Below are 111,657 nucleotides of genomic sequence, written 5' to 3'. Positions count from 1 at the left end.
AAAAACTTCAATCTTTCAATTGTTTTTTAATGATTATATTGTATACATTCTTCTAAATGTTTTATCAACATTTTGAACACATTAGCATGTATTGTCTTAAATATATGGACTATGAAGCAAAAAAATATATATCTTAATTCTTGGGATCTGTAAAAAAATGTAAATTAACCCGTCACGATAAAACTAACATGATGATGTTTCATCACAGAATCCTCCACTGAATGACCCAAGCAGCTTTAATGCCATATCTCGGAGCTCAACTAGTGCTGTCTGCTTAGTGGATTTGACCGCGATTCTGCTCTGTCTGGTCTCTATTCTTCAGCTCATCCAGCTAGCAGCCCCACAGACATTATAGCTGATCATTGATCACCGATCAGACCCGCCAGACTGCTGCCGCTGCTCTGTACAATACAAAAATGTTGTTTTTGAGTTTTTCCGCAAGTGGTGCCGTGTGCAGTTTGGTGTTTCAGTGTGATAAGACATTTTCAGTCCACCTTGTTTTTTCTTTCTCACTGATCGAAGATAATGGACATAATGGACAATCATGGACGTATTAGGACGTCAGTGGAAGGATTATACGGTTTGCAATAAAAGTGCAACACAGACTCATATACTGTATATGGAGCACTTCATTGCCAACATTAGGAAATACATGCAAGTGTTTGGACCCTGAAGGATTCTCCTGCGTATTACGGGGCTGTTGGTTCTGATTTATTTACATCATGGAGATGCGGCAAGAAAACCTGCAGACCAACTTCTGTTTAACTGTGTCAAGTAACACACAACGGTTTTGAAGGCTTATCAGCAGAACCTGCTGCACCTGTCACTTATTAGGACCTACAAACCCTTTAAAGTGGCAGTGACAACCTGCTGTGGCTCATCTTAGTCGATATGGCCTGGAAAACCAACATCTGGATAGGCAGGACCCTTTATCACTTCAAAACATGACAGGGTTTTTTAACTTCCTGTCCAGTAAAGCACGCTTTGAAGGTGAGAGACGAGCACCATTTTTTGAGAACGTTTGCAACACGCCACTCATGCGGGATATTTAGTTGTGAATACCACCTTTGTTTACGACGATCATGTTGTGCTTTATTTGGCCTAGCAATGCTTTTCATCTGTTGTATTCAGCTCTGTTGTATAAAATATGATTTATGTTTTAACATTAGTGATGAAACTCAGAGTACGAGGGTCAATATCACAGTCCAGTATAATGTATGTAAAATGTGCTGTACATTTAGTAAGACTGTTTTTTTCTTATTTAAAAGACATTTTGGATTGTTGTTGTACTGGTTAGCTGTAAAATGAAAAAGGTATATATATGAAACAATACACATATAAAACAGGGATGTAAGACCAACAGGAGCAAAAACAAACTTATTAAACAAAATAAAGTTGTTTGTCTCAGTTTGACTTTTTTGAAGAAAATATATCTATTCTAGGACCTGATATTTAAAAAAAGAAGTATGTATCAGGCAGGCTAATCGAGACTAGAATTACCATCATTAAAACGCTCTGGATTCTTGTTACCAAAATAAGCCACACAATAGATGTCTAGCGCACCTATAGATTAGCCTCATGTCATTCAATGTGCCAGTGAGGTTTCTCAGGGTCATACGCTTAACATCAAACCTGACACATCAACAGAGAGGTATAAACAGCTTTCTTGATATAGTGAGGAGCTGTCGTTTTGATGGATGAGTAAGTCACTCACTAGCTTAGCGGCCCTAAAAAACCTGAAATTCATATTTGAGTAGATGTTGTTTAGTTAACCCAAAAATAGATAAAAATGTTTTTTTTTTAACATGGATTTAGTGGATTTCAGTCTCTTTTATCTATAGACCATTTTGCAAGATATAAACCACGCTGGTCCAGAAGCACTTCCTGTTTGAGTTTTATAGTTTTGAATTTCACATATGTTATTAACTCTTCAGGCAATTTGAAAACACTGATCCGACAAACTTCAACTCCAACACCAACAAGCGACAACAAAGTGTGTGTGGATTGAAACTGAAACAGGAAGTGCTTCTGGACTAGTGATGTTTACGACTTGCAAAATAAGATATTGAAAGGGGTTTAGGTGTGTGCTTTTTTTATGAAACATAAGTGTCTTCTTAAGTATTATCATTTAAAAGATGTAAAAAAAGAAAATGAGTAGAGCGAAAATACATTCGATCGCAATATAAATACTACATATTCAAAATGTTTTAAAAATACTACATTTGAATTTTATGAATGTGTAGTAGAACGAACACATACAGTTCTGTGAATTTCGGTTCCTCTCTATTGTCAAAACCATTGTTTTATTCGTATCTTTAGCTTATTTGAAGGCTTGATTTGTCATTTTAATATTTTTAAGTCATCTTGAGGTCCTTTTGGAAGTTTAGGACATGATCCTTTCATTGAGAAATACCGATATAGATGGTTTCAAAAGCAGCACACAAGGCCTTAAAGCAAAAATGTATCATTTTGATCACTTCATGTGATCTTTAACTGTAATACAATGTTCAAATATTCATTTAGATAAGCAAACAACCACATCAAAATGGTCATTTAAGTTCAAATGAGCTGTCACCCTTTCGGTCACATACATCAGTGTTTCTCTGCCTTTTCAACGCAATCTCACAGAAACTTGTTGCTATTTTACAAGGTGGCTATAATTCAGATGAATTATAGAATGATTCGTGAGTATGATTCACATCGTACCAATTCATACAAATTAGCCACCTCGTGTATAATAGTTATCAATTCCCATGAGATCACTTTTCGTCTACAGAAATGTGCTCCTATTGACTCATATATTATAGCACTGTAACAAATGTAAGTTTGTGCACTATTGCTTTAAAAAGAAGCAATTATGAAATCTTATCCATGTACTGTAATCTGTTACAAGGTTAAACAAACTCTAGCCATATGCGTTTCCCTGTATAAGAATCACTGACATACTGCATAGACTCAGTTATGAGGACGGCAGTGTCGTGATTGGTTCACCCTGTGCCGAAGGGCTCACGGTTACCTTTGCTGGATTAACTTTTGCTGCAAGCAGGCAGGATGGATTAAGCGATAATGGGGACATGACATGATTTTCAGTCCGATCACATCGGTCCACCTAGGTACAATAACACACAAGGACACAACCCGGGTTCACCTGGCACTCACTCTTTGTGCCGAATCGGGACGTGATGTTCCATAACACCTGGTGTTGGTTCTGACACGGTGGTTGAACGCATGCGTCCAAAAGCCTGGTCAAGGATTTATTAGCGTTGTCACATTTGGGAAAAAAAGTTAATTTATGAAAAACTATGCTGGAGGGGAAAGAAACGACAGTGTTGAGATTTAATAACCGCTCGGTGACAGTGGAGGCCGTTGGAGAGAAAGGGATGCATTGTAATTGCGGGCCGTCATAGATTTGCATCAAACACATTATGAGCTGTGAAGCTGAAATGAAAAGCAAATGACACGGTGTTGAATGAATGAATGATTTTATGAGCTGGGGGTCTAGTCTGTTTCAGATAAATTTTGAATAAGAAAGCCCCGCTGATTAAAAAATACCTTGGAACCATCCTTTGTACACAACAAGCATAGCCACACTCTAACCTCAATGAAAGAGAGAGAAATAATTGTGTCCTTCAAATGAAAAAGAGACGGAGGATTCAGAACAATGTAATCCGTGTTGCTTCTGAGAGAGGAACTCATGTCTAATAAGTTCACCCTTGACCCCACTGTCTGACAACACTGCTCACATTCTCTCAACAACATTTCCACAACGATTCCGTGCCGTCACCTTTACCGTTCTGCAAAAGTGACACTTTTAGATTTAAGAGTTTTTTATCTTATTTGTGGTAAATGTCAAGATTTCAGGGGCTGTTTGGTATTGCTGTTTGGAATTGATTTCCTTCAGAGCTACTGAAGGGCACTGGTAATAAAGTGGGATAGTGATTTGACTTATTGATAACACTAAGATGATGTAAGACCTCATGGCCTTCACATTGGAACTTACATGAAAAAGTTTGAGTCTTGCTAGAGAGCTGCGAAACAGAAAAGACACTTTCCACAAACAAGGTCTTTAAAAAAAAAACGAATCTTTTAAGAAATGCTGTCAAAATTAGAAGGTCAAACCAATATTATATCTAATGAGTATTACAGTTTACACATTTGTGTGGTTTCTTAGCAATAAAGAAAATGTATGAAATAAACATAATGGTAACATTATGAAATCTGTAAAATAAACATAACAGTTTAAAATAACAGTTTATTCACGTAAATAAATCTTGTAAATGTGCTACCTTTTGATGTAACTTGACGTTCGTTACCGTATTTCAAAAATACGTGAAAAATCTGTAAAATGAACAGTAAAATTTCTGTATCTTTCTAAATAAGCATTTGAACATGTTTACAGTATTTATTCATCTCATGTCATGTCATTTTAACATTTACTTATATTTTTTAAAAATCAAAGTTATATGTTTGAACATTAGTTAATGTACCATGAACCATGAAAAATGTATAGCAATAAATGTTTTAAAACTATATTGCTCATTGAGTATGTTTACATTCCCACTCATAATGTGATTATAATAGGATTTTGAGCATATGCCCAACTTTAATTAGGCATTTGTTTTAGGCGCTTTTATCCAAAGCGACTTAGATTGCGTTATCCTATACATTCACACATAAGTATTTGCAATCCCCTGGGATCAAACCTACAACCTTGCGTTGTTATTGTTACGCAATGCTCTTACCACTGAGCTACAGGAAAGCACCTTTAACCATGTAAACGCAAACATTAAAAAACCTCTCCCTATTCAGCCCCTTTCAAAGCATGATGGGCAGTGGAAATCCTGTTCCTAGTTTCTATAACGCTACTTTAATACAACTAAGTTCAGTATCTCAACTCAAATCGATTAAGTAAACCGGTTCAAAATAATTGTGTTATGTTAACTTGATTAATTTATGTAAATTGAACAAGCAACTTGATTGAAACTTGTTAATTCAAAATGTTTAGTTAAGCCAAAGCATTACTGTTTTACTCCATTTAACACAATGCATTTGACCTTGAACATAGAAGCTACAATGGTGTTAAAACTAAATGTACTTTTTAAGTAAAGTGAACAGTATGGTAAAATCCTTTTAGGAGAATTTGTTACAGTGTACAAATAGAAGCTAGAGGCCACTAGTAGTAATTCATCTTAGTGATGTATACAGTATAATATATAATGTTATTGCTGTTGAAAAATGTTGTTGCACTTTTTAGAGAACAGCAAATTTGTGACTGTACTGCTTTAAAACACTAATGAAAGAACAAACTGTTCCTTAGCTGTGAATCAACTGAACCTTTTACATTCTTGACAAGAGTCACTGTACCATGGCTATAATAGGTTGGGTGAAAATTACAATCCATCTAAACATCAGACAGAAAAGAACAGTGGAGAAAAGAACAGAGTGCAATACTAAAAAAAGGTGAAAGTACAACACGTCAGCACTCACTGTGATCTGAAGAAAGACGACTAAAGAACTGATGATTGCTAGCAGTTTTTAAGAAGTAGTGCTTGTCTCTAAACTTTGACCTGTAAAATCAGGAATTGTGGCCCATTTTTCAAGGACTTCATATGTGAGGATGGAAATGGTAGACCTATGCCCTGCATCTCCTCAACTTGCTGTACATTCACGGCTCATTTCATAGCATGAGAGCAACAACGGAAGTGGGTAGAGGGACAGGATAGCTGAGGGGAAGCTGAAGATAGGGGGCTCTTTGTTATTTCCAAAGGCAATTAGGAATAATGTCTGGTTTCTGAGTCCTCAGTGCACTTCTTAAGAGGTCTCGAACCCAAAAAGACAAGCATCGGCTTTGTGACCAGATGAGATCCGTCCGTGTCATTTGCAATCAGACTGTAAAAATGACCCGACATCAGAAGAGAAATAATGCCATGAGGGTGACAAATTAGAGAGAGCATTCATGTGTTCTGCAGGGTCAGCAACACAGTTTCATTTTGTCAATTCGCTGATTGTTTCTGAAGTTCAAATGAAGAGGCCTTGAAACTAGCTGAAGGAAAACAAGACGAACAAAGGAACGTGGAGTCACGCACATTGTTTCATCGTTCTGTCCTTTCCCTCAGAAGTGATCACGTGGATTTAAAATTTCTACTTGTTGCTTCAGTTTTGTATTAATCAAATGACTGAATTTCAGAGTCTTGAAAATGTTCACATTAAAGGGATAGTCCATCCAAAAATAATAATTCAAAACATGTATATGACTCTTTCGCTGTGGAACAAAAATGAGATATATTGAGAAATGTCTCGTTGTTTTGTGTCCATAAAATTACTGTCAATGAGGCTCAGTGCTGTTCGGTCACCCTACATTCTTCAAAATATCTTCTTTTGTTTTCTGCTGAAGAAAGAAAGTCTGATATACAGTAAGTATGAGTAAATGATGAAAGAATTATATTTTTTGGGTTAACTATCCCTTTAATATCCACGGAACATTTCTGATGCACAAATGGCTCTTCGTAGTAGAAACAGGTTCTACAAACTATGAAAAGTCAAAGAAGTGAAAAGGTTTTTTGGGAAACCAAACATTGTTTTCTATGGCATGGTTGCCAAGAAGCTTTTCAGCATCTTAATATTTATTAATATTTGGAAGACAAGCAAACCAGGCGGTTAAAAAGCAGAGATGCAAAGCTCAAGCACGTCTTTTAATTCTTCCATGTTATTTGGATTGTAAAGTTGTCCAAATCATCCTTTTAGCAATGAGACCGCTCTAGATAAATCTGGCTGTGGTCATGCGTTACTGGCATAATTCCTGCGCATGGATATTTGTTTGGTTGTTTATTCAGTGCCATAAAATAAAAAAGTACAGAAGAAAAAACGGTAACACTTTATAATAACTGCACGCTATGAATCATTAGTTAAGCATCAGTACATAGTTAATTAATCATTTATGAAGCATTGGCCCCACATTAATAGACATTAGTAAGCAGTTTATAAATACAGCTATAAATGCTTTGTTCTTGATTTATAAGCATGTATATAATATGCTTAATAATCAAATTTTCATACTTTATTAAGGATGAATTCATCATTTCTAAATTAAGGATTACATTACTTACAAACCAGTTAGTTAGGAGTTGTCAATGGTTCATGAGATCATTTAGAAAGTGTAAGTAAATGATTAATAAACTCTTTGAATGCACATTTATACATCTTATTATTCTGACATATAGTAACAGTTACTTCATTTGTTAATAAATGCTTTTTTAACACACATTCCTGCTGTAATTCATGATTAATTAAGGTAGTTATAAAACATTTACTAGTTGTCAGATAACTATTTTTTGTGAGCTCATCTAAAGTGAGGACTATGTGTCTTGTAAAGCATTTACAATAGTCATTTACAAAGGATTTACCTTTATAATAGAAAAAAATCGTATAATGTAAAAACCTAATTTTACAGAATTATTCAATTTTTACAGATTTTTCATGCATTTATTCGTGGAGACCCAGCTGCTGAAAAATGTATAGAATTTTTAACAGTTTATAGTTAAAAGAACTGTCAAAAACTGTAAATCACAGAAAAGACAGCAAATGGACAAGGAAAAACATAGTAAACATGTCATTTTACAGGATTTTATTTTATTTTACAGTTCACCTCTGGTGCCCCAGCAGCCAGAAAATTCAGTTTATTTTTTCCATTTACGTATTTGGCAGGCTCTTTTATTCAAAACCACTTACATTGCATTGTATTTACATTGCATTACTAATTACATACTCGATAATGTAATTAAATTACTGTACAAATTACTCTGTCCAAAAAGTATTTAATTATTAAACGAATTAATTTCTATATCCTACATCAACCTTGATTATTTAAGTTATTCAAGGATAGACATGAAACGGCTAATACATATTAATAATATTAACTAACCAAGTATTACAAATGTATGAATTATACATTAAACCAACTATTTTAAAGTTGGACTTTGAATTTTGATGTCAATTCACAAACATACAGTATATTACACAAAGTATTGAGTTGAATTACGTAAGAAGTAACTGTAATTAAATTACACAAAATACAATTGACCTTGGTGTTGCTAGTGCCATGCTCTAACTACTGAGCCACAAAAAAGTACATGCACAGATACAGAGGTAAAGGAAGCATTTCCTCTATAATAAAGTGTCCCATAGACGCACACACCGAGTAAAACTCCTCGCTTCTCCCCATCAGGCTTCGGTATTACAGGCTCCATAAGAATGAATGATTTATCCAACCCCATCGCTCACTATCTCTCTCACCTCCAGCATTACCAACAGTCTGCACTCTCATTAATATCTCCTAATGTTAACGTCAGACACCTTGATTTACACTGGGCTTTTCCTGCCAACTAAAAGCAATGAAGAGCCACTCATCCTTTGATGCACCCGGTCGAGATATACAGCCACACCGGATACACCCTACGTTACTACCCCACTCGTTGACTTATACGACCCATAGTGACAGATTCCGAACCGTCTGTACGGAAACAGCACGTCTAGAGTCGATGGAACGGGGTGAATAATAGCCAAAGGTAGGAGTCGTCCAGGATGAAGGGAGGAGGGATATGGATTGATGGGTGATTTAATATATCTTTAACTGTCTCCACACTGACGTTGATGGTAGCACATAACCGATCACAGATTGAAATTTTTCATTTAAACAGCGTTGAACAGAGTAATGGGGAGGTATTGAAGGGATGTCCAGAAGAAACCAGCTCCTAATGCAAAAAAGGGAAAAACCAGCAAGGCTTATTCATCACTGTCTCTGATACGTGACACGACGTTAAGGATGTCTCCCATCAACAGGCTGGAAAAACACACATACACACACAGATCTGAGGAGAGTTGTCCATACATCTCCTCGGAGTGTCTTTATTGGCATTAGTCAGCCGTGACAGCTCATTTTGTCTGTGTCAGCCCGTGTCGTGCGTCTACCTGAGCAGACTGAGTGAACAGTCTGGTGTGGTGACTGTCACAGTCAGGTGGATTGACAAGAGGAATGTGTGAAATGTAGTACAACCTTCAGCAAAATAGAAAGTACATCCTACAGTATATACAAGTTTTAAAGCACAACAAATAAGTGGATAAAACATTGTTTTTACTGTAGGACTGTAAAAAATACGAATGCACGACCTTGAGTGACCTACAGCTTTATAAAATGGTGGCACAAACAGGATGATAGAAGACATCAATGTGGAATAAATAGCTACATAGACTTCCTGTTTCATTTTTCTTAACTGCACTAATGTTTGAACAGAATCCAAGAGAACAATTATAAGTGAATCAAAATGTTAAAAGAATATCTTTACGATTTAATAATATAGGAAGAATGAAAATAAGAAAAAGTTCTTCTTGACCAGTGTTTATGTCTTGCAGAGTGGTGTAAACCCTCTGACTGTGGTAAAATGCCTCTTGCGGCTTTAACTCTATTTTAGAGTCGCCCACTAAAAGAGACTTTTTTCTTCATCCCGGTTAACTGGCTAAGGTCAGCGTCTCTTAAAAAGTTGGCTATGTTTCATCGTGATGTTTGAGGACACTTGCTTGGATCAGCAGTTCTGAGGGTGCTCAATGTTCTCCAAATTGATCACATTATTTTGTCTTGTCGATCTCCAAAACACTTAAATCTGGAAGTGCTTTGGGTGACCCAGAAGATAATATTTGAAGAGTCTATTAGCAAAAACGGATAACTTTTGTAAAGATAACCTTTAACTGTTCGTTAGATGCATTTTTTACGTTATTATTACTTAATGAAAACAACTCAACTGCAGTTTGATTGATATTACTTGGAATGCACAATAAAAAACTACTTTCCCTTCATTTATGAACTATATCTTGTACAATAAAACCTATATTACTAATTTACCCAATCTTTGAGTGTGACAGATAAAGGGACAGCTCACCCTCGTGTTGTATACATCTGTATGTATCTGTTCTGATAAACAGAGAAAGACATTTGTAAGAATGCTTGCAACCAAACAGTTCTTGGCCACCATTGACATAGAAAATTACATTTTTTTGCTATGTTGAACACAAAAGAAGATATATTGAAGAATGTAAAGCAAATAGTTCTAGGGCACTTTTGACTACCATTGTCATTGTTCATACTCAATAGTGGCAAAAACTGGTTACAAGCATTCTTACAAATATCTCTCTCTGTGATCGAATACATTTATGCAGGTGACTAAATGATGACAGATTCTTTCATTTTTGGGTGAACTGTCCCTTTAAGCATTGAGACTAACGGATAGCATCAAGACCATTAAAAGAGCATTTAATAAAAGCCTCCAGCTGCCTCATATTTGTAATCATAAGGATCGAAGGATCTTTTGAATATTCAAGTGTTTTATTATTCCATTCATCTTTAAAATACAATGAGAAAAGCACCCATTCATCCCTCGGTTCATATCATTAATATTCAGTGATTCCTGTGAAAGCCGTCTGTAGAATACCTGTGTGAGAATCTCAAAAATAAACAACATTTTTAACACATCATGACCTCAAATTAAAGTTCAAATGCCCAGAAAAGTTCAGTTGAGCAGCTTCTTTTGACTGAAAAACAAGACTTACATGACCCACATAAATTAGTTAAATGTGTGAACTAAGAATCAATCCAAGAGGAATTACACAGGAATCAATTAGTTACAAAAACAATTAACATTTTCTTCCACAAACGAATGCAAAAGACATGATTATTTCTCATCACGTACAGAGGATGGCCCTAACTGACCTATTTACCATTTTAATGTCCTTTATTAAAACCAGCAAAAAATACAAACGAAACATTGAAGTAGCTACATGAAGAGAAACATTAGATTCACGTGTTCAAGTCCATCTAAAGCAAACGAATGAAGATTAAAATGCTGTACATTTTCTTGCTGTTGTCATACAGATCATATACTGTAGGCAGGAAGACAGTCTACATTTCCTGTTTAATCCACAGAGGGTGGGCCGCCAGTACTGCGCTATTCAGACAGAGCGGGGTCTTTTCTGTGAAGGGTTGAGTTCCTGGAAAACCTGAGCGGCCTAAGCCCACCATCTGAGTGTTTGACCGGTTTATAATTGCACACTCTCTTCTTCTTTTTCCTCTTCTGATGTTCACAATATGTGAAACTTCAAAGTGTACAAAAGTCCATTATAAAGAGATGAAGCGTTACTGCAAACGTATGAGGCGTTGCTCATTCAAACCTGTACCACTGCGAAATGAAAACGGAAATAAGAACATCAACAGCTTTTCTAGAATTTACTAGCATTCTGTAAAAAACGACTATACAGGTTGTGATACTGCCTTCTGGTACGTAACAAGCTTAAAATCTCCAGGTTTGTCATGATCAGGGAGGCACGCATCAGTTCCCTTCACCTTCAAGTCCAAGCTTTCTTAAAGATGTACACTTGTACTTGGTTCTAGTCCAATTGGCCCCTTCAGATGGTGCGATATACTGCAGCTATTAAAGTGAACTTTGCTCGTACACACCAAACCTAATACTTCACAACATGAAGACACTCTTTGTGTGACACGTAACCCACAAACTAGGTTGTCAAGCATAGCGTGTATATGTGTGTGTGTGTGTGTGTGGTCCATGCAAAGTCTTCACAAGAAGAATTTTAAGGATGAAATGTGTAAAACGTCTTTAGCTAAACAGCAGCAGAACTTCATCAGCTTACGCGCCAGATAGCTTTCACGCTATCAACCGTAAACTCTTCTATATTCCGTCTCTTAAATAAAATTGTTGAATAGTTAAAAATAGTGATTATGAGCCGCCTCATGAGCAAAAACATTATCTAGTTGGTGAGCATTCAACCCATACACACAACCCACGACCGACCAAACATCCCAGAACCATGATGCTGGTTCTGAATCTCAAAATGCATATTTTCAGTTTCTTCATAGAGGCACGTCTGTGTAAAGCTGACATTACACAAGGGAGAGACCCTCTTGACACAATGAAAAAAGCAAACATCCTAAAGGCAAGGTTTGACTTAAAAGAAGGAAACCCGAGAAATGGTTTTTAAATGCGGTATGAAGAAAAAAGATGTGAAAAAGTGTTGCAGTCGATTGATTCTTTATAAACCAGAGACACTAGAAAAATAAAGCTGAAAGTGTTGGTGGAGGCGACGGGGGTCATTCAAGACGGGCGGCACCGGTGACGTCTATTTACGAGGGATATGGAGTGGAAATAGAGGGCACACTGTCACCTAAATAATACCCTCACATGGGTTCTCTCTCTGATACACGGTCCTCCGTTTCCCCGCAGCAGCACAAGAGAGTTGACGCTGGTAAAGGACAGCCCACAAAAGGCCCGGATGGTTCACACGCAGGTGCCCTGGTGAGCAGGAGGAAGAGCTTTGCGGTTCTTCAGGCCGTGAAGAACCTCTTTGAAGTCCATGGGCTTTTGCTGGGACGTGTCGATAAGAGCGCTGGCGATGGCTATACCTGCAGATGACACACAACAAAGCAAACTCGGGGTCAGAGAGCACTGAATTTCAACCTGACGCCGTTGAAAACGGCGCTTCATTTCCATGTCAAAGCATAATTCTTTAAATAGGGGATTTGGGTAACTTATAGAAAGCTTTAAAAGAACAGCCGTGGGCTCATTCAACTCAATTTTAATACCTCTGTGCCTCGAAGAGTTTTAAAAGCTTTGCACTCAACACACTATTAAGAAATTAGCTTGTTTATATACCGGTCTACCTACCTTTGCATTGACTTCTCTGTGTACATATCTGTCAACCTACGTCATTTCCTAACTTTGTCTGTATATGCTCAAAATGAAGGACGTATTAGAACTCTTTTGTTTGTTTCTTAATATAGAGTATTAAAGTGAACGGGTCTCCAAACATGACCTTCTCTCCCGACCAAGATTCACGCCAGGATTCAGTCACGGACCACTGTGGCCGAAATCCCGGCCAGAACCCCGGAGCCATTTTTCAAAGCGGAAACTCACAAATCATCCTAAAAACACAACAGTGCTTCTGCGCTTTCCTGGCATGGCTCCCTCCCGCTATTGAACCAATACAATTATCAGAGGGGAACAATTCATTACTTCGGGCAGGCCGGCCAAAAGGAATTGAATTCAGCACATCGGTGTGAAGCCAGAGCTATAAGCGTTCAGGCGATGAGGATTTACATCCAGGAAAACCTGAGGTTGACACAGTTACACTCGGCCCGCATCAATTTATTACCCATCACACCTGGGCTACAGAAAGGGATGGAACACTACACATCTGTAAGCAGAGTGGTCTGTCGCGATGAAGCGTGTGGGACACGCCCACAATCATTGGTCTCTTATAGTCCGGTTTACATGAAGTGGAAATACACACCTTTTAGAGCAAAGAGTTTTGGATGTGAGCTAATAACACCATTATGGACTATCTCTACGTTATTAAGTCTATGAGAATGAATCAGAATTTTCTATTCAGAACAAAGTTGATTTCATTGTATGAGATTGTTAATATTACGACTGTGAAAAATGTATATTATAAAAGTGCATTTAAAATAACATTTAAAAGTGTTTTGTTGTATGCAAATCATTTTTAAAATATTACAAATTATTAGATTTACTGTAGAATAAGACATTTTATGGGCTTTCTTCTGTCACCAAAAAACTTCCATAGAAGACATGGTGAAATAAAAAAATAATAAAAAAACTATTTATTCACCCTCATGTCATTTTAAATCTGTTTATGACTCTTTCTTCTGTGGAACACAAAAGAAGATATTTAAAAAAAAATGAGTCCATACAATGGAAGTCAATGGGACCAATGATCTCTGGTTGCTAACATTCTTCAAAATATCTTCTTATGTGTTCCGCAGAAAAAAAGAAAGTCGTAGAGGTTTGAGTTTATAATGAAAATAAATATTTTGGCTGAACCATCCCTTTAAAGGCAAATACCATCATTTTACTATTAAACCCGCTTGGACAGAATGATTCGGTTACACAAGGTCAGTGCATTTCTTCCCAACTGATATCCTAACAAGGGGGAACGAAGCACACTTATTTGATCACGCATGCATTTAATGAACAAACGTTCCGTTGATTGCGTTAGCCAAGCGCAAAACGGGAAACACCTCCGGCGGCGTGGAGATCTCTGAGGATCTGTGAATATAATCAATACGGTTAGAAGCGATTCACGGCTGTCTGCTTGCTCATGACTTCATTATCACAGTTCAGGTTGAGTGGGAGGTTGTTTCCTTTCCAAAAAAACGAAAACATTGTTTTCAGGATCATACACATCACACCAGGAAGAGACGCAGCTTGGCAAGGTGACGGCTGACAAAAGCGGTCTGCTCTGCTCCCAGCCGCATCAGTCAGCTCTGATTGGTCCGCTCTGTGAAGGTGATGTACTGTTTTATCCTATAAGAAAAACACCTTGACATCCATCCTGCTGTGGAACTTCCAAAAAGGTTTTTCAAAGAGTGATGACAAAGAACAACTGAAAATGTCTATTACTAAAAATACTGTTTTGTGCATCTCATGCTTTGTTGTTGTTATGTACTGTTATTTTGTCTGTGTCAAACAGAAAGAGCTTTTAGAAAAGCTTTAGCTAACAAAAGTTCTTCCAGATCAGTCGAGCTCCCAGAAGTGAAGTCGAGCTTAAAGTGAGGAGGTCCGTGTAAAGCAGCGTGCTGACTGACAGGCCTGCTGCGAGAGGGTGGGGCTAAAACGTTTTTTCTTAGCCCAATATTATCACTCAGTAGGTCTACAAGAACAGACCTCAGACTGATATGGCTTTTAAAGTGCTTGCGTCTCACTATATTTATGCCAGATGCGTCTGCTGCTTCTGTTACAATCCACCGCTCGGGGAAAAGATGCTGTCGGTGGAATGTAAATGACAAAAAAAAGATTTCCCGGACAGAAACTGGACACTGTTCTTTATTGATTACCTTTTGTTTGTACATTTGTAGGGACGTTGTATCGTACAGTTGGGAACAAGATAATCCTTCATTTGAAAGTCAAGTACACTAAGAGCTACAGGTCCTAAATCAACTCAAGTGTCTCTAGATTTTGTTTTATTTCAGGAAGCTTTAACAGACTGACAGAGGGGTTATCCCTAGTGATGTAAGAAGATATGACCTGTAGTTAAAGGGCATTTTCCAAACGGAGGCGAGTATCCTTCCTACTCCCTTAGAAGGGAAGAGCCCTTAAAGTGAGCTCTTTGAACAAACACAGCTATTTTATTACAGCTTATTAAACATTCAACATACATTTTTACAAACATTCTATCTTTAAATCCTCCTGAACCGTATTTTTATCCAATGTGTCATAGTACAATAGTCCATTTTGAGTTTTTACGGAAAGAAAATTACTTCACTACATTCTAAAGCCTTTGTCATACTTTTCACTCCACTACAATTCATAAACATATGTTGTTGTTTTTTACCTTTTAATACTCACACATATTCAAATCTAGTACTTTCTTTTACAGAGTATTTTTACTTTTAAAAATGGTTAAAGTACTACATTTTAAAAATGTACTTGTAGTGGAGTAAAAATACGATTTATGCTTTATGATGTAGTGAGATTTTTTTCAAACTAAAATCTCTCTCATAAAGTACAGATATAAACGGAATTATTCGACTTTCATTAGTATGTAAAGTTGAAACACCGCACCATATTTGCTTCAAAATACGTAGTGAGAACTCATAATCCAAGATCACGTGATCAAAAGAAACTCACTTCCTTGAAGTGACCATGGCATGTGCCCTTCACTAACATACTTAAAAAAAGGGAAGGGCCCTTTATAAAGAGATCCAGATGTTTCGTTCAGAATGCCTACAACGGCATCCCTTCGAGGGGACAAAGTCTGACATCATCATCTTTTACTTCCTGTCTGAAAATTATTTACCATTGCAAGATAATGTATAATCATATTTTTATAATCATATGGCAGAAATTTCGGCTTGTTCTGTGACAAGTTTCATTCAAGCTTGATGCCCACAAAGTGGACCCATGTTATGTTGAAGTCATTTTTATTATCCTATATGGCATGAATGCATAACAGGTGGTGGGCTTTTAAGACTCTCAGATATTTGTCACTCATAGGAAGAAGAGATGACTGTATTTCACACATCACACATCATAAATACACCGAGACAGGATGTTTAAATTAAGACACATGAGCCGGACATCCTCCATATGATAAAGAGGATGTACGACAGTGGGGACTTCTGTGAGTTTTGAATGAATCAATGAAAAATGACTAGATCAAGAAAGACTCCAGGTCTGTGTTTGAACTGGTGGGATACTGACCTGACTGTCCAGGTGGCGGAACGCCAGACGCCCCTCGCGGGAGGCACAAGAGCACCGTGAGCACTGCTGCTTTACTTCCTGAACAGGGTTCCACTGCAACCGGCTTGGGCGGTCCCTGCGGAGAGACCAGACGTGTAAAAATGTGTCATTCTTCCAGCACGTCACCATTACTTACAAATGTCACAGTCGTCGGTGTGAGCTGACAGAAAACCAAAATGTACATCATAATAATCTCAGTAACGGCTCTCTGAGATGCCGCGCCGTGCAGAGGCGGTTTTTAAAGTTCACGTTTTTCGCACGCGGGTGGAGAAAATCGGTGACATTTGAGGTTGTTGACTACCGCCCGGTCGCCCTCCCTATAAACGGTGCCCTAGTTAGATGTCTACATCAGAGGGTCTTCCACACGGCTTAAATATCACAGTGGTGGAAGTGTTGGAATGAGTAGGAAGCCACAGGCAATCACAGTCATTTTAAAATGTCATCTTTTATCTCTCATTACAGATTATTTAACAACACCACGTTGCGATTGGAGCATTGTCTTGTGTGTTTTAATGATGAAGGCAGGTGTGTGGTATTGCTTCCCTGAGCTCATTAAGATGCTCTCATCTCTGGCCCTCCGCACACTGACTCAGCTTTAGTGGATTTATTCATCACTTAAAGAGAGTGCTTCTTCAAGAGCATTTCCAAAGCACTGCTGCACCGTCACAGACGTTGGCAGCCAACCGCTCTCCGCAAATTGAAGCCTTAATATCTTACCTCACGTGCCAAACGGCATTAAAAAAAATAAAAGGCGCAAGGAAAGGGAGCGGACGCCAACTAGCGTTCCATGCCAAGAGCGGTCCACTGTAAGCTTTATAATCGGAGTTCAACTCCGAGAGGCGGACCAACAAAGTTACCCTGAGGAAAAGTTAGCCTGTCGGAAGCAGAAATCTTAAAAATGAACCTGGCCATTTCCCACCTCAATATAATTACAACAATTACTGCAGCGCAGACGCTAAAATGAGCTCCCGGTGGCTCTGGAGCTTTGGACTGATAAGAGGATCATTAAAATGAAGATAATAACATGTTTTAGTACTCGAGTGACTGTGTCATTGTGTTATATATCAATCAATCAAACAAACATCTGCCATTTCCAGTTTAAGTGCTGAAAAGAGGCAACACTACACATTTCCTCGCTGTTCCTCCTGATCCTAAGATGTCCAAATTTTCCATTTTTTAGCAAATGGAAAAACAATGTCCTTTAGTCAAAACTTGGGATTTCAAAGGTCCTACTTTGGTTTATGGAGTGTCCAACGGCAAGGTATGTACATAGAAGGTGTAAAAGCACAGTTATTTCCTAATAATAGGCAGTTATTCCTTGACTGACTCTCAAATGATTCGTTCCACAATTCATCTGTCTAACCCCTCCTTTCCGCTAGCCTAGTCTGATGTGATTGGTCAGATGGTCTAGTCTGCTGTGATTGGTCCCCCGAGAATGAGGCTCGTAAGCTGCAGTGTTTGGGTGAGAAGAGTCAAGTTTTCACAGGCAGTCATAGCAAAAGATAGGCGGGGACTTTATGTAGTGACGTAAATCCACGACGATTCGCGAATCAGACTAGGGACGACCAGTTTGCGTGATACAGAGTCGACTCACTTTTCCCAAGCCAATAACTTTGTTATTCATTCACTTCCGGATTTACAACTTGGCAGACTGCTTACTTTCAAACACGGCAACATTACACACTGCAACGAAATGTAATTTTTATGATCTCATGCTCTTTAAATGATTTAAACTGTGTTGTCAAATTTGAGAAGCAGTTTTTTTTGGTAAGATATTTACAAAACTAAGGGGCGAAAATAGAGGGTGACTAAGGATTAAAATAACATGAAACACAAAGATACATGTTTTAAGAAGAACATCAGTGATTTAAATCTAAAGATTGCTTGGCCCTACAAAAATAATCATCTTAAACATTTAAAATTTGAATTAAACTATTTTAAATTATACAACGCTGAAACATCAGTTCTTTGGTTGGTTTGATTGAAAAAAATTGATGATATATTTCCATATTTCATAAAATGCCACAAAAACTGTCCCCCCCTGGATCCACCCCCAGGGAGCCACGGCCCCCAGTTTAAGAACCACTGCTGTAGTATACCTTATCATATACTCACCCTCACGTCATTCTGAACCTGTACGACTAACTGTCTTCTGCAGAACAAAACAGAAGATATTTTGAAGAATGCTTAACTTTCATTGCGTGAACAAAAAATTTACATTTCTCAAAATATCTTCTTTTGTGTCCCACAGAAGAAAGAGTCATATAAAGTGTTTGAGGATAGACATATTTAACATATTTTTTTGAGAACTGGCCCTTTAATGGATATCAAAATGAAATATGGTTATAAAACTAAAGAATGCCGGAGCCCATCGCTCTCTCTTATGTGATGGTCCAGGCATTGAGGGGCTTGTGAAAGGTCAAATAAAGCCTGCGCTTGACAGTGATGTCCATCAAGCCCAGCGGACAGAGGCTGTTATCAGAGCAATATCTGTCTCTTTGAGAGGAAAAGAGGCCACTTGTGCTGCACTTAAAAAGTTCAAAGCCATTGTTTCAGAGTGACGGGGTGGCAGGGGGCGTCTGCCTTCCCTTAAAGCTCCTCGTTTCTCCGTGTGCAGAATATTGCTGTTTTTGTCTCCCTTTCTCTTTCACACCGAGTAGAATGCTATTCCTTTCCAAAAATGAGTCTGTAGCCTGCAGACATCGTTTTTTCGCTTTGCATTAGACCAACTGAGATCTTCGACACGGCTTATAATCAGTCTTTTCTCTTTTTATATTGAAAATGATTTGCTAACCAGACTTTGGGTGGCTGGTCTCACATACACCCTAGTGCACCTTAGTTATCATACAGTAAATGACAGATAGCAACATTGTGTGCTGATGGTTTGACAGCCGCCTCAAGACTTCAATCTCCCCTACATGCACAAACAAATCTCTGTCTTAAATGACACAGTAATCTCATTATTTCTGGCAGAAGCCTCTAATCAAGTGATTCACGCTAAATATTGCATTTAATTACATACCTTCTTTCCCAAACCTACACTTATGTATCCGTTTCTGGCCAGCGGCATTGTCTGAGCTGGGTAGTTATGCAAAATGTACAGATCCATTACGCTTTCACACCCAAACATCCTCTTATAATAGACCGAGAGAAAAGTGGTTACCACTTCCACAAACACTGAACTTTTTACTTAAAGGTATAGTTCACCCGAAGTCCCAGATTTCTTTTCTTTCGCTAAATAGAAGCATGGGTTTTCATAAAAAATATACTTGTATGCTCATATACAGGACCTAAGTTGTGTTACTTTTGTCAGCTTTTTTATTATAGTCCTAGTTTTAGTCCGAAGACAAATATACTTTTTACATTATTTAGTCTTCCATGTCCTGTTTGTGTTTAGTCAAGTTTAGTCAAATAAATGTCAATGCATTTTCGTCTTGTTTTAGTCAAACTATTTCACATTTTCGTCACTCTGTATAATTGTTAAAATACTATAAATAGCTATTTTGCTAAAACTTATAAAACCAAATTTGGCTAACGACAACAATCACTGTGATTATATTTCATTATGAGCATCTCTTTTACGAAGAAGCACCAACCAATAGAATGTCAAATCATCTGCATATCTAGTTTCATCTAAGAAAGTACTTCAACAGACAAGTGCACAGGATTCATAGACATCCAACCACTCCCTCGAGTTCTCCTGCAAATTACTAGCGTACGGCCTCAGATATTTTTGTGAGGTTGGATGTCTTCATTTAGCAGCCACAATCGCAAACAAACAATGTAGTGGAGATCACGTGGCTCGAGCTGCTCATGAGAGAACACAAACCGGCCGAAGATCGCAATACTCTTGTTTATTAACTTAAGATCCTCAACGTCGCTTCCACAGTGTGAGCATTAGTGTATGGTTGCCAGATAGCATAAATAAGTCACCCACTGGCAGAAAACGTATACTTTTTTAACATTTCATCCCTGTTGAGGGATCTGAACTCCTGTTATCTTGCGACCGCAAACATGAACGCTCCACAATGACTTAAAAGAGCTTTTGGGTACGTTTTTCTTTTATAACTACATTTTAGTCTCATTATTTTTCGTCAACGATATTGCATTCCGATATAGTCTTCGTTGTCGTTTAATGGCCTTACTTTTCATCTTGTCATCATCTCGTCTTCGTCCTAGGAAAATGAATGTCTACAAATATTCGTCGACGACATTTTCGATAACGAAATTAACATTAGACCAAAGTTGTTAATGAAAAATAAATGATGTCATCATTTGCTTACCCTCTTGTCATTTTCAAACCTGTATGACTGACTTTCTTCTGCAGAACACAAAAGAAGATATTTTGAAGAATGTTGTTAACTGGCCCCCACTCACTTGCATTGGATTTGTGTGCATATGAGTGAAGTGAACGAGGGCCAGTGCTGTTCAGTTACCAACTTCCTCAACTTGTGTTTCAATCAAAAATAAAGAAAGTCATATAGGTTCAAAATGACAAGAGGTTGAGTAAATGATGACAGAATTTGTGTGTGAACTTTTACTTAAATGCTATGAAAAGAACATACGTCAAAAGTATGATTAGGTTTAAGTCATGGGCCAATCACTGTTGCCATTTGCCCATCACCAATGATTTCATTCTAATCACAGCCAATGACATGCCTGCAGAGGTGGGACTTCCACTATAGTTCCACAATCTTTCCACAGAAAGGCTTTGTCTAACTTTATAAAAGAGAAGAAAAAACAACCATGACATTTTATTCAATATTTATAAACTGTATTTAACTAAAGTGTGTGATTCGAAGTATCGCGCCAGTAGGTTCACAGCCACTTAGGTTTCAAACTAACCCACTTTCCGGATTATAGGAAGAACGCTCCCCACAGACCCCCTTATAACACATCCATCCTATAAAATTTGTCACACGATGCCCTTTAAAAGGTTCTCTTTACTCTGTTATTGGTTTGAGGGACCATGTATTCAACATATAAACCCTCTAACAAGGCCTTCATTCCAGCCAACAACTTGGAACCATCAGACAAGTCCATTTTCATGCATTTACTCTCCTCCCCAATGGTTTCGAATTCGGAGATATTTGTCTCATTCACATTAGCCTCGCTCCATACAGATCAGAGTAATCCAATTGCAGGCCATTTAGAGAGTATTGCCATGACACAGCTAATGAATAACGATAAAGTTAAGAGCGCCGCGAGCAAGCTAAGCTAATGTTTGTTTGTGAAATAAGATTACAGTGGATTCCGTTACAACACACATACTGAAAGATGCTTTGGGGTAGGTAACCTTAGAGTGAGCATTTCATGTTGTATAAACAATATCAAAACAAGTTATTAATGGTGCTTGCAGAGGCAAAATGGGTATATGGACATGACAAATGGCATTAACACCCTAATAGCCACTTAAAACACCATAGCAACTGCCTAGTAACAGCTTTGAAAACAATACCTTAGAGCAATGGTTTAGCCAATACTATGAAAGCTGTTTGGTCACCGTAAAGACTTGTACACACCGGGACGATAATCGCACGCACTTATCGCCACCGTTTTTTGACGTTCATACCCAAGCGATATTCACAGGCGGCCCTGGATTGTTAGGCCCTCCACCATTTCTGTCGTCGGGGGAGGTGGCGGTTGTTGTATGTATTGTGTCATTGCGTTACATGCATATGTGTCTGACTCGGTAATGCCTTCGTGTTGCGGGCATTCGCGTTAATAATACGTCTGTCTGTCCGGCCCAAACGGCCATTCCAGCCCCTATACATTAGCGGCCCACCTGGAAAGTTTCGGTACTCCAGATTGCCAGACTGCCCCTGGTCACACCCATAGGCCGTCGGTTGGACAGCCATTCTGGACTTTGACTGTATGTCCTACCGATCATTCCACCCCTGGCAATGTCAAGTAAAGATGCAAATTCTCTCTGACATCGTTTGCGCTTAATTAAAAATAAAAAACCCCGTTAGACAAGGTGTTGCTGCGCAACCTTATGCATCTGACCCTCGCTTGTCACAAAGAAGAAGAATTTATCTTGCTTGCTCTTAGTCAATGTGTGCTCGGCAAGACCGTTTTGTGCTTGAGCGCCACCACGTCGTGTTTTACTGTTACTTCAGCAGCTTCAGGCACGTGAACAAAAGCGCTTATCTCATTGGTCGGCCAGTTTTTAATGCGGCGCATCAAACCAGAAAAACGAGCGAACACATTTTAAAAATGAACCTTTTACACCTGCCGTTTAGTGGGTTGGTTTTTAATTTTAAAACAAATTTCAAATCAAATAAAAAACAATAATACAAAAGTCTCTTTAATATTTCTTGGATTTTTTTACATTTCAGAAATATCAGCGTATCCATGTTTTCCATGTTAAGCAGTAAACACAGCGGCCCATGCTGTTCATAACATGTACCGCGACTCAAATAACATTGTCAACCAGTTTAAATCATCACATATTATGATAGATTTTCAACCGGCTCACGGTGAATCGTTACATCCCTACTTAATAGACCTGGCCATAAATAAACTTCATAGGTAAACATAACCAAGTCGCTCTCCTTTTAACATGACAATCAAGTATCAATCCAGACCAATAGTGTGTTCACAAAAGTCTCATGGATTGACATTGACTTGTCTAATCTAAACTAGAACGCTTATAGCAGTTAACAGATGTCTGCCGTATAACCCAGGTGATTTACAACTAATTGAGGGCCAACATCTTCCCACAATCCTGCATTGACTAACCTGATGAAAACAGCTCAGCGCCAATGAGCCGTATTCCAATCAGACACAGAGACAAACGGGCTGTTGAGAGACTGCTTTATGGACCACGTCTTCATCTAGCGCCAGCGTGTCGTATGCTTTCTGTTAACTTGATTTACCCTTACATCATCTAATCTTTCATTTGCTTCTTTCAAAAATCCTCGCTAATGTAAATATCTGGCACCGCTGAACATTTTTATAACCTCATCCTATCCCTTCCACTTTCTGTTATTATCACATATTCTTTATTTCACCCCGGTCTCATTTCCTCTTTGCATCTCGCATTTAAAAATATGTATCGCTGTAACGGTCCGTGGTTGAAGATGAGACCGATAAGCTACTGCTGCGGTGAGCATTAGGAGGGGAATGGAAACACAAACAAAGCCATAAAGCAACAGGACAATCCTCTTCATCAACATGTTTCTCCAGCTCTTAACGGCCTGCAGAGCATCTCATTTGCATGGCTAATAGAAGCAAAAGCAGAAAACAGGTACGAGAGCGGGTCGGTAGATAAGAGCTTGCCATCGAGCACTCTCAAACAGAAGACCGGTATACACAGTATAATATAAAAGGCCCTCTCTTTGTTTCCTGGTGACAGCCTCCATCCATCATACTCTGCCACTGTTAACGGGCCCATATGTTGCGTGCTGGCTGCGGTGGCGGAGCAGCATCTGTGTCATCTGCGCGATTCTAAATGGGCCGGCCTAGCTTTGGCTCCATAACGCACTCCTGCTGACCTCAGAGCGCAACAATTCTTTCTTTCAGTCCAGCCGAGCTCGACACAGAGTGGTCCAGGCCAACGTGCCTTTAGGTGACCCGAGAAGGATGGGGGCTGACCCTGCCAGGCATTGAAGAAATGACAGAGCGCAGATTTCACTAATGAAATGCTTTAAAGAAAAAAGTTTATCTATTGAACAATTAAATTTTAGGCCGGGGGATGGGCGTAAGTTGTTTTTCAACCTAAAATGAGTATTGGGTCATCATTTACACATCCTCTTGTCATTTCAAACTTGTATGTTTTCTTCTGCAGAACACAAAAGATTATATTTTAAAGAATGTTGGTAACCGAACAACGGCGGTACCCATTGACTTGAATGCGTTTTGTGTCCATACAATATAAGTGAATGGGTACAATTACATTTAGTCATTTGGCAGACGCTTTTATCCAAAGCGACTTGCATTGCTTTATCCTATACATTTATACATAGGTATTTGCAATCCCCTGGGATCGAACCCACAACCTTGCGTTGTTAACGCAATGCTCTTAACACTGAGCTACAGGAAAAGGTACTGCCGGTGTTCGGTTCAGAGTTATCACAGTTTTGATTTTAGCTTAAATTAGTTTTATTACTTTTTTAATTAGCTTTGTTACTTTTGGTTAAAGTTTTAGCAATTTTTGTATATGCTTTTTATTATTATTATTTATTTTTTATATTGCTATATTAATTTATTTCAATTTATTTTGAGGCAACGTTAAAATTTTTCTTTAGTTAAGTTTTGATATCATATATACATTTGATTTCATATTTCAATAAATTAAAACTTTGAAAAAGTCTCCGTTCGAGTAAACTAAAATAACCTTTGTTCGGCTACCAATATTCTTCAAAATATCTTCTTTTGTGTTGTGAGGAAGAAATAAAGACAAAAAGGTTTGACATGACAAGATGATGAGTAAATATTGACACTATTTCTATTTTGGTGAACTATCACTCAAAAACCCCGTTCAGACCACCAGCGACACTCCACGACAAAGTGAGGGGACAGGTAGCTCAGCGACATCTATCGCCAGTGACCGTTTGCCACAGTAAGTGGGCGTGTCTAGCGACTCAGCAAAGTTGAAATTTGCTCAACTTTATGCAAATGATGAGCGACTTCCAATAGGAGTACAGCAGCGGAGCTCACGTCATCAATATCTGCAGGGTTTGTTTATAAATGTTTCATGGACAACCAAATCAAGGAACACCTATGAAAAACCTCGCAGCAAGAGACAAGCGACACAGTCACTGGCGGTCTGAACGTAGCTTAAGCCACGGTCAACAAGTCAAAGGTGAGCGGGACTTTTTTTTTTTTTTTAGGGGTGGAGTCCCCCCTGAATAAACATTACACAGAAGATATCTTCATTTATTTGCCAATGACAGAAAACCTACGATCTATGATAACTACAGACAGACATAAGCAGAGATACAGGCACATATTAGTGCTGCGAACCGTCTGGATTGTCCTCTTTTTATATTAGCAGGTTATGCTTAACAAACCAACGGCACCAGATGCCGTGTCATTAACCTTTATAGAACAGAATTGCTCTCATTTCCCTCCTTTCACCTTCAGCTGCTGCCAGATCCCAACGAAGTGGGCCCAACATCTGGCTCTGCCTCAACAGACTCCAAGTGTCAGTGTTGATCACTCAGCATATGATGAATCCTTGGGAAACAATGACGCGAGGGGGCACATATGCTCCCGAACTAAAGAAAACATCAGCTAGACTGGTTTGCTTAAGGACTTCACACCAAAACGTCCTCAAGAGCTGCGAAATACACAGAGGAAACATTTCCTCAGTCAGGAGATATCTACAAAACGCTGAGAAGCTCTACTGAGCATTGATTTTTGGGCCGGCATGCGTTTTGTTAAATATTCCTGGGCTAAGCTCTATATCTTCAATCCGAGCTTAAAAAGCTATTGTAATGAAAGCTTTGAGGGAGCGAGCGAAGAGTGGAAACAGACGACTCGCGGCAGGCCTCCCGAGGCGAGCCGGTGTTCCAGCTGCAGCTGTTTGGGAGATTTGCGCTGGTGGAAATTGAGCCTTCGAGAGGCTGAGGCAGAACAGCAGGACTCCAGCCTCAAAAGACATATCTCCTTCTGAAAGTGACGTTACATAGAGAGCGATTAAACAACAGAGAGGAACCATGTGTTTCTCAGGGTTACGTTTGTGACTGAAGAGCTAACAGACTCTCCTTCCGTACAGCACAAAAACAAGATGGAGAAAGTGCACTAAAGTTAAAATGTTGACTTTAAACGGCCTCGGTTAACGAAAACTTATTCTGAACAGTTGGCTTGTGGGTGCAATTTCACAGGACTTGAGTGGCTTTTCTCATAAGGCACGCGCTGTTGAGAGCGAGGCTGAGACTTGTTTAAAAAGGTCCGTGTTTAACGGTGTTCAGCTAAAGTGTGTTGTTTTCTGCTCTTCATTTGTAACGTGTCCTCTGGCAGTCCGTAATGTTTGCTGAGCACCTCTCCACTAGGCACTAATGCATTCTGGAGAGGCACATCAAGTGCTGTTGGACGTGCGTTCTGAATGTCTCTGCTGTGCAGCAGGTAGATCTGCTCTCACAGGTGTGTGTGTTGTGTAATAGCTATATACATTGATATTTTACAGATGTCAAATCATAAACTGTCTGAAGCTGACTGTTATTTACAATAACATACGAACACATTTTAAATGTAAAAAATTTAGAAATCTCTCTTTCTCTCTCTCTTTTGTACTCTCTCGCTGTCTCTCTCGTTCTCTTTCTTAACATTCAACTATCCCTTTATCAATGGATGGATCGATCCATCCATCCATCCATTCATTATTACAAATATTTATCAATTCATCCATCACTTTATCTATTTACCCATCCATCCATCCATCCATATCAATTTATCCATCTATCCATGTATCCATTCAACCTCCATCTAATCTTCCATCTATCCAACTGTCATTCCATCTATCGATATATCCATCCTCCATCCATTCTATCCATTCAACCTCCATCCATTCTTACATCTATCCAATTGTCCCTCCATCTATCCATATATCCATCCATCCATCCTCCATCTATTATATCCATCCATTCAACCTCCATCCATTCATCCAACTGTCCCTCCATCTATCCATCCTTTCAACCATAAATCCATCTATCCATCTTCTATTTATCAATTTATTCATCCATCCATTAATCAATTTATCCGTCTATCCATCTTTTCATCCATCCAACTGTCCCTCAATCTATCCATCTATCTAATCATTCAACCTTTCGTTCCCTCTCTCTCTGTCTGTCTCTCTCTCTCTCTCTGTCTCTCTCTCTCTGTCTCTCTCTCTCTGTCTCTCTCTCTCTGTCTCTCTCTCTCTGTCTCTCTCTCTCTGTCTCTCTCTCTCTCTCTCTCTCTCTCTCTCTGTCTGTCTCTCTCTCTCTCTCTCTTTGTTGTGTTGTCTCTCTCTCTCACTCGCTTTCGTTCTCTCTCACTCGCTTTCCTTCTCTCGCTCTCTCCCACTCCTGTTCGCTCTTTCTCTTTCGTTCTCTCTCTCTCTTTAATACTCTCTTTCGGTCTCTCTCTCTCTCTCTTTCTCTCTCTTTACATTCAACTATCCCTTTATCCATCCCTCTATCCATCCATCCATAATTGAATTTTTTTATCAATTCATCCATCCCTTTATCTATTTACCCATCCATCCATTAATCAATTTATCTATCTATCCATGTATCCATGTATCCATCCATCCATCCATTCAACCTCCATCTATTCTTCAATCGATCCAACTGTCCCTCCATCTATACATCCTCCATCAATTCTTCTATCCATCCATTCAACCTCCATCCATCCATCATTATATCTATTCATCAATTTATTCATCCATCCATTAATCAATTTATCCATCTTTTCATCCATCTAATCTAACCATTCAACCTCCATCTATTCAACTTTCCCTCAATCTATCCATTTATCAATTTATCCATCCATCCATCCATCCTTTCCTCTATCAATAAATCAATTTATCCATTCTTCTCTATCCATTTACATGTATATCTATCCATCCAGCCATCTATATATCAATCTCAACATATCTATCCATCCATCTCAGTAACACAAACTTGATAATCAATACACCATAACACTATATTTCAATAATTTAAAGCAAGAAGAACAAACACACACCTAACCCAACTCTGACATGTATTACACAGACGTTTACTATAAATTCAAACATACCATTAAATTAAATTTCTCAGGAAAGTTCTGTATTTTTAAAGCAAGAGGTAGTGACCCTACATGGCATGGGTGAGAACTGAGTTTACCGGTCACACTCACCTCGATCCCACCCTGAAGCAGTTCCGCTTGCTCGCCGCCCACATCCAGAGTCACCGCGACCGAGGCGAAAGGGCGACTGGCCATCTGCTGCCTCTCCCTCATCAGTTGCTGTAGTGGACAGAAAGAGAGGCAACATAAATATACGTCAATGCTGTAAGTGTGTTCAGACAACTTTCTAAAAGGTTCAGGTGACTTCCTTTGACAAAATTTCAGATGTAGAAAAGTGGTTGAAGTGTTCAGTCTGACAGTATAAGTGAAACGCTTCAGTTCCTGGACTGACGTGTTCAATGAAAGCAGAATCAAAAGCATCCTGCTCCTGGTGGGATTCACACAGGTGAAACACTTTACAGAGATGTTGATGCGTTTGAGATCAAGGAAAGCTGGGGGTGAAATAATATGGAGAGGATGGGGAGAGATGAGAGGCAACGGAAGAGACAAAACAAAGTGAAGCAGAGAGAGAGAGAGAGGCAAGGATGCCGCTCTGGCTGTTTTCCAGCGCAGACAGAAACAGGTGGTTGAATAATTCATTTGTTCCATATAAAAAAAGTTTGGAGGACCTGGCTAATCAAATGTCTGCGAAGATTGGAGGGAAATTTCTCTTGCCACAACATGCATGACAAGCAATTATTTCGCCATTGATTGTGCGGTCATCAGTATTCCAGTGCTGGAGTTTAATTAATGATGCATTGCCTGTAATTTCTCCATTCCACCGACTGGTTTGCTCCCCCAGAACGACTCGCAACCTTCATATAAAACTCCATCCATAATTAATAGCACGGTTCATTTTGTCTCTCTGATGGACCCGGTTTATCTATCACGCGCACACTTTTTGAGTACAGATGCTCGAATAATATCAGGCCACATCAATTTATTTACCAATACCAACTCCTCATCTGACATCATAATGTGTGGATGTCCGTGAGTAAATGAGCGAGTATCGGCGAGTGTTTGTGGGTGCGTGTAACACAAAAGATCAATAAAACCCAATATACGCAACTCAATAAGACTTCTAATCCAGTGATGTAGTTGCCTCCATCTTAGTAAACTCCTGGAGGAGCAATAAACACATTGTTCATTAAAACCACCATTGAGCATTCTGACAGGGTCTCCAAACAGCACTTAGATGTCTCGTCGTATTTCTTTTTCAACTCTAACAGACAACATATGACAAGAAAGATTGCAAGAATGAGCGAAAAAGCATTAGCTGCAGGACAAACTTTGAAAGACATTAGTATTTGGAGAACATTCCAAATAAGGTTGACTCACGAGATGGAGTCGCAGGTCACGTTTCCATCATCTCTAGATAATCAATAGAAAAAAAAACTGTGTTCCTCACCAGCGGTCGATCGATATCTAAATGCAGGCTGATTTGGGTACCAAGGACGAGGCTGATTGTTATTGGTTTTGTGACGAAGTGAAATGCGGAGCATTAAACTCTAATTGTTTCGCAACTGCTGAGGTACTGTCACTCGCATGGTTTCACAGCAATTCTGCATCATCTTCAAGTCCTCACTGATATCCTGGCTCCCAGTTTTAAACAAGGACAGCCCCAACAAATAACATAGAAGTTGTTAGTTCATGCACACAGAGCTTTGGTGTTATAAATATTACGTACATAAATATCATTTTCATTGTCTTACAATTTTAATTTCATAGCAAGGCATTTGCTGTATATTAGGCTGCACCCCCTCAAATGAATGATAACTGTGCCGGTGTCACCCTGTCAACTAAACATTTTCTCTCTCGGTCTCTGAAAGTCATTCTAACCTCAGAAATCAGGGTGTGAACTTTTCCCTGTGTCCATGATAAACATGAAACGCAGGAAGGTGGCGACGTCCTTGGCGTTGCACGTATCACGCCGGCGGCGCTGTCGTCTGCGGGGGCATCTCCACAAAGAGGTTTCCTCAATGACTCCACTCAAATGGGCCCTGATGGCACCACGGTAATTAATCATTCATTATCTTTTCTATTAATCACCACTGGAGGACTGTTATGGCTGATCCCGCGCCACCACATTCATTATGAAATTATCAAAGCCGCGCGCGCTCCTCGGAGCAATGCTTCTCCTTAAAATGTGATTTGATCATTTATGAAAAGACAGTGACAACAAACTGCGTACAAAACGTGTGTGTGACGTACAAGACATATATGAGTGAGGAGGACAGATGACATTTGCACCAAACCGGCCTTTTTTGAGGGTTTAAATCCAGAAACATTTACTAGTCCGGAAAGGATCTTATTTCAGACTCTGCGATTGATTTCAGGCTTTCATTCATCCGCTTCCTCCAGCATATGTGTGAGAAAGCGCTAAATAAAGAAAAACAAAGAAATAAACAGTCAAATAAAAAAGCGCGACAGAGACGTAGCAAAATCAGTAGATAGTAGTGGCATGCACTCATTTGCACTAATAGATCTTCTCTCTGAAAACAGCCTGGCTTGTTGACAGCCAAAAAGCGCCATCTGCAATTTATCCATCTCTCTCTCCATCACCTGCTATTACTCATCAGCCCCACTGCCTTTACTCGATCTGTGGCATCTCCATAACAATTATGCCAGACAATGCCGGTCCATCACAGAGATATCCGCAGAGGAATTGTCGCATACATGTCCCCGCACACTTGAGGATGCAGCTGCCCTTTTCAACTATGGAAAGCGTTCGGTTTATGCGTTAGACAAAGCCAAAGCCGAGAGGGTGTGACTGAATTTCAATCAACAAGTTTGTGCGAAATGTGCTAACCTTTGGAGTAGTGCTGTTAAACTTCGTAATGCCATTGCGGTCTACTCGGTCGCATAAACAAGCCGGACACGAACAACACACAAACACATAGGGGTTCAAACAAGAGTTAAGGTCAAATTTGTGTTATTATGCTTTGAAATGCTCTTAAAACCTCGCCCAGGGCTAGTACTGCGAAAACTTCACTGATGTGAAATTGAGATTGATTGTCTATTGATTTTTACTGTAGGCTTCATGTTAAACCCCACAAAACCTTCCTTTATGGCATTAGAACTTCGCTGTTAAACATTAAGCAAAGGCTAAAACTTCCAACAAAACAAAATGTCGCCTTTTTGCCGGAAATAGTCAACTTTAATTGAACAGCTTTCTCATTCTCACAATGACTAACCTGTATACGTAACCCACATAAAACATGGCAGATATGAGCGAAAGACCATCCACATATAAGAACCAAGCTAATCTTACACACACAAATGTTGACTAGACACAATCTAGAACCACTCACTTCAATAATATAACTCTTGTGTATTGTACATTTAATAATCAACTTTTTTTTAAATCATCACTTATTTTTGAAATCATTTACTTCATAGCAATAACCCAATATTTACAAACGGTCATTGATAAATTCCTGTTTTTTATTTTTCAGGAAAACTTGTTAAGATTTCAAAAACCTACCAACACAACACAACACAACAATTATGTAAATGAAACAATGATTCACAAACCAGCAAATAAATCCTAAATGACGTGTTGAAGTGTGCTGGAAAATTCACCCAGAATGACACGAAAAGAAAACTCTTTACTCCGCAAACGAAAGGACCTTGTAAAAACAAGATGGCAAGAAATCAAAGCATGGTTGATCTGAAATCTTCATACGTTTGGCAGGTTTCAAGGTGTGCTCTCAGTACATTTGTTTAAAGAGTACATTTAAGGAAATCGTTTGAAACAATCTGACATGAAGGGATATTTCACCCAAAAATGAAAATTCTGTCATCACTTACTCACCTTTGAGTTGTTCCAAATCTGTATACATTTCTTTGTTTTGATGAACCCAGAGAAAGATATTTGGAAGAATGCTTATACCCAAACAGATTTTGCCCCCCATTGACTACCAAACATCTTTCTCCGTCTTCATCAGAACAAAGAAACTTATACAGATTTGGAACAACTCGAAGGTGAGTAAATGAAAAATGATTTCTTCTTTGGGTGAAGTATCCCTTTAAGTAACATTGTATGATGATGACCCGATTAGCTCTTCACAACATGGATTATGAAACGGACTCAATTGGTTAATCCACAAAGACCTCCCGTGGAACTGTTCATTCTCAAAGGACATGTTACTCTGATTGGCTCAAAAAGATTTTGAAAATTTGTAGTGCGGGGCCATTTAATTACATGCTGATGTTGAACAGTAGTTCATCACAAAACAAGCATGCGGAGGAAAAAGCCTGAGTCTGAATATCATTAAAGTTTAAAATGATGAATCCATTGACATTTTTAAAAGTTTACAATAACCGATGGCCGTGCATATTATAAAAAACTGAAAACATACTTGGCACACTTATAATGATATAAACTAATTTAAATCACTGACACGACTAAATTTTTGACACTCGAATGCACAAATGAATAAATAGCAAATGTAATCAAAATAATTACAGTCGCTTGCACTGCAAGTCAGGCAGGAAATGTCTTGTTCCTTCCCCTACAGTAAATGCAACAGTATTACATTACTAAACAAATTTAATTTAACAACAAAACTTTATGTACAAAGCTTTTATTTGAAAATCAAGTCCTCTTGTGTTCCCAGTCACAAATGCTTAAAAAATATAATTTTATAATTCTTATAATGGGCAAAACATTACGGGAAATATGTTTTGCAGACTGTTCAGAAGCACTTTTCTGCAAGGCTGGATGCATCCGTACTGTTACAGAGCTCTCTCTCTCCCTGAGACTTCACAATGTGTCTTCTCTCTCTCCAATCCCTCTTGATCAATTTGTGTCTTATAGGATCTCAACCCATTAATTACGGCAAGTACTGAAAACTCATTAGACCATAGCGAAGGGCGTCCAGCATATACAAATGTCAGTGGTTCAAAGCCAATTGTTACACTATTGAGGTGCTTAATATCTACAACCAACCGAACAATCATTAAGCAAATGAAGCAAACACAAGACAAAGAGCACGACCGCCGTACAGCAGATGAATAGCTCCTTTCCTTGGTTACACACACTTACACCCATGTCATGGGCTGTAGGCCAGCCAGACTGGTTTTATTATTGAGACGTAATATTAAAAAAGATTAAACCGGTGGCGTCCTGAAGTTCGCTGATGCCCTTGAAAGAAAAACCTACTTCATAACACATATCTCTATCGCAGAGATAAAAAGTTTTATCACAACGTCACCATTTATCATAATAATAGATACTCCCAGAAAAAACAAAGCAGGTACTCAGCAGAGCAGGAATGTAATATATAACAGAAACTATAAATTTATCTTGTCTATATACACGACAAATATAGATGAAGATACCAACAGTCATTACAAGCCCCAGGTTTCTATTCCTTTAAAACTGTGCCCAAATGCAACACTGCTGGAAACCAAAAAGGAGATAAAAAAAACATGCAGTCAAGGTCTTTTTAATATGACTTACTTACTGGTCAAAATTATTGGCTAAATGGTTTTCCAATAAAACACTCAAAAAAAGTTCATAAATTAGCCACCATTACCCAAAATAGAGAAATGGGCCACTTTAGCACCTGTGCAGAACAAAATTAAAAAAGTTTAAGATCACTCATTTTACCCCACATTTTGAATAGTATTAAATTATGTAACAAACAGAAAAAATTCTTGCAAAAAAAAATGCAAAAAAAAATCCAATCTAGTACCTAGTAGTAGTCATATTGGCTGATATTTCATCATTATTTGGTCCAAATCATCCTTTAAAATTTTGTTCTGTAATTTCACCAAATGTTACCATAAACTTGTGAATGGTAGTCTATAGATTCTTTAAAATGAAAAGAATTTAACTGATAGACTAACAGCTGTGATAAGATGATAAGATCACTAAAATCTGTCCATTAATGGCCTAAAGTCATCTAGTCTTCATGTTATCAATGCAGCTTTGCTTAACCAGGTTGGGTAAGACAGTCACAACCCATTGACTAATTTGTCCAAGTTGATTAAAATATCCTATCGTCTATAAATGATAATTAGATAGAACACAGCAGAAGCATGTAACCATATAATGAGTAAATTTGGTCCCGTCAGGCACTCTGAACTGAATTGGATGAGACTGCATGTTAGACGAAATTGAATAACTCAGGTCGACGGGTGTCATTATTTTTAATCACGTCTGTTCCGTCTTGGTCGTTTAATTTTTCGTTTCACTGCAAGTTTCCAGTCACCGGTCCAATCGACGGGACAGCGGTTTCCTCAAAAAGACAAATCATAAAACATAAGGGCGTACAAGGGCGATCCTCACAGCCAGACCCGGTCGTGTTGCTCACTGGAGAGAAGAGATGAAACCATTTAATCGAACTTCTTTCCCGCTGTTTAATTTCCAGCTATAAGAAACCAGTCGGTTGAGATGTCATTCTCCAAAAAGACATGATAAATATTTCATCCAAGACAACAGATGCCTTGTTTTCTGAAGATTGATCTACAGTATTGTACTGCGCAGCATAGCGATAATCTCCGGCGGAGAGCTATGACTGCTACACCCGGAATGAAAAATGTTGTGGGACAATTCTGGATTTCCGCACGCTGGTTGGAAGATAACCACCTACACACATGTCCGCAACACAATGACTTTTCTCATGTAATGTTCCAACACAATATGAAACTCCATTATCAAGCCCTCCTGCATCAGATGCCAGTCATCTAATGCACCTGCTCCGAATAATCGCTCCACATCTGCACCAAACACACCCAACAACATGCCTTTATCACTGTGCCGATTTAAATGGAAAAGAACCACAGACCCATCTTTTGCTTTGTTTCCATTTTGTTCCTTTGAACAAAGTCTTTTCTGTACTATGTCTTTGTCCATTAAGCAGAACTGTTTCCATAGTGTTACCATTAAAAGGTAACAGTATTTAAAGTCAATATCAAGATTGGCAAAACTTTTTTTCCCAACTGAATGCGAATGCGTCGAAGTGCTCTCGTGAAAGCGCATCATAGACAGTCAAAAAACAGAGGAGAATATATAAATCAAAGTCAGTTTTTTTTGTTAGTTTTTCGCACAATTCTCGTTGCTTCAAAGACATTCTATTGAGCCACTATGTGCGGATGGACATATTTAACATTTCTTTAGTAGTTTTCTGGACCTTGACAACAACTATAACCAAGATGTCTATGATGAGGCTTGGAAATCACTCGGATGTCACTTTAAATATGTTTATTTGTGTTCCGAAGATGCCGGGAGGTCTTGAACATCATGTGGGTAAAAAAAACACAATTTTGATTTTGAGATTAACTGTTCCATTAACAATTTAACACATATAATTTAAGTACATACAATAAAATTATAATTTTTGTTAGTAGTTCTGTGAACTACTAACAATATTCCTCCCAAATTTGAATTAAATAAATTGTTTCTATTTGCATTTATTTGCATAAAATGAAACCAGGAGAAACAGGTCAAAATAATAAAAAAGATGCTCTGAATTTTTTCAGACATCAAATACTGCAAAGATGAGTTCATATTCACTTTTAAGCGATACATTTTTATTTCAAATCTTAAAAAAGTGTCTTTAATCAAAAGAGACAGATTTAGAGCCGAGCTAAACCAAGAACACGGAAATGCAGATACCCGAGCAGATGAGGACAATAAGACATTCTCTAAAATGTTTGAAGGAACGTCGCACTGAAGGAAATCAAAGGCAAGCGCTGTGATTTGTGTTGAGCACTGTTGCTTTTCAGATATTCTCATGTTTGATCTCACAGCCAAAATCAGTGTAGTGGAGAATATTTGCATAATTGAAGTCTAAACATGTCTTCTGCTTTCAGCTCGTGTCTTTCAAAAAGTCAGCCGGGACAAAAAACAAGCAAAGGAGAGGTCTGCAGAACAACGCACCTTCTTCAGTTACGACTCTAGGAAAAAAGCTAGATGCCCTTCAAACGGCAATAAATAACCACTAGATTCACGTCTCTGAAAGCAATAAGAAAAACCCTGAGAAGTCCCTGTTAGTTTCATTTCTGTCCGCACCTCCAGCTTCCCAGGCAAAAACCATGCGCCTTTCTTGATCAAGACTTTATCAAGACAGAAAGAGAAGAAAATAAATCTTCAGAGGCAATTATTCTTTCCGAGTGCATCCTCAAACTTTTCAATCATTTCAAATTAAAAGATAAAAGCTTTTTTGAGGGTACTTGAGGGCAGAAACAAACAGATCATTTGAACCTGTGGAGTGGAGCTCAGCAGTGAGCCGAATGCTAATAGTGGAGGCCCATCTGCCCGTATTACCCGTTATTGAATTTAATTCTTTAGATGAATATAGCTTTTGATCACAGCAGTCATAACTCTTATTTATTTCCATATGTCAATTAGGACCGGAGCAAGTGATCAACCTCTCTGATCGTCAATGTCAAGTCCATCCACTAAAATGGAATACACAGATTACAGACGTTCAAAATATTATTAGCGAATTTACGTTGGCCAGTGTAAGGAGCGTATTCAGATGAATATTTTCAATGCACTTAAGGTTAAATCCTGAATCTGTCACAACTAAATAAAGTCAAGCAGCAGAGAGAGGAAGGATGGCAGCTCCATCTTAGATGCGCAGACATCTGCTGCACTTAGCGCTCAGCCTGCTTTAAATGGCAATTGTTGTCAGAGCTAATTGGCTCATAAGGGCCTCTAATTAGCAAGATGGACATGTTTGTAAGCAATGGATTCTATGAAGCAAAACTCTGCACGTGGCTGCCAAGACTTTAAATATATACAGTATATAGATGCATTCATTCTCTAAATACACACATATGCACAGATCTCAACATCACCTTATCAAATGCTAGGGAAAGAAAAAAACTACAAAACAGAAGAACTTTGTAATCCTAGCATGTAGTTTAAGACATCATCCAGTGATAAATGAGGATGATATTTGGGTTATCACTACATACATGTACACATATACAGTATAGACAGTTTTCTTATATGCTCGCGCCTAGCCTTAAGTTAAAGGAATAGTTCACCTTCAAATTCTGTCATCATTTACTCACCCTCTTGTTATTTCAAACATGTATGACTTTCTTTCTTCGGCAGAACACAAAAGAAGATATTTGACAGCCCCCAATTTACTGGCATTTGTTACAATAGAAGCAGAGGATAGAAAGTCCTACAGGTTTGAGAGTGTGTTAATGATGGTAGAATTTTTATTTTGAAGGTGAACTATTCCTTTAACTTTCGGTCAGTGTTTGTTTATTGGTCTATATTATCTAACAATTTATTTTGTATTAATTGTAATAAAATGATCTACTCTAAAGGGACTTGTTAAAGCTTCTTTATGGACGTATACCGGAAGTTAAGTTCGGGCCACATAACATGCGTTCATGTTGTTGCTACTGAAACCGTCTATATTACTTAAAGTGCATTTAAAATTTTGTTTTATGACATACCTCTCGTCGTCTGGAAGCCCAGCAGGTCTGTTTGACCTTCCACACCACTGCAGCTACCAGCAGCAGAGACAAAAAACAGCTGCAGATGGAAAAAAGAAACAAACAGTAAAAGCGTTGCACCTTCTAAGTTTTACAACAATTTTTTTAATAAACATTACATAGCAAATATCAAAAAAAATATCAAAACAGTGGATTCTTCAAAGAAGCCCCATTTTGTCTAGATACAAGCCATGAACGCTCTTAAAGGAATAGTTCACCCAAAAATGAACCCACATGTTATGTCATACCTGTATAAATTACTTTGTTCTGAAAAATATATATTTGGAAGAATGTTAGTCATTTTCAGTTCCACGACATCCTGGACTACACTGCAAAAAATGACTTTCTTACTTTTATTCTTGTTTTCCAGTAAACAAAACAAGCAAAATATATGCTGTGTACCATAGTAGGAAAATGAAATGGTAGTCAGAGGTGCCCCAGAACTCTTTGCTTTTCGTACATTCTTCAAAATATCTCATTTTGTGGTAAACGGAACAAAAAAGTAATATTTTTTCCAACTATGGTAGTGGATGATGACCCAGAACTGAAAATTGCTCACACTCTTCCAAATATCTTTCTCTGTGTTCATCGGATTTATAAACCCTTAACAAAATTTATACAGGTTTGAAACAACCTGGGGATGAGTAGATGATGAATTTTCATTTTTGGATGAACTGTTCCTTTAAAGCTTTCTTTACCGATTTAATGTGGTGCATCTTGGAATGAATAGAAAGTAGTTTCCATATGTGCTGGGAACTTTGAGCTAGTTTTATTCCACTGATCCATTGAAATGACAAAAATATATACAGTAAGCAACAAGTTAACACATAACCTTCATGCTTTGTTTTGAGGCTTTCGGAACAAACTCTGCTGATGGAAAACGATTATAAGAATTAACTGGGCAAATTTTCACCAGAATAACTCATAACTTCTTTACAAAGCCATTGCATTACTGAGAAATCAAACTTGCAATGCGCTGTTACTCTGTACAACAGCACCAGACTATTAATGTTTGTAGCACCAGAACGCAAGTGCTAAACTGTAAACTATATGACTGATTCTTCTAAAATGACTGGTTGTTGCAGTTTTAAAGCCCATCATGAACCAGCTATAATGTCATTGCTTTGTCACCTTCAAGATTTTACAGCACATTAGAAGTGGGATTTTCTTTTGCCAACATATTTCTGAAACCCTCAAAAGGCCGTCCTTTGGTCAAACTGAGAAATCTGATCATCTCAATCAAGTGTCAGGTCTGGCGATGTTCTTCAAAAGACAAATCCTAAAAGCGTGCCAACAGTAAAGTCATAAATTCTATGGAAATTGCTTTTGCTGACTGTATTTGCAGAGATATGTGAGCATTTGTAAACATCTCCATGTGAAATTAATTCCCAGTTCACACAGATGTGAAAAAAGCAAATGAATGATGAAATCCCTTTAATGCTTTCAAACGCACAGCATCTCAGGTTCGTTTGAAGATAATGGCAAATTGGAGACGCATGGGGAAGAGGGAAACTTGAATGGCTCGATTAAGTAGCAGAGAGGGAGAAATCCCCTTCAGATCTGCGTCTTTCACGCTGGGAATTGCAGGCAGTAAACAGGACTTAATCCCCTCGGCAGTTCCACCTGGAATCCAAATGAATACCAAAAAATAAAGCAATTAGAGGTCCTAGCCCCTTGTGTGGGTAAAAGAATAAGGGCCAAATAAAGCAGAGGACAGTACAGACTGGGGGAAGCAGAATTTGCACCTAACCGCTAACATGTGATAATAATGTCCAAGAAAAGCTTTGATGTTTTAGGATAAACTCTCATGCGTAAGTTTAAACATGTTTTCACAGTAATGCTTAAATAAACAGGTCAACCTAATAATACACAATATTTACCGTTGACCTTTTCCCTCTTGGTAGTAGCAGAAAAGAGTCAGAGCAACAAAGGGACGAATGAACTGTAGACTAAAGTGTTATTCAGTAAATTAACAGCAATTAGCCAGATAAGCTTTGAACCCACTTGCTCAGTTACACGAAGAAAACTCCTTCCAGCTCCAGGGCATAATAAACCGTTTTACCAACACGGGAGGGTATCTACAAAAAATATTTTTTTCTCCTTCCTTGGTGAAGTTCTTCACAGAAAGATTTTTTATACGTCACAAGATTTCGAGATGATCCCATTGCTCATTTCATTTTAAATGCTCATTCGTTATATCTCTAAAAAATAACCCATGTGGCCTTGTAAATATCTAAAAAATAAACCGTCATATTAACTTAAGAAAATCTATTTAAATCATTTAACAGTTTTTAGTGGGACTTACAGGTATTTTTTCTTAAATTTATATATATTATTTAAGTTAACTATGTTTTTTATACTAAACATTTAGATCTGTCAGCTTTAAATAACAAGTGTTTGACTGGTTAACTTAACATTGTTGAGCAGAACGAAAAACCCTTTAATATTGGACCTATTGTTGAGTTTACTTAATATACACAAGTTAATTCAACATGACTGGTTGAGGGGGATTTTCAGTTCCCAGCATGCTTTGTGTAAGACTGGATCTAAGAAGTAAATGTCAAAATATAAGTGTTTTTCAGTAAAGAAAAAAGACTTGTTTTTGCTTGATGTTCATTTATCTCCGAGGTTTAAAAGAGTTTGTTGTATGTTTTAGTTTTAGGATTGCCATTGTTTTGAAGAGTGGTACATATGCTTAGGCTGTGAGAGGTTAAGTGCGTCCATGATGTGTATTGCATCAGTCGATGAGCTTTAACTGTGCTAATGCCAGTACTGAGATGCCACTCATCTGATTTGCTCATTGTGTTTTAACTTGTAAGTCTGTATATAATGTATTTATGAAAACAAAAAGTACCATTGAGAAGGATAAATATTGAGTTTAATTAACTTAAAATTGCTGGTACAATCGGAATGGTATGGATGTACTCAAAAAAGTTGAGTCAACATTACTTAAAATTATTTGTTTCTTACAACTAAAGTGTTATTTGTTTCAAATTATTATTGTTGGGTGGAACCACTTGACGCAGCTTTAGTAAATTCAACAAATGCATTTTTGAGTGCACCTGGCATCCCAGAAACACGAGAACAACAATTACAACCAGTGTTTGGTAGAATTCTTAGTCAAAACACTCTGCTGACTCACTGAGAGCCATGCAAACCAGCAAATTGCTAGGAAATGAAATAATTTGAAGGATGTTTTGGTGATTTCATAGACGTGACATAAAGAGGCACTGCCTCATCTCATTTAATGAGGTAATCTATGCACACAATTGATAAAAGACTGCTACGGCAAACCTCTACAATGCCATTTACCACTGAAGAATGTGTCTTTTTTTTTAGCCCTGAAGACTAAACCGTATGCCCAGGGCATTAAATAAAAGCAAATGGATTCCAGGAATTAAACCAAATGCATTCGCACACATTTAACAGAGAGACCATTCTTTGGGTGAAACCGTAGTTTGCAATTGCTCATGTTAACTACTCTGATTTCAGGCTGCCCACGGACAGGTTCTTTTTCAACAACACATTTCAGAGAAGTTATGCGTTAACAACCCTGCAAATCTTTTTTAGTTGTAACAGAAAGAAAGATAATGGGATAGTTTGTCCAAAGATAAAAAAGTGTCATATACTCTCCCTGTTGTATGGTCAAAATGATTATCTTTTACATTATTTTACAATGAGTTGCAAGACGGCACCTCTTATCCAAATGTATAACTGTCGATTGAAATATTAGCAAGATATCATTTGCTTAATTTGTTTCTATCTACACTTGAAATCTGTTATGTTTCAGTCGTGCAGTTCAGGGGCAGATGTGAGAAGAGATGTACCCTGTCAGCAACCGTTTCTCTAGTTGTACTGTTAATGGAGCAGAGTCCGCCTGAGGCGACACCCGTCATGAGTTCAGCTATCTCAATCACATCCGTGAAATCAGGGGCATTCTCATTGGACGACGGCACTTGAGTTACTGCGCTAAATCCTTCTGAAATCTCCCATGCATTAACGATTGTTCCAAAAGCAAGGGCAAAGTTAAAAAAGTTAAAAGGTTTGACTTTCTGAGAAAAAGAGGACTAGATTTTGGGCACTGCGAATGAAAGCTTTGAAAAGCACATCATTGTTTGACAGTTTATCCCATTTGACCGTTGCATCACACCTTGTCATGGCACGTTTTCCACGGCAATTCACGGGGTTACAACAAGTAATCCGCGAAATACGCATTCACCCAAGCATTTGAAATCATCTACGTGCTTCTTCTCACCTTTCACTTCCAAGGGAACGCCCACAGAAACTGCAGTAATTTTCTATATGATGTGCGAGCAACATACACACCACAGCATATGAACTTACTCAGACAAGAGAAACGTTTTCAAAGTCTGCCGGTTTTTCATTCACGCGGAACCGACAACTTTGCTTTTTTCTTCCCTTATAATCGCATAAATGGTGTTGGTGAGAGGACAGAAAGGCCTGGAGAACTACTTTAAAGCCTAGTGCATTGGAAAATTGTATACAAGGCCAAACATTTGCATTTGACCTGATGAAGCGATAATGAATGGCAAAATTCAAACATTGTCTCTCTTCCATTAGGTAGGATAATGGCTACAATGTGAGTTAGACATCCAGGCAGTTACGAGCACAAGCTGACCCTGCGTCAGAGTGCATCAGTATTTGACACCTGTCTAAACCGGAACAATGATCTGAAAACAAACACCACAGGGCACTAAAGCACCTGGAGATGAACCATTCTGAGATAGAGAGAGACACCCTTATAACCAAATCTAATGAGACAAAATGGGAACAGGTGTGACTTTAATGACAAATCAAGAAATTCTAAAGGAATGAACAAATCACTATGACACATCTCCCTTCTGGCAATGACACAATGTGGTGGTGTACAGAGAAAGGAGCAGAGCAGTTACAGTTTTCTCGATTGCTTAAACACATTTCTTGAAATGATGGCTCCTTTTCTCGAAACACAAATCCATAACTTCTCACCCAATTCCCTCAACATCCTACTTTCGTGTCAAAAGGTAGCTCTCCACTATAGTTCAAACTATACCGCCAAACATGACACACAAGCCCTCAAAAACTCTCACACTACAACATAGTCTTAGACACTGCTGAGATCAATTACTAAAACCTCTTATTTGGATTCAAGAATAGAGTCATTTGACAGCTCAGTGTCTATTAAAATATACAACATAAAATACGCAGAAAGAGCAAAATTCAAAAATGAGTTTTAGGAAGAAAAAAAATGACACTACTGTCAAGTAATCTTACATGAAAGTAGATAAAAGTCAAGAAAAGTTCAAAAACCAAAAGGACAATATAAACTTCATGCAACACAATGCAGAATACAATTGCATAAATATTTTAATAAAAAAGGCATCGTATGCACATTTGGCCCAATTTCCACGATACTATGGCAATTTCTTGGTCTTTTGAATTTTTGTAAGTCGTCGTCTCTTAGTTCTGCAAAAATACAGAACATGTAAAAAAATGTATACAGAATAGTGGATATTCTGGATACAGTATAGTGAAACTTATCCCAAATAAAGTGTGTACTTTAATTCTACTGCATGTTTACAGTTAGTAGTATAAAGCCCAGTATATGATTCTAGGATGCACAAGTACCAGGGCTCCTATTGATATTATCCTGAGATGCTGAATGGCATGTCATCAGTTTTGCTACTGAATGTTTACAGATGGATAAATATCTGCCATTTGAATTAACATTTTGACACTTTAGTTCATTATATTATGTGTTTTTGTTGGGGGTTTGTACAAGTTGGTGTAAAGTTCTTAGAATGTGTTTATAAATGTGAGAAAATGGTGAATTGTTTCATGAATTGTGTGTTAGCGATCGAGAAAACTGTAGGCACTGAATTTATAATAAAAAATAAAAGTATATTTGTCTTGTTTTGTAGTACATATATCAAATAATTTCTTAAAACAATATACTGTTTCTTTACAAGTAAAATGACTTAAGATATTTACTTTTTCTAAATTTGAAGCGATAGTTTACCCAAAAATGATTAAAAATGTCTTTGTTCTGCTTAACACAAAGTAAGATATTTGGAAGAATGCTTGTAACCAAATAGATCTCGTTCCCCACTAACTGCGATGGTAAATACTATGAGAGTCAATGGGGGATGACATCTGTTGGGCTTACTGACATTCTTCCAAATATCTTCCTTTGTGCTTAGCAGAACAAAGACATTTATACAGGTTTGGAATAATGTTAAGGTGAGTAAATGATGACAAACTTTTATTTTTGAGTGAACTTTCCCTTTAAGCAAGTTTATAGTTCAAACAAGTAAATATATGTGCAAATGGGGTAAAAACAATAAAACCTGAATAAATTACTTTTTTATCCCGATCAGCAGATATGTTTTTTTTCCTTGTTTTTTTTTCACAGAAACTATTCACAAAGAACTATTAAGATTCAATTCTCTATATAATTTTAATTTGGAAGAAAATGTATCTTGCAAAACAAGACCAAAATGCTAAAAAAGAAATTCATTTTTTCTTCATTTCTTCAACAAAACATATTGCAAAAAATTAAGCATTTTTGTTTTGTTTTTGGTACGCAAATCTAAAAATGATTGAATCAATATGCATTTACCTGACAGTATATAAGTTTCAGTTTAAAGCAATCAAAAAATTCTACACAAATACTTTACAAAAAGGTAAAACTAAATTAAAGTTTATTTTTCTTACCCCATTGCCAGATTTTTTGCTTGTGTAAAATATAAACTTAATTCTAAAGTACTAAATATCTTAGGTTACCTTCCTTGTCAAGTAAATGTATCTTGATTCCACAATTTTTAGAGCTAGTACTAGAAAACAAGATAAAAGTCCCTAGTAAGAAATGTTTTTCTTGTCGTGCATTGCTTTATTTGTGCTAACCTAACCGAACCCTTAGCATGTACATTTTCCTTCCTGCCTAACCAGCCTACATCCCAGCCTCACTACTCTAAAGGGTCAAGACATGAGACATGAGACATATTGGTTGTTGAGGTATCCAGCACACACAGCCAATCACTATGATTTCACCAATTAAAAACTTGTTTTCACAGTCAGGTTCTGTGATGTCACATCTCTCACTCTCACCTGAAAAACGTCACAAAGAACTGCACCAGATCCATGATGCTGTTGTGTTGAGAGAAGGCGATCTGTACGGAGACAAGAGTAAAAGAGAGATAAATGAATTAGTGACATGTTACCAAAGAGACTTCTTTACATGAAAAGGTGTGATGAAGACCTTTGCCTGTGGCTAAGGTGCTTCACAGCATACGGTATCATAACAGAGATTTGCTCGCGGGCACATCACATGCATCGTTTTACCTTTTCTTTGGCCTCTCTAATTGTTAGACGGAGGGTTACCCGAGCCCATATCCCTCTGGGATATTACATATATGCCAACCGTTTGCCTTATGGGCTTGTGGTCTACATTGGATCTGTATGCTCAGGTGTAACACAGTAAAACCCAAATTGTCCAGGTTTAAATTGGCTTGATATGTGCACAAAAGTCTCACAGGCAGCTTGACCAAACGTCTGGATTAGATTTCATTGCAGAGATGGTAAGAATGTACACAGGCAGCCCAATAGGACATTTGGAAGTTTAGTATAAAAACATTTGTTTTATAATATGTAACGTAACCTTATTTGTAAGATATTATTCTGGCTCCTAACTCGAATCAACCCAGATGTTTTATTCAAAAACTTCATATCAACATGCCGCATGACTCAGTACATAGATTGATAAATTCTACGCCAAGCTTCAGAACTCACACAGCCTGAATGAGACATTCTGGGTTCGGCAGTGAGAATTGCAGGGCCATTAACTCGGCATCAGCATACTTTTGAAATAGAGAGTATGCTGCCACAGTTTCCTACATGGCAAGGAAAAGAAATACTTGAGTAAATACCCAACGAAAATAAACGGATTAATGTTCTAAACGCACGCATTTGTAAGTCACCCTGACTCTCTGGATGAATAATGCAACAATGGCAAAGCAGGACAGGTCATTTGGTGAAGCCATTCATTTCATTAAGCTGTTGTCACGGGAACAAGGCAGAGGCTAAAGACAGTGCTAGAGAAAGCTTTAACATTCCATTAGGACTGAACCATTTTTGCCCCCAGAAGGCAGGCGAGCGCGACTTGAAAAGAGCAGCTGTAAATCATCACGTCTGTTCGGTTAAATCATCGCTTCCTGTGACACTGTATGCTTACTATGTTGGCACAATTCCCTGCGTTTAACTTCCCAAATATGACCCTGGATCACATAACTAGTCTTAAATTGCACGGGAATATTTTAAGTAAAAGACAAAAATACATTGTATGGGTCAAAATTATCGAAAATCATTAGGATATTAAGTAAAGATCATGTTCCATGAAGATATTTTGTGAGTTTCCTACCTTAAATATATAAAAACTTGTATGTGAGTGGATGGCCTGCTACAGTGCCTCTAAAAATCTAAATATTGAGAAAATTGCCTTTGAAGTTGTTAACTTCTCAGATTCCGGAGTTTTAAATGGTTGTATCTCAGCCAGATATTGTCCTATTCTAACAACAGCTTTTATTTAAACTTGTTTATTCAGCTTTCAAATTTTGTAAAAATCTCAATTTCGAAAACTTGATCCATAAGACTAGTTTGTTGTCCAGGGTCACATACAGGTAAATTATCATTCTGAAGTATTTCGGGGTAGTTCACACAACAGGAATGAAAATTCTGCTGTTTTACTAGACATTAATTGGTTTTAATGTAGAATATTTCTTTTTGACAGGAAATGGGGACTAAGTTATAATTTATGATGTATTCTGTATACAGCCACAGAAAAAATTAAGTAATCAGCATTTCTAGATGTATTGTGGTCATTCCAGTCCAGTGTCTGTAAAATTTCAACAAAATCAAACCTCAGGAGGGACACAAAGTCAACCAATATAACATAACAACTGTGATAAAATCGAGCTTATTACATAAAAATACTTTTTGAACTTTTCCTAAATACATTTACAAATAAAATTGAAAATGAACTTTTTTTTGTTGCAGTATTTGAAGTCTTTAAAAATGCAGATCATCTTTACTGTTATTTTAACCCTTTTCTCCATTTTACATTGTCTGCACACAAATGCAAAAAGAAACAATTTTTTTATTTTAAATTTGGGATAATTATTGTTAGTAGTTCACAGAATTAAACAACACCTACCTATAAATAGTAAAATTCATAATTTTGAAATGGTCCCTTAAATATTTTATATATATTATATTCTGTATACTCAATGAAGGTGAGTCAATGATGAACAAAATTTACATATTTAGGATAACTTTTTTTTTTAAACAGTCAAATAAAAAGTACTTTTGCTTTAAATAAATTATGACATAGCTCTTGACCAACCATAAAAGCATTTTTTTTTTTAAAACACAATAAAAACAGGTTTCCAAACAAAATTCAAAAGCAAGTTGAAGTATCCAATGAATGACCCGAATCCAACATTTTGATTTCATGCTTCACATTATTTATATGTTTGTATATTTTTTGTTACTTTTCAGGACACGCGAGATCTAAGTCAAATGAGAAATGACTTATTAAAATAAATGATGATGTATTTAGTCATCCTATCCTTTGCTTTGTTAAAACAAACATACACCAATAATTTAAACATGAACTAAACAGTTAATGACTCTAGGTCTCATAGTTGAATGAGCACCCCTTTAAATGCTGATCTTTTTTCAATGATGATTCTTTTAATCGCTGTTTAAATTGATAGGACTTTAACTAGACTGTACGGTTATTTCTCATCATGAAGTGGAATGAAAAACTACTAACAAGCGTGTGAGATCTGCCCATAACTGTCAGGAACATTTTTCTAATGAGCATTTCATATTAAAAACTAAACAAAATAAACATTAGCGGAAGCCCTTTGCTTAGTTCTATGATTTAAAGCAACAAAAACATACATTAAAGATGTATGAGGATATTAAAGGCCTTATTTTGCTTAGCATGTTGATTCATAAAATAAAATAATATTACGTAATGTAGCTACTTTGTTGTTCTCTATATGCATTTATTTTGCTAACCTTAATGTATTGTTATCAAATATATTTAGAGTTTAGAAATACAGAATCTTTGTTTTTGCGATTGACGTGCGTAAAAAGTTCAGTTTCATAAATGAACCATACAAGTGTCATCTAAACAACATTGATATACAAATGTATATTTAATGTAGTGCCTTATTTCAAACAATTGTAACCCGTATGTGCATAATGAATAACATTAAAAAACATTTAAAAACGAAATAAAAAGGCTTACACATACATGCCTGAAGTGAATTCTTTATAGTGCTCATCCTGACTGACCTCATCTCGACCCAGCGATCAGATGCGGAGACAGTTAAGCCGCAGTAATGTTTTGTCAAATTGAGTTCCCAGCACAACAAGAGCACTTCACTTCATATGCAATATCTGATGTTTTTAGATGAGTCGGGGGTCCTCATACACGTATATCGGAGCTTGCTCTCGCATTCCCAATTTCCCCAGTAAGCTAATAAAAGCCGATCGCGTTCTCTGATCATAAACATCACAAGAGAGCGAGCTCACCGTGTCACGGGGGGTGCGTTTGACTTAACGATGCATCGCCATGGTAAATAAGTGACTCGGCTTTTGGGAAATCTAATACAAAACTATTACTGCTTGAACTCGGCTCAACCCAGATGAAGGTCTGAGGAGCGCGCGTAAATAAATGAACCTTATCAGAGGCGCTCATCTTGTATATGATGGAAGAACAGAGAGATGAATGCAGATCAATATTGGCTGGTGTTCTCTCTGTTGGAGATGGTCCCATCTCATAAATGGCCCGCTGTATTCGAGCGTCTTGGCGCACAGCTGGCGAGTGGTAATGAACGGCAGAAAGGTTGAGAGGATTTGTGCTGGTTATCTTTATAAACCATATGGATATCGACCAGATGAAATCCTCCTTTAATGTGGTAGATTTCTTAAATAAATTGCTTCAGCAGGCATTGAAAACCTGTTCAGAAATGAGCCCTCTAAAGAGATGCAATGAGTGTTTATCATATTCAGTGCAATACTTTTATTACCAGTATGGAGGGTTACATAAAGAATAAAACATATGTTAAAATGTAATAAATGAGAGAGTTTAAATATCATTACATAAAAAACTTCGAATTATAACGAAGTGTTCCAAAATAGTAATATTTTATTTACCTGACCAATACAATGGTTGGTTTACATGTCGTGTTGTGATCACATGCATGTGTCATAACAACCATGCGTGATGGGATTCCTCACTAAAGTATTATGGACCATGCTGCTGCTGACATAGTGCAGTGCTTATGTCATTAAGCCCCGCCCGCTTTAGAGGACAGAGAGTCAGAGACTGTCAGGGTGCATGATCTTCTGCGTCGGTCAATTCCCCAAGGCTTCAGCGTGAACCTCAAGTCTCAATAGTCACATAATGCTACAGTGATTCTGCTCGTTCATGCGACAGTAAGGAGGCTTTTCACATAATAGTTATTTGTCATCCGGAAGACACATTTCAGCAAATCAGAGCATACTATGCATGCTCTCTGCATCTGTTCCTGAGGTGCGATCGATGGGTGACCTCGAATCCTTCTCTACTTACTGTGTTAGAGGTGCTGCTTGATACTGCCCCATTACAACCCACAAAAACCTCAAACCTGCCGGTGTCGAACTAAGAACCAATGAGGTTTACTTATCCAATAAAACAAGTATCTTCTGACAGCTACATCAAAGCCAGTGAGGCTAAATTAAACTACACTGCAGACACATGACTTTAATGACTATAGTTACATCTGTCCGTTTTAAATGGATGCTGATAAATAGAGGCTAGAAGCTTCATATCACCAAGCTGATATTTCTGTTCATCCTAAACTACCTGTCCAAGTCGAGTCTTTCTGTTTGATTGCAGGCAATAAAAACCGCAAACATTTTTCATCACATGAGCGATGTGCTGCGGTGCAAATTCGACAAATGTTTTTCCTGTGATAAATAGCATCAGTCCGCGCATTACTCCAGTCCTGTCATTTCATGTCCGTCGCCAAGGCATCTGGCAACGTAACACATTGCCACTTAAGAGCTGATTCAATTTTATGGATCATAAGAAGTGAACTTGTCCAAGTACATAACTGAATAATTGATTTCCACATCATGGAGCTCTGGATCTTTCTAAAAACATTTGTTTTTGTGATTGTAAAACGCAGCAGTCACATCCTTTCCACACAGGAGATAGATGCTCCCTTCAGATTTGTCATGTTTTGACTAACAGAACAGTTTAACGGTATGCATTCAGTAAAATTCACTACAAGCCGATCTGATCATAATATACCCTCACCTGTATTTTGATTGGCCATGTGAAATTGCTAACATAGACGTAGAAGGTGATGTTGGGGTTGCTCTGGAAACTGAATTTCTCACAAGAGAAACTGTCTCTGTATTCTTTGATGTTGGTCTTGGACACGATGGGAATCTCTTCCCCGGAGATGGTTCCCGCTGTTAAGGAAAACAGAATGCAACAGATTAATTTATATACAGAAAATAATAGGCGAATGCAAATTTTTTCATTAAAACAAAAAAAAAACATACCATCAAGCCAATGACCGTTAAATGAAAGAAACGCTCCATTATGCATGTGCAAGTCAATGGAACACAATGACACATTGATTTCTTAGACGAGATTTGTCCATGATTTTTATATGTTCGTGATAATTAAACAAGCACTATTAACAAAATTGAAAAAACAACATAAAATTACATAAATCAAACATTTTCCTGAAGCGAGACAATTTGGTTTGCCGTACATTTCTTGCATCTGAGAATCCTATCTGGTCACCACTTAATGTTTTCGGAGCCATTAGATGAAAGTAAATGAGAGCAGCGTGAATGCAAAACGAAATTCATCAGCAATCTACAAGGCAGACCGCAAACAAATGCACGCAATCAAACATTCGTTTAGCTGTTTGTTGATGTGTTTTGTTCGGTGAGAGAAAATGAATTTGAAATCGACCACTTAGTATAAGGACTTTTTACACATGAAAAACATAGAATAAGACCATAAAGTAAAAAATTAAGAATTACTTGAAGGAACTAAAAGAAAAGCAGCCATTGTCCTATTTTATCAGAACGTTTGAACGTTTTTTTTTTGAAGTCCTCCGCTGAAACACTCAATCGTCATTCCAAACCACCGCTATGAAACAAAACCCTCAAAATGACACCCCAAATGCCGCTACGTGGCAATGTTTATCTTAATTGAAATCGTACAAGGCTCCTGAAGACGCCTCAGTCCCAGAATTCAGAGCCGTGTGCTAGACTATTGTAAGAAGCCCTTCTCAGGAAAGAGTGCCTTTAAACAGAAAGACACTACTTCAAATATTAATTGAGGAGAGCATGGAGGTCGACGAGGAGGGTGAACTGTTAAAATGGGAGAATGTCAAAGTCACATTAAAAATTGGCTGGTGACTAGACGAAAACGTTGTTACAGAAATAATAGAAGAGAGGATAATGGCGACCTTCTTTGCATGACTATCGTGAAATACAAAACACGCCCATGTCTTGGAATTACATCCACATTTGTAAAACAAATATGGTAAAAAACTGAAAACACAGATAAGACGTTTACAAAAGAGAAAGTGTTACCTGTTGACCCAATAGACCACGTGATGTTCAGATTGAAATTGTTTGATGCGTTAATGGACATGTCCAAGTTCTTGTTGGGCTGCACATGAAAACAAACAAATGATCAAATAGATTACTGCAAAACAACTTCATTATAACAAAATGCACACATTTAATCATTTTACAGACTAACCCACTAAAATGCTAAAAGCATGTGTATGAAACGTGTGCTAGCTGACCGATGAACTAAAACTAGGTCAAACCCTTATAGTTGCTTCTGTTCTGAGATCAGTAGTCAGTGACTGACCTGTTCAGGTGTGGCCATGAAGTTAATAGCAGTGTAGTGCTGATCATCTTCTTGAAGCAGGCTGAAGGTAAACTGGTAATCGATCAGAAGATTATCTGTCCAGAGAAAAACATTGTTACTTGTTAGATTTTCGTACATTTCAACCTTTACGATGATCAACCATGTTCTTTATAATGTTCTTTATACTTCTTTATAATTTTAAGTACCGTTCGTTCAAAAGAAAAATGTATCCAGAAATAAAATTCTGTCATCATTTACACACCATGATGTTGTTCCAATGATTTATTTAGTTTCTATAAAAACAAAGTAAACGTTTAGCAAAATGTGCCAGACTGACCACTTAAAGGGATAAACATTTGTTTCAATTTCTTTGTTAATTTCAACCAAACAGGTATGAGGCACCATTGAACTTTAGTTTCGAACTATAGTAGTCAATGGTGACCCAGAACTCTTCGTTAAGAAACATTCTTCCAAATATCTTCTTTTGTGTTCAAAGTCACAAGGAAATTTATTCAGATTTGAAACATCCTGAGGATGAGTAAACGAGGACAAATTTCATTTTTGAGTGAACTATCCCTTTAAGGAAATTACATTTACATCACTTACATTTATGCATTTGGCGGACACCTTTATCCAAAGCGACTTATGTTGCATTGTACTATACATTTGTTTCTGACTATGTGCAAACCCTAGGGATCGAACCCATGACCTTGGCATTGCTAGCGCCATGCTCTAACCACTGAGCTAGAGGAAAGTCTTTAACAGCCAGCCTTGTATATTCCAGGGAAGAAAGACATCATGGAAGTCCTATGGGTTTGGTGAGAAAATGATTGAAAATTTGTAATATTCCTTTAAGAAACACCTTGGGTTACAACAAGGGGGCTTCATTCACCATTAATCCCTTTGATTGAACCAAATTATCACCTTTCTTTTTGAGTGTCATTGCTTTAATAAGCATGCATTGTGATTAAGCACATTTTTAAGATCTTTGCAAGTGTGTGAGGTGGCTTGTAGAACCCGGTGACCTCAAACAGAACCAGGACAAAGAGTTTATGACATAGTTTATGCAGTTTACTCTGATGCAGGAGTTCTTTTCGGTTTCAAGGACTCACTAATGCGTCAGTTCTATACGAAAACAATATCCAAATTATTTTCTTAACTCCTTGGCTATTAAATGGCTGAACGGTGCCAGAGGCGTCATCCACAGAACATCTGTTTGTCTGAATCACAATATGGCAGCGTAAACATCTCTTTCACTCCCTGTCAATCCCAAATATGCCTTTATAAGCTTTTAATCAATTCAGATGGGACATGATATGAATGCATCACCGTTCATTGTCGTATTTATGCTTGAATCCTGTAGACACACTGACCGAGTCGCCTGATCCATCAATCACTACAATCTATAGACTTGCTGGGGAGTCGGGAGGACTTCTGTTCCCCTCAAATCTTCCCCCGAGAAGGAACACTGTCACTTGAAAATGAGTTTTAAAAGCATCCGTACTGACATTACGAAACCTAATCGTCCTCCAGATGGCTCTTAAACCATTGAGGTGATGTATGCTTGATCTCTTCGAAAGTGTAACAGAATGGAAATGAATCAGATCTATTCGAAAAACGTCAGTTGAAAATAGAAATTTGATGAATGGGATGTTTTGGAGCCATAATTCAAAGCACGTATGCATGGTACAAGACAGAAGCTCATCACCCTTCTCACATCAAACATCCTGTTGCTTGTTTTCTTCATCGTGTTGTGTGCACTTTATGGAACAAATCGGCGGGACATCACTGACTCCTGTTACAAGCATCCAAAAACCAGAGATGCTGGTTATAAAGATGAGGGCAACCAGGCTGTTCCGTTTTGCTTGCCATTATCTTACCAATTGTTTATGTTCCACATCCTCGATTTAGCAATTAAAACATTTCAACATGACACTGTAACAGAGCATCAAACCACCCACACTCCCTGTCTTATGCATTCGATCCAAAGCAACAAAGAACCAAAACAGTCAAAGACATGACATCACTGATCCTTGCATACTCATAAAGAGGAACTTGACATCAAGCCAGGTATGATATGATACCAGTTTGAGTAACTTAGCACGACCGACACTTGCCTAAAGCTCTTACTGGGTCTGAAGGTCAGTTTTTCTTCAGGATCTTTCTTTTTTACGGGCGAGTCATGTAACACTCACAGAACGCAGCGAGCGTGTCTGCTAAAGATGCCTCGGGAAACGCACGAGTCGTGTACAAGTGCAAAAAATTTCGCTGCCTACTGGAACCGTGTCGGCCGAACTTCTGTTTCTGTGTCTTTAATTAGCCGGGATCACTCACTTACTCACACCGACAGGGTTTGACACCATCACTAGTATTATATCACCGCCCGCAACCCACTCTCCAGCAACACTTCCCTCTACAGGACACTGTGTGAGAGGGTGAAACTGTTCTTTTCCAAACGTCGTAATTGGGCCGGAAGCTTGCGAGGGTACGCGCTCCATCTGAGAGACGCAGCGGGAGTGGAGTGGATGGGAATTGATTGATAAATTGAAGCCTTTATTTAATGCTGATTGATGACGACTGGGATAATGCTGGCAGGTTTTGCAAACAGAGTGAAATTTGATGTCCTAAATGCTACCGAACGCGTTTAGCTCTCTCCGACTCCACATTGAATGCTGATAGCAATAGCAAAAATAAATAAAAAAACAAAAGCGTGTGCGTGCATGCAGAAAGAGGAAACGGGCAACTGGGGAGCTTTTCCCGATATACAGCAACAATGCCCCCTAGTGATGTGCTTTTGAGACAGCAGCCACAAAATACACAGCCTATGTATAAACACTTTACTGCACATTGGTCTCATCGTTCTCACGGACCAATCAGAACGTCCCAATTACCAATTTACATTTTTTCAGTGTTTTTGTTGTTAAGCCCGTAGCATATGTGGTCCCAGTCTCATTCCATTAAATGGCAGACGGATTTTGAAGATACAAGATTACTTTAAGGTCAAAGCATACTCACAATAACAGGTTCCTCTGAGGGGGTTGCCAAGGTAACGGTTTTCTGAGTCGCAACTGCAAAGGGAAAAAAAAAAACATTTCGATGAAACACATCAGTAATGTTTCAATGCAACGGCATCTGATGCGCAGGTTTGATGATTATACATCAACATTCATTAAACATCTCAATTAAAAAAACATAGTAAAGGTCAACACTTGTTAAAAGCAAAAAGCCATCAAAACAAATTGATTCATAATGTCCACTACATCATTCACGTTCCTTAAAGTTTTAAAGTGATAGTTCATCCGAAAAAGAAAATGCTGTCCTCATTTACTCACCCTCATGTCATTTCAAACCTGTATGACTTTCATGTTTCGCACATCACAAAAGAAGATATATTGTCAAATGTTGGTAACCAAACAGTGCTGGTACCCATTCACTCCTATTGGACCGACCCAAAACCAATGCAAGTGAATGGGTGCCAGTTGACGACATTCTTCAAAATATCTTCTTTTGTGTTATGCATTAGAAAGAAAGTCTTACAAGTCGATACTTTAACAGGATCTGTATTTTTTTACCTAAAAATTTTCCCGTGCTACTTAAGACTGGTTTTGTTGTCCCGGGTCACATATACATGAAAAACACTACATGTTTGTATATGTATGTGTGTGGTGCTTACAGCATCCGTGTCCTTCAAACGAAGGCATTATGTAATACAGCCCGGTTTCTTTATTTTCTCTGCTTCATTAGAGAGTGCCTGGAGACGGTCCACAGCTTCCTTATCCGCAGCTCAAACACGCTAAACAATTAACAGCGCGCTGCCGGCCCCAGCTCTCCACAGGCCTAAACAGATTACAAATCCTGCGGCTCATCTGAGCAAGAACTGACGGTCCAATTACAGTCAGCGCAATTCTCCGACCACTTCTCCCTTTGCACAACAACCGCGCCACTTAGTTTATACAGTCAGTGTAGTGGGAATTTGCTTTCAATTGACTATAGTGTCCTGTAAATGGTACAAACGTGATTAATCATTAAGGACGGTTGTAATAAAAAATTGTAACGGGACTGTTAATGCAGAATAAACTAACTACTTTGGAGGTTAGACAATAATCCCGATTCATACGCATTAACAAACACAATCGCAAATGGTTGGCCGATGAAATGTACGTGTGCGATCTGGTTGTATACAAACACTGAAACATTCTTACCTGTTCCACTCTGCTTTCAATCACAAGTTACACATTCTAAACTACACCATCCTTAGTCTAATATAGTACCCTTCCATTTATACTGTAAATATCTTTGCCCTTAGCTGGCGGAAACCGAACTTTACCACAGCGGACCAACGCATTCATATTTTTCTACGAGACTTGGTGATAAATACGAGAGGACAATGTAGAGTACGCTTTTACCACGGTACAGAGGACACAGGACAAACAACACCACGGGCATTTTAAAACCTCTGCATATCACTCCCCTAGCCTTTAATCTGGATGACATTTTAGAAATGACTATTCTCTCCCTCACCCATACAGGCTGCAAATCAGCGAGAGAGGTTTCGAACGTTCGTGCCCACACGCACAATGCGCTCGGTGAGGGCGTTGAAACATAATGCACTCTTACTCTCAGTATCTTAATTTAATCTCCAGCGAGATCACACCTACATGCGGCGCGTGCTTTAATGCACTCGCTCTTTTCCATACCGCCTATAATTTGATCCCTATTTGGTCACACCAGGTGTGCCGCAACAAATGATGATGGACTCCACGCTAATCAAGCTTGCTTTTTCTTTAAATTGTATCAATTGCTGTTCTTTAAGCACGTCTATTTTTCCAAATGTGTCCTGCGAGCTGTCGGCTGATTGAGAGGTGAAGCGACGAGGGAGTTCTTGTTATTTAAGACTGTGAAGGAAAACTTTGAATTGCTCTTTCACGACACACAGCGGCGATCGATGACATCAGGTCTTTAGTCAACCGATCATTTTTGTGTGACAAAAACAGTGCCGGCGCTTCATTACAGAACTCGGGTAATGGCATCTGTCCGTCTGAGTAATGAGAGAGAAGTGAGAAAGAGAGAAGTGAAGGAGAGGAATAAACAGGAAGTGGAAGCAAGCGTTTTACTGCCACACTCATTTGTCCTTGTGATGAAGACACGCTTGAATACATCATCAATGGTCCTTGCTTGTGTTACACACAATTAAGAACAAGTGTTAGACACAAAACACAAGAGGACCTGTAAACTGACTGGAAATCTGTGCGCATTTGGTTTTAATTTGGGGGCAAATTTTATAATATAGCAATATTATTCATCTTCTGATATTTATTGTTTTTGGAAAGACAGTGCAATCAGATAAATTCATCTTTAATTTTACTTTGTGTCACATTGTTGCCAAATTATTTACGATATTACCACACAACCTCACAGAACTATTTATGAGATGGCTAATTTGTATGAATTCGTACAATTTAATACGATCTGTATTTGCGCAAGTGACGTTAGGTTGAGGGGTGAGGCTTCAGCATTTCTAATAATTGTATGTTTTTGTTTGATTGACATCATACAAATTAATTAGCCGCCTAGTAAGTAGTTACAAACTCCCACAAGATCTTGTAAGATATTATCATGTGTGGTATTGACTACAGATACCAAAATTCTCCAATACCTATATCCTTTTATACGGAGTAAAATCTGCCCATACCTTTCCCGATTTTTGAAAATTAAATCAATATTTCTTAACTTTCTGAATGTTATTAATTTATATAATGACTATTAATATTGAACATCAAAATGGTGATGTTACTTTAAAAAAATTAATAGAGCACAAATTTATTGCATTTTCCTGTCCTTTTATGATTGACCGGATATATCGGCCATGATCATCGACTGTTTTTAAACATAGGACAAATGAAGATTTAAAAAAATTGCTATTGGCAACTGATACCAATTATTTTCTGATACATTGGTGCATCTTAAGTATTAACACAATATAAATAATCAGTTATTCAAATCACGGTTATTGTCAATGGGACAAAAAGGAACCAAGACCTTTGTCTTCCCTCATAACCTGTTGTAACTATTGGCTTCCTTTAAAACAGAACCTAGGGACACAGCCCTTAGTCTCCTGCCATGCAACCCTGTTAAGAAATCCAGTGAGACCATGCTGCAAATTTCTTTACATCCCAGAGTTAAACGACAGCCCGGAACAAAGCATTTGTCATCCAGCATGCTCCCAACAGCAAACAATAAAAAAGAGCTAAGATCCCCTCCTGTAGCCCTGAATGCAACACCTCAGCCTGCATTTTAAGCTGCTCTCCGGCTTCTGATTCTATAACTGAAGAATCAGAGTGGGAAATTCAGCTTCCACCCACGTCCCCTAAATAAGCATGACAGCTCGGCCCACTCTTTGGAAATTCTGCATATACACATATACACACAACAATGCAACGAGAGAGGCACTTGAGTTTCATTATTCTCAAAGAGGAACCATCTCTCATAGTCACAAACACACGCCGGCACACTCCCACACCACCTCCATTAGTGCTATTGTTTATATAAGTACCTGTTCACACAGTACGCTGCATCAGCACTGTGTGACATCACGGGTCAACTTTAGCCAAAAGTGTTTGGACAAAGTGTTAAGCTAAACTGATAGGGATTTTAGGATGGGTGTATGTATTTATATATCTACATTAAATGTTAATAGGCTACATGTGTGTCTAGCGGGGGTACTTACAGCTGGCACTGATCACCTTTGATACCCTTGGTGGTGCAGAAACATTTGCCCGTCAGCACCTGGCACACGTTAGCATGACCATGACATTTACAGGCTACAGGAGAAAAAGAGAAAGACAAAAGCATCTTCATTATTATTTCTCATAGCAAAACCACACATTGCACTTTGAATGACCTGTATAGTTAACCTGCTGCTACAATAAAACCATTCAGAGACCACATAATGTAAAATATAACAAATTAAAACAAACGAATCAACTCTTACATTGAGTCAATTGAGTTCTGCTGTATTATTTGGCATCACTGCCTACATTTTTTTGTTTAATCTAATCATCGGGCAAATCAAGCTGACGAACAGTGAGGTTAACGGAGACGTGTTCTAACATTGTGTTCTCCAGGGTTTTTCCCGCATAGCAAAATTTGAGGCAGCCACCTCCGTCAAATGCTGTGCCGCCTCAGACTCCCGCCAAAATTATGTCGGATGTCTTCACAAGAAATGCTGCATGCATAAATAAAATAATATTAAATATTGGGTTTAATTTGTTATAGGTTTATATTACTTAATAATTGTCATTTTGATCAAATTTTATTAGAACTTTTAAAGTCAAAAAAATTAAACTTTTTTATGTCAAAGTCACTTTAGTTAAGCCACTTAAAGGTACAGTAGTTTGTGTGTGTGTACAAGATCAGGATGGCACCACCTCCGCCTCATTTTGAGCCAGGAAAAAGGTTCTCCATCTGTGCTCTAACAGAAGAGTTTGGCTGAATTACTGTATTCATACAGTTTAGCCCCAGGCTAAACAGCATTAATGTTGAAAATCAAAATAATAAATCATGGACCATGAACACAGAGGACAACATAAAAAAGAAAACTCAATACTCTTTAAAGGAGTGATGTCACAGCTAAAACAAATATAATTGTTTCTTTAAGATTTAATGCAATGTGTGCACACAATTAAGGGTTCAAAAACGCTGTATATTCCACAAATCGTGCATGTATCTCATCTTTGACGTGGATTTATGGGGGTGTGGTTACACGAGGCGCTTCAAGCAGGTCTGGGTGAGCATTCGCTTTTAGATAGAATGCATCTTTTGTTCCGACGCTTATATTTTAGCAATTGTACGCGTCTAATACATGCACGGGCAACTTATAACACACCAAAGACACAGAAAAACACATGTTGGTGCCATAGGAACCCTTTTATATTTTTATTTTGCCTTATGTTAAGACTTCTTGTTTTCTGTTTTACAGGGGGGAATAATTGGCTTTAAGTGCCACATCCTTTTATCTGAACAGAAATCCATTTCTGTCTGTTCTAAGCAGTGCACTATAATTATTTCCAAAGCCAGCATTAATTCTACACGCTCTCCTCACGTCCAGCTAACACCACTGCGGACTGCCTGCGCTCCGACAGGCTTTGTTCTGCCGTGCTAAACATAAATGATGGCGTTGTCTGAATCCTGACGCCTGCCCGCAAGACTACAGACACTGCCTGTAGGTCATGTTTCACAGGTCCAATCTGACACATATGAACAAACCTTTGTGAGTTGGCTGGCTTTCGAGGAGGACGATGTGAAGAAAATGGGAAACATGATATTGTCTAGTGCTCGTGGGGTGCAGTTTCAAAAATGATGTTCCATCAAGTATTAAAGGCAAGAAAGCCTTGGGCCGACTTTCCCACAAGAACACAAAACCATTTTCATATATTCACAATTATGCATGTTTTGTTCCCTTGGAATCAAACCAATGATCTAATGCAAAATCATCTTTAAATAAAACAAGACATATTAAGTGTTTCTCTATAGCCTACACACATGTACATGCCATCTGAATCAGCGCACACTTTGAGATCACTACCTCTTTCGTGTTAAACCCCCATGGTGAAGGTGATGTCTCATATCTTTGAGCATGATGAGCTATGACAGCATATCCCGTTTCACCCGGCATCCTGGAGTAGTGATGTAAACACATCTCCAGGACACAAAAGAAAAAAATACATCTAAACGCATGTGTGTGTGAGCTCACCTTTCACCTCTGGCAGTATAATCACCTGCATGATCTCAACACCCAACACTTTCAGTAAGTAATGTTCTCATGCGTTGTGAACAACTGCCTCCTGTAGCAGCGGATGTGAATGTTCTTACCTTGGCACTTTCCGCCGTTGGTCGGGTCTCCGTGGTAACCAGCCAAGCACGTTTCGCAGTGAGGGCCGGTGGTGAGGTTACGGCACTGCTCGCACACGCTGCCGTTCACACAAGTGCTGTGGCCGTTGCACTGGCATGCTGGGAAACAAAGCCAGGTCTGCTTTTAGTTTTGAGGTTTTAATTTGTGGTTCTGGGATGATTGGTGCCTTAAGTATAATTAATGTGTAATAATCTGGATGTGTTTAATTGTAAGTCTGGAAGCATCAACAAGACAATTGCAAATGTAATGACTGTTTTCAAACTGTGTTTGTTCACTGTGTTTGGTCAGGTTGGTCATTAACAGCCAAACAAATAATCTGCAATACAACCTGTTGCCCCTAGGGGCACCAACAACACATTTTATCTTTCAGATGCTGGTGTTTCGTTGATGTTTTTGAATATCTACTGTTTATAAAACATCTGTTTTCAATGTGCAAGGAAACACTTTCATTATTTTGTGTGGGCATTTAGATGGTTCTTACCAGGACACTGGATGAATGCCCACTCAAACCCTCGATCCTTTGGGCAAAGACCCGCTTCCAAAACCATGTCTTGACTGTGTCTTGAGGGGCTCTTCATGGGTCCGCGATACGAGCCCTCCATGCACTGCCCTCGACCCGTGTTACTGGGGTCTCCGCACCAGCCACAGTCGGGCTGCTCCAGACACTGACCACAGGTGCGCAATCCAGAGCAGTTCTGAGCTGTGATGAACAAACAGAGAAGTGAGAATAAACCGAGAGAATTATAAACAAAAAACAACATGAATTGTGGGTAATAAGCAATGTAAATCACAAAATCAACATCGCACAATTAATCACTGTACAATAATATCTATTAATAAAAATGAAACTCTACCCAATTGAGAGAGGGAGAGAGAGAAACGGAGGCAAGTCAAATAGCTGATATAAGCAGTGCGACAAGGACACGGCACACACTCTAAACAAACAACCTTCAGGCCACCGTGAAGTGGCAGCAGCAGCCGCCAGATTTAAGAGCAAATTTATCAGACCGCTACAATGCAGGGGTCGCCACACACAGGTTCCCCGCGTCCCGGTACAAATCACTGCCAGAGAAAGCCGAAAAGTGAAAGGAAAAACCACTGCAACTGGAAGCAGAAATAGATCTTTAAAATGGCATTGCTGACACCGGCCGGGGCTCGTACCTGAGCCGCTGAAACGTTAAGTAACCATCACTTGGACAGAGAGATATATTTTGGTGACAAAAAGGTTTCCGCCCCTGGACAGATTCGCAGAATCGTACCACCTACTTCAGGCAGAGAGCTTTTAATTCATTTTCCATCAGACTGAGCATAATGGAGGTTCTATCAGTAAGTCTAGACCTGTCATAAACGCAAGCGGAGAGCGCCGAAGTGTCCCTCGAGCTTACCTCACCATCTGAGAGAGAAAAAAGACATCAGAAGCATTTAAGGCTTCTAGTCTGAAGGACAAACAGAACTTGTTTTATGCCAAAGGATTCGCACGGCGCTGTGAACTAATGATTTTCTCCTTCACAAACAATACGTCTATCAAACCCGCAGAATGCAGACGTGTACTGAACAACCAAAGGGAAATTCAGGAATATGAAAGTGTTTGTGGGAAGACGCAGCTTTTTTAGGAATTTGACAGGGTAATTGTTTCCACCCAATTATGCTGTTTTCCTCGAAGGTTCCCCTGCTTAGCGCATCGGCACGCGCCCTAAGAAATCTTTCCTGAGCAGCCGAGAGGGAAGAGCGAATGCTTAGGCAGACAAATTGAAACACTAATTGCACATTACAGGCGGATCAGAGGCCAAGCAGTTCAGCTAATGGGATGAAACAACAGATCTGATAGAGATGAAAAACCTACATAAGCGAGAGTGCTGAAAGACGCCGATTGGTCGTATCATTCTGTAAAAGGCCCGACAAAGCTGCTTTTTCATCACTGGAAGAGCATACCCATCCACACAATAGTAATGATTACTACAACATTTTCAAGAAACAAAGTTAAAGGCTTAAAACAACTTGAGATTTTCAGAGAATTGTATTCCTACTAGCAAAATCTCAGAATTGAAACATAAAACTACAGGGAGCCAATCAGACTTCACTGTGGGCGGAGCTACTCTCTGCAGCAAAAAACAGTTCACATACGAGCAGAAAAAAAATCAGAATAATAGATCAAAGACAGGATGTATTGATTCCCGCTATATGAATTCACCTCTAGTGAGGACACAACAAAACTCCAGACTGCAATTTCTAGGAGTGTGGCCACCTTATGAAGATAAAGACACTTACACACGCAGTCTCCTGTCTGCCACTCCAGGCACTGGCCGTAGGGGAAGGAGATGACGTAGGCGTTGGAGTCCACGCAGCGTTTGGTGCTTCCGCACCACATGCACTCCATGCCCTGGCTTGTGCAGTTCTCGCAAGTAGTGCGCAGGGAGCAAGGAGTCTTACAGCGGGCATTCTGGTTCTGACTCACAACTGGGGGGGAAATATTGATTCATAGTTATGAGGTTACTAAAAATACTATTTCTGTCATCTTTGTACACTTTTTCGAACAGTAGTGTTGTCCCGAAGCCCTTCCCTTTTTTGCTATAAAGAAGCATTAACTGTTTTCCCTATAAAGGAAATGAGGATTTAAATGATGATGTTAAGCCCCGCCCCTCAGCTATAAAAGGTCTCTCAGAGATCACATCCCTCCCATTTATATTACATTCTTAAAACGAAATGCTTTGTGGTTGTTCTTTAGTGTGTGAATTGAGCCAGACGAGTGTGAAGAACATACAGACATACCCACTGGTTTCTCACAGATGAGGCCATCCGTGATGGCAGTACAGGGGTTGGCTCTGAGACCAGAGACCTGAGCTCTCTCCAGGTAAGCACAGAATCCCGAGTCATTGGGCTCATCGGGCAGCCATTGTAGAAAGGTGTTAGTGAACGGAGAGGAGTTCTCCCAGGCCCAGTATGACACATTGATCTTCCGCAGGCCCACCCATGGCGACAGTTTCTGCTGAACAAATACAGTGAGTGAACGGGGTCGTGAGACTTTTAAACAGTGACCATACTGGTTGTATATGTCAGATTCAAAAAAACAAAAATTATAATAAAATTCAAAGCACTACAGTTTGGTCGAGCATCAACATGGGCCAACACATTACATTACATTTACATTACATTTATGCATTTATGCAACACAAACCTTCCCCTTCAGTTGGTACTTTTGCATTTCCTCCAGCACAAAGTCCACCTGCTTGGCTGTGGTAAGAGAGGCGATGCTGCCTACCAGGTTCTTACAGTAATGCTGAGCGTTATCATAACTCTCCCGGCTAAAGTTAATCTGTAGGCAGGCGTCCCCAACGTTGCTCCAACCGTCTCCACACAACTGGGCTACAATGACAACAAAAGAAACGGAATGGAACAGGGATCTTTAAACTCAAGCATTTAAAGACAGTTCTCCCAAAAATGATAATTCCGTCATCATTTACTCACCCTCAGATCGTTCCAAAACCTGTACACATTTCTTTGTTCTGCTAAACACAAAGGACGATATTTGGAAGGATGTCGGTAACCTAACAGGCCATCATTGACTTCCATAGTCTTAATTTTCCCTACAATGGCAGTAAATGGGGGATGAGAACTGTTTGCTTACCGACATTCTTCCAAATATCTTCCTTTGTGTTTAGCAGAACAAAGAAATGAATTCAGATTTGGAACAATCTAAGGGTGAACAAATAATGATTGAATTTTCATTTTGGTGAATTATACCTTTAATTTTTCTATTTTTCTATTTTTTCATGTCAGTACTTCAGAACAGCAGGAGAGCTCTTCACATAATAAAAATTACTCCTTTTTTTTTAATGGCAAATTTAAGCAAAGTGTCCACTAAAAGTAAGTTTTTCAGTGCAGTAAATGTCAAGCACAATCAGATTGAATAATTCTTCACATTTGCAATTCGCAAAGGGGAAAGGGTGTCTTCAACTCTCAGTTTGCTTCAGATTGAGATGTACAAAGATTTTGCAGCCCTAAAAACCTCACAATGAACTCTTTAGGTCAATTACACAACTAAATAAGTGGTGAAAGCAGGGGGGGTGTGCATTTGTTATACGGCATTTTTATAAGAAAAATGAAGAACAAATCCATCTTTAACCACTCTCTGTCTGCTGTCAGTACAAGTGTCGAAATGACAAAAAAGCATTGATTCATTCTCCACCCATTTTACCCGGGACGGTGTGGCATTCCAGCTGATTAGGATCCCATTGGCAGCTAAGGTTCAGTGAGCAGCTTTTGCAGTTGGTCATTTTACTGCAAATCTGCTCATTTCTAATTGGACATTTGGTGAAATTCTTCACAGACTGGAAAAAAGAAAACACAAAATAAAGTCAAATTACTGGAGAAAGCCAGGAAATTTAGACATACATTTGTGCTGTGTAACGCTGGTGCCCTCTGCAGGCCGACTTACAGAAGTGCAGTTACTGAGAGCTGAGAGGCATTTCTTGCCATCGCACCACTGACATCCGTTAGTGTTAGAAGAGCAACTAGAGCAGTCAGAGAAGCGGTAACATCTCTCATCAACCGTAGCTTGAGGTGAGACAGATTTAAAAGGAAGCAAAGTTGAAAGATGAGTATAACTGTCTAGTCAAAATACATAACGTTTTTAATAAAAGATATTCATATCTCAATGTTGTTAAGCATTGATCTAGAGGCAAATTATTTTCTAGAGCTGTACGCACCACACAGCTGTAGAGCTGTGTGCGTCTTCTCTACAGCCAAAATTCATATAAAACTTTAAAACTAAGCAACTTTCATTCCCCATTTACTTCCAAATACAAACAAAATCATTCAGTCTTAGCTCGCCATGTGGTACATTGTCATTTCATCACAGTCCATTTAAGCACCAAGCTCACAATCCAAACAAAAAAACTATTTCTTTTGCCATTGCACTAAAACACTCCCTTGCATCAACAGGCCCAGCCAGCACTGCCAGAAATGATCCCAGCATGCAAGTTCAGATCTCAAATTTGAATTTCAAATCAAACAAACGAAGCCAGATATTGCGCGGTCTAAGGTCTACGCACACACTCATTCACAAATGCGCTAAATTACTGGTTCAGTGTGACTGGTTGTGTTCTGACAGGTGGCAAAAGATCATACAGAGTTGGCAGTCCTGCGGAGCAAAAGAGGATTGCGGGAAAGTCTCCTCTGTGTCCGTTTTAGACAGTCTGTGCCCTTTCCATTACTCGCTCATTAACACAGTCTGTGGCAGACAAACCCGGGGGCTCAGTTCAGCGAGTATGTGCCAGAATGATTTCCCAGCTTGGGCACGATGGAAAATGTCACAGCTGAGGGAGTCTGTAAGCCTCTTTCTGAAACCTACCGGCTTTGTCAGGGCAGAATGGAGCAGGTGTAACATTGGAAGTAAAGCTGGGCTCCCAGGACGTGCAGCGGCCACCCTTCCAGGTGCAACGTACACCAGGACCCGCGGCCTCGCAGCGTTCCCGTCCAAGGAAGGCCTCGCAGCTGGGTGGCCTGTAGATGAGCACGTCGTTCAGGAGCACGCTGGAAAAACCACCGAACACGTACATGGACCTGGAAGGGGAAAAAGACACAAAGACACATAAAAGTCTTTACTCTTGTGTTATTTTGTGCATTTACTCTGATTTATCGTGTTAAGTTCCTACCCGTTACTGGTCACAGCAGTGTGGCCGAAGCGGTTGATGTCTCTGTGCAAGTTTGGTTTAGGGAGGACCTTCCACTCATCACATGCTAAGGAATAAGTCACACAATTGATTAAAACACATCAAGAATAACTTCACGAGAACTGAAAAAGCCAGCACAAACCAATGTCATAGGCCAGGAAGTCAGCAGAGAAGCATTTAGCCCCATTGCTCAGAGAGGTGTCATTATGGGTATTTCCTCCAAAGATGAGCAGAGTTCCTCCTAACATCACGGATGAATGCAGATAACGTGGGTACCCGCTCTCTCTCAGAATCGTCCTGCGACACGACAGCCATCAAATTTAATCTTTAAATGTGTCTTTAAAGTGTTTGCTTATTTGTCAATTGCTCTTACCAGGTGCGGGTCTGGACCTCATAGCGGTAAAGATCATCCACCAAGCCATATTTGTTGGCGGGGAGAGATTTGTAGCCCCCGTGGACATACACACTCTTGGTGGCGCTGTGGTAGACGCTGCTGTGGCCGTACCCACCTTGAGCGACTGCTCCTTTGGTTTCTGGCACAAGCCATGTGTTTGTCACTGTGCACAGACACAACAAAGCAAATCACTTTTAATAAGTACAATTATCACAGTAAAGTGAGAAGTTCCAAAAAACGAAATGCAATACATAACACAATGTAACAAACACAATATAAGCCACTATTAAAGTTTCCGGTTGGACACACTTAAAGGATGGAAAAATTTGAAAATAAATAAATTTATCATATGCTGTACATTGCAACACACAGCAGTGGTATATAGAAGTGCTGTTCTACCGTATCTTAAATGATACTTTCATGAGTTAACATTTCGTTATAACATTCAAATGCGGTAGAACGCCACTTCTATATACTATTGCTGTGTGCCTCAATATACAGCATCTGCTAAATTTAACTATTTTCTCATTTTTCCCCATTCCCCCCGGTTTAAGTCTCCCCAACCGGAAACTCCCTAGGGTTCAGAGCGTGAAATGCATGCATAGAGCCCATTGTTTTCGATAACCAAAGAGCCTTTTCTGGCTTGTCATACTCGGTCTGTGAGAATCCCAAATGAAATGTGTGTTGAGTTTAATGAGAGGAATTATCTCATCCCAACAAAACCGAGTGTCTGGCATGAGTTCATGACACTTTAAAGATTACTTGATACCACAGAGATTGTGGCTTTATCCTGGAGTTAAACAAGATTAGCAAAAGTACAGATTATCTGATGCCTTCAGCCGTGAAACATAAAAAGACCTTCTCATGAAGAACCACAGCTCCACCTACTGGCTAACTGATGTAAACTATATTTTCAAACATATTCTAATTAAAGGGGTTATTTGACTCTGCTTAAACGAATATTATTGTTTGCTTTAGATGTAATACAATGCATGTACACGATTTACGGTTAAAAAAACGCTGTATTTTCAACATACCGTGCATGTTTGTATCACCTCTTTGCTCCGCCTCTCTGAAACGCCCAGATATTTTTCAAAGCTCATCGCTCTGAAAAGCGAGTTGTGCAATGATTGGCCAGGTCACTAGTGCGTAATGATTGGTTAAATACTTCACAGACATGTAACGCCTCTTCAAATATTCGGAACATCATGCTGGCCTGGCGACGGTATAATGAGATTTACAAGACAGCCCACATTACTTGCTTGTAGATTTGGCCAGTTTTAGTCAAATCACTCCACGAGCTGACGTTAAGTTGTGGGGGTGTGGTTACACGAGGCGTTTCAGGCAGGTCTAGGTGAGCATTCGCTTCTAGATAAAATATATCTTTTGTGCGGACACTTACATTTTTGCAATTTCACGTGTCTTATACATGCATGGGCAACTTAAAACACACAAAAGACAAAGAAAAACACGTATTTCCGGCGAATGACTCCTTTAAGGCTTTCTTAAAAATCTGACCTATTTTAGATATAAAAGCAAAGAAATATAATTTAAAAAAAAGCCTGGATCGTCTATAAATAATAACAACAAAATCTCAAATTTACTGCTTTTAATCTTTTCATGCATAGAGGTCACTACAGCGGACAGATATCAAAATGCAGATTTTGTTATGAATTTTAATGGCACAGTTGCACATTAACCACCAGTGGACAATAAAGAAGTGAAAAATGTGTGTTAAAAATGTCATTTTCTTCATACCCAGAGCACTGCGATGAAAAAGTCCTGACTTTGTCAACCTCAGAATACAGCCCCTTTTACTTCTAATTTTAATAAGAAATTACAAAGTTCTATATCCTGCCCCCATTCTCCCTTTTGGTACTGCTCGGTTAGTCACTCACAGATGTTTAGCTCCTGAACGTTGCTGATGTAGCCGTAGATGGAGGAGTAGCCGAAGATGATCACCATCACCACATCTCCATTGTCCAGCTCTGCTATATGAGCTGAGTGGCCTTCCACAGCGTAGATCTGCCCGTGGGCTGGCACAATGGGGTTCTTCTGTGACCACGTCATGCTGGGTATGTTAAACACCCACAGTTCATCTGTTATGTTCTTAGCACCCATCTCCAACTTGCCTCCGAACATGTAGATCTCATCCTGGAAAAGAGAATGAAAATTTTAGTTTCAAAGTATAGGTCATTTATGGTTCCATTTATTTACTTTATTTTTTTGTTTTATTTTGGGTGCTACAGGATATTCTTGTCATTGTCAACAGCTATATCAGAATATCAGAATATCAAAACAGATATTCAAGCCAAAGCGAGAACATCTTATCACTTAAATATATTGATTCATTCATTCCACTACATGTATTTTGTTTAGAGATAGATGCTAAAAAATATTCTTTAAAACAAACATTGTTGAACTTATAAAAACTGATGTTACCAAATGTAGTGCCAAGGCCTGTCCGTATCTTGGCAGGGGTCCGCTACTGACAGGCACGGTGTTCCAGATGCCACTTTCCAAATTATAACTGCAAGAAAACAGTGACATTTTTTTATCTGTTGCAATTTGTATTTTACACAATAATCTCAAGACATCCAAATCACGACTACAAAGAGTTTTATTATTATTACAGTTATAAACGTCCATGTTTAGTCAATTGTCCTTATGCAATCCCAAAAATGTGATTTGCCCCTGATATCATGATCAACTTAGAATAAAAACATAAAAATCACTCACTTCAGAACCATTTGAAAATTGCTGTAGTTAAATGTATAGCCGCCGACCACCCACATAACCCTCTCCTGCACCACGGCCTTATGGGATGCTCTGCCCAGAGACGCTCCAAATGGCTTCACTGTTGGCATAATCCAGTACGACTCAGTGGAGGGCACCGTTAAAGAGCAGTCTGGACCTGAGAGAAAGAGCAATGGCTACGTTAAACATGTAAACAAGCAGGGTTTACACCGCAATAATAATAGGCTGGATGTGTTTTATCCTGCTTATAACACGACACCTCGCCACATGAGTAAGTTATTAGACACAAAATATTTTATTAGCTCCTAACTAATACAAACCTTGAGGAAAAATGTTTTCTATCATCTTTAAATCAAGACACAATGTTCAAACAAGACAATGCAAAACAGGCAATGTGGTTTAACCATTTCTTATACGTTATAATTTAGGCATATTTACATTTAATATATTTTGATGTAAATTATTTGTAAAATCAAGAAGACTGGCAGTACCCGGATGACCATGTGTCATAAGTCTTATGCTGTTTTTTTTTATCTGGGAATAACACATTGGAATGCCTGATTCTGAATAGCCAATCACAACATTCCAGTGTGCAGAGCAATAATGCCTCTTATCAATTTCTCATGTTCATTACCATTCAAACTTTCTCTCAATTTCCTGTCTCCTGTCACTGGCATAGTGAGAAGTTTCCCGGAGAGATTCATGTCACAACCTCAATCTCAGGAAGGCCTTAAGTAAAGCATCACTCAGGCTAAACGGTGCCTCTGACACATTGCGACAGCGTGGATGCTGCAGCGATGCAGAAGTGACAAGTGCACCGCTACACATTGTCCACTAGGGGGTGACAACAAACACAACCAAAACAAACTCCCCTAGCTGCAAAGCCATGCTGAGAACACAGAACCTGAAAGGTCTCTGATTCTCACAACATATTTTTAAGCATCCTTCGGATTCTTTTGGTTTAACATAATCTGGAGAGGGGAGGGAGACGCAGCAGGGAGTGAATTGGAGAAGAGGAGGGATGAGAAAGTACCTTGCCAGCTGTCGTTGCACACGCACAGCTTTTCCCCGGTAAGGTCGCAGTAGCCGTGGTCCGGGCTGCCACAGTTGTTCCTGCAGTAGGGGATGTCGCAGGCCTCGCCCTTCCAGTACTTATCGCATTCGCAATACACACGGCTCGATATCGAGTTCCCCGAGGTGCACTTCCCGTGGCCTGAGCAGTTATTTGGACATGAATTGATTCTGTAGGAGAGACGAAGAGAGAAGGTCATAAAAAGCAAATAAGAAGGACAATTTCCTACTGAAAACAGCCTGAATTGGGGAGTGCAAAGAACAGGACAAAGCCCATGATTACAGTAAATTTGAAACATGCACCATTCGTGGTTATGTTGTTTTAGCACCCGACAGACTCTTTTCAATTTATGCAGTGCTGATGTCATACTCCTGATACTCACGAGTAGAAGATTTCAAATCCTGTGAGGTTGTATGCAGCATCGCTAAAAAAGTGCAGGAGTGCATATCCCGAGTTGGTCTCCACCTCAGGGACGGTCTCATTTCCTTTGATTTCAGGGACAATGAGACCACTGCGGGACAATTAAAGACAAAAACCTGGTTCAAAATGAATCAGTTCTTTCATCATCTGGATCTGGGCTATCCTTATTGTTGATCTCTATGACACAAGCATATTCTAGATGTTTTCGACACTCACCTGAACACCGCTACTAAGGGAGCATAAATCGAGTCCCCGTCATAGACGTACATATGATCCCAGCTGCATTCGGTAGCGAAATGGTTAAACCGTAATCGCAGCACTGCGTTTGGGCTGCGAAACAAAGGTGATGACATAATGGTTGAGAACTTGTTGCTGTGTGCACGGTAGGAAAGTGTGGGCCAAACGGTGTCAGAATCTGGTGAGAGAGAGCGACAAGGATAGAGAGATACTTACTAGCCCTCGATCAGCCAGGTGCACTTGGTTTTGAACTTGTAGTTGATGGGGCCATCTGTTAGGTACCCAGACGGCTCAGTCAACCTGAAAAACAAGATCACAGTCAGCGTAAAGGGTCCGCATCCAACAAAGCCCGAGATATAGAACAATTGATAAACAAAACAATGCTATACATTAAGCAAAACATAAGTGAAGCTTCAGTATCAGCAGACAAATAGGGTGAGCTGGTTTCTGTGGTTACTTATGACCATATGGATGCAGGAATGCGTGGGAGTTGTTCCACAATGATTCAATGCTGCAAATGCGTTCACGACACAGACCGGCCCAATCAGTTTTCTCTCCTTCTACCATACTGCAACAGAGCCGTCGGCCCCATGGAGCGTCGGGACTCGGCTGTCTATTTCATCACCACGAAACACTAGACCCGCCTGTGTCATGGGCCGCCTTGTTTACCTAGACAGGGCCTATTGTTTGTAGATGCCGACTTAAGTCTCATAAACAATGACCTCAATATTCCAGAGACACACTCTTAATTGAACAAATGATTGCTGCTCACATAGCCAAACACTCCTCGGGGCAGATTCTCAAAGAAAATCAATCATGACATTGCTGAGACCTTCTGTACTAGCCTTCTTGAAACGAACAAAGACTGAATTGAGCTAATGTTACGCAACTCTTTGGAGTGGATCAGAGGAAGTCACAGATTCAGAATCTTCAGAAAGATTGAGAAATTATCATTACACCTTCCCTGCTGCTCAACAGGTACAATATGGTGAAAGCATCCTCAAGGTCAAGGATTCGATTTTCGGGTAATTCGATTTCTCATTAAATGTATAAGAGAAATAAAACATAATTAAAGTCTTTGACACATGCATTTGCCCATTCATTTTTTTTTTCCATTAATTTTCTGGACATATTGGTCCAAAACTGAACCTGAAAACAACTTTGCAGAAACTATAAGCTAATAGAATCTATTTAAATACTAGGGCTGTCAAACGATCAATCGCATCCAGAATAAGGAAAGGAAATAAGGAAAAGGAATAAGGAAAGTTTGTTTTCCATAATATATGCCTACTGCACAGTACACATACAATATATGTGTACTGTGCATATTAGTTTTGTTTTTATAAACACAAAACATACACATTTGTATATAAATTTAAGAAATGTTTAGATGCATTTACTTATATTTACCAATAATTGAAATTATACACCATTTTTTATATTTTTCTTAAATATATGCATGTATGTGTATGTGTTTAAAAATAAACTTATATATACACAGTTTTATTATTATTATTTTTACTTTATTAATCCTTTAAGAGGAATTTGTGTTGGGCAATGCAGGTAAACCTGTACAAACAAGTTCCAACATAAATAACAATCATCATAAACAAAAACGCTCACACAGTCCCATCCTTTGCATTTGAGTTTAACAACCTTATAGCCAGAGGAACAAAAGAGTTTTTATAACGGTTGTTACTCGGACATATATTATGTAAACGCAAACTAAAATTCATATTTATTGTTATTAAAATGAATAACAAAGTCAGGCCAAAAGGTGAGTGCATTTATATTAAACCTAAATTTAGCATCAAGGGAACTGCTGCTACCAGTATGCTATTGCCAATCATTGTGGTTGTGTTCCTCATGTACTCATTTGCGTGGGTCTGTGAATTACTCCTTACAAGAAGTTGAGAATTTCTTCATATCCCTTTCAGTACTGCACAAACAAGCCATCTGTGACTAACACAAAAGCAAAAAATCTGGCAGTCACTTTCTTGTAGTCTAAATCGCAGCCTATTAACAAGTCGCCCAGCTATTTCCCCACTCTGTTCTGCAAGTCTATAATCAGACATCGGGATTTTAAGAGCAGTAAAACACAGTAATCACGGTGTACCACATCCTGTGCTAGGGAGGACGTCCCTCAGCCCGAGTGCTGGCGAAAGAGTTTTTTGAAATACAGGCGCACAATTGGCAGACCCAAAAAGATAAGGGAGAAGAACTCTAGGTGAGTAAACGGTTAAATTATTTACCAAGTATTCATGAACCTTTTATGAACTAGTACCACCAGATATATCCACCAATAGGCAGGACAAATTCCTACCTTAGAGTAGCCATTGGACAAGGATCAGTCACCCAGGCCGGAAGGCTGGCCTCGGGCATTCAGACAGACACGCTGGTAAGAATTCAGAAAGACTGCGAGTATAAAAAACAACCAACAAAACCAAAAAGCTCATATGCTCAAGTAAGAGCTGCCCAAAGCTTGTATCAAATTGAAAGAGTAGTTGACCTTCAAAATGAAAATTCTGTCATCATTTACTCGCCCTCTTATCATTTCAAACCTGTAAGACTTTCTTTCTTCTGCTAGAAAGAAAAGAAGATATTTTGAAAAAAGTTGGTAACAGAACAGCACAGCCCCCCATCCACTTCTATTTTAACCAATGCAAGTGAATGGGGGGGCTGTTAACAACATTCTTCAAAATATCTTTTTGTGTGTTCTGCGGAAGGAAGTCATACAGGTTTGAAATGACAAGAGGGCGAGTAAATGATGACAGAATTTTCATTTTGAAGATGCATTACTCCTTTAAAGAAGGTAAAGGTGATACTCGGTGGCATAATGTTAAAATTTAAAGGCCTTTTGCAAAAGACTTCATAACCCAACCCCACTTTCTGCCACGTGAATAGGTGTGAAGTGATGCGTCTTGATGTCCTTCTAACCGTACCTATCTTTGGAACCCGCGGCTGTTTGGTATGCTTGCTTCCTCCCACTTCCCGTTTGTTTCGCTGAACCCTAGCTGTTGTGTAACAGGAAAGCTGTTGAAAGCGTGATGTGGAGGTAAGAACACTACCTTGGCACTAAACAATTTAAGCCTCTTCATTTATTAAAACAGTCATGGATTCACTAAAATGGCACTACTCGCATCTACATAATCCAAAAACGACCATGTATGAAAAAAGCATTCATATTTATTTCATTCCTATAAATTAATATTTAATCATTTCTGTCTCTCAAACAGTAGAGGATTGAGCCAGCAATGCTTTGATTATGGGTATAACTCCCACAGAATACATGAATAAAGATGAAATAAGAAAGTTACTTTATTGCAGATGGGATGTTATCGAGTATTTCCAGTTCACTAAGAAACATCGAGGAGTAGACTCACAGGGCAAACAAGATCAAACAAGGTACAAGAAAAAGAACCATTCAAGAAGAGACCGCCTCAACATTTTTACTGTCAAAGGGGATTTTACAATAGAAATCCAGTTGATAAATTCAAAAACTGTCCTCATGTTTGGGAGAAGTGACATACAGAGTAAGGTTCCATCCGGCCTGCGTCAGTGTTTGACAGAGCTCTCAGCACTACAAAGCATTGGATTTATGCCTGGTGGTCCAAAACAAAAGAGATATTTTAAATGGATATCATATGCTGCCTCCAGTGGACTTACCTCTGTCTGACCTGCATTTTTTCACGAGCACATTAACTGGATCTATATTATAGAAGCCACTTATAAAAGCTATTGCAGAAAATTGAAGTAAAAATAAAATATAAGCTGCTATCTGCCACTGACTTTTCTCTAATGTAGAATCACACTGTCTTGATACAATGTGTAAGACAAGCAGTCTTTCAAACAGCCTTGAATTTAGTCTACATGTCACATGAAAACATGAAACCTTCCTTTTCTGAAATGGAAAACAAATAGGCCCGGTAGTGATGCTTACAACCTGTGTGTACCGTTTATCAGAGGTGGTTTTATTTATATCTTGTAACTGCTTCAGTAAGTAGCCACAATTGCATAAAATACAAAATAAAGATGAAAAAAGAAGAAATTAAAACATATACGGACAAACTCTGAGTTTTTGATCGCAAGATGAAAGTAGCTATATACACTATAATTGGTATAAGTTAAGTTATTTGTCAATACTGAGATCAGATGAATATGATGCAGCTTATGGTTGCACTTTGGAAAGTCATCTGCAAAGATCAGTCTATAAATAGAGCACAGATCATGTCGGCAGGCTTGGCTTAACCCAAATGCCAAATTGGTTCACCAACAACTACCCACCCAGCAGTCTACAGCAGACATGATTTTTGTATATCTAATGGATGTTTACACACACACAACAAAGATCAGAGTACTAGTTTCACAAAACTAAACCCTAACCCACTGCAAAGTGTCTTTTCATTCACAAGTAAGTACATTTCACGCACCGCAAAATGATCCAATGTGGACAAAATTTAAAATTATAATAGGTTCCAATGCGCTTTATTGTGTTTTGTAGCGTCAAACAAAACCAGTCATAAGTAGCACGGGTATATTTGTGGCGAAGCCAACAAAACATTGTATGGGTCAAATTTATAGATTTAATTTTACGCCAAAAATCGTCACACAGTGTCTATAGCTAATGCAGCTTGACGAGAACAGACACAGCGCATCCAGTGTGGACACAATTTTAAATGATAATGGGTTCTAATGCGTTTGATGTCTGGTGTAGTGGACACTGTGTTAGGATATCAAGTAAAGAGCAGGTATAATGAAGATATATTGTAAATTTCCTTCCGTAAATATATAAAAACTTTATTTTTGTGAGTGGATGCAGCAAAATAGCAAACCAAAATTGCCAAAAACACGCCTACAAACTTCGCTTGCTGCTGCCCACTCTTTGAGAATCACACACTCACGTTTATGTAAAGCTTAGAATTGACCCGTGCTGTAAAACCATCAATTGAAAGCTTATTTATTCTGCTTTCAGATGACGTATAAATCTCAATTTAAAATCTCAAGTTTTGTGGTCCAGGGTCACATACACAAGTTGAAAGTCCACTAAAGAATATGAGGACTTCATACTATCAGAAGTTCAACTTCATACTATCTGAAAAAGCGATATTCACTCTTTTACGTGTAGGTTACAACTTTAACAACACATACACAGTATACAGAAAAATAAATGGTAAGTCATATAAGGACAACATGCAGTTAGCAACAAACAGCAAGCCCATCTCCAAGTAAGACTGTGAATTAGACTTCATACGAGGGCTGGGCGATATGGCTAAAAATGATATCAACGATATTTTGTATTTAACCACTGTATTTTAACTGACCCACATTAATAAGGCATACAGCAAAAAAAAATGTTTTAGCAGTAAAAAAACTAAAACAAAAAAATGTAAAGAAAATATCTTCTTTATGTCTTACTCTTCTTATATTAAGATAAAAGTTTAAACAAACTTTAACTTTGAAGTGAACACATTTTGTAACATTTTAAGTTCAATGTTATGTAAACATGGAACAATCAAGGCAAACTTTGAGGTAGATCAACAACAGCATCTGTAATAAGTAATACCAACAAACCTTTATAACAGTAAACAAAAGCCTGACTTCTCCACCATGCTGAACGGCAGCATTTCTTTTGCAATGAAGTACACCATTGCATGGTTTATATCATTATATCGCTTGGAATATTTATCATATGGCATTGTTACAGAGTACCTCTCCATCGTGGACTGCTTGTGGGTTGTTTGTTGACTTGAGGTAGATGGGCGACATGATGTATATTCCAATGGGTGGCAGCGGATTAGATGGTGAAATAAATTGCTTGCGTTTCCTTGCTTAGCCGGGACATTTTTTTTTTACATCGCTTACACACTACGTTCTTCTGATGTTGGCCGGAAGAAAAGAAACAAAAAAACTGCAACACTGGCGAGCTGACATTTCCCTTTTTGTTCACAATTTCTAATGTCAACATGGCGATGACGCAACCAAACTGAGACTAACGCAACCCGGCGAATTAGATCTTATTGGTTGTTTGCTTGTCAATGGTAGCACGCTCATGTAACAAAACATCTTATAGGCGGTTTAAGATCTTCAGACGTCACGGGCGCGCATATTTTAAGGAAATGATCTAGCACTATATCGAACTTTTTTTATATTGATATCGACAATGTTGTACCGTCGATAAATATCGATACCGTTTTATCGCCCAGCCCTACTTCATACTGCTCTGAAAAGGCTCAAACCACACACTTAAAAACAAAGTTGACTCCATTAGTGATTCAGAATTATGGACATTGGTGCATAATTTTTCACATATCTCCATTAAGTATACCATTGCATTTTTTCTATTATAATCTTCTATTTCTAATTCAGAGAAATAAACTAAACTGAAAACAAATTAAACATGCAGTTACAAGTTTTTTCTCTGTAACTAAAGAATTAAATACGACATTCACCATGCTTCCTTCTTATATTCTAACTAGAAGTGACATGAAGAGACTCTCTACATTACAAGTGCACCAACAGGCAAGCAAGGTACATGTTACTTATGAATATGAAACCGAACACAGCCCCTCAATAATTCTGCATCCTGATAAACAACATCCTAAACAATTGGTGCGGTAAGCCAGGCAAGTGACAAATTCCCCTAACAAAAGAACAGAATTCGTTCCGTGTATCCACGAAGCCGGTCAATAATTCACAACAAAACGTTATTTGTCAGGGCGACAGCCTGATGTACGATTGCTCACTTTTGAGACCTCCCCTTGTGTGAAAGATAGTCTACCTGGTTTCCCGAGACATAAGGCCAGGCTTATAGATGGCGGAATCTAACAGGGAAATGTTGTGTATGCAGTGTAGTTTGATGAGATGAAAGATCAGTACGTGGACAAGTTACCTGGGCAAATACCAAGTTATTATTCCTTTCATGTTGGTCTGGATATCACTCTGAAGTTTATTTTGAGTGATGGGGTTATTTATAATGATAATAACATCATATCAGATTACTCTGAGATAGGACTGTGCAATTAATCGAAAATAATTGAAATCGTCAATTTTGGCCTTCAACAATTACAAAAACGAAATAATCGAGGTAAAACTATTATTTTGCCACATTCCATTTTCCACTTTTCTTATGGTATAAATCTACAGCGCACCCACTTCCTTTACAGTGGTTCAACTGTGCCATTTCTTTACATTTATAAAAGCCAAGTTTTTAAAATGTTCTGTTGTATTAAAAGTTAATGAGTAATCGTGTTAAATAATCAGGATCTCTATATTGGTCAAAATAATCGTGATTAAGATTTGTGTCCTAATCGAGCAGCCCTACTCTGAGATGGAGAAAAGAGAATGAACTCTAGTCTAGCCAATAAGAACGGGATGCTATTTAAAGCAATTGCAGGAGCTTTGTTCAAGAGTTTCATTTATCACACAGCTGTCAGACATTCATTTCAAGCTAAATCCTATCTTTCTACAGTACCGCTGACATCCATTGTGAAGATACAGGAAGATCTATATGTATGTAGTACATCTATAGATAGATAGACTGAGAGACCGACAGTGAGTCTAAAAGACAGACAGATAGGGATGCACAATAAATTGTTGGCCATATCGGTATCGTTAAATTTAAAATAAAATTTAGGCTGATATATTATAGCCGATAAATCATACGCAAAAGCACCCAAAGCAAACAAATGCTCATCACGTCACTTCTTCCAGCCACTTAAACCATCCTGTCAGTGTTGGTGCATCAGCAAATGCAGAAATACAACAGATCATAACGTCATGAAAGTTGAACACATAGGCCTATGCCTGTTTTAGCTACATTAAATATTGGATATGAAAGTTTGATTAATACATTCTTTAGTCTTTAAACTGTATAGGCTATTACATATGCCCTACACAAAGTTTTTGGACCGCCTTCTGAGCCATTTTTAGTTTTAGACTAGTCGACTACATTGTAACACACCTTTCGTTTAAACGACTGTCAAATTAGTCGTAGGGCACATGTCTAATTTATTTGAAAACATTTACCAAGCTATTGAAGCTGTTGTTTTATTTTAGCTGCTTTTGTTTTGGGTGTTTAATTCCTATTTGCACTTTAATTTTGAATGTCAAGTTTAAAGTCCCCGTGAACCGGAAGTTGCGATAGTTTTTACTCCGTATTTTGACGCATTTCCAGGTGAAATGGAATTATAAATGAGAAAAATTGTGGGCGTGGCTTTTAGTCTTTCTCTGTGATTAGATTGATGTATAAAAACAGAAGAACAAAAATTTGAAATGGAACTGGCAGCAGGGGAGGGGAGGAGTTAACGTATGCTCCGCCCAAGCCGTCTAACATACGTCATTTTAGATGGAAAGAGATTACAAGACAGAAGTGCTTTTTTTAGATTTTTGCAAAAGATTATCAGGGCACACAATTTTTTTTTAATGACCCATATTGATAATCTATTTACAATAAACGCTGCAGTATTTCACGAAAAATTATTTTACGGAGACTTTAAGCTAGTAAACTTGTTATATTTTGCAATTGTTGCACTGATGCTGGTTTTCATAAATAATTCACTAAACTTGTGAATAATTTGTTCGTTAATTTGTTTAACAGGGTAAGAAAATGTTTTTTTTAAGTTGGGCCTGATGCCTTGCACCGTTCATACAGTTGCATGCAGTTTGTTATGTAATTCAGTATTTTACCTCAGTATCGGCCAATTCTAAATCTCAGATAAAGAAATAAAAAATTGTGGATCGGAGCATCCTAGTAGGAATAGTATGTAGATACAGAATTTTTGAATGTGTAAATTATAGGAACAAAAGCTTATTGTTCAGACTGCTTTCTGAATGGTTTCTGTCATGAGACCTGTTAGACATGTGGCTATTAAGAACATTTTTCTGGGTTGCTGTGGAAGAACATCTATCATTTGTTTATTATATAAAAAAATACCAGAAAAGTTAAAAAGTTGAAAAATCCTTAACTAGTGTACATGATTAATTATGATTATGGTAGAATTAATGGTTACCTTGTGTTCTGCAGTCAATGTTTTCAAACAAAAGTACTTCACTTTATGCCTTCTTACAGAATTTATACAGTCTTAAAGAATCTTTTATTAAAATGTATGTACTGTGTGTACTGACCAATATATCAGTTATCGGATTGTAATGTTGAAGAATTATCGGTTATTATTATCGGCCAAAATGTACACATCGGTGCATGGCAGACAGACGGACAGATAGACGGACAGAGAGACAGATAAAGATAGATTTTCCAAGTTTAAATAACTTAGTTCTGCCTAACTGTGTCATGACCCATGGGATTTCACAGAAGAATATAAAGACTTTTATAAAGTGCATATAGATCTAGATTTTCAACCACATGAAAATGGTTTGAGGAAAGGGCTCAGTTAAGAACAAACACCCCACATATCAGGTTTTGCCCAGATGGTGCACACATGTTAAAAATCCCTTTTAAGTTATCCATAATACCTAGACAAACTTTAGAAATTATAGCACATACCACGGAACAAGCCAACTCGTCGATCTGTATGCTGGGTTACAATAACAACCCTCAGCAATAAAGCAAAACAAATCTTGGGTCCGTCTGTTTAATGAAACTACATTTGACACACAAACACCTTCAACATGTTACCAAGATCCAGACTCACAAAGCTTAGAACAGGCTCAAATGTTTTTAATAGTCATTCATGTCTAATTTATTACTCACTTGAATCTGCCTTGGCAATGTTGGCACTGGTCCCCAACCCATCCACGATCACAGACACAGGATCCGTTCACACACCTGCCAGACAGACAGCTCTTCTCGCAGGGTTTAGATGGAGATCCTTCCGACAACAGCACCAGGCAGAACATCACACACAGCCATAAATACGTGTGCATGCCCTGCAGTCTCTGCCTGACCAGAAAAGGCTTCAGGATGGGCATCCTCTTCCCAGCATCCATGACTTTGCTGCTGTTAGACTGGGTATCAATATCCTTGGGCCTTTCTTCCCAATCTGGTGCCCAGACTGTTTCAATTATAACAGCAAGGAGGATCCATTCACAAATACAACGAATATTCCTTAAATATACGAGATCTTAGCTTTTTCCCAAAAATCTAAGCAATCACTTCAGGGAAAAACCCCAGATGAGAATGTGATGTGATAAAATCAGCACAAACACAAGCATGTTAAATCATATGTCTCGCCTCATTGTGTTTATGAACAAGGGCAGGAATTTCCTACGTTACCTCCTGCGGTACAGGGCTGGAAAATAATCCCCCATGACATTGAAAAAAATATTTCCCCCCAAATCTAACTCATGCGATGGGATATTTCAAAGCATCATATTATTCAACGGTCTTATTCTGTTTCCACAGACCCTCCGCAGCCATTTTAAAGCGTAAACATTGAGCAGGCTGGACAAATACACTGCTGGTTCGCTTTAAATCCTTTAAACCTTCAGCTTTTTCTTAGTTAAACGTTCATGAGCTACACATAAACCGCTAAACGGACCAGGAAGCGGAGATGTTTTGAGAGAAGAACGCATCCTTTAAAACCGTATCAGTCAGTACTATGGATGTTGTTTCTGCTGTTGTCCGTTGCGCTGAGGGATTTGGAAAACCTGAGCAACTATCCTCTATGAGCATATTTTCCCCTTTTTCAAGCTCGATGTGTTATACTCCTTGTCAACCGCTTCGCGCCCCGGGATAGGTGTACTTCTTTTTCGTCCGGATGTGTTGAAAAATCCTTATTGTATGAATCTGGCCCCGTAGATCAACGTTTAAGCGTCCACAGTACGAGCTACTCGCGCTGGCTGCTCCTCAGGTTGGAGCAAACTCAATACGGAGATGTCCGCGCATGCTCAGAAGTAAGAGCGCACATTTAAAGAGACAGTGGTCAGTGTGCGCGTCCCCGGACTTTCCGTTGCAGTAGGATAGGACCTTTTTTATGTGGAAATTATTTCGTGTATGGGAACAATGGAGTTGTTTCCTTTGTTTGTATGTTTTTTAAACTCTTTGAAAGTAGTATTTGTGCTGCTTTGTGAAACATTGACTTGCGCATTTGAATGCGCCGTTATTTTTACGTTTATGGATTTGGCGGACACTTTTATTCGAAGTGACTTACGGTTAATTCACTTAATCATTCGCATACGATATATATAATAAACACAAAAAATTATTTTAAAAAGTTAAAGCTATATCTAGCTAATAACATTCAGCTAGTGGCAAGCACTTCAAAATCATAGAAGAGAAATAGTCTATTTTACATAGAATTATGCAAGAACAGACCATCATGAAACATTTACATTTTACATTTTAGGCATTTGGCAGACGCTTTTATCCAAAGCGACTTACATTGCTTTATCCTATACATTTTACATAGGTATTTGCAATCCCCTGGGAACGAACCCACAACCTTAGTTCTCTAAGCTCTTACCACTGAGCTACAGGAAAGAAACAATAATGCATATTACGTTTAATTGCATCAATAAAATATATGATAACTGAAAAACACAATTGTTGTCAATTATCCGTCTTACTCCACAACATCCTCAGTGATTGACTATCAACCATCCCAAATTTGAACTCTGCCCCTCTTTTTAGTGCTTTTGTGAATCTCAGTATATGATACACTGTGTTGCCCACTCTGTAGGACTAAACAGTAACCAGAGAACTGCATGATGGCATACATTGTGTTCCCTGCTGCTCTTTCTGTGCCACTCTTTTATTTGTATCACCAGAAACATATGGCGTTGTTTTCTTGCTATAATGTGGAGCATGGGTGTGTCTCCTGCAGTATAATCAAAAGACAGACCAACAAAGGGCCAAATATGGAGAGCATATAAAAATGTCTTATGATCTGACCAATCATCATGTTACATACAGTAGATAGATATACTTTGAAGAGTGTTTCAAGGTGTTATATAATTAACAATTCAATCATTTAAATACAAGGTCACATTAAATATAGTGTACTGCATTATATTATATTTAATTAAGTAATCTTATATTACTTTACAGTGAATTATATTATAGATATAATAAAACAAACACAGAGAACATAGGTTAAAATGACTAAATGCAATTGTATCCTTGCCTTTGGAAGCAGACTTAAAGAGTTTTTTAAGCTTTACATTTGCATAAGTCGCACAGGCTATATGAACATACCTGTCTCATTTAGAGCAGCCATTCTTTCACGTCCCACCAGGGAACATGACACTTTCTCTTAAGACCTTAAGCATAGGAATGAAAGAATAAGAGCCTCGGGCTATAAAGAGAGATTCAGTAAAATGCAGAATAAGTGCACTTGCATGCCCCTGCCTGTCACAAAGCACATGTGCCATAACTAAAGGTCTACAGTGCCCCCAGATGGTAAACACTTAACAGCATAGTTTTGCTGCAGCTTTGTAGAGCTCCTGAAGAAGGATGCATGAAACTGGCACTTGCATGATGTAATGTACTTCAAAAAACGTAAGCTGAAGGTAAAGAATTAGTTTATCCATGGCAGTAAACATGTCTGTATTACTTCTTCTTTCTAATGTAAATAAATGTAATGCAATCAAGGGTGGAGGTAAGGTTTATATTTCAGAGATTTCCAGTGAATATCGTTGTTCATAATGCCTTTAATGTATAGGTGGACACACCGTCTGAAAGCACAGAAGACAAATTTGATATTAATCCCTGACTAAAAGGGATTTACAGATGATTGAATGCCTAAAACACTCTGATAAACCTGATTAATCTCAGCCAGAGTTTATAATGTCATTCTATGGTGTACAATGCCCTGAATATATCTCTTATTTTTGGCATACACTTAATCGTGTTATGGAATATTGCGGGTCTGCAGTTTATTAAGGAAAAAAGAACGAAAAATATGAGAAATCTTTAAGCAACTTGGAAAGTGTAAACTGTGACATTTTATTTAAAGAAATTAACATAATGTTACGAGTAGTTTACAAAGCAAAATGTCTTCTTATTACATACCTTGAGGTTACTACTGCTTCTATAAAATGTATGTGTCAGGTATTTACAGTACTTTTAATCAAATTATACAAAGTAAGATGCAGAACAGAGAGCATTTCTTATGCTGGAAACAAAAAAAACTGCAGGACATAGATATATATTAGCAAACCAAAATAGCTGTAGAAAATAGCAGACTGACAAGATTGCAAAGGTATTGATAGATCCAACTTGATATGACAACAAGTCCTGTTCAGTAGTTCTTGCACTAGGTGTCACTAGATCGCTTTTAGACTTTCTCCCTTGGCTCAAGTTCATTCTTCTTATCAACCACTTGACATATACAGAGATGGAGGGAAGGAAAAGCAGCCAGGAGACAAAGTGAAGATATAATAAAGAGCAGAATTTGTACAACTGATATAATTAGAAAAAATTAAGCGGGGGTTATTATGCTAGCGATCTTGTAATGTTAAACTTGGAAATAAAATGTATCTTGTGAAGACACAACAGAACACAACATAAGATTAAGCTAGAACCAGAATAATACAAAATGCCAAAATGAATGATTATATAATAAAAAAAATCTATGTAATCAACTACAACTGAATATTACTCTAATAAAGCACACAGAGGATGCTTTTAGGAAGCTCAGGTGCATAATACAGTTATAATAAAGTAGCTCAAGCCTCAATGTAAAAAAGGCAGTGTCCGAAAAAGAGTGAAATAATCTCATTTCAGCAATACTTCTGAGGTGAAGTAAGATGATTTCACAGTGGACATCGCATTGTTTGTCACTCACAACCTATAAGCACCTTTCAATACTTTGTTCTCCAGCCACATCCTTAGATTTGGAGTTTATCACTCGAGTTTTATTTTTTTGGCATTCGACTCGTCCTCTGGTGATACTGGGCAGGGCTTCAAAACTTGAGAGATTTCTGCGAACGTCCAGTGATCCTCCCTTAGCGCATCCTCCAAGCTGAAGCCCTCCTGCTTGATCCGGGTCAATTCCTTTAAGTGAGCGCAAGATGACAACGCTGCAGAAGAATGGGTGTAACTTGAATTAGACATGCCAAACAGATGAGATGTTACTGAGACTGTATTCAAATAAATATTTTTAGATTCCTACCTTTTCCAAGATCATCAACCAGACTTCTGACATGACATCCACTTCCACTCTCAAGTTCTGAATGTACAATGTAAATGTGTCAATAAGCACTTTACCACTGTTAAGTACCTGAACGAATATAACTGTGTTAACATTGTGGTCATGATAAAAAAATCTTTGCCTAAATATAGAAATGAGAAACCTAATGTGAATAGTGGCGGGCTGAAGTCTTGTAAAGAGAGACGGTAGACTCTCACTGGACGTGCAGGTTTAGGCTCGACCTCCTGACCTTGCTTCATCAAGTCGGCCATGCGCTTGCCGTTCCTTTTTAGGGCAGAGTATCTTCAAAAGGCAAACATTTCTATGACTTAAGGAAATAGACACATCTAAAGCTCTTGTTCTTTATCAAATGAAATGGTCAGACTCACAGCGGTGGAACCTGCATAATTTCACCAGTAAACTCCTTCAACTTCTCCTCCAAAGCTTCTTTTGTGATGTGATCTGAAAAATTCAACAATTTCAAGCCCTAATCCTGATAAGTGCGGCTAAAAAAATGACAATTCTCACCATATTTCTTCTCTTCAACGACATTTCCCTTGACGTCAAGAGTATCGGTTGCTGTCCCTAGCTCTGCAACAGCAGTGTATTTCTGTAAAAACACCACACGATGCAAAATTATGCAAGTAAAAACGGAAATGACAAATGGAGAAAGATTAACTTTTGACCCAGGAAATGTTTACCTTTGGTCCTTTGAGCAATGAGGTAAGCATCTTTGTTCCTTCACCAATTCCAATCACTTAAACAAATCATGTATTTTCTGTCCAACATGTATCAACTTGTAAAATCTTGATCTAGTCTTTCATATGTGATCTTAACCATCTCATAGTATCAAGCTAATGTTTGCATCTTTCACATTAAAAGAAAACATTTACCAAGTACACCAGATGAATTGCTGTCCAGAGTGCCGCCATGGCCGATTCTAACTTGTTTTTTTCTTTTACGTGAGTTAGGATTTGCAACACCAGCCTCTGTGCAAGAATAAACAAGTTAAACAATAAAAAACATTCTGACACTAAATCAAACTTCATCTTGTGATCAGATGGTCAATGCAGTGCCCTGACTATACCAATTCTGCATTCTACACGAAATATGAGTTTCTTATGTGAAAATTGCACGTGAACGCCTTCTTCCCACTGGTAAACACGACATCAGAGGGTGTTTGTACGCAATGTTTACATAGGAAACTATGTCCGATCATTCCGAGTAGAAATGTGAGGGCAGTATCCTTTAACATGCGCATAACAGAATATCCGCTATTTTACTCCACGTACATTTGTAATCACATCGAAGCGGGGAAAAGAAATGAAAACTCATTCACCCCTTAAAAGCTTCTTCTTCAGCCTGCCTAAGACCTCTGCCGAGGTTTGGCCCCGTTTCTTATAAACGGCAAATAAACCATGCAAAGACTGTAGTTGGGCTAATGTTGTGTTTGGTACTTCTATCGTATCAGCCATGCTTGACGCTTTTACTGCGCAGTATGATGACGTCTTTCACTGCCACTAGACGTTTTGACGGGCTACTCGCTGCAGAGCAAATGGGTGGAGCTTATATGTAGCTCCTCCTCGCTGGACGTCTAACGTCCGCCCATTTGCTCTGCAGCGAGCACCACATGGACGTTTTTGGCCCTGACCACACGGGGGTTCGAGACAACTCGAATATTTCCCAGCTCAATGTAGGATAGGTCGCTGGAAATTTGACCTCTGAACTCAGAGCAAATTAAGTCGCAATTCAATGTATCTAGGATGTTAGTGTATGTTTATGTTTAGATTAGATTCAACTTTATTGTCATTACACATATACAAGTACAGTGTAACGAAATGTAGTTTAGGTCTAACCGGAAGTGCAATTAGCAAGTGCAGGATATACAGTGTGATGTTTATGATGGCAATATCTACCCATTAATTGTATTTTTTTAGGTTCATGTGTTCCTATGTGATACTAGGAATTATTGTACTAATGTTGCATTCATAGCATACATATAAAATTACCTTGTCTTTTAAATTTAGAAGTGTCAATGCTGTTTTTAATAATTAGAAAAATTTGCCTGTTATTAGTTGTGACCCTTGACCACAAAACATTTTAAGTAATAGCCAAAATACATTGTGTCGGCCAAAAATGAATAGGATGTAAATTAAATATGATATTTCATTGAAGATATTTTGTATTTTTTTGCAGTAAATATATCAAAACTTAATTCTAACCTATCATAACAAACCGTACATCAATAGAAAGCTTATTTATTCAGCTTTAAGATGCTGTAAAAACCTAAATTTAAAAAAATGGAGCCTTAGAACTGGTTGTGTATATTTTGTAGTAATTTTGAGTTCTGAAGTTTTGTTTTTCTATAAAGCTTGTGAATATAGCAGGCAACTATTGTACTTTAGCTGCGATAAAATACATGGAATACAAAAACTCAAACAGATTGCAAGATATATTTATTAGTGAACCAAAATTGCTGTTTTTATAAGTATATTATAATAAAAAAAAACTAACATTATATTTGAGTTCATAAAATTAAATATTTACATAACAGTACCAACTGGTGTTTTGTCACCAAAATAACAGTGCAATTTAGCCATAATCTGTTTAAAGAAAAAATATAATTATTTATTTCCCTTGGCACTATGGGGACTACAACCAAATTGTTACTGTATCGAAACAATAATGTGAAATCTTTAAGATACTTCAGTGGCTTTGATCCCAATCACTAAAACTTCTCTAATATACACTGCACAAAATCCACCAATTTCAAAAAAATGTCACCAGCTTTCCTATCCTCACAAGTCCCGTATATGGTTATACAGAAAGATGCACGGCAGTAGTAAGGAAAGCCAGATCAAATCAGAGTGGACCAGTCAGTTTCCTACAATTCTCTACATGAGAATAGTTTGTCACACAGGGACCTTTAGCATGCCTATTCGCTGCTTTGCTTTTCATCATCACCCTTAGATTTAGATGGGGTGTGTTTATCTTTTGGTTTTGCTTTCTTTGCATTCGTCTGTTTCTCTGGTGGCTCTGGGCAAGGCTGCAAAGCCTGAGAGACATGTGCCAACATCCAGCGATCCTCCCGCAATGCATGTTCCTCTAAGGTGAACTGACCCTGCTTGGTCCGGGTCAGTTCCTTTATGTGAGCACAAGATGATAGCGCTGCAGGCAAAGTGGTATAATTTAGATTACACATTCCAAATAGATGAGATGTTTAAGATGGTTCTTAGAATGTTTGTACAGAATATTTTTACCTTTTCCAAGATCATCGATCAGACTTCTGACATAAAACCCACCTCCACACTCCACATCTGTAAATGTATAAAAGATTATTTATACACATGATACGTTTACCATGTACGCTGTTAGTCTCATGCCTAAAATATATATAGCATAAATTAGTAACCTAATGTGAATAGTGGCGGGCTGAAGTCTTGTAAGGAGAGGCTGTAGACTGTCACTGGACGTGCAGGTTTAGCCTCGACCTCCTGACCCTGCTTCAGCAGGACAGACATGCGCTTGCCATCCTTTTTCAGCGCCGAGTATCTTCAGATTCAAATATCAAACATTTCTGTCGTAAAGGAAATGCTTTTTGACAGGTATGAAGTGTGTGTATATCCAATGCAATGGCCAGACTCACAGAGGTGGAACCTGCATAATTTCACCAGTATAATCCTTCAACTTCTCCTCCAAAGTTTCTTTTGTGATGTGATCTGAAAAGCAAAGAAGACTTTCCAAGCACAAATTTTTAAAGACTAACTTCTGTGAGATTTCCATTCCTGTATCATGATGGCGGCAAAGATTACGATGCTCACCAAAATTCTTCTCTTCGACAACATTTCCTGTGACGTCAAGAGAATCGGTTGCTTTGCCTAACTCTGCAACAGCTGTGTATTTCTTCAAAAAAGATGACACGGTTCAGCATCATGCCAATGAACAATAGGGAAAGGATAAAGTGTAGCCCAGGAAACGCTTACTTTTGATCCTGCCAGCATTGTGGTAAGCATCTTTGTTCCATCACCAATACCGACCACTGTGAAAACAAAATAATGTTTGTATTCTTCCCAACGTGTAACAGCTTGATCTAGCCTTCGATAGGTATGATATCCATTGTTTGTATACTATTTCAAATTGAAAAAAATCATTTACCAAGTACTCCAGATGCATTGCTGTCCAGTGTACCTCCATGGCCAATCTTCAGAGCTTGTTTCTTCCGTTTACGAGGGTTTGGATTTGCAACACCAGCCTCTGTGCAAAAACAATCATGTTAAACAATTAAGCATTCTGACACCAAATACGATTTAATCTCGTGATCAAATGTCCAATAGGGGCGTGACAACATCCGGGGCTCATAACAGAAATATACAGCGAACCGCTACTTTACTGCACGAAGTAGTTGACTTAACGTTACCTGAGTGGGGACAACACTGAAGCGTTAAATTTAGGCTTGAAAATAAATGAAAACGTTACCTTTTAAAAGCGCCATCTTCAGCGCGTTTAGCACATCTGCCGAGGTGGGCCCCTGTTTCTTATAAATAGCAAATATACCATGCAAAGACTGGAGTTTGGATAATGAACAGTTTGATACCGTTGTCACACCTGCCATGCTTGACGCTTTACGGGCGCGGAATGATGACGTCGTTCAAAGCTGGATTAGTAGTTTTTGCTAGGATGACCAATGCTGCGTGTTTGTGGTGTGTAGCGCGTGCTTAGTGAGTATGCATTTGAGCACGAAAGCTTAAAATAAAAAAAATATTAAAACAAAGCACACATTTTTAAAGTCGTAAGTTTACAAAGGATGTTTAATATGTACTTCCACAAGATGGCAATATATACCCATCAATTGTAAGTTTATGAGATGACTATTATGTTTGCGCCTCATGTAATGTCAATCATTTTTAAAATGTAGAGTTTGGCTCCTAATAAGAATAACTGTACTACCATTGGTTTATATTATACATGTAGTATACATAAAAGAGTATTTGTGCATTTATTTAGTTATTTACTTGTTTGTCTATTTTTTTTATTTTTATTTCATCCAGTCCTAATTTAGGCTTTTGATACAGAAGTTTTTATCACACGGGCGAAGGTACACTTGTTATGTAAAAAAAACAATATATAGGTGTTAATAATATAGAAAGCAGCAGAAAAAACAGCCATACACACTCATTTTCAGCAGGGTTGGCTGATTCAACAGAACAAACGTTACTGCAACTGTAGCCACCAACCGTAGTCTATCATGCGTTTACCGAGTACGGGCACGCCCATTGTAAAAGCCTCGCTCCCGTTATTCTCTCGCTCTTTGTAGTAATAACTGTAAAGCGTGCCAATTGCCGGGTTATGTCGCTTCTTATTGGACGAGATCTCGCGTATTTTCTATTCATTTAAAGTCGGGAGCATGTTGGATTGAAAGGTTGATTTCTGACCATCACCGTTATTTCAGAAGGAAATCCACGCCTTTACATTCCGCAACATGTCAACAAGAGGTAACCAGATATTCTTTGCAGATTGAAGTGACATTTGATTAAGTGACGGTCTCAAACGCGCGTGTCCTGCCGTGAACGTTGCATGTAAAAAATGAATCTGTCTTTGAGCTTGACGTGATGATACTCCTATCAACACGTGTCTTAATTTAATTGATTTAGGATAAAACTGGCTATAAATAAACCCTTGCACGCGCTTTGACTCAGACCAATAGTAATATTAATAGCCTACTGTATAATACAAGATAAGCCTACGTATTTTCCTTATAATAATGAGTTATAGTATTATACAGTGGGCTATTAATAGTGCTTTTTAGGGAGATTTAGGCAAAGTTTACGAAGCAAGATTTGCAAAATTGTTTCTGTCAAAATGTGTTATAATTTATGTTATATACTAATGGCATGTATTCAGTGTGCTCATGTCACGTAGCCTGAATGCATAATCGATGTAATGAAATTGCTTAAAAAATAAATTGGTACCCCTATTAAATTATTTTTCTCTATGGACTGTTAAAAAAAGCCAATGATGCTTGTTGTATTATGCATTTCGTTCCATTAGAATGCTTTTCCTATCGTATTAGTGTTAAAGGAGATGTGACGCCCACTGGACGTTTCTTCTTGTTGTTCTTGCTTTGACGGCTCTAAAGCATTCTGGACTTTAGTTACGGACTTCACCACAACCACTGGATCTGATGTGTGGTAGAGAGGCTATTTAAAGAATCAGGCTGTTGCTGCCATGCCCCACAACATGCTGGCCCAGAAATGATTCTTAAAAAATGCTTGAATACAATATTGTTCTAGTATATTTCCAATATACAATATTTCCTAGTATTATTGGAAAATATGGTAATTTATAAATATTTTAGAAATAAAATTGGGACGCAACCCTGAAGCAGGGTCCAGTAAGTTCAGATGAGGCAAACGTGGATACAAAGAATCTGTCTAGTCACAAAGTATGGTGCAACCAAATGGCAAAACTTTCATTACTTTCGTTACTTGCATTCCAGGAATTTCATAAGATCCGATTTCACTTTGTCTAGAAGTGTGTTTAACTTTCTAGTTTGTAGTTTCCTGTAAGATTTAACACCTGTTTTTCCATACCATCTTTGCACAACCCCTTTGCCGCAAGAACTTAATTTAGGGTTCATTTCTACCTTTGCACTTGAAGTCACTGAGCCTATTAATGACTGGGGTCAATGCCAGTCAGTCACAGCATAAGACATGCATCACAAACTTTGAAATATTCACAAGAGCAAACAAATCGGTGCTGGTCAGCCGCTTGCTTTTTTCAGGCCATGACTCTCTATGGTTCCACTCCACGGTTTATCCCCCTCTCTATCACTATTGCCCGAACCCTAGATTATCGTCGGGCCCTAGGGAGGCTCAGTTTGGCTGTCAGCTGGAATCAGTGTGAGATTCTGAAAAGTAAACCGTTCCTAAAAACATACAGAGAGAGAAGTATGACCTCTGGCTTGATTTTCTTCAGGCTTTAGGTGGAGCACTGATACCACTGTTTTCTTTCTCAACAACTCTCACTTAAATTTCACAGGAAAGACTTCTCTCCATTGCTATCAAAATGAGATTTCCCGCACATTCCATCCGTAATGGAAAAAAACGGAATATTTAATGTATTTCAAAAAATGATTGAGATGCTACATTGTGACTTTAAGTGTGTTATGGGTTGAATGGTCTATCACTCTCTCAATTCAGGTCATCACGGCTGTTTTAAGATGCATCTCTTATCATCGCTTTAAGTGTCTGTCTCTGATAGGACAGTCGTCTGTGATGGGTTGAGCAGGATGCAGGCCAGAGGGCATTAAGTTTTGTTGCCATGGAGCCGTCTTTGTTTGACATCCGAGACACGGAAACACCATCATTTCACTTCAGCAGCGTGACGCATCCTAATTCTTGCTGCCTATCTCTTGGCTAAGCTTTTCTTTGTGTCCTGCTTAGTCACAAGTATATTGTAAGAGTTGCAATTTTAAATCATATGACTCATTCTTTCATGAAGCTAAATGATTGGATGTTGCAAACGTTTATAAAAGGATGTGATATTTAGTTTTATTTGTAGTGTGTAGAAGATGCAACATTAACCTCTGCTTTGTGTGGGCTTGCTGGTGCTGCCACAGTTAGGCTGACCAGGGGAAGTGGAGCATGCTTGCTGATCGCTGGATGTTTCAGCTTCATGAAAGCCACAGGGCTCTAACTGTTGTCCCAGGCTTAATTAAGCTTGATGCCACTAGGAAGCAGCCCCTCTCCCTCTCGGTGTTCCACAAACCGCTTGCAGCCAGTAGAATGCGGACCCACAGCATTCCTATAACTAGGATGTCACTTTGGGAAGATGAGATTAAACATGATTTCTAAAGTTAAAGTCTTTAATTTATTCTTCACAAGCAGCACCTTAAAAAGCAAAACTGTTCAAACAGGTTTTCCTTTTACCCATCTTCTTCTAGAGTCACAGCCTCTCACACGTTTGTATATTCTGTATTGCGTTGCTGGCCCACTTGAACAGAGATTTTAAAAGCAGTTTCTGAATCAGCATTTGCATAGCTTGCTTGCTGCTGTCTCTGCACATTAAGTTGAGATAGTTAAAGATGTATTCTAACATCCCAAAATGAACCTGGGTAGGAGCTTTTAGGATTTAGTTATGGGCTTTGAGAGGAGAGAGAGGAAAGTCCCGGATGCTGAGTTGGTTTTGTAGATATGAAGAAATCACAACAACCAAATATAAAGCCCTGCTGAAAAAAACAATAGAAACCCAACAGAAACCATTAAAGAAATTCTAATGGTTTCCATTAGAATACCATTATGAACCCTTATCTGTTTCATTATAGCCATTGCCAAATTCCTTTCAGGAGTGTGTTTTGGGCATTATTTCAATAGCATTTAACATCCTGCACCAATATTATCCATCACATACTAGTAGAACCATTACAGTTTCCATTAAAACCAACACAAATCATTTTAAAACCATTGTAACTTCCTGCTGAAAACAAACAATAGAAAACACTAAAGAAGTTGTAAAGAAGTCTAAATGGTTGTAATGGGACTTGTATTGGTTTTAATGGAAACTATTATGGTGTCTACTGGTGTGTGATGTATTCTATTTGTGGGATGTTAAATAGTATACTATTGGAATAATGCCCAAAACACACTACAAAAAGGAATTATGTAATGGTTTGAATGGAAAAGCTGTTGTGTTGATATATTTATGCAAACCATTAGAATTTTTGTAATGGTTTCTTTTAGGTTTCTAGTTTTTTTTTAACTGGGATATGGTTTCCCTGCTGAAAAAAAACATAGAAACCCTTAAGGAAGTTGAAATGGTTTTATATGGATTTGTATTGGTTTTAATGGAAACTGTATTGACTCTGTACCATTATGTACCAATTAATAGCGGTTTCCATTAAAACCATTACAAAATTCCAGGGATGTGCCCTACGTTTTCAAGAGTAAATCAAACCTTAGTCATCTTCTCAGACTCTTTGGATTCATGCATGACAGATTTGGCACTCTGCATCTATTCTAGCTCTCATTGTCCCTCTGGATTGGTGAGATTACGATTCGGCATTGCTTATTGTTTTTTGGAGATCCTGTATGAAATCACATCTGTGGATCGGCTCCTACTGAAACAATGGCAGGAGCTGGAAAGTAGCCAGGGACATGAAAGTTAGAAACCTTTCCATCTCTGTGTAGTGGGTTTTGTTAAAGATGTTTTCCACACTATAGCCTGTTCTCATATGATAACCTCCGCTTGAACTAGGCCTCATTTGTAGTGTACTGTACTGAACAAACACTTAAAGCCCTTTAAATACCACCACGAGAGGTCTATAACATGTAAACAGATGGAGAGATAGTAAAAAATGAAGAACATTTTTGGGTGCATAAACTGTTAAAAATGTAAAAGCGTAACCAAAAGTCACAGATCAGACTGAAAATCTAGAGATTCAAAATCAAATCCAAAAAACAGGTTGAAAATGTAAATATTTGAAAGAAACATGCTGGCCATGTGCAAGATTCTGCAATTCAGTTCTTAAGTGACTAATACATTTGTGTTGTTGACTATGAAGTGTACGAGACGTTTCTTTGAGCAATATGAAATGTCATTAAAACAGAAAGGCACCAATTGCCAAAAACTCATCATCATTTTTCTATAGTTTACCAGTCATGTCTTCTACTTATTATATACTAATTTACAATGAAGGAATATGTCTCAGATTTTCGAAACCATACAGTACACATTCTATATGTTTATATAGACCTATAGTGTATATACTGTATATGTATCCCTTGTAGGTGTGTGAGCACCAGATGGAGCCCATCACTCTGATTCCAGCTGACCACACACTCCTGTGCTCCCTATTCCCCGTAGGCTGCTGATTCTGTGCTTCTGTGCTAAAAAATTGCCATCCGGACTAATGTTTCATCTGCGCTCAGCTCCAGAGCCACTCAAGACCCTACAGAATAAATTCTCGGCTTCATTTTAAACTTTATCTCAGAGTTATTTGCTGAAATGTATCAGGCCACGTTCTCCTGAGGTCTGGTTCATATCAAAGCCGGTCTGCCTTGATAATGCTATAACTTATCTCGAACAGAAGTCCAGCTGCAGGCCTGTGGGGAAAACAGGCACTGATATAACTGGCTGTCAGCCGAATAATTGTCCCAATTATTATTGTATTATTGTAGATGATGTGGCTAAAAGTAAACTGAGATATCCCATTTAAAACACAGCATTATGAGTTACAAAAAAATTGCATTTGATCTCTCTTGCTCTACAGTATGGTCCTCTCGGTACTTTAAATTATAATTATTATTTATTAAATCTGTACAGTAGTTTCTGATTGGTTAAAAGATGAATAAACAAGCTTTTTATTGATGTATAGGTTGTTAGATACAGACCATGCGAGATACAACCATTTAAAACTCTGGAATCTGAGGTTTGCCAAAAAATCTAAATATTGCGAAAATTGCCTTCGAAGTTGTCAGAGGCACTGTAGCAGGCCATCCACTCACAAAAATAAAGTTTTGATATATTTATGGTAAGAAATACAAAATATGGGGATGGACCATGATCCTTACTTAATATCCTAACAATTTTTGGCATAAAAGAAACATTTATAATTTTGACCCTTACAATGTATTTTGGTCTCTTACTAAAAATGTTCCTGTGCTACTTAAGACTGGTTTTGTGATCAATGTTCACATTTATGCATGTATGGAGTTTGTCTAGCATCCTTGTCCAAACTGAAAACAACCTCTGATTAGACTGTCAGGATCTTGTAATCTGTAGCAACATTATGTAAGCAATATTCCAAAAGTGGGTTTGTGGGTCATCCGTGCAATGTGATGGCGGTCCGAATGCTTATTGCTGCATCCCAGACCACCTTCAGTGAGAGCAGCAACAATTACATAAATTATATCTTAGTAGGACACAGTTTCATTAATAACAGCTCTGCAGACGGTGACTCACAGGCACATGATGTTCTAATAGGATCGGAGAGAACTGAAATCAAGCATCAGTTTTGTTCCCAGGGCTTATGTCAGTCTCCCGTTTACCCAACATTTTGTAAACCCATAGGGCTTTTTAAATCCCAACTGATGCTTGGGGATCATTCGATGCCCAATTCTGGAGATTTGGAGCATTTGAGTTTTTTGTTTGTTTGCTTGCTGCGTCTGAATTTGTTATGTTAAAGCTCCCCAGTCTAGCCTGAATACATCGAACACCATGAGACTTATCTGCATGATGCAAAGTGACATGGTACTATCAGGGCGTTCTGATTGGAAGTTAGAATTACGTCAGTGAGAGAAGTCATGAATATTACTCCGGATACTCTTCTTTCATTTGGGTTAGTTTTATGATATAACGATTTCAAAATATGAATATGACAATTTACACTGTTAATATTAAATGTCAATTTACTATTATATTTTATTTAATATTAACGGGATATTTGACCCAAAAATTCTGTCACAGCTTACTCACCCTCATGTCATTACAAAACTTTCTTTCTTCCTCAGAACACAAAAGAAGATATTTTGAATAATGTCGTTAACCGGGTCCCATTGAGTTGCATTGGTTTTATACTATAGAAGTGAATGGGTGACGGAACATTCTTCAAAATACTGTATCTTCTTTCTTGTTCTGCGGAAGACATATAGTCATACAGGTTTGAAATTTCAAGAGGGTGAGTAAATGATGACACATTTTCAGTTTTGGGTGAACTATTCCGAAATTAAATACAAAATTACATTTAATATTAAAGTTTGTAAAAAGTTTTTTCTAAGCAAAATCTGCCTATCTTTGTAAACTCAGTTAGCCATGTCAGCTGTTATGCTTATAATACTGAAAGGAGGACATGATTACAGTTATAATAGTGCTGTGCATGTGACAAGGCCATTGCCAATGGCTACCTGACATGGTTTTAAAGCTGCATCTAACAGTATCTTTGGGTTGCCAGCTGCAGCTGGGTTGCTCTTCTGTGTCACATTTTTCTTACAGTATGTCCTGTGTATGTCATCTTTAAAATTTAATTAATACTGCTATTTGAAACTATGTACTACAGTAAGTACGGCATTCGATTATGAATGTCAGTGTAAGAGTTATCAACATTCATCAAAATTCTTCTACACTGTGTCTTAACAAGGCAAATATACATTTATGCATTTGCAAGTCATTTTTTTCAAATGCCATTTAAAGTATATTCAATGTTCAACACAGACATGGAAAAAATTAAGAGTCCAACCCAGTTTTGACTTCAGACAGCATTCCTGCATGTATTGTGGCAATTCCAGTCATTATCTGTTGAATTTCAACAGAGACAAACCTTAGGAGTGACATAGTCACCCAACAGACCTGTGTAAGGCTGGGACAATGTTGTCAAAAATTGATAAGATAAAGATAAGACAAAAAGTTGATTATTGAAATCGAAAGTTGAAATTATGATTTTACTTAAAGGAGCAATGTAGAGATTGTATCGGCATCTAGTGGTGAGGTTGTGAATTGCAACCAACAGCTCAGTCCACTCCCCCCTCCGTTTAGAAGTACTACGTCTAGAGAAGTTTGTCCAACTAGGGCTACTGTAGAAACAACATGGCGAATTCCATGGTGTATGTAGATAGAAATAGCTCATTCTAAGGTAGTAAAAACATAACACCTCATTATGTAAACTCTTTATACACCCCTCAAGATATAGTAATGTATATTATATTGCGTTTAATTCCAAATCTTCCTCTACAACAATTAAGCACCTGACCTTTAAAAACGTACCTAGAAATGGTACATTTAGTAAAACTGAAAATAATTTTGGTGTGGTCTCAATTGTTTTTTCTGCAGCTGTAAATTCGATCTATTCATGTGTTCGACATAAGCAGGATATGATACAATGTATGAAACAAAAAAGACAAGCCATATAAGACACATATCATGTTTTTACTCATGTGCCCCGCCCACATATCATTGGCCCTGAATATCTGATTGGTTGTGACCAATTTATGTGGCATAAGATTTTCACATTCAGTACGGAAAAACTGCTTATCTGAAAACTTGTCGAACTGCACCTGGTCATTTTTGTTTTAGTCTTGCTTGCACCTTGTTCTCCCTTGAGACATCTGTGCTATTTGCTCCGGTGGGTCTTTGAAGGGACTCGGGGGTTACAGTTTTGATTCTGATGTTGGGTGAAGATCTAAGGGTTATCTGAACAAATCAACAACAACCCCACACCATTTCCGAGAAGCCTCTGTGTGAATGCACGGTAGACTGTAAATGCCAGGGATATAACTCAAACCAGCCTCACCTAAAATACAGAAAGAAAAAGAAAAAAACTCCCCTTAACTGGAAGGGATTACGACATTAAGAAAGAATTTTCCCAACATCCCAACATTTCCTCAACTCCAAAGTAAGTGAGCATTGACAAAACAGTAGTTTCAAACTTAAGGCTGGAGGTTTGTAGAAGTGTAACTGTTTTTGTGCAGAGATGGGAAGCTCTTTTCGTTCCTTCAATATCAAGAGCAGATGTGGCAGTGTATCCAGATACAGTGTCTTGACAGCAGATTATTGAATATTAAATGTCACCTTCATTGCTGCTGTAGAGAATGCATCTGTTTCTTGGTGTGCTCTGTATGTGTGAGAATCAAAGCAGGGATGCAGTCAATAAATCTTCTCAATGTGAGAAAATTCCTTGTCATAAAATGCTGCACTCATGTATTTATCATTTTTATGAAGTGAGATTCCTTCAAATTTGCTGAAATAGAGTACAGCCGCTGATAAAAGACTCCAAACCTTATGACTCAGTTTTAGTTGTGTCAGGGTCACCACCACTGTGATATTTATATGATTTTCTTCTTTGACCACATGAGTTGGAACCTCCTGGTATGGAATTGAATCAAACTGGGATATTATTGGCATCTAAATGCTTTATTTATTGAAGCCATACATCCTTACTGGCTGCAGTTAACACATAATGTGTTATTAAAATTCAGTTTTCCACTTATTAATAACATGTTCAGGTCATATTTGCAATTTACACACTTATATTTCACACTGAAACTGAAGGGTTTTTTTCAGCTGGTCATTTTCTTTGTGTGCAGTGGACTGTGTGTGATTGAATAAGATTTGCTGTGATTTTGGCCCACAGCTTTGTGTTTAAAAAGTTATTTTGTTGCATTTACAAATATTGTCGCTAGAGGGAGCAACACAACACAATTCAACGTGTTTAGTTTAAGACATAATAACATGTAGGCCCAGTGTATCTTAATTATTAAGCCTTTTTCATTCCATTCCATTCCATTTTCTACTGCTTATCCGAACTACCTCGGGTAGCCTTTTTCATAATAATTAAAATGTTTGATATTTGATGTTTTAAGTCATGCTTTCCTTTTTTAAAGGCTTAAAGTCTGTCTTCATTTATTCACCATCAAGTGGTTCCAAATATGCGTATATTTCTTTCTTCTGATGGACACAGAGAAAGGTATTTGGAAGAAAGTTTGGGGCCACCATTGACTACCACATTAGGAAAATTTGCGTTATTAATGTATTTGTTCTGTTTTGAAGAGTTGAGGGAAGCAAACAGTTCTGGGGCACTTTTAAGTTAGTTAATGATGGCCCAGAACTGTTTGGTTACAAGCTTTTTTCCAAATGTCTTTGTGTTTATCAGATCAAATACATTTATACAGATTTGGAACAACTCGAGGGTGAGTAAATGATGACAGGTTTTTATTTCTTGGGTTAACTGTCCCTTTAAAAATTGAAAAATGGCTTATTGCAATGTGCATTGAATCTGTAGAAATGATTATTATAAAAACACATTTTGAATCTTTGTTTAACGTAACATAAAGGAAAGCAATTATTAGTGACTGTATCTATAAACCCAGCAAACAAATACTTAATATTCAGACTGACACACATAGAGATCTTAATACAATTGTGAATGTTATATAACACCACTGTTCTTCATTTTGATGCATCGTGTGTATTCATCTGTTAAGCGATTCACTTTGGCTAGATCAATGTTATAGTCTGCATCTATATCCATAGGGTCGCCATAGAAAATATATTATGCATTACATAAGGATTGAACGTCTTGTGTACGTGAAGCGGGATGCAGTATAGTGGAATATATCAAGAGATGTATTTAAATCCAAAGCTACATATCCAGAACATAGCAATTTTATCCATTGCACTTCACCAGTGGAGGTGTTGTTCATTATGCAGATTTTCACTGTTCTTTAGTGTGATCTGTACATATGTTGAACAGTAGATGGTGCTATTTATGGCCATCTCTATTTGTGATAGTAAATACTTTTGAAATACATGTTGAAATTAAAGGGGTGATATGACAGGGCTAAAACAAATATTATTGTTGTAATTCAATGTGTATACACGATTTAAGGTTAAAAACACTGTATTTTCCACATACCGTGTTTGTATCTCCTCTTTGCTCCGCCCAATCACCCCTTTAAATTAAATTACAATTCTGTCATCATGTTCTTACCATTATGTAGTTTCAAACCTGTATAACTTTCTTTTTTCCATTAAACAAAAGAAGGTAAACATTTGAAGCGATAGTGCACATACGGTTGCAGGTGTGAAAATTTGCTACATGTTCTGATCCCATTTCGCTATCTTCTTGCACTTTTCTTTCTGTTGTCTACTGACTTCTGGGGGTCAATAAATATACGGCAAGAGATCAAATGTGTAAGTGAAGTTTATATAAAGCAATTGCTCTAAGATTAATAGTTATTTTCTGTAATATCCATTTTGTAATTTTAAGTGTATGTCTAAATGTACAGCCAGAATTAATACGTTTTTTTAATGTAAATGCAAATGAACTGATATGATTATTATGAGTTTTATTATTACACTTATATAATTTAATAATGTTTATACATTTTGTTAATAATAGTTAAAAAGTGCTAGAGAGGGGTATTTTATTTATTTATTTATTTATCTGTTTATTTTTAAGAAAAGTGGTATTTCTAAATAAGGGTATAAAGACGTGAAACAGATTTCAGGGGAAAAGCTTGAGAGTTTCTTCACCTCTTGCTCAGATTTGTGTTAAAGTTGTGTATTGGTTTAACCTTTATCTGAACATGAGGACTCTTAGGTAATGGATACTGAGTCTGAATGACAACACTGCCATTGCTGTGCTATGTGTGGCATTTCAACTTTCAAGTATGCGTGTGCTTGTAATATGATGAGGTAAAAATACTTCGATGTAATTGTGTGTCTGAACAGTGTGCATAATACAGACAATTAATATAGACCCCAACTGAGTTTTGTCTGTGTACTTAAAGTTGTTTTGTCTATGAGTGGCGACGATCACGGCATTTTCTTAATACACCATGTGAAGCTTAATACTGTTCCATAGTGTTAAAAGAATGCATGCATGAATGTCCTATTTAGTCCTTACAAATGTAGTAAAACCTGAAAACCAGACTATACTAATAAATCCGAAGCTAATACCAAAGTATCCCTAAAAACCTATTTTCAACAGGATATGCAAATCTTTCTTTTAGTTAACATTTGTGATCCTGCATGAATTTCATACTTTAAATGGCATCCCCCCTCGCACACCACAGTCATCTCCCAGAAGAGTGGTATTTATGTACATGCAACTCCCCCATAATCCTCTCTGTCGGGGGACTCGGGGCTTTAAGCGGTAGGGCACTCCTGTGAAGTACTCCATCATTAAGAATCATTAAAATTTACATTGTATCCTTGCCCACATAACCTCTACATGAATCGTACTTAGCTGTATGCATCTGTAATGTCACAGTTATTATTTAAAATGTACAAAGATAAAGGTGACAAGCTTAAGGGAAAAGGGATAGTTCAACCAAAAGTACAAATTCTGTCATAATTTACTCAGACTCAAGTTCTTTCAATCCTGGAATCATTTTGAACACAAAAGAAGATTTGTGGAAGAATGTTTCAGAAAAAAATTCACTTAGGAAACGAAACTACCATTGTAGTCAATGGTGCCCCAAAATGTTTTGGTTTTCTACATCGTCCTAAATATCTTCTTATGGGTTTAGCAGAACAAGAAATGTAAACAGATTTAAAACATAAGGGTGAGTTAATGGAGACAGAATTTTCTTTTTTGGGTGAACTGTTCCTTTAAGAAGGATTATCAAAAACCTTGAAGTATGAGGGATGTTATTATTTATCCAGAATGCTAAATTAAATCACCACTGTCTGTGACATCTACCCAATGGGTGAATGTAGTACCTTGTTGCATGTGGGGTGCATGTTTAAAACCACTTCTGCAGGCAGTTTTCATGTTGTCAAAACCTTACAACACCCTAGTTGCTATAGTAAACCTTAGACAAATATGACTTATAATCCAACTTTTGGGGTGATTGAAACCTTTCTAAAAGCTATTGAAGCCTTTGAGATGGTATGAAAACGTCTTGGTTACGTATGTAACCTCAGTTCCCTGATGGAGGGAACGAGACGTTGTGTCGAGAACGACAGATGGGACAGATGGGGTTCGCCCTTGAGAACCAATCAACTCTGACTACTATAGAAAAGGCCAATGAAATTTGGCGAATGCAATTTGCATGCCGGGCTCCGCCCCCGGAAATCCGGTATAAAAGGAGGCCGGCGTGCAGCATTCACTTACCTTTGTTCTGAAGAGCCTGAGACCTCTCAAACTGCAGCAGAATACGATACGTGTTCGTGGCATAAGGGACACAACGTCTCGTTCCCTCCATCAGGGAACTGAGGTTACATACGTAACCAAGACGTTCCCTTTCTGTCGGTCTCTCGACGTTGTGTCGAGAACGACAGATGGGGTTGCCTATGGAAAACGCCACAACGCTGTATCGCGTCACAATCTCTAGCGAAGCGACGGTAACAAGCCTGGGCGTGTCATCTCGAAGCTTTCGTGAGACTGTAACCTTCCAGTGTGGTGGTCGGGGGGTTCCAGAGCTTTCTTGGAGAAAGATGGGTACAGCCCTGACCGGTAACTTTCACGGACGGGGCCTTAGCTCTCTATAGGCGAGAGGCCGTCCAGATCAGTTTACACCGGGTAAGCGCGACTCTTAATCAGAGAAGCGCTACAGAGGCCACCTCCTACCCGTGGGGAGGAATATGGTGGATATAGGTATGGTCTCGTCCTTGGAGGAGAACGCATGGAACGTGCGGACTGAGTAGTTAACCGCGAGGTGGAGGCCCACCTGGGGAAGCTCATGGGTTACCAGGAGTGGGAACCATTCTCATGAGGATACATCAGACGGAACAGCCCACGGAGGGGGTGTTACAGACGTCCGGTAGCACTAGGTCCGGTTAGAGCTATCTGTGATAGCTCACATGGTATCCCGGCCTAAGGGGGAAGGCTGCTCTGCCCAGCCAGCCCCCAGGGGGTGCTTGTTTGGTGATGGATGGAATGCCTATTCTTAACCAGTGTCTGGGTAAGAAGGGAGGCTGGTGAGGTACCAGTTTCTTAGCGATGTGTTCGGGTAAGAAGAAAAGGTAAATAGCACACTGACCCAACCTGTTAGAGGGTGGAAAGGTGCTTTCGCAGGCATACGCCCCCCCGGATGCCAGTCCTACATGTCGCCACGCAGGACGTGGGCTGACACCGGGTTTACGCGAAGGTTGTTAACCCTTGCGAAGGTGTTTGGGCATAGCCCAACCCGCAGCTCTACAGATGTCTGCTAGAGAGGCGCTTCTGCCAGTGTCCAGGAGGTGGCTAAACTCCGTGTGGAGTGAGCCCTCACTGCCAATGGGCATGGGAGATTCTGAGATCGGAATGCCGTCGTAACGGCGTCCACGACCCAGTGCGCCAGCCTCTGTTTGGAGACAGCCTTCCCCTTCTGCTGTCCTCCAACAGACACGGAGCTGGTCAGAGCTTCAGAGCTCTGCGTGCGGTCCAGTACGTACTGGACACAACACTAATCGGGTTGGGTCTTCCTCCCCTATGGGGAGCGCCTGCAAGTTCACCACTTGGCCCCGGAGGGAGTAGTGGGAACTTCTTGGGCACGCATCCGGGCCTGGGTCTCAAGATAACGTGAGAGTTTCCAGGGCCGAGTTTAAGGCAATCCATGGACACTTGAAGGAAGTGAGCGCCGTCAGGAGGGCCGTCTTACTCTATGAGGAAGATCGGAACCTCCGAGGGGCTCTTTGGGGGGCCCTGAGGCTCCCCAGGACCACTTAGGGTCCCAAGAGGGTATGGAGCGGAGATGAGGCGGATTCCGCCCTCTCGCTGCTTAGGAACCTGGTGACCAGGTCGTGTTGCCCTAGAAACTTTCCACCGACTGAGTCGTGATGAGTGGCAATAGCGACTACATACACTTTCAGTGTGGAAGGGAGATGTTAGTCTCCAGTCTCGTGAGGAGGGGAACACAATCCTGATCAAGCACCTCAGTGGGTCTTTCTCGTTGAGAAAGACACCAGGACGAGAAGAGGCACCGTCTAGAGGCGTGTAACCGCCTAGTAGATGGGGCCCTAGCCTGGGTGATGGTCTCAGCCGTATAGGGGGAGTAGCCATCTTAGGATCTTCTCGTCCCGTCTAGAGACCAGACATGGGTGTTCCAGAGGTCTGATCTGGGATGCCAGAACGTGTCCTTCCCCTGAGAGAGCAGGTCCTCTGTCAGGGGAATGGTTCAGGGGGAGTCGCTGTCCAGAGCATCGGCTCTGAGGCCAAGTGCGGTTAGACCGGTGTGGTGTAACCAATAACACTTGGTGCTCCTGCTCCCTGACCTTGCACAGAGTCTGTACAAGAAGGCTCCTGGGGGGGGGAAGGTGTGCTTCCGCCCATCCCGCGGCCAGCTGTGCGCAAGGATATCCGTGCCGAGGGCAGGGACTATCAAGCGGGCAAATGGTGGTGTTACGGGAGGTGAACAGGTTTTACCTGGGCCTACCCGAACAGCCTCCAAATGAGCTGGACTGCACGGGGGTGGAGTCGCCACTCTCCACGAGGCATAAACTGGCGAGAAAGCACGTCGGCTGTCTAGTTCAGTTTGCCCGGGGTGTGTGGCCTGCAGGGAACGAGTCACCTGTTGACTCCACCGGAGGAGGCGTCGAGCAAGTTGTGTTTAGCTGCTGTGTGCGAACGCCACCCTGACGATCTGTATTCGCTACAGCTATAGTGCTGTCCTCGGAACAGCACGTGCATGTCTCGCACGAGAGGCCGTAGCCTGCTCAGTGCAAATAGCATAGCCCACAACTCTTGGCAATTGATATGCCAGCGCAGGCGGGGGTTCGTCCAACACCCCACCTGCGTGCCCGTTGCACACTACACCGCACCCCTGCAGGGAGACTTCAGTCGTCACCACGACCTGCCTCATAACCTGCTCAGAGGGACCTGAGTCCGTCGAAAAAGTCATAAAGACTAGGGGTTATGGTGCGTCGGCAGCAGGGCGGCATCACCATGCGCCTGCTGCCGGTGTGCCACGCTCTCCTCGGAACTCGACTCTGAAACCAATGTTGGAGCGGTGTCATGTGCATCAACTCGAGGGGTATTAACCCGCGAGGACGCCATGTGTCCCAGGAGCCTCTGAATTGTTTCAGGGGGACCGCTGTCTGCCTAAAATGTTCATTTCAGACAGTTCAACACTGGTTGGGCACAACTGCGGACAGGTGTGCCGACATGGTGACAGAGCTGAGTTCCATACCGAGAAAGAGGATGCTCTGCACTGGGGAGAGCTTGCCCCTCTCTTGGTTGACCTGGAGTCCCAATCGACCTAGGTGCCGGAGCACCAGGTCCCTTTGTGTACATAACAGATCTCGCGAGTGTGCCAAGATAGGCCAGTCGCTGAGATAGTTTAGTACCCGCTCGCCTTCCTCTCAGGGAGAAAGGGCGGTCAGGGACAGACCGAAAGGGAGGACTCTGTACTGATATGCCCGCCTCTCGCACGCGAACCGTGGGAACGGCCGGTGTCGAGGAGGATCGAGACATGAAAGTAAGCGTCCTTCAGGTCGATTGCCACGAACCAATCCTGACACCTCATAGATGTCAGGACGCGCCTCTGTGTGAGCACCCTGAATGGCAGCTTGTGAAGGTGCTCTGTTCAGGGTACGCAGCCTTTGGGGGCAACCCGCCGTCTTTCTTGGGAACGATGAAGTGCGGGTGGTGACCCACTGAACATCTTGGTTTTGAGGGACGAACTCGATGCCTGTTTTGCCAGAAGGGTGGTGACCTCTACCCGAAGTACGGAGGCGTCCCTGCCTCTGACAGAGGGAGAGATGATGCCCCGAAACTTGGGTGAGTCTCTGGCGAACTGGATCGAGTAACCAAGACGGACCGCCCTCATTAGCCAGCGAGACAGTGTGGGCAGCTCTCGAGCTCCCAGGGACTGTGACAGGGTGACCAAGGGGATGGTCTGCTTCATCATTCCCACGGGGGGTGGTTCGTCGGCTGGCGGAGCTAACCATGTCGCGGGGAGTCCCCGGAGGGAAGGTTTTTGCTCCGCCTGCTTACCTGCCTGGCGGGACAACGGCACGCACTGTCGGTTTGAGAGTGGTGACGGCTGTCGTATGTGTACGACCTCACGCCTCGCCAGGGTGTGAGGTCGGTTCGCCGAGCACAGTCCAGTGGAGTGTGCGATCGGCTGCAAGTAAACCCGGGGAGAACAGAAAACTCAGTGAGTAAGTGGGCGCCAAGCCCTAACAAGGGCCCGGCTTTGGTGACGAGGCAGGAGTCGTCCCGTACCGACCGATCAGAGCCGTGGCTGTGAAGGTTCGGGCCCGATGTTGTTCTCCCTGGGGTCTTCCCGTCAGTGTCCCTTCTCGCGAGGAGGTTGCTGACGGGGTGGAGGTTTCCCCCTCGACCTCTGCTTCCGGGGTGCCGCCTGTGGGGGCACAGGAACCGGAGCCGATGTCGAAAGGGTCCTGGGTTGCAGGGAAGCAGACGTCACGTGAGATCTCGGAGGCCTGTAGGCGGCCGAGTCGCGGCGTGAAAAAAATGTGGTTAATTGCCACTGTCTGCTTCGCCGTCAAAAAACTGCTGAGCGCAGTCCTCGACGGTGTTTCCAACAACCCACCCTGCGAGATGAGTGCATCAAGAAAGCGGACTTCCTTGCTGTCACTCTTCTGCACAAGGTATAGCCGGGGGTGTCTCTCCTGGACCACTACCGTGGACATCGTCCGACCCAGGGCCCGTGCCGCCGCCTTAGTCGCCCGTAGAGCGCTGTCAGCGGTGGCACGGAGATCCTGCATTATACCCGGGTCGGCCTTACCCTCGTGGAGCCCTCTCAACGCCCTGGCCTGGCGGACCTGCAGGATGGCCAAGGCATAGAGAGAGGAGGCAGCCTGGCCCGCAACATCGCAAGCTTTCGACACCAGTGATGCCGAAGTCTTACGTGCTTTGGACGGTAGGAGTGGTCGATCCCCCCCCAGGTGGTAGCCGTCCGCGGCACAGGTGCACCGCAGGCGGACGTTCCACCCGGGGGATCTCGACGCAGTCCTTGGCTGCCTCACCATCGAGGGAAGTAAGGGAGCCGGAGCTGGTTTCACTGGAACGGTCCGTGAGTGGAGCGTTCCAAGTTTTACACAGCTCCTCATGCACCTCCGGGAAAAACATGGCACCCGGGGTGGGCGCGGTTTGCACCGCGCACCGACCTCGGGAACCACGTATCCCCGGGTTAGCACGGATGACATCACTTCTGCTTCCTCCTGAACTCGACCGCTGGGGGTGGAGTTTGGATTCGGCAGAGTCGGATGCCAGTCTCCCTCCGATGCTGCGAGCGACATCTCATCTACGTCACACATCGTTTCCGAGTGTGTGCGTGAGGATCCGGACGGTATGCCACCGCCGGTTGGGGAACGTTCAGAAGAGCGAATCGGGGTGCGATCGGCCCGTGAGCACTTGGCTGGCGGGTTTACGTTCGCAGAGTTCCCCGTATCACTAACGCTGCTAACGTGGGTGGTCATCGGGGCCGTAGCCACAGATGTCACAGCCCGGGTAGCAGACGAAATGGTGGCTGGTTCCCGTAGGAAGACAGCCACCCGTGACCGCAACTTCTGAATGACAATCTGCCCGCAGTGCAGGCAGATGTGTCAACGAACGCTGCTTCAGTGTGCTGGACGCCCAGACACCTAATGCAGCGATCGTGTCCATCCCCCTCCTCGATGAGGGTGCCGCACCCAAGAGAACAGCGGGACATGCCGCGCTGGAGAATGCTCAGTCAGTCCTGAAAAGGACTTTTAGAAAAAAATCTCTAACACCTCCGGAACCGCCGAGACGCCCAGGGGAAGGTCGCTGCAGGAAGGGACGATCCGCTGTAACACGTCGTAGCACCAGCGTGTAGTTGTAGAGGATTGAATCCTGAGTTGTACTCATGAGCGATGGCTCTGAAGAACAAAAGGTAAGTGAATGCTGCACGCCGGCCTCCTTTTATACCGGATTTCCGGGGGCGGAGCCCGGCATGCAAATTGCATTCGCCAAATTTCATTGGCCTTTTCTATAGTAGTCAGAGTTGATTGGTTCTCAAGGGCGAACCCCATCTGTCCCATCTGTCGTTCTCGACACAACGTCGAGAGACCGACAGAAAGGGAACATTGCAACCGTTTTGTACTTCCTGCGGGCAGGGCATTGGTCAGTAATAGAGTATCACAGAGCTGACGTATTTTTGAATGCAAAACCCGGAAGTGAGTTAGCATTTGAGCAGTTCCATCGCCCCACAGTCAATGGGTTTTGTGAATGGTCTTTTGGTTAAATATCTAAAATAAGACCTGTGGTTAACAAAATCTGTAAATAGTTTCAGGTTTTAATCTATGACATAAAACACACCCATTAACCTACACTCTTAAAAATTCATGTGCTTCAAAAGTTTTTTTTTTGTCAAAATGTTTCCATTTGTATTGTAAAAAAATGGAGATGACTGAATGGTTCTTTGTGGAGCCAAAAAATGGTTCTTCTATGGCATCGACGTGAAGAACCTATCAAGCACCTTTATTTTTTAGAGTTACATTTTTTTCTGGGGACGTTAAATGGTCATCACACGTTCAACTTTCAGTCGAGGGGACCAGTGCGCCGCTTAATTCTGGGTTGGCCTAAAAAAATAGGTCATCTCTGCGATACTCCATGGACAACAGTGTCATCGTGTTAATCCACTCGAGCCAGGAATCAATATGAAAGTATGAGAACGGTACTGAGAATGTGACTGTGTGTGTCTTACAAGAGTTAAAGGAGTCATTAACTTTAACTGCAGCACATTGAACAAGCAAATATTGCACACGTCCTCTAAAGTGACTGTTTATATAAATAAGCACTGTAAAAAACTAAATGTAAATTGACATTGTGATATATCTAATCTCTAGCAATAACTTTTTGAAAACTAACGCACATGATAATGTACATATATAAGTAAAATGAATCACTCCAGGTTAAAGGTCTCAAGAACTGTGCTTGTTTATTGTTTTATACTGTTATATGAGGTCTACTTATGACGTTCGTGTGGTTTTTACATTTAGAAACATCAAAATCAAGTAGTAGGCTATTTACTACACAAGTTTTGAGGCCAGCGCTGCAAACGTTCGGTTTTAATGGGTGTGCCGCATTGAAGACTTTATAAGTAAACGCCCACTGCTTTGATTTGATAGCAGTTTGCGTAGTTGGAGCCTTCTGTGAATTTGGTAAGAGACGTAACGTTAGTATACACATTAGCACCATTCACAGTTTTTGCACGGCATCAGTATTATCTGGAGACCTCCTGTAATTTATTAAATGACATCAGCATTTCATTTGACGCATCGCACGGCATGATTTTACTCAAATTTTCGGACTTATTTCCTGGATGTGATGGCAAGGCTTTGTGTATAGTTTGTATAGCCTATAGTTGTATTACTTTTAATGATATATTACCGTACCTGTCTGCATTTGAGAACCGTGAACGCGAACTGGAAATTTATCGCCGCGATCGCGGGTCTCAAATGTTACAAATAAATAAACAGACTCCCGGTAACTTATGGATATCACCCAGCACCCGAAATAATACCAAAACACTTCAAAATAGCCTCCATGATTCGCAAACGGTGGATAAAACCTTGGAAAATTATATATGAGCCAACCAAAACACAGAGAGAAGTAGTCGTTGATACTTTTCTATGGAGGCGGTGTTCAACCTATCAATGTCGTCATAGATTGGCGCAATCCAGAACCTGCCGTTCTCTGCGCCTGGTGTCAATAACAGATGTAATCTCAGTAGCAAGGGTGTTTTCAGTTCTAACACTTACATGATGTTCACTTGAATATGATTCCCTCTTATATAACAAAATCTTGGGTTAAAATTGTGATTTTAATTCATCACTCCTTTAACACTAAACTTTTTTCTAAGCAAGGTAAATATTTAGGGTTTATCATTCTTTAAGTATACAACGGACAAGGTGCCTTCTAGAAGCTTGGTGATGTGCCAGGTTAAATGTGGATACTCATTTGACCTGGGTTTACAAGCTCAAATTGAAGCATGTTGTGTTTGACAGGATCTTTATTTTAATCAGAATTGTTGATTTAACCGAGCCGATGCGTTATGGTCAGTTGATTTGATTTCCTTGTATTTCCCGAATAAGTCATCAGATTCCATTCCTTGTATAACATAAAACATTAATAAAAGCCTGTGCGCATGATTTGATTTAAACATGATTGTATTGTGGTCATATTATTGAATTCTTTTACAATCAATCTAAAACTTTGTAATCTTCTATAAAATGTACCCAGTCACAGAGGATTAACCTGTGATGCGTTTGTTTGCGATATTGGGCATGATTGCATCTTTGGTATACCCAGTCATTAGGTCTTGAGTCCTACTGGCCCGTGCAGGTGCTCTTTTTCCCCTCCTGTGAAGATAATCACTAAAAATACATCAGCCGTAATCTTCTTAAGGAACCAGGAAGGAGCTCTCAGCATCTCCTCAGAGCTGCTTTACCAACAACACACAAATAAAACCCGGTGATCCGGTCGTTTAATCTCAGACCCGGGGTTCCGCTGTCATACGACTCGCAATTGTGAGTCCTTCTTGTATCAGCGGGCCGAGGGTCTAGCAATGCCAAATATACCCAATCTGAACAGCTTCGGCAAACTGTGCGGCTCTGGCCGCAGCGAAGACCAGGTGGTGCTGGACATGGTGACACGGAAAAACTCGGTTCGGAGAATGTCCATTATCGAAGACGGAAACGTAGCTCAGGTGCTCTACCTCATTCCCAAACAGTCCATGATGGAGCAGCTGCCCTTTCTCAACCCTACTGAATATCTCATCTTGGAGAAAATGGCCCCTCCTGATATGGGACCCGGTAAGAGAGGACAGTGAGAAGAGAATAGTGGGATTTCCGGTTGATATGCAATAGATTGTTTTTAATAGATTTCTATGTATTTTTGAAAAAACATACAGTTAAAGAAAAAGACCACAAATTTACGAGGAAAACGGGAAAATACTTTGTTATATATTTCTTTAATATCTGTTATCTTACAGGATTTTTTTTTTATTTTGTGATATATTTCTGTTTCTCCAGCTTGCAGAACATTTTTCAAATGATTTTGTTTACGATTTTTTTACAGTGTAGATTGTTTTTTTTTTATTTTTTAAATCCACTTCATACAAAGTTATTTATAGTGCTTTTTAAGAGGACAGGACCAATCATTTTGTTATTTAGAATATTGTCGTTGTCCTTACGAAACCTTGCATGTC

At 39.3% G+C, this 111,657-nt stretch overlaps 4 protein-coding genes across 6 annotated transcripts in view; 1 reads left to right on the top strand and 3 right to left on the bottom strand.

Annotated features, from left to right (window-relative positions):
* Positions 1-1,397, top strand: part of gfra1b (gdnf family receptor alpha 1b) — a 22,212-nt gene extending 20,815 nt beyond the window's left edge. Inside the window, exon 9 of the mRNA XM_056771499.1 lies at positions 209-1,397. Coding sequence (XP_056627477.1) covers positions 209-355 — 147 coding nt within the window. The 3' untranslated portion in view covers positions 356-1,397. The remainder of the gene's footprint in view (positions 1-208) is intronic.
* An 8,496-nt stretch (positions 1,398-9,893) lies between these two features.
* Positions 9,894-81,756, bottom strand: atrnl1b (attractin-like 1b). 2 transcript variants are annotated; one of them, XM_056771052.1, is made up of 29 exons: positions 80,668-81,756; positions 71,175-71,258; positions 70,938-71,051; positions 70,684-70,812; positions 70,263-70,471; positions 69,212-69,386; positions 68,915-69,002; positions 68,371-68,626; positions 66,452-66,635; positions 66,221-66,375; positions 66,061-66,145; positions 65,757-65,968; positions 64,842-64,960; positions 64,602-64,734; positions 63,582-63,769; positions 63,176-63,392; positions 62,675-62,863; positions 60,888-61,106; positions 60,367-60,504; positions 58,223-58,316; positions 54,511-54,563; positions 51,496-51,590; positions 51,210-51,288; positions 49,909-50,066; positions 44,646-44,707; positions 37,500-37,578; positions 28,146-28,253; positions 16,281-16,395; positions 9,894-12,463 (listed from the first exon to the last, which is right to left on the bottom strand). In XM_056771052.1, exons 1-29 carry the CDS (start codon positions 80,901-80,903, stop codon positions 12,339-12,341), a joined length of 4,098 nt encoding a protein of 1,365 aa, XP_056627030.1. In that variant the 5' UTR covers positions 80,904-81,756; the 3' UTR covers positions 9,894-12,338. The 2 variants fall into 2 exon arrangements, with proteins under 2 accessions (XP_056627030.1, XP_056627031.1); XM_056771053.1 differs by having other exon boundaries at positions 63,176-63,389.
* A 2,084-nt stretch (positions 81,757-83,840) lies between these two features.
* LOC130439008 (pseudouridylate synthase TRUB1-like) lies at positions 83,841-86,543 on the bottom strand. 2 transcript variants are annotated; one of them, XM_056771382.1, is made up of 8 exons: positions 86,385-86,543; positions 85,939-86,034; positions 85,747-85,802; positions 85,574-85,655; positions 85,435-85,507; positions 85,209-85,348; positions 85,028-85,084; positions 83,841-84,935 (listed from the first exon to the last, which is right to left on the bottom strand). In XM_056771382.1, exons 1-8 carry the CDS (start codon positions 86,518-86,520, stop codon positions 84,760-84,762), a joined length of 816 nt encoding a protein of 271 aa, XP_056627360.1. In that variant the 5' UTR covers positions 86,521-86,543; the 3' UTR covers positions 83,841-84,759. The 2 variants fall into 2 exon arrangements, with proteins under 2 accessions (XP_056627360.1, XP_056627361.1); XM_056771383.1 differs by lacking the exon at positions 85,747-85,802 and having other exon boundaries at positions 85,939-86,527.
* Positions 86,544-87,484: 941 nt separating this feature from the next.
* LOC130439185 (pseudouridylate synthase TRUB1-like) lies at positions 87,485-89,666 on the bottom strand. Its single transcript, XM_056771655.1, has 8 exons — positions 89,522-89,666; positions 89,201-89,299; positions 89,029-89,084; positions 88,867-88,948; positions 88,692-88,764; positions 88,458-88,597; positions 88,306-88,362; positions 87,485-88,213 (listed from the first exon to the last, which is right to left on the bottom strand). The coding sequence occupies exons 1-8, from the start codon at positions 89,655-89,657 to the stop codon at positions 87,981-87,983; spliced, it is 876 nt and encodes a 291-aa protein (XP_056627633.1). The 5' UTR covers positions 89,658-89,666; the 3' UTR covers positions 87,485-87,980.
* Between the last annotated feature and the right edge of the window lie 21,991 nt (positions 89,667-111,657).

This window comes from Triplophysa dalaica, chromosome 17, assembly GCF_015846415.1.
Source record: "Triplophysa dalaica isolate WHDGS20190420 chromosome 17, ASM1584641v1, whole genome shotgun sequence".
NCBI classification, from domain to species: Eukaryota; Metazoa; Chordata; class Actinopteri; order Cypriniformes; family Nemacheilidae; genus Triplophysa; species Triplophysa dalaica.
This window is presented reverse-complemented; position numbering and strand designations above follow the sequence as displayed.

Coding starts and splice junctions, on each gene's coding strand:
- atrnl1b (XM_056771052.1), bottom strand. CDS start 80,903: ATGGATGCTGGGAAGAGGATGCCCATCCTGAAGCCTTTTCTGGTCAGG. Junction 37,579..44,645: donor TTCTTTGTGACGTTTTTCAG/GTGAGAGTGAGA, acceptor TTCCATCTGCAG/CTGTTTTTTGTCTCTGCTGC. Junction 12,464..16,280: donor TCCGCCACCTGGACAGTCAG/GTCAGTATCCCA, acceptor TGTCATCTGCAG/GTATAGCCATCGCCAGCGCT.
- LOC130439008 (XM_056771382.1), bottom strand. CDS start 86,520: ATGGCTGATACGATAGAAGTACCAAACACAACATTAGCCCAACTACAG. Junction 86,035..86,384: donor GAAGAAGAAGCTTTTAAGGG/GTGAATGAGTTT, acceptor ATTCTTGCACAG/AGGCTGGTGTTGCAAATCCT. Junction 85,085..85,208: donor CCCGCCACTATTCACATTAG/GTTTCTCATTTC, acceptor TTGTACATTCAG/AACTTGAGAGTGGAAGTGGA.
- LOC130439185 (XM_056771655.1), bottom strand. CDS start 89,657: ATGGCAGGTGTGACAACGGTATCAAACTGTTCATTATCCAAACTCCAG. Junction 89,085..89,200: donor CAATGCATCTGGAGTACTTG/GTAAATGATTTT, acceptor TTGTTTTCACAG/TGGTCGGTATTGGTGATGGA. Junction 88,214..88,305: donor GATCGATGATCTTGGAAAAG/GTAAAAATATTC, acceptor CTTTGCCTGCAG/CGCTATCATCTTGTGCTCAC.